Source organism: Schistocerca cancellata, chromosome 12, assembly GCF_023864275.1.
Source record: "Schistocerca cancellata isolate TAMUIC-IGC-003103 chromosome 12, iqSchCanc2.1, whole genome shotgun sequence".
Lineage (NCBI taxonomy): Eukaryota > Metazoa > Arthropoda > Insecta > Orthoptera > Acrididae > Schistocerca > Schistocerca cancellata.
This window is the reverse complement of record NC_064637.1, coordinates 77,544,479-77,688,657: the sequence shown is the minus strand read 5'-3', so window position 1 is coordinate 77,688,657 and position 144,179 is coordinate 77,544,479. Positions and strand designations below refer to the sequence as shown.

General features: G+C 40.9%; 1 protein-coding gene across 1 annotated transcript; it reads right to left on the bottom strand.

The window, feature by feature from the left end:
• Positions 1–70,863: 70,863 nt before the first annotated feature.
• LOC126109682 (F-box/LRR-repeat protein 20-like) lies at positions 70,864–143,796 on the bottom strand. Its single transcript, XM_049914732.1, has 8 exons — positions 143,654–143,796; positions 124,359–124,672; positions 110,647–110,752; positions 95,227–95,447; positions 90,691–90,901; positions 85,228–85,490; positions 78,780–79,028; positions 70,864–71,241 (listed from the first exon to the last, which is right to left on the bottom strand). Exons 2-7 carry the CDS (start codon positions 124,667–124,669, stop codon positions 78,791–78,793), a joined length of 1,350 nt encoding a protein of 449 aa, XP_049770689.1. The 5' UTR covers positions 124,670–124,672; positions 143,654–143,796; the 3' UTR covers positions 70,864–71,241; positions 78,780–78,790.
• Between the last annotated feature and the right edge of the window lie 383 nt (positions 143,797–144,179).

Below are 144,179 nucleotides of genomic sequence, written 5' to 3'. Positions count from 1 at the left end.
TTGCTCTGCACATTTGTTGATTTGAAAAAAAAATCGTATAACCCAGTTGACTGCGAATTACCCTGCCTAGTATTAAAAGAACAAGGTCTAGACCTGCAAACACAAACAGTTATAAAACAGGCATTGTCAGACACAAAGACCGAGGTTAAATTTATGGGGAAAATCTCAGATTCTTACGAAATCAAGGCGGGCCTAAGAAAAGGAGGTGGGCTTACTCCAATATCTTGCAATTGTAACCATGAGAGAGTTATAAGAGGATGGCGCAAACAGAAATCAGTCCTCAAACTGACCATCCAATCACATTAGGAAAAGGAGAGCTATCCTTAGATTGCCTAGCATTTGCAGACGATTTAGCAGTCCTAACTCGCGACGGTTCGTCAACCCAAAGTCAGACTGAATTATTGAAAAAAACTGCACAAAAAGTAGACACCAAAGATGCACCAAACTTTATCGAGACGAAATATGCTATAATTAAATGAGTTCCAAAGTTTAAATACCTGGGTGAAACAATTAAGGAAAACTGAATCGAAAAGAAAACAAACGAAATTAAATGCCGAAAGATGGCGCATACCGACATACCCAAAATATCTACATCAAGCGCACAATACTAGGACATTACAACAATGTAATTAAACCAGAATGCTTCTATGGATCAGAGGCACTAATTATGAACAGGAAAACAGACATTGAAAACTCTGAGACAAAGTACGCAAAATGGTAAGGTAAATTCTAGGACCAAAATTTGTAGACGAATAATATCTACTCTGAAGCAAACAAGAGATCAAACAATTCACAAATATCCATAGTGACGTTGGAAAACATGTGTTAATATTCCGTGGACACATTCAAAGAATGAATCCAGATAGATTTTCAAAACAAATAGTTGGATTCTTTGACAAAAGGGGTAAATCCAGAACGGACACGATGAAGTGGTTTGGCGAGATTAAAATTTATCTGAAATTGGAAGCAGTTACAGAAGAAGATGTCCAGGTCTAAAATTGACAAACAAAAAAAGAAGACTGGCACAACATAGTCTCAAAAAGAGAGAAGGGAAGCCCACCGCAAGAGAATGAAAGAAATATGGGCACAATGAAAGGCAGTTGCCCAGCTCTAAGTAATAGTAACAAAATTACAATTCCTCTGCCTAGTGTCATTTGCTACAACCTTTTCTCGATATCCGAGCCTTTCAACAAATGGAAGTGGTACAAGCTGTAAAAGGGAATGCAAGTAAAACTGGAAAAAAATTATATTTCTTGCCGTTAGATAGTTCCTTAGCTCATTAAAAATATTGTCTCCAATTTTCAGACTTAAATTTGTGCTACAAATAATGTAAAAGCCATCTTGTTTGAAACAATGCGCACCGCCATGGCCCTTTCCTACATGACTCTGTCCGTGTTTGCAATATTCTATTATTTCCTGCCATCAGGGAAGACGTCTGTTGTGTATATGAGGCTGTGAGCCCATTTTCGGTGGTATTAATTACAATTTATTAAAGAAAAGTACACATTGTGGAACACTCAACCGGCAGACAGGTTCTGATAATCTGGTAACCTCATTCAGAAGATATGCCCAAAGACAACGTTTTGTCCATCTGCTATTTCTAAAATTGCCTCATGCTTGTCTAATGTTTAGTGATGGTCACTGCAAAAGTCACGCCCCATATGAGAATAGGATTTGATTTTACCCATCTACAATATGATACTTGTCTGATGTTCAATAGTGGAAACACTGGAAAAGTCTCGACCAATATGAGACTAGGATATTATTCAGTTTTTTTCACTGTAGACCTGAGGAAGAAGACTGATGATGTACGGATCTACATCTACATCTACATCTATACTCCGCGAGCCACCTTACGGTGTGTGGCGGAGGGTACTTACTGTACCACTATCTGATCCCCCCTTCCCTGTTCCATTCACGAATTGTGCGTGGGAAGAACGACTGCTTGTAAGTCTCCGTATTTGCTCTAATTTCTCGGATCTTTTCGTTGTGATCATTACGCGAGATATATGTGGGCGGTAGTAATATTTTGCCCATCTCTTCCCGGAATGTGCTCTCTCGTAATTTCGATAATAAACCTCTCCGTATTGCGTAACGCCTTTCTTGAAGTGTCCGCCACTGGAGCTTGTTCAGCATCTCCGTAACGCTCTCGCGCTGACTAAATGTCCCCATGACGAATCGCGCTGCTTTTCGCTGGATCATGTCTATCTCTTCTATTAATCCAACCTGGTAAGGGTCCCATACTGATGAGCAATGCTCAAGAATCGGACGAACAAGCGTTTTGTAAGCTACTTCTTTCGTCGATGAGTCACATTTTCTTAGAATTCTTCCTATGAATCTCAACCTGGCGCCTGCTTTTCCCACTATTTGTTTTATGTGATCATTCCACTTCAGATCGCTCCGGATAGTAACTCCTAAGTATTTTACGGTCGTTACCGCTTCCAATGATTTACCACCTATGGCATAATCGTACTGGAATGGATTTCTGCCCCTATGTATGCGCATTATATTACATTTATCTACGTTTAGGGAAAGCTGCCAGCTGTCGCACCATGCATTAATCCTCTGCAGGTCTTCCTGGAGTACGTACGAGTCTTCTGATGTTGCTACTTTCTTGTAGACAACCGTGTCATCTGCAAATAGCCTCACGGAGCTACCGATGTTGTCAACTAAGTCATTTATGTATATTGTAAACAATAAAGGTCCTATCACGCTTCCTTGCGGTACTCCCGAAATTACCTCTACATCTGCAGATTTTGAACCGTTAAGAATGACATGTTGTGTTCTTTCTTCTAGGAAATCCTGAATCCAATCACAAACGTATAGGTAGTTCTGAAATTTCAGTGAAGGATATTGCACGACAAAATGATCAGACTCGAGAAAAGAGCTACAGGAAAACCAAAACCACGAAGTACAACAAATGGTGATGCCCAAGTAGGTGTTTCAGCTGCTGTGGAGGCTAATCTGCAGATCAGTAGCAGACAAATTCCGCGAGAATCGGGAATCCCAAAAACGTCGGTGTTGAAAATGCTACATCAACCCGTACCATATTTCTATGCACCAGGAATTGCATGGCGACGACTTTGAACGTCTTGTACAGTTCTGCCACTGGGCACAAGAGAAATTACGCGACGATGACAGATTTTTTGCACGCGTTCTATTTAGCGACGAAGCGTCATTCACCAACAGCGGTAACGTAAATAGACATAATATGCACTATTGGGCAACGGAAAATCCACGATGGCTGCGACAAGTGGAACATCAACGACCTTGGCGGGTTAATGAATGGTGCGGCATTATGGGAGGAAGGATAATTAGCCCCCATTTTATCGATGGCAATCTAAATGGTGCAATGTATGCTGATTTCCTACGTAATGTTCTACCGATGTTACTAGAAGATGTTTCACTGCGTAACAGAATGGCGATGTACTTCCAACATGAGGGATGTCCGGCACATAGCTCGCGTGTGGTTGAAGCGGTATTGAATAGCATGTTTCATGACAGGTGGATTGGTCGTCGAAGCACCATACCATGGCCCGCACGTTCACCGGATCTGACGTCCCCAGATTTCTTTCTGTGGGGAAAGTTGAAGATTATTTGCTATCGTGATCCACCGACAACGCCTGACAACATGCGTCAGCGCATTGTCAATGCATGACCGAACATTACGGAAGGCGAACTACACGTATTGCCAAACGCATTGAGGTTGACGGACATCATTTTGAGGATTTATTGCATTAATGTGGTATTTACAGATAATCACGCTGTAACAGCATGCGTTCTCAAAAATGATAAGTTCACAAAGGTACATGTATCACATTGGAACAACCGAAATAAAATGTTCAAGTGTACCTACGTTCTGTATTTTAATTTAAAAAACCTACCTGTTACCAACTGTTCATCTAAAATTGTGAGCCATATGTTTGTGACTATTACAGCGCCATACATCACAAAAACCCGGAAAAAGTGGTCCAACTAAAACATTCATAGTTGTTTACGTACTACACGAATATGTAATAAAAATGGGGGTTCCTATTTAAAAAAAAACGCTGTTGATATCCGTTTGACCTACGGCAGCGTCATCTAGCGGGCCAACCATAGCACCATCTGGTTTCCCCCTTCAAGCTAGACAAGTTTCGTTCTTTGTAGTTTTTTCGTTTGACGCATGTTTCGTGAGATATTTGGCCCGGTTCAAATGGCTCTGAGCACTATGCGACTTAACTTCTGAGGTCATCATTCGGCTAGAACTTAGAACTAATTAAACCTAAGTAACCTAAGGACATCATACACATCCATGCCCGAGGCAGGAATCGAACCTGTGACCGTAGCGGTCGCTCGGATCCAGACTGTAGCGCCTAGAACCGCACGGCCACTCCGGCCGGCCACGATCAATTGACCATCCTGTGTATAGAGTGAATAGAATAGGAGTGGTCCTATAATTAAACCCTGTGGAACGCCATCAGAAGTAGGAGTGGAGCCTCTTAAGAACGGTTTTCTGCGCTGGTGTTACGAGTAGGACTGTTAGGTAAGACGTCGGGCAGGTTTGCATCAGGCGGGCTCACAGCTGGTGACCCCGTTCCCAGTACTTTCCAGTCAGGGTCGCGCGAGGAAGCGGCTGCGGAATTCTGCGCGACGGCGAGACAGGGCGCGGGCGATGCAGTTTTATTTTGTCTGGCTCTGGCCGTCTGGCTGCAGTAGCCGGCGACGCCGGTTGGTGGAAGCGGCCGCGGCTTCAGGGCCAGACGGCTGTGTGTGTGTGTGTGTGTGTGTGTGTGTGTGTGGAGGCGACAGTGGAGGGGAGGGAGGGGGGGGGGTGTCGCAGTGCATTCGTCTGGCTGGTCTGCGCGCGCCGACTGCATACAGTTCGCCCGCTGCACGTGGTGCATTCCCTGCCACCTTCTCGCACTGCATGCCTTCCTGCCACGGGCGTTTAACGTGAGACCAACATATTCGTGAGGATACGGAAAACTTATCACAACTTACTTGGTAATCGGGTCAATATGGATAACTGGGTGCTGGATACTTTTCAACTGGTACCTCTACTCGTATCGGCATTTTATAGCAGTTCTGCTTACCAAGAATTTAGGGAAGTACTTGACCGATTTGCTGTAGATTTTTACACGATACTGTAATAAACGATCGGACAGGTGTAGACTAGATTTATAAAAGATTTATATAGTATTCAAATATATACAGGGTGTTACAAAAAGGTACGGCCAAACTTTCAGGAAACATTCCTCACACACAAATAAAGAAAAGATGTTATGAGGACATGTGTCCGGAAACGCTTACTTTCCATGTTAGAGCTCATTTTAGTTTCGTTAGTATGTACTGTACTTCCTCGATTCACCGCCATGATTTCATACGGGATACTCTACCTGTGCTGCTAGAACATGTGCCTTTACAAGTACGACACAACATGTGGTTCATGCACGATGGAGCTCCTGCACATTTCAGTCGAAGTGTTCGTACGCTTCTCAACAACAGATTCGGTGACCGGTGGATTGGTAGAGGCGGACCAATTCCATGGCCTCCACGCTATCCTGACCTCAACCCTCTTGACTTTCATTTATTGGGGCATTTGAAAGCTCTGGTCTACGCATCCCCGGTACCAAATGTAGAGACTCTTCGTGCTCGTATTGTGGACGGCTGTGATACAATACGCCATTCTCCAGGGCTGCATGAGCGCACCAGGGATTCCATGCGACGGAGGGTGGATGCATGTATCCTCGCCACTAACGGAGGACATTTTGAACATTTCCTGTAACAAAGTGTTTGAAGTCACGCTGGTACGTTCTGTTGCTGTGTGTTTCCATTCCATGATTAATGTGATTTGAAGAGAAGTAATAAAATGAACTCTAACGTGGAAAGTAAGCGTTTCCGGACACATGTCCACATAACATATTTTCTTTCTTTGTGTGTGAGGAATGTTTCCTGAAAGTTTGGCCGTACCTTTTTGTAACACCCTGTATACACTATGTAAAAGGGAAGAAGTTGTTTGCAAAGTTCTTGAACGATATACCTCAAATTTTTACCCAATACTGTAATAAAAGTTCGAAAAAATCGGTCAAGTAGTTGTTAGCAAAAATCTTGAAAAGTTCTTGAACGATATACTTCAAATTCTTACCCAATACTGTAATAAAAGTTCGAACAAATCGGTCAGGTATGTTGTTGTGATCTTCAGTCCTGAGACTGGTTTGATGCAGCTCTCCATACTACTCTATCCTGTGCAAGCTGCTTCATCTCCCAGTATCTACTGCAGCCTACATCCTTCTGAATCTGCTTAGTGTATTCATCTCTTGGTCTCCCTCTACGATTCTTACCCTCCACGCTGCCCTCCAGTGCTAAATTGGTGATCCCTTGATGCCTCAGAACATGTCCTACCAACCGATCCCTTCTTCTAGTCAAGTGGTGCCACAAACTCCTCTTCTCCCCAATTCTATTTACTACCTCCTCATTAGTTATGTGATCTACCCATCTAATCTTCAGCGTTCTTCTGCAGCACCACATTTCGAAAGCTTCTATTCTCTTCTTGTCTAAACTATTTATCGTCCACGTTTCACTAACGTTTCCTAACACTTATATCAATACTCGATCTTAACAAATTTCTCTTCTTCAGAAACACTTTCCTTGCCATTGCCAGTCTACATTATATATATATATATATAGTTCGTTCCCCTTTTACATATTTTATATATATTTCCATACTACATAAATTTTTAAAAAATTTAGTCTACAGCTGTCCGAGCAGTTATTACAGTATATATATATATATATATATATATATATATATATATATATATATATTCGTTCGAACTTTTATTACAGTATTGTGTAAAAATTTTAAGTATGTGGTACAAGAACTTTTCAAGATTTTTTTCTAACAACTTTTTCCCTTTTACATAGTGTATTTATATTTGCATATTACATAAATTTTTAAAAAATCTAATCTACACCTGTCCGGGCGTTTATTACAGTATCGTGTAAATATCTGCAGCAAATCGGGCAAGTACTTCCCTAGATTCTCGGTAAACATAACTGCTATAAAATGCCCATACGACCGAAGGTACCAGTTAAAAAGTACATTCGTTCGATTTATACAGTAGTACAGATGTATCTACATACTTACATACCATATATATTAAAAATATTAAAAATACGTTGCCTGTTGTCTGTCCCAATGTTTCTCTAATGAACATTCCGACAGTCGTACGCTATACTATTTTTTAGAATATATATAGTATGTAAATATATTTGTTACATACGCATTGGGAAACGTTGTTACCAAAAATCTCGAGAAGTATTTGTCTGATTTACTTTAAATTTTTGCACGAGAAATGAACATTCGGACAGACAGACACTATATATTTTCATGTAACTGTGTTGATGATGTTTGGTTTGTGGTTTGTGGGGCGCTCAACTGCGTGGTTATCAGCGCCCGTACAATTACCCAATCTTTGCTCAGTCCAACTTCGCCACTTTCCTGGATGATGATGAAATGATGAGGACAACACAAACACCCAGTCATCTCGAGGCAGGGAAAATCCCTGACCCCGCCGGGAATCGAACCCGGGACCCCGTGCTCACGAAGCGAGAACGCTACCGCGAGACCACGAGCGGCGGACAATGTATAACTGTGTATCTAATATATAGATGATAAACGTCCTTACCAAAATCTCGGAAAATAATTGACCGATTTACTTCAGATTTGTACAGGATACTCTAATCAGCATTCAAGCAGACGTAGATTATATATATTTTTGAACAACAATACACAGGTTTTTTAGTTACAACAGATTGCGAGGAAGTAAATGCTGTGCTGTGCTCTGCTGAAGCAATGTGTTGTTTGTTTTTCTATTTAGGAAACAGTTTTAACTACGATCATAGGACATTTAAATCAGTAGAGAACTTCTTTCTCCCATAAATATTCTTTTTCTTTCTTATTATTAGAATACTACTACGATATTTGAATTTCCTATAAGAACAAGGCTGAAGGTCAAAGAAAATGGGAGAAGTAGGTAAAGAGAGGTTGGGGAACGGGGAGGAAATGGACATAGAGAAGATGTAAGGAGAAGCTGGATAGAGAGAAGGCGGAGAAGGAGATGAGAGAGAGAGAGAGAGATGGTGAGGAAGAGACGGACAGTGATAGTGGAGAAAGAGAGAGAGAGAGAGAGAGAGAGAGAGAGAGACAGAGACAGAGAGAGAGAGAGAGAGAGAGAGAGAGAGACGACAGGGTTGGGTGTGAAGGTGATGGACAGAGAGTCGGGGGAGGATGAGGAAATGTACAAGGAACGACGGGAGATTAGGACGTATGTCAAACTCCGTTATACGTTTAGCAATTCCGAAGCACAGCTGCGTTCACGAGTACTTTATGAAAGAAACATGGGCTGTTGCAAGGTGTAATGAAAACGTTCTTTATTTAAATCGTGCTATTAGCTAATGCCAATCATGTCATTTTCAAGCACGTGCGAGATGTCGCGTTTTGCATAGTGCAAGAAAATCTGAGAATGACTTTTGGTCGAATTAACTATTCGCACGTTTTGTATAAGGCCAACGGCCTTGCCTCAGTGGTAACTCCGGTTTCCGTCGGAAAAAAAAGGTTCAGGTGGCTGTAAGCACTTAACATCTGAGGTTAAGTCCCCTAGACTTAGAACTACTTAACCCTAACTAACCAAAGAACATCACACACATCCATGACCGAGGCAGGATTCGAACTGCGACCGTAGCAGCAGCGCGGTACCGGACTGAAGCGCCTAGAACCGCTCGGCCCCGTCAGATCAGCCAAGTTAGGCGCTGCTGGGCTGGGCTAGCACTTGGATGGGTGACCATCCTGTCTGCCTAGCGCTGTTGGCAAGCGGGGTGCACTCAGCCATTGTGAGGCAAACTGAGGAGCTACTTGATTGAGAAGTAGCGGCTCCGGTCTCGTAAAGTGACATACGGCCAGGAGAGCGGTGCGCTGACCACATGCCCCTGCATATCCGTCTCCAGTGACGCCTGGGGTCTGAGGGTGACACGGCGATCGGTCGGTACCAATGGACCTTCATGGCCTATTCGGGCGGAGTTTAGTTTTTACGTTTTGTATAAAGATCGTTCGCATTACAGCGCACAACGGACCATGCTGCCTTTTATAAACTTTGAATCAGGTTTCGTACTGAGTAATCCTCGTAATGATTTGCTACATTTTTGTAATTTACTCAATATTTTGGCCGTCTAAGTTGCAACACTTTCAGCAACCGGTGCGAGCAAAAGTAGGCCACAATGTGCATGTGCGAGCACTAGGGTGTACGGAAACATTTGCGACTCTTGGCGAACCTTGGCCGAGTTTCGTCAACAGTTCGTCCAGTTGGAATATACTTGTTTCCACGATTCGACTTACTCGTTTGTTTTTGTATTGTTGTTTAAAACAGATCAGACACAAGGATTTCTGGTTTTACAGATTTCGTCGGAGCAGAGGCAACTTTATACAGGGTGAGTCGCCTAAAACTTGCACCACGGATGTTGCGGAAATATGAAGGGCTATTGATGTGCGGGATTTCACAGAATGGACTGGTAGTCACGGGTTCGTATTCTTAGCCAATCAGCCGGCCGTGGTGGCCGAGCGGTTCTAGGCGCTCAGTCGGGAACCGCGCGACTGCTACGGTCGCAGGTTCGAATCCTGCCTCGGGCCTGGATGTGTCTGATGTCCTTAGGTTAGTTAGGTTTAAGTAGTTCTAAGTTCTAGGGGACTGATGACCATAGATGTTAAGTCCCATAGTGCTCAGAGCCATCTGAACCATCTTAGCCAATCAATAGATGTAATTGTGGAAGAATGTGGAACAATGTCTATTGACATTAACAAAGTAAAAGTAGGGTAAATTAGAATGTTAGCGGTGTTTGTTGCAGTATTTTAGTGCGCGTCATTTACGAGATACCGAATTTTGAAAAGTTTAGACACTGACACTTCTTCGTGCCATGCAACCTTAGTTGTTAGGTACGATGTTGTATTGTTTGCTTACAGTATACGTGTGTGTTCCTTGCGTGGAGTGCGACTTGTTAGACAGTGTGTAACAGTCCAAAAAGTAGGTCGTAAGTTCAAATTGTTCAAATGGCTCTAAACACTATGGGACTTAACATCTGAGGTCATCAGTCCCCTGGACGTAGAGCTACTTAAACCTAACTAGCCTAAGGACATCACACACATCCATGCCAGAGGCAGGATTCGAACCTGGGACAGCAGCCGCAGTGCAGTTCTGGACTGAAGCGCCTAGAACCGCTCGGCCACAGCGGCCGGCAGGTCATAAGTGGACAAGGACGCAGCTCGTTCTTGTACGGTGTAATGCCTGTTGATCGGGATTCATCCACAGTTCATTGAATATGTGAACTGTGGATGAAGCCCGACCAACAGGCATTGCATGAATTGATCAAAAATGATAGCGCATTGAGAATGGCTAATTTCTAGCCGAAATCTAGATCTGCCAATAAAATTTCGAAAGGACGACTGATTGGTGAAATTTATTATTTACAAGTCTCCAAGTATGTTTTGATGGGATTTTCGACATGGGGTCGGGCACTGTCATTTTTTCATGTCTATCGCTGTACTGTGGCCGTTTGTCTTACAGTGATCGGCGCAAACACATCAATTGCTTTCGATGACGATCTCCTGGAATTGTTCCCGCCGGTTGCAGTAGCTTCTAAAGCTCTCTCTCTTTCAAAAATTGGTTCAAATGGCTCTGAGCACTATGGGACTCAACTGCTGTGGTCATAAGTCCCCTAGAACTACTTAAACCTAACTAACCTAAGGACAGCACACAACACCCAGCCATCACGAGGCAGAGAAAATCCCTGACCCTGCCGGGAATCGAACCCGGGAACCCGGGCGTGGGAAGCGAGAACGCTACCGCACGACCACGAGATGCGGGCTCTCTCTCTTTCACAACCATGCCGGTCTTGAACGTCAAAATGGAAGCATGGAAACCATTTCCTACGAAATTCTGTCACTAACAGGCGTCTCACCATAGGGCTTACCCAGTTTTTTATGAGCCTCGGCCGCAGATTTCTTCATATCAAAGCAGCAAATTAAATCCTCCTGCACATGACGAGAACTGGGCACATAATTTGACGTATTCAGTCGAGAATAACTTTACGATGCAATCAAAAATAGACTGATATTTTGATGGCGTTATGTTTTGAAATGCCTAAGCTTACTGTACGACACTTACGACGAACGACTTGCACCACTACTTTCCACTACTGCCCTCTACTGCAAAACGGTGGAAGCAAAGTTGTAGACCTTATAGAATGTGTTGATCGGCTAACAATACGAACCCCTAACTACAAATCCTGTGAAAACCGCACATCAATAGCACTTTCCATTTCCGAAATATTTGCGGTGCAAGTTTTAGGTGATTCACCCTTCATAAGGGGCAGTCAAATGAAAAGGGAACAAGTGGTAAAAAGTAAGTACACTCGTCATTGTATCAAAACGAATCACCATAACTGTCAATACATTTATCCCTCTGCGAGACAAGACAGTGAATGCCTTCATGGAAAATTGTTTGCAGTTGTCTACAGAGCCATGACTGTTCCATTAGTGCTTCGCCTGAAGCAAATCGAAGCCCGCCAACATCTTTATTTAGGAACCCAAAAATATGGAAATCGGGAGAGAGAGAGAGAGAGAGGGACTGTATAGAGCAGGCTGTTCCAGCTGGTCGGCTCCGGTGTGAGCCGCGGAGCGCTCCCTGCTCCAGGGAGCCGCGTCGCTCGCTGTGGCCACTCGAGTGGGCCGCCACGCCGGCGCGTGGCTCGGCTGCCTGAGGCAGGCGGCAAGGCAAGCGTTTTGATGTGCCAGCTGCGTCTTACAAGATCGACAACCTCATACTCTTAGCTGCTAAGACGTGGTGACGTGCTACACCAGGAAATACGATGTTCGGGAAATAAATAAGAAACAACTGTTTTATAAGAAATTGCATACTAAATTTATTGGGCCTCTGTAGCTTGATACTTTCTTTTCATTACAAGATCGGAAATATCAGGCGTCAAAGTGTTCGCAGCGTTAATGCGGAGGATGAGCTTCATTGTTACGTCCTGAAGAAACGATCGTTCCTTACTATTTACTCTTTTCATTGCTGAGTAAAGCTGCTCACAACAATACGTGCCAACATGCACATGATCTGAGTGGCATTGTTGTGAAGCTTGGGAAATGTTTTTTGCTGTAATGAACGATACCATCGTGACAGATCCGACGTGTTGTAGTACCTCTCTTTCAACAAAGTTGAACTTTGCAAATCAATAATCTCTAATTGAAGTGACAATGACAAGCATCGGGGGAAACTGAAAAACGAGTGCTGAACACCTTAAGATCCATTTCCAAACTAGTGAGGTCTCGGAATCGTGTTTCAAACGACGTGATGAGCTGCTTTAACTTTGCTTGGTAATCGCCGAAAGTAGTACCTTCAGGTATTTTTAAAGAAGCAAGACGATTGAAGAACGTTAAATGTTCATTACTCATCTGCCTCTCAAATATACGTAACTTTTCCATGAACGCTTTGATCTCGTCGTGCATGTCAACGATTAGCTGCCCTTTGCCTTGCAATAACAGATTTAATTTATTCAGATGCATAGTTATGTCAGATAGGAACGCCAGGTCAGATATCCATTTTATATCTTTCAGACAACGCATTTCTTCCCCTTTCATTTCGAGAAAATGGGATATTTCCTCACGAATGGCAAAGAAACATCAAGAACTTTTCCCCGACTTCGCCAACGAACTGCACTGTGGTAAGGTATATCCCCATACTCCGCTTCCATATCTTTCAGGAATCATTTGAATTGGTGATGATTCATACCGTGACGCCGCACAAAATTCACACACTTCACGACATCTTTCGTTACGCCACCTAGCTCTACTGTTGCAGCACACAGTGCCTCTTGGTGAATAAAACAATGAAGAGTCAAAATGTCTTTCCCGAATTCATCCCTGAGTTTATTTTTCAAACGAGAAGCAAATCCTTGGTGACGCCCAATCATTTGTGGTGCACCGTATGTCGCTACAGAATGGAGCTTATCCCACGGCAAATTCATATTGTCCACTGATTCACAAACAGCTTCAAAAATGTCACGTCCTGTTGCGGTGTCATCGAGTGGTACCACATCCAAGAGTTCTTCAGTTACTTTCAGCTCCATGTCGACACCACGTACAAAGACTGCAAGCTGAGCACAGTCCGATATGTCGGTGCTTTCGTCAAGCGCTAGCGAAAATTCAACAAAGCTCTCCGCCTTTTTCCTGATCTGTGTTTCATAATCCGCTGCCATGTCCAGGATTCGACGAGACATTGTCTGCTTCGACAGGCAAACCCCATCGATTGCCTGCACCTCCCTTGGAAACAAACATTCTGCAACTGCTACCATGCACGATTTTACGAGTTGTCCCACCGAAAACGGCTTGCCACTCGTCGCAATGATGTGAGCGACCCTGCAGCTTGCTCGAACTGCAGATTCAGTAGTGTTTTCTCCGCTCTCAGTCACCTGAAAATTATACACGCATTACAGAACACGAACTATGTTGCATATTTTGATACTTTCCGTATTACGAAACCGTTTTTAAACTTACGTCTCCTGGTATGTCGTTATTAAGCCTGGCTACAAGTTCTCTGAGTGAAACGCCTTCTACCTGATCGTAGTGCGCTGCGTGAAGACGCGTATAATGTCGTTGTATATTGTACCTCTTCACAGAATTAAATACTTTATGACATACAAGACACTGCCGACGACCATCCCTCTCAATGAATAGAAAGGTATCCTCCAATAGAAGTACAGGGCTCCCGCAGCTAGTCATAGCTGTCATTGAACACGGATTATTGCGTCAGTTACGGCTGTATGCGGCCAGGGGGCAGTGAGTTCGCTTTCCCCCTCCACGTGGGCTCCGAGCTGCCGCAGTGAGCGCTCCGGAGCGCTCCGGCTCCCTGGAGCTCGGTTGGAACAGCCTGGTATAGAGGATGTGGTTCAAATGGCTCTGAGCACTATGGGACTTAACATCTGTGGTCATCAGTCCCCCAGAACTTAGAACTATTTAAACCTAACTAATCTAAGGACATCACACACATCCATGCCCGAGGCAGCTTTAGCGGTCGCGCGGTTCCAGACTGAAGCGCCTAGAACCGCTCGGCCACACCGGCCGGCAGAGGATGTGGGTGGGCCCACATGTTGCCAAGGTTTTTTCCAGTACTCTGCAGACGTGTCGCTGGAAAGTCGTTACACGTCCTCTATACAGTCCCGATTTCTCCCACGCTATTTACATGTTTTTGGAGCCCTGAAGAAAGACATCAGTGGCTGTCGATTTGCGTCGGACGAAGAGGCGCATTCTGAAAACCAGAATGTACACAATGTGGTACTTACTGTTGACATGAGAAGTGTGACGGTCGTTCTTAATATCACTGAACCTCACAGTAAAGTGACATCACTGCTGGAAGTTAACATGTACAAATGTCAAAAATTGGACTCAGCTCTGTCATGTAGCGGAAAAACGGTGGAACTCCAGAAGAATTCTGGTCTGCAAGAGGATGTCATCAAAAATCTTAGGGCACGAGCTCCTAGACCTCCAACACTGTACGGATTACCTGGAGTCCACAAGGAAAGTACCCATGGAGGCCAGTTGTTAGCGCCACTGGATCTCCTACTTACAGGCTGGCCAAATACTTAACTAAATTGATGATTCCGACAGTCGGCCGCTGTCAGCATCACATGAAAACCTCTCAGATATGCATTGAGGATATTAAACAGATTAGAATTGGGCCAAACGAGTTTTAGTCAGCCTGGATGTGGTCTCACTATCTACAAAAGTTCCTAGGTAGAACTCACCGAATCTGTTGGCAGAGCATTTTCCTCGTGAAACCATAAAGTTGTATCAGACACGTTTGACAACCAAATACTTCTTGTACAGCGGTAAATTTTATGAAATGACGGATAGAATGGGTATGGGCTCTGCACTGCCTCCAGCTATGCCCAACTTCCTTATGAAATATTTTGAGGAACGTGCGTTAAATTCAGCTCCCCTTCGTCCATCTTCATGTTATCGTTATGCTGACGACACGTTTATGGTCTAGCCACACGGCGTAGAAACTCTTGAGCACTTCCAGGAACATGTGAACAACATGCACTAAAACATCCAGTCCACCGTCGAGACAGAGAAAGAGGTAACGCTGCCGTTTTTAGATGTTCTGGTAAAACGAAAGTCGGATGGAGTTCTTGGCCAATCACTGTACCACAAGCTAACGCATACTGATTTATATACGAGCGACTATCCAGTCCAGAAGAGAGCGGTTTTAAATACACTGGTACACAGAGCAAAAACCGATTCTGACGAAGACCACTTGGATTTCGAAATCAGTCATCTGAAGTATGTGTTCTGGAAGAACGGCTATGCATCACATAATATCAATTCAGCATTCACCAAGAGTCCACCCCCGGTAGCTGAGTGATCAGTGCGACAGAATGTCAATCCTAAGGGCCCGGGTTCGATTCCCGGCTGGTTCGGAGATTTCTGCGCTCAGGGACTGGGTGTTGTGTTGTCCTAATCTTCATCATTTCATCGCCATCGACGTGCAAGTCGCCGAAGTGGCGCGAACTTGGAAGACTGCACGACAGGAGGCCCTAGACACATGACATTTATTTATTCACCAAGAGAAGGAAACGTGAAAATGTTGAACATTCACGTGATGAGCCACCGACTGCATTCCTTCCCTTCTGCGGAGCTACAGCCAGCAAAATAGGTAAAGTCATAGGAAGAGAGGTATCAGATCTGTTTTCCGATCTCCTAACTTAGGTAAAGAAGATGCTACGCCCTGTTAAGGACAATCTCAGCCTGAGGATTCCTGTAATTTACAACATTCCACGTGAATGCGGAAGCAGTTACACCACTCAGTCCATCCGGACCGTTTTCGGCCACTGTGCAGAAAATCAACGGCATATTAAAAATCGTGAGCTGGGAAAATCCGCAGTTCCTGAGCACAGATTCACAAACAAAGTACTGTTTGGCGAAACAACAGTTTTGTCTCAGGCTCCCACACACTGAGACTCTATAATTAAGGAGGCTACTGAAATAAGAATGCGCAAGAAAATTTTCAACCGCGATGGCGGATATAATCACAGCGGTGCATGGAAGAGAGCTCTCGATGCAGAGAAGAGCCAGAGACATTCGTCGCAATGTTTACGCTGCGGCGGGGGCGGTGACGCCACCAGTGCCGGCGTTGACACCGTCTGCGACAGCACGACGTAACTTCCCACTAATCAGAAGCTGTCTTTGGGCTACAAAGGGCCACCACACAGTGATTTTGACTTTCAATTGCGCTTGACGATGACGATGGTGGAAATAGTCTAAAGCTCGAGGTTTTATCCTGAATTGACGCGGCTAAAAGACTCATACATATATCATGGTGGCCACCTGAAGACTCGAGCCTCCATTCTCCCGAATAAAAGTCGATTCGGGTACAACAATGATACCTCATTTGCTTTGTCACTAGTGTACAATACTCTTTTCAAAGATGCTATTTAATAATCAGAAAAGCTAAACTGCTCATTTATTTCTCACTCCATTATTGCACACACTATCCACACGTTGTTTCACAATATAACATTGCACACACTATCAACTGACATCAGCAACGTAGTGGCGATGTCTCTTTACTATATTGTGTACCTCTACTGTTTAGTATCTTCAGAAATTGAGTCAGCAACCTTATATAACGAATGAGATGTTGAACTCAGGAAGACGAGAAGTTTTTACTGCAATGACGTGCACAACAAAAGGGCGATAGTACCTTCTGCACGTTCCTGATCAATTTTAATGACATAGGAGACAATCTTAGTAGCCGTCTTAGATTGTTTGCAGATGATGCTGTCATTTACTCTCTTGTAAAGTCATCAGATGATCAAAACGACTTGCAAAATGATTTAGATAAGATATCTCTGTGTTGCGAAAAGTGGCAATTGACCCTGAATAAGGAAAAGTGTGGAGTTATTCACGTGAGTACTAAAAGAAATCAACTAAATTTCGATTACGCGGTAAGTCGCACAAATCTGAAGGCTGTAAATTCAACTAAATACTTAGGGATTACAATTACTAAAAACCTAGATTGGAACGATCACATAGATAATAATGTGGGTAGGGCAAACCAAAGATTCTGATTCACTGGTAGAACACTTAGAAGGTGCAACAGATCTACTAAAGAGACTGCTTACACAACGCTCGTCTGCCCTACTCTGGAGTATTGCTGTGTGGTGTGGGATCCGTATCAGGTGGGACTGACGGATGACATCGAAAAAGTACAAAGAAGGGCAGCTCGTTTTGTATTATCGCGAAATAGGGGAGATAGTGTCACAGACATGATATGAATTGGAGTGGCAATCATTAAAACAAAGGCGTTTTTCGTTGCGACGGGATCTTCTCATGAAATTTCAATGACCGGTTTTCTCCTCAGATTGTGAAAACATTCTGTTGGCACCAACCTACATGGGGAGGAACGATCACCACGAGAAATCAGGGATCGCACAAAAAAATTTAGGTGCTCGTTTTTCCAACGTGCCGTTCGAGAGTGGAACGGTAGAGAGACAGCTTGAAGTGGTTCATTGAACGATCTGCCAGGCACTTTACTGTGAATAGCAGAGTAATCGCGTGGATGTAGATGTGCCAGGAGCGTCCCAGGGAAGTGTGATAGGGCCGCTGTTGTTCTGTATATACATAAATCATTTGGCAAACAGTGTGGGCAGCAATCTGCAGTTGATTGCTGATGATGCCGTGGTGTACGGTAAAGTGTCGAAGTCGAGTCAGTGTAAGGAGATACAAGATTGCTTAAATAAAATTTCCACTTGGTGTGATGAATGGCAGCTAGCCCTAAATGTGGGAAAGTGTAAGCTAATGCGGACGAGTAAGAAGACCAAACGTGTAATGTTAGGATTCAGTATTATTAGTGTCCTGCTTGAGACAGTCAAGGCGTTTAAATACCTGGGTCTGACGTTGCAAAGCGATATGAGGTGGAAGGAGCCATGTGAGACCTGCGGTAGGGAAGGCGACTTCCGTTTATTGGGAGAGTTGTACGCAAGACTGGTTCACCAGTAAAGGAGACCGCGTATAGGATGTTGGTGTGACCTATTCTTGAGTACTTCCGGAGTGTTTGGGATCTGTACCAGGTCGGTTTAAAGGAAGACATCGAAGCAGTTCAGAGGCGGGCTGCTAGATTTGTTACCGGTAGGTAAGAATATAATAATTCCAATCCCAAAGAAAGCAGGTGTTGTCAGATGTGAAAATTACCGAACAATCAGTTTAATAAATCATAGCTGCAAAATACTAACGCGAATTCTTTACAGACGAATGGAAAAACTGGTAGAAGCCGACCTCGGGGAAGATCAGTTTGGATTCCGTAGAAATATTGGAACACATGAGGCAATACTGACCCTACGACTTATCTTAGAAGAAAGATTAAGGAAAGGCAAACCTACGTTTCTAGCATTTGTAGACTTAGAAAAAGCTTTTGACATTGTTGACTGGAATACTCTCTTTCAAATTGTGAAGGTGGCAGGGGTAAAATACAGGAAGCGAAAGGCTATTTACAATTTGTACAGAAACCAGATGGCAGTTAGAAGAGTCGAGGGACAAGAAAGCGAAGCAGTGGTTGAGAAGGGAGTGAGACAGGGTTGTAGCCTCTCCCCGATGTTATTCAATCTGTGTATTGAGCAAAGGAAAAATTCAGAGTAGGTATTAAATTCCATGGAGAAGAAATAAAAACTTTTAGGTTCGCGGATGACATTGTAATTCTGTCAGACACAGCAAAGGACTTGGAAGAGCAGTTGAACGGAATGGACAGTGTCTTGAAAGGAGGATATAAGATGAACATCAACAAAAGCAAAACGAGGATAATGGAATGTAGTCTAATTAAGTCGGGTGATGCAGAGGGGATTAGATTAGGAAATGAGACTCTTACAGTAGTAGATGAGTTTTGCCATTTGGAGAACAAAATAACTGACGATGGTCGAAGTAGAGGGGATATAAAATGTAGACTCTTACAGTAGTAGATGAGTTTTGCTATTTGGGAAGTAAAATAACTGATGATGGTCGAAGTAGAGGGGATATAAAATGTAGATTGGTAATGGCAAGGAAAGCGTTACTGAAGAAGAGAAATTTTTTAACATCGAGTATACATTTAAGTGTCAGGAGGGCCTTTCAGAAAGTATTTGGAGTGAAACATGGACGAAATATAGTTTGGACAAGAAGAGAATAGAAGCTTTCGAAATGTGGTGCTACAGAAGAATGCTGAAGATTAGATGGGTAAATCACATAACTAATGACGACGTACTGAATAGAATTGGGGAGAAGAGAAATTTGTGGCACAACTTGAGTAGAAGAAGGGATTGGCTGGTAGGACATGTTCTGAGGCATCAAGCAATCACCAATTTAGTATTGGAGGGCAGCGTGGAGGATAAAAATCGTAGAGGGAGACCAAGAGATTAATACACTAAGCAGATCAGAAGGCTGTAGGTTCGAGTAGTTACTAGGAGATGATGAAGCTTGCACAGGATAGAGTAGCATGGAGAGCTGCATCAAACCTGCCTCAGGACGGGAGACCACAACAACAACAGGTTCGAACAACACGTAGGTGTTATGGAGATGCTTCGAGAACTCAAATGGGAATCACTGAAGGAAAGGCGACGTTTTTTTGGAGAAACATCACTGAGAAAATTTAGAGAAGCGGCATTTGAAACTGACTGCTGAACGATCTTACTGCCGCCAACATACAACGTGTGTAGGGACCACAAAGATACGATACGAGAAATTAGGGCTGATACGGAGGCATACAGACAGCCTCTCCTTCGATCTATTTGCGAGTGGAATAGGAAAGGAAATGACTACTAGTAGTACAGAGTACCCTCCGCCACGCACCGTACAGTGGCTTACGGAGTATCTATGTAGATGTGCAGGGTGTCCATAAAGCCCCTTTACAACTTCAAAATGTTGTTACACGGCAGTTGTTGAAATATTTCGACACCATTTATTTTGTTGTAATCACTGTTTACTAAAGTTTTTATATATACTAAAATTTTGTGTTTAAGATACTCTGATGATGGAAGGAACTCATCAAGTGAAGGCACAATGTGTGTCCTGGCTTATTGAGACAAAATCGGATGTTCGGACTCAACGAAACTTCAGAACGAGGTACGGAAGAGATCCAGCATCGCGCCCTTCAATCAGTGCATGGCACAAAAAAATTATGGAGACCGGGACAGGGAGAGGAGCGGGGGACCAAGAACATCCGAGGAAAACATCGATCGTATATTAAATGTTTTTACTCGTTCACCTGTGTAGTCCATGCGCAGTGCTGCCAGACAGTGGCACACAAGAAACTACGGCTGTACGCTTACAAAGTGCAACTGTTACAGACAGCTGAGCCAAATTACAAGCCAAAATGGACATAGTTTGCACTCAACATGCTGAAATGCCTTTCGGAGGATGAAGCATTCCTCAAGCGAGAGGCAATTTTCATGTTTCTGGGACAGTAAACAGACACAGTGTGAGAATCTGGCGATCTGAACACCCCCACGTGACTAGGGAGCTTCACCGTGTAATGCATACGCGCATTCCCTTCATGGGCTTATGCTAAGTATTAGGCACATTTATGCGATCGGGAATGCTCAATAGCAGCCAGCTTACAGGTACATCTGACAATTATGCGTCAGCAAGGAGCATTAGTGATGGGTCTACCGAAGCGGCAAGACACCAGGCTAGTGATACAGAAACAAGAGAAGTAAGGCAGAGTCGCTTCCTTCTCGCTACAATGCCACAGACGCCATCGTAACCGAAATAGTCCAAAAGTGAATTTGTGGTGTAGAACCATGTGTAACCGAATAATTGGTCCATTTTTCTTCAACGAGTCAACAATTACTGCAGATGTTTACCTCGACCTTCTGACCGAATATGTAGCACCACAGTTGACTGACTTACAACCAACTTCAATTTTCCAGCAAGACGGTGCACCACCACATTGGGAACTGCATGTTCGTCGGTTCCTCAATGAAACATTTCCAGGCAGATGGATTGGGAGGGATGGGCCGATTCCTTGCCAGATATCACTCCGTTGGACTTTTTTTTATGGGGGTATGTAAAAGATATCATGTATCAAACATAGATACGGGAGATTGCTGACTTGAAGCAAAGGATTCGTAATGCCACTGCCACCACTGATGACGCTATGCTACAGCGAACATGGCAAGGAATCGAGTACCGTCTTGATGTGCTTCTTGCAACTAAAGGCGCCCATATAGAGGTCTATTAAACACTGTCAAAAAAACTTTTATAAACACTGATTACAATACAAGAAATTTTTTTAAAAAATTTGAACTATTGACGTTGTAGTAAAATGTTGAAGTTCTAAAGGGACTTTATGGACACCTAAAGACATCACACACATCCATGCCCGAGGCAAGATTCGAACCTGCGACCGTAGCAGCCGTAGTTCCGGACTGAAGCGCCTAGCACCGCTCGGCCACACCGGCCGGTCTTAATTAATAAAAATGTTGAAGCCTTACTGCGTAAGTGGTCTATATTGATCAAAGACTCATTACGACTGCGAGAAAGGGGGAGATTATTTCTGACTCTTCATTAAAACCCTGTGGCTATAAGGTTCAAATGGTTCAAATGGCTCTAAGCATTATGGGACTTAGCTCTGAGGTCATCAGTCCCCTAGAACTTAGAACTACTTAAACCTAACGAACCTAAGAACATCACACACATCCATGTCCGAGGCACGATTTGAACCTGCGACCGTAGCGGTCGCGCGGTTCCGGACTGAAGCGACTAGAACCGCTTGGCCACAGCGGCCGGCCCTGTGCATATAAGGCGGAACATTATATGTATTATGAACTTACTTAGTTCTGATTTAGCAATTGCGGAGAGGAAATGGATGGTACAATCACGGCTGAACTGGAATTAGTGGCAATTATTGGAAGCTGCCATTCTGAATACAGAATGTAATTTGATTAAATACGATAACACTCCATCTCATGGAATGTTATCGTAATTAATCAAATTACATTCTGAACTTCATGTGCTGTTCATAGATTTTAAGGCGTACGACTGCATCCACCGGGGGAGCCTGAGGAACTGTCTAACGGAGTTTGGAATACCTAAGAAACTCGTCAGCATAGTTGGGATTTGTCTCACTGATTCAGAAGGCAAAGTGAAGCTCAGGAACCAACTCCCGCAGAGCTTTAACATAAACACAGGGTTGAGACAAGGAGATGGCGTGTCACCGAAATTGTTCAACCTGACACTTGAAAAGATGATGAGAGAAGTCTCTCGTAAAAGCTCCGAGGGGGTGGAGGTAGAGGGCGAGAAAATCACACATCTAGCGTTTGCTGATTATGTGGCCCTGTTGTCCAGATCTAAGGAGGAACTTATGCGGATGAGTGAAAGCGTGGAGGTGGAAGAAAGCAAAATTGGACTCCTTGTGAATGACGGAATATCTAGTGATGAGCAGGACCCATGCTTATTCAGGAGGCCCGCTCCAGCCTTTGATAGTCGGAAACCAATCCTACGAAAGGGTTCGTGAATTTAAATATCTGGGGGTAATCTTTACAGAAGACGCAGCATGGGAAGCAGAAATCAAAGCGAAGATCCAAGCCGCCAACCGATCATACTTTGGTCTCGGTCAGCTTCCTGGATCGCGTGGTCTCTCGCGGAATTTCAAACTCCAGTTCGTATAAAACAATGGCTCAACCCGTAGTACTGTGTGGTTGTGAAACCTGGAGTGTCAGGAAAAAAGACTTGAACAAAGTCTTAAGGAAGATCTGTGGCCCAGTGCAAGATGAGATAACTGGATTGTGGAGGATCGGACATAACTGTGAACTAGACTAAATGAACAATAGACCAAACACTGTAGGACCGATGAGAACCAAGCGCCTTGTAAGGGTAGGACATGTCAGTCGGATGGATAAATGCCGATGGCCTTTGAAAGCTATGGAAGACGCCTTGTAGGAAGACCAAAGAAGAGATGGAGGGATGGAATCCATGAGGACTTGCTGCAGATTGGAATAGAGAATGATTGGCGCCGGGAGGCACAAAACAGAACCCAGTGGAGGAGGAACCTTGTAGCAGCGAGCTATCCTCTGGGCCTGATCGCGTAAACTAAAGTAAGTAAGTAACATTCCGTCTCATACAAGAGTATGATGTATCCAAGAATGCAGCTATGAAGATCATTTATGGCAAAATATAATTTCATGAACCGAAAAGGTACGTTTAATTATTTGGCTATTTTAACTGCTCCCTTGTCTGTGGTTCGGAACTCGTAGGGAACTTTGTATCCTGGGAAATCAGTGAAGCCTGCACCATGGCCGTTTGTGCTCTACTTTGAGGGATTAATTTCTTTACTTTTATCGAAATTGATACACAACTTGGTCACTGATTTCCATGCTGCAGAGTGAGTACGCCACAGCACGTAAGACGGGTTCCCTATGGCGCACGATTTTGCCTGTATTTTTTAAGAAGTTTCAGAGTCGGCGATCGCCGGAATTCTGCAGAGCCACAGAAATTTTATTCCAGCTGCTGACTTTGATATCGACAGGCAGACAGAGTATGATTACTAACTGTAACTGCATATTGCATACCATTAATCATTTTGCTTTATAGACTATAGAATCCAAACAGCAATTAAATTAATGCCTGGGAGCATGGAAGATATTTGTGTTAAAAATATTGTGGAAGCAACTTCTGCCGTCCAAAAGATTCCATTTAAGTAACCAGATATTATTGACTCATAATACACAGATCAAAAAAGGTTTTGCATCACTCCAGTTCCCAGAACTCCTGAAGATAGACGTGACTGGATATTCTATCACTGACCCAGTCCCTTTGACTGTTCAGAGATGTCAATAAACCCGCCAAAAGTTGTAAACAATCATGCATGAGCAGCGCCTATTAGACGGATGGGGTCCGACACCCGATCAGTTCCAGTCATTCTAGCAGGAAGGAGGTACATGGCTCACGTTGTCCGCTCAAAAACGCGGTTCGATCGCGTCCGCATTGTTATTTTACGCCAGGAAGGGCTCTCAGCAAGGGAAGTGTCCAGGTGTCTCGAAGTGAACCAAAGCGATGCTATTCGGACATGGAGAAGATACAAAGAGACAGGAACTGTCGATGACATGCCTCGCTCAGGCCGCCCAAGGGCTTCTACTGCAGTGGATGACCGCTACCTACGGATTATAGCTCGCAGGAACCCTGACAGCAACGCCACCGTGTTGAATAATGCTTTTCGTGGAGCCACAGGACGTCATGTTACGGCTCAAACTGTGCGCAATAGGCTGCATGATGCGCAACTTTACTTCCGACGTCCACGGCGAGGACCATCTTTCCAACCACGACACCATGCAGCGCGGTACAGATGGGCCCAACAACATGACAAATGGACCGCTCAGGATTGGGGTCACGTTCTCTTCACCGATGAGTGTCGCACCTGCCTTCAACCAGAGACGTGTTTCGAGGCAACCCGGTCAAGCTGAACGCCTTAGACACACTGTCCAGCGAGTGTACCAAGGTGGAAGTTCCCTGATGTTTTGGGGTGGCATTATATGGGGCCGACGTACGCCGCTGGTTGTCATGAAAGGCGCCGTGACGGCTGTACGATCCGTGAATGCCATCCTTCGATCGATACTGCAACCATTTCGGCAGCATAGTGGCAAGGCATTCGTCTTAATGGACGACAATTCGCAACCCCATCGTGTACATCTAGTGAATGACTTCCTTCACGGTAGCGACATCGCTCGACTAAAGCGGCCAGCATGTTCTCCAGACATGAATCCTATCGAACATGCCTGGGATCGACTGGAAAGGGCTGTTTATGGACGACGTGACCCACCAACCACTCTGAGGGATCTACGCTGAATCGCCGTCGAGGAGTGGGACAATCTGGACCAACGGTGCCTTGTGGATAGTATGCCACGACGAATACAGGCATGCGACAATGCAAGAGGACGTGCTACTGGATATTAGAGCTACCAGTGTGTACAGCAATCTAGACCACCACCTCTGAAGGTCTCGCTGTATAGTGGTACCACATGCAATGTGTGTTTTTCATGAGCAATAAAAAAGGGCGGAAATGATGTTTATGTTGATCTCTATTCCAATTTTCTGTACCTGTTCCTGAACACTCGGAACCGAGGTGATGCAAAACTTTTTTTGATGTGTGTATTTTAACTTCATTTTAATGGGGAGAGAACCTTGCGCCGTCATTTTTAATGACCGGGGGAAAATGATGAACCGCGGTGACTTCAGTGTAATTATCGTCTTTGAATAAGTCATTTCTGTTCGTCTCATTGCGTAATTCCATCAGTCAGTTTCTGCATTGTACTGTTGCTGATCTTTCCAAATATGGTGCTAGTTCCATCGAGCTATATTCCTTGCCAGCGAAAAGGTACTATTGTCCTGATGTTTTTCACATTAATGTACATTTGATAACTCTGAGAGTAAGATTTTCCAGAATAGATAAAAAATAAAAGAAAATAAAAGAAGCAAGGAAAAAAAGTGTGAATGTGTTAATGTGAAATGATCTGTTACATTTTTTTTACCGAACTCCTACTCTGCGCTCTGCATTCTCTAAGTTATCTTTCACTATATAATTTACCAACTAAATTTTCTGGTATGTCGTAATAATTTCGGCCCTCGCGTGTGGGCGCCTAGCGAAAGCTTTGCCAGCTAGGTAACTAGCACACTGCGACGTGTAAACAGCTGCTGCAAATATCTGGCAGTTAGCACAGCCCGCGCTTAAGCAGGCTACTTCTGCAGCTGCGTTCCGCCGTAGAGACAACCTGTAGCCATAGTGCACTAGCGCCCTTTTATTATGCTTCCATTTACACGCTGTTATATAGAGCTTTTATTCTTGCGCTAATAACCGACACTGCAAACTGCGCAAATTAAGGCAGTAATCTTGCGCCTGCAGAGACCACTTTAAACAGCATTTATTGCGTAAAAAAAGGCGAGACTTCATTGTAGGCTTATGGTAAAGCACCGGTTTTATGCTGTTCGTAATATTTGGTTTATTCATAGTCGCTGTCCTATGTAACGTCTCCTTACAGCTGAGGGTGTTACACTGAGCCGGCCGCGGATAAGATGCCTGTCATCTCGACTGCTAGTGATACGAGGCCGTTGGGATCCAGCACGGCGTTCCGTATTACCCTCCTGAACCCACCGATTCCATATTCTGCTAACAGTCATTAGATCTCGACCAACGCGAGCAGCAATGTCGCGATACGATAAACCGCAATCGCGATAGGCTACAATCCGACATTTATCAAAGTCGGAAGCGTGATGGTACGCATTTCTCCTCCTTGAACGAGGCATCACAACAACGTTTCACCAGGCAACGCCGGTCAACTGCTGTTTGTGTATGAGAAATCGGTTGGAAACTTTCCTCATGTAAGCACGTTGTAGGCGTCGTCACCGGCGCCAACCTTGTGTCAATGCACTGAAAAGCTAATAATTTGTATATCACAGCATCTTCTTCCTGTCAGTTTAATTTCGCGTCTGTAGCACGTCATCTTCATGGTGTAGCAGTTTTAATGGCCAGTAGTGTACATAAAGCGGAAACGTTACCAAAAATCTCGAACAGATTTTTGATTTACTTCACAATTTTACACGATACGATAATGACCATTCGGTCGGACGTACACACTGTACTTTTAATGTACATAATATATGAATACATGTGTAATACCTAAACGGGCAACGTTGTTACAAAAAAACCTCGGAAAGTTCTTGAAAGGTTAACTTCTAATCTGTACACGATATTCTAATGAACATTTGGATGGACATAGGTTATATACCTTTTTTAAACGATAATTGACAGCTTTTCTGTTAAAACCGAATGAGAGAAAGAAAATGCTGCCCTGTGCTGCAAAAACGTGCTGTTTCGTTTTCTTTCTTGTAGCCAGTTTCAACTACCATAGCGAGGCATGTAAACCATTAGACATATTGTTTCTCACATATACAGTGTGTCTCGCAGATGTCGTCAGTCATATTTTCCTTGGTTTTCGGCAGATATTTTTAATTTCGTTTCTGCAATAAATAGAAGGAGTAGGCTCAAACAAGTATTACTCGCTGTATAAAGGAACAGTCCCAGTTGCAAAAAGTAACTTTGCAAGTGAGACTGTTTCTTTATACAATCACGAAAAACGGTTGCTGTACCAATCAGCCTATCATGGAGTGGAACAAACTTTACATATGCACTTTACATATCGCACTAGGCTAATTCGGAACCGCTCGATGTAATGAGCACCTAAAATTCCGGTTTAAAAACAATTTTGTTTGATATGGGAAAAAAAATCCACGCACTCTGTCGATACAGGGTATCGCATAAAAGACCTGACGAACGGTATTTGTTTGGGTTTACTACAGATGCACATTACAAAAACGTAATAGAAAGTACCTGCTGAAAAACCAGACAAATGTGCTAGACGGTTCTTAGGAGAGATACCGGGTATGTTCTGCATCTGCATCTGCATACTCCGCAAGCTCCTTACGAAGCGTGGTGGAAGGTATCCAGAACATTTAATTGTATTGATTTCGCTCAATAGTCATTTCATCGTATTTTTCTCTAATTTTATGTATTCTGAGTCAGTTTTCATATTTTACTAGGTTTTGGCCATTTTTCACATTTAATCGTCTTTCCCTCAAATTTTACTTATTTCACATCGATTTTTCATAATTATACCAGGTTTTCCTCGAATTTTACCACTGTCATTTTTCATATTTTTTCCAGTTTTCCATATGTATATGGTCATATTGCCGACATACCTATGCGCTGTTTGGTTTTCTAAGAGAATATTAACACATCTTTTACACCAACCTACTAAAAAATTCTAAGACTTGCCCTCTCCCTGATCCACATGCATACATTCTGGATAGGATAATCATGAAAAGCAAATAACAGTCTCTTCATACCTGTATGAAACTGAAGACTCGATTTATGTCCAAGATGGTTCAAATGGCTCTAAGCACTATGGGACTTAACATCTGAGGTCATCAGTCCCCTAGATTTAGAAACTACTTAAACCTAAGTAACCTAAGGACATCACACACAACTATGCCCGAGGCAGGACTCGAACCTGCGACCGTAGCAGGCGCGCGGTTCCGGACTTACGCACCCAGAACCGCTCAGTCACAGCGTCTGGCTGTGTCCAAGATGCGACAAAGAAATGGAGTACTTTGCAAACATCTTAGTTCGTCTAGAGGAGAGTGTTGAAATAGGTTTTTCATTAATGAACATGATTCATCACACCTGCGTTGGAAGCCCCCTGCTGACTGTGGTATGGAGACGTTTGGTGTTAACGATTGCAGGTAGGTAGCGCTTTAAGTCACACACCAAACACGCAATTTTATACAACTCGATCGTAAGTTATAAAAGACATCTGATGAATCCAAGCAAACAACGAAAAAAAAAGGTTAAATGTATGCTAAATAACCTGCAGCAACATCTCCCTCTCTCTAAAATACATCATCAGTCTGCCATTAAATCATACCTGGTTACAACCCCTCTGAAGCGATCACTCCATTTATTTTCTAGCATCCTTTAATGCAGATTCATGTCAGTTTAGAGGCAGATGGTTTTCTTTGGCAGGAAAGCATCTAAGACAGCAGTCAACTTGCATGTGTCACTATTACCTCAATAGACATACAATAGAATGTTAGTAAAAAACCGCATAGCAACTGTTCTGTAAAGAATTTGTTACCTGACACCGCATGGTTGTAATTGGTGGAGAGTACAGATAAGCACATTGTGAATACTGATTGTCAGGATGCTAAACACCTAAACAATTTTGCACAGGACCAAACACAAGATCCATTCTGTAGTTGTACATGGGTTGTCAAGAAAGTAAGTTCTGTTCGGTCGCGAAATGGACACCACAGTGAAAACACAATGAAGCTTTGCTCAGATGTGTTGGATAGTGTCTCTAGTATGACTGTCGATCGCACCAAGACGCCCTTTTCAGTTGTGAGCGCACTGTGAGCGAGTAAAAGTGCCCAGAACAACGACGTCTCCCGCCAAGTAGGAGGGCTCGCTGAGAGCCTTCGCCTTAATGACTGCAGCCCGCCTAAAACAACTGCCACGCACTTCCTTCTTCGTTGCAATTCTCAGTCGCACTCTGCAGGGGCAGCGAAGACGCTTCTGCAGCCTTTTCGATGGGAAGTGTTCGATCACCCACAACACAGCCCAGCCCTAATTGGCTCGTCCTGAGTATCATCTCTGTTCATACGAAACCCTGGATACGAAGACAACAATTGGGCGCAGGCTACGCACTATATGATGATGATGATGTTTGGTTTGTGGGGCGCTCAACTGCGTGGTTATCAGCGCCCGTACAATTACCCAATATTTGCTCAGTCCAATTTCGCCACTTTCCTGGATGATGATGAAATGATGAGGACAACACAAACACCCAGTCAACTCGAGGCAGGTGAAAATCCCTGACCCCGCCGGGAATCGAACCCGGGACCCCGTGCTCAGGAAGCGAGAACGCTACCGCGAGACCACGAGCGGCGGACACTACGCACTATAGACCAGCATAGAGAATTATCGGAAAGCACAGGTGGCTGCCTTCTACGACGATGGTGTTGAAAATTTGGTGTAACGCTCCGACAAATGCGTAAGTCGGAGCGGCGACTATGTAGAGAAGTATCTGGAAAGTGTAGCTAACTCTTGCAAATAAAATGTTTCTGATTTTCACTGTGGTTTCCATTTAGCGAGCGATCGGAACTTACTTTCTGGTCAACCCTCGTATATTGCAGTCACCTCAACCGGTAATACGATGTTCTTTAGCAAAGGATGCTTTATAAAAATATATAAGGCGGTTTCCCATAGCTTTGGGGTCACACCTGGGCTTGTGATCCGACATGTAGAAATTTATTGCTCTACACTTGGTAGTCGTCCACGTAAAACGTCCAATTCCCACTATCTTGCGGCTGTCGACGAAAAATGACTGTTTCCCTGGTTGCCGGTGCTTCCATGTCAATTCTTTCTTGTATTCCTCTTGCTATCGCACACTCGTTGCCACGTACAACAATTTTCCTGCACCAAGTAGAAGCCATGCAACTACTCCCACATTCCTCTCAATTTCCCCGCATTTTGACGTATTTTCCCTCTGTTTATATGTATCATTCGTCATTTTATCGATTTTATGTCACTTCTGCCCATATGATCACCACTTATTCCAAAATTGCTTGTAATTGTAATACAATTGCCAACATTTAGCGCAAATGCACTCTTTTTCTGGTCAGACGATGTAGTGTAGCACTGTACTCGAAAGCATCCAGATACCTCCTACCACATATTCTATGGTTGCAGTGCACTTTTTTCTGTATATCTGTGTCTGTGTGTGAGTCCTTAGCCGAATCACTTTTTAAAGTCGGTGATACGGTGATTTTATTACGAGCTTATACCGCTGTCGACGTGCACCCGGACTTTCAGCCTATTAATACACACCTCACGATCACCGTCTATATTTGTGCGGAAGACCACTTCATTCAGAAGCAATACCATACCGCGATTTATACAGCATACACAGTTTTTAACATGGATATCGTTAGCGATACTTGTGTTTACGTGTAGAACCAAGACTGATTTTTATGCCGGATGACAGTAACATGCTGCGATCATGTTTTTAACATCTGGTAGCTCACTAGACGATTACGTCTCTCTTTGTAAGATGCACTGGTGCCACTCGCAAGAAAAACAAATGAGGCATGTCCATCCATCGTGGATTTGCTCTCAGTATCGTTTGGTGCCACCAGCATTCAGTTACTGGCGATGCAGTATACTTAGCAGGGGATGTGTGACAGATTCACCGAGATTGGCAGGCTTGTGTTGGGGTGTAAAGTTACTGTAGCCATTGTTCCAACTCTTACAAAGAAAATGGCTATGTCTGGTCGTAAGAGAGGTATAGATTTGATGTGGGAGATTGAGATTTCAGCGTACTTATAGCCATAAGGGGGATGAAGGAATTTATGTGGAAAATTATGTCCAGTCATAAGAGGAATATAGATTTGATATTTCCAGAGCCACAGCTAACAGAAGGAGGTACTTCATTCATTGCCCATTGTCATCAGACTGGAGCTGCAATCGTAATATTTAATTGTAATCTATATATATAAAATAAAGTCGTGTTAGTTACACTATTTATAACTCAAGAAAATTGGTGGAGAGGTAGCTTAGAATCAGGAGACGGACATAGGATACTTTTTATCTCGTTCGAGCACTATAAAACAAAAACGCATCTGGCATGGAATAACAAAACGAAAATATCAGCTAAACGTCACTATAAAACGTGGTATAACAAAAACACATCTGACATGGAGTAACAAAACGCAAATGACAGCTAAACGTCTATCACGGCTCATTAAAATTACCGTTAAATCTTCAAGCTATTGAAGAACCAACATGCAATATTACAAAAAAACTCAGCAATGGCCGATGTTTTATCAGCATCCAATATCATCATCTGGGATAAAAAACACAATGGCGCATAAACGTGCATTAGAGGCACTTAACCGAACATTGAAAGATCTACGCAATAACTCGAGATGTTTTGGAGGAGCAATGATTTTACTGCCTGGCGATTTCCGCCAAACATTGCCAGTATTTCCAAGATCAACGGCTGCAGACGAAATAAATGCTTGCCTCAAATCATCGAATCTATGGCGCTATGTGAAGAAACTTCAGCTGACAACAAACATGAGAGTTGCATTGCTTAGTGATACATCTGCAGAAGATTTCTCTGAGCAGTTGTTGACTATCGTTAATGGTCGAGTACCTGTCGAAGAATCGAGCGGATTGATTTGATTTCCTCATAATTTCTGTAACTTTGTGTCATCGAAAGACGAACTTATCAAGAAAGTATTCCCAAACATGTTCACGGGTCGGAAGACCATCTGCGTTGTTTGTTCTTGCGCCTGATAATAAAACAAAAAATGTCGTGTATCACAAGGTACTTAATTGAAGAGTGGAAGCTTAGCACCAAAAAACATAAAGAATAAAGAATCATTAAAATACTTATTTTTATTTATATTTCCTAATAAAAAATTGAACTTAAACATCCAAAATATGATTATTTACTGGCTTTAAAGCGGAACAGAGTTCGCCGTTTTGGCTAGTTACAGTGATAAATACGTGGATGGTTTCCTATGACGACATATCTGAATAGCGAAGTAACACTCAGTATGCATTGCGCTGTCTCCGCGATCACATGTATTCTCACAAGGGAATCTCCCCATCGCACCCCCCTCAGATTTAGTTATAAGTTGGCATAGTGGATAGGCCTTGAAAAACGGAACACAGATGAATCGAGAAAACAGGAAGTAGTTGTGTGAAACTATGAAAAAAATAAGCAAAATATACAAACAGAGTAGTCCATGCGCAAGATTGGCAATATCAAGGACAGTTTGAGGTAAGGAGCGCCGTGGTCCCGTGGTTAGCGTAAGCGGTTGCGGAACGAGAGGTCCTTAGTTCAAGTCCTCCCTCGAGTGAAAAGTTTACTTTTTTTATCTTCGCAAAGTTATGATCTGTCCGTTCGTTCATTGACGTCTCTATTCACTGTAATAAGTTTAGTGTGTGTGTTTTGCGACCGCACCGCAAAACCGTGCGATTAGTAGACGAAAAGGACGTGCCTCTCCAATGGGAACCGAAAACATTTGATCGCAAGGTCATAGGTCAACCGATTCCTCCACAGGAAAACACGTCTCATATATTCTATACGACACTGGTGACGGCATGTGCGTCACATGACAGGAATATGTTGTTGACCCACCTAACTTGTGCACTTGGCGAATGGGTAAAAAGATTCTTCTACCTTGCCCGGTTTAGGTTTTCTTGTGGATGTGATAATCACTCCCAAAAAAGTGATGAAAACATAACGGACAGACAGATAATAATTGTCTGAAAATAAAAAAATTAAACTTTTCACTCGAGGGAAAATTTGAACCAAGGACCTCTCGTTCCGCAGCCACTCACGCTAACCACGGGACCACGGCGCTCCTTACCTCATACTGTCCTTGATGTTTCCAATCTTGCACATGGACTACTCAGTTGGTACATTTTGCTTATTTTTTTCATAGTTCCACGCAACTTCTTTTCCTCGATTGATCTGTGTTCCGTTTTTCAAGGCCTATCCACTGTGCCAACTTATAACTAAATCTGAGGGGGGTGCGATGGGGAGGTTCCCTTGTCAGTGGAAAACTCAGCAATTCAGTATAAATCACTGCAAAGTGTTGCCGCGGGACATATTGATAATATCCAAACTCCTACCACGCCATTCATTCCTGGGTGCCCTCCGTGGATGGTGTGGTACAGTCTGGCACACATGTGTGTCCACAACTGTGGCAGTTTTCTCCAGCCTCTGAGTGTTGACGTCTGTGGTGAACGATGGAATGGGTGCGCTGCGTGTGGACATCTGGGGCTGAGTGAGCTATCGTTTAGATGTTCTCAATGCATTGCAGTGCAGTCTGTCTTGTTGTTGTTAGTGTCCTGTCACGCAGAAGACTCTTCCTCATCCTCCTCGCCTCTTCCTGCTCATTCTTCGTCCTGGTGTAGTTGAGAAAAACAACTTATGGGTTACGTAATGCTTTAAAAACCCACCAGTCCAACAGGCACGGATGACCGCACAGTTGAGCGCCCCACAAAGCAAGCATCTCCCTCAGATGCGTCGCCAATAGAATACCTGTGGGACGAACTTAGACATCACATCTGCTCCAGTGCTAGCATCCACGATATCCAGGAGCATTTACAATAGTTGTGTGCCATCTTGTTTGCTTTATCACACCCTTCCCAACCGAGTCAGCCTATCGATGTCAGACGGGGTAAAACGTTATACGTATATATGAGCTCAGCTACCAAGTCCTTCGTGTATCTGATGCCATTTCGTAATCACTGAAATAACATCTCATATTCTTTCAACCCCTGAAGTTCCACTTGGTATCCTCCACCGCTTTCGGGTGCTTCATTTTAGTCAGTCTGTGAACTTCATTACTAAAAACCAGTTGATTAGTTGCGAATAAATATTGTTAATCATTCAAAAAAAATTGTTACTCTGAGGTCATTCTCGTCCTCGCAAAACTTGTCGAAGAGCTTCTATATGATATCCGCAATATCCTTTCTTTCAGGAGTGCTAGTTCTGCAAGGTTTGCAGGAGAGTTTCTGTAAATTTTGGAAGGTAGGAGACGAGGTACTGGCAGAAGTAAAGCTGTGAGTACCGGGCGTGAGTCGTGCTTCGGTAGCTCAGATTGTAGAGCACTTGCCCGCCAAAGGCAAATGTCCCGAGTTCGAGTCTCGGTCGGGCACACAGTTTTAATCTGCTAGGAAGTTTCATATCAGCGCACACTCCGCTGCAGAGTGAAAATCTCATTCTGGAAACATCCCCCAGGCTGTGGCTAAGCCATGTCTCCGCAATATCCTTTCTTTCAGGAGTGCTAGTTCTGCATGTTTCGCAGGAGAGCTTCTGTAAAGTTTGGAAGGTAGGAGACGAGGTACTGGCAGAAGTAAAGCTGTGAGTACCGGGCGTGAGTCGTGCTTCGGTAGCTCAGATTGTAGAGCACTTGCCCGCCAAAGGCAAATGTCCCGAGTTCGAGTCTCGGTCGGGCACACAGTTTTAATCTGCTAGGAAGTTTCATATCAGCGCACACTCCGCTGCAGAGTGAAAATCTCATTCTGGAAACATCGCCCAGGCTGTGGCTAAGCCATGTCTCCGCAATATCCTTTCTTTCAGGAGTGCTAGTTCTGCAGGGAAGCAGGAGAGCTTCTGTAAAGTTTGGAAGGCAGGAGACGAGATACTGGCAGAAGTAAAGCTGTGAGACCAGGCGTGAGTCGTGCTTCGGTAGCTCAGATTGTGGAGCACTTGCCCGCGAAAGGCAAAGGTCCCGAGTTCGAGTCTCGGTCGGGCACACAGTTTTAATCTGCCAGGAAGTTTCATATCAGCGCACACTCCGCTGCAGTGTGAAAATCTCATTCCAGTTTCTATATTGGTTTAATTTGTTTGTTGTCCGCCCCCGGTAGCTGAATGGAAGTGGGAGATACGTGTGTTGTTGTCGAGCTGAACGAACAAACTTCAACATAGAAGAAAATGAATGATATTTTTGCCGGCAATGTAGCTCAGCGTGTTCGGTCAGACGATTAGCTACTCTCTGTAATAAAAGAAACTGAGTGAACGGATCAACAAACAACCTGAACGGGTGTCAAGAGACGTCCGCCCCGAACATGTACCACGAACAAAATAGAACAAAATGAGATCAACAAAGAATTAAAAAAAAGTGGTCAGCGCGACAGAATGTCACTCCTAAGGGCCCGGGTTCCATTCCCGGCTGGGTCGGAGATTTCCTCCGCTCAGGGACTGGGTGTTGTGTTGTCCTAATCATCGTCATTTCATCCCCATCGACGCGCAAGTCGCGGAAGTGGCGTCAAATCGAGACTTGCACCCGGCGAACAGTCTACCCGACGGGAGGCCCTAGTCACAAGACATTTACATTTTTAATTTGTTTGTTAGGCAAGAAGTCCTATGCAGCTTGCAACGTCCATACTGTCAGGCTGCAGCGTCTTACGTGGAGCATTAATTCTTTCTTGCGGTTAATGTTGAATCTGAAAAGGGTAAGATTATTTTTTAGGATTTATTGCTACACTTAGTTTGTCACATTGTTTACTCTTAAGAATTATGTTTTCAGAACCGTAAGAATGTCAGTGAATCTCTTGAGTTTACACGCGGCTTGTTATCTGCCAACCCAACATGGTGGATTTAGTATCTTTAGCATTACTTCGGAAGAAATCACGGGACAAATTGTTAATTCATCGCACCGTACCAAGTTGTGACAAAAAAAAAGATGTTTCCAGCTTTTTCCAAATACACGGCTTTTTCTTGAGTAGCCTCTTAGCCCCTACAGCGCCTTTAAGGAGAAAATGTAAATTGTGACTCAATTGTTTTTTTGATCACCATTGAATACCGATGACCCGTCACAGCCTTGACCGAAACGCTTCCCAACATCTAGTCCCTATGCATTCAATTAACTGGCGTTCGTATTCTAATAAAGCCTGATCTTTTACATGGGTAAATACGGAAGTGATTCTCATATCTTTACGTCAGAATGATTTCCACGACAAACTTTCATCATTTTAACATAGCAAAAAACTTCTCCTGACACAAAGATTTCGATAAATTTTTCACTTTTTCTTCCCATTTTAATTTCTCCTCATTTTTTTTGCCTGTTTTATCACTAGACAGTTTACTTAATCAAATGGTTCAAATGGCTCTGAGTACTATGGGACTTAACATGTGGTCATCTGTCCCCTAGAACTTAGAACTACTTAAACCTAACTAACCTAAAGACATCACACACATCCATGCCCGAGGCAGGATTCGAACCTGCGACCGTAGCGGTCACGCGGTTCCAGACTGAAGCGCCTTGAACCGCACTGCCACACCGGCCGGCTTTACTTAATCGTGCGGTAGTTATTTTCTGCATATCCTCTCAGAGTAAACAACACATCCCGACGTGCCGCGGCTTTCAACAATACGGCGCCATTGCGTAGCATCAGTTCAAGACGAGGTGACACGCGAGCAACAGGAATGTATCCGTCCTCTGTCATCAAAATCTTACGAAAACAAGGCAGTACAGCAAAAAAGTGGAGCCACGATGGCAGTCAGATGGTAAGCCATCATCAAACAACTGAGCTGCTTCAATACAGAGGAACCAAGACACAGGCTTCACGTCAACTGCACCTTTCCCCAGACGCATACAGGGGTGCATGGTTGATGAATATGGAGATCATCGACACTGCACTTACATTCACGGTAATTTGGTTTTGCAATCCTGTCATCTAGACTATTTATAAAAGACTGTCTGAGATGGTTTGTGTTTGAGGAGCACCAACTTTATAAATCTTGTAACTACAAAAAAAGCGGCCTACTACCAATTACGTATTCGCCTTTGAATTTTCCGTGCCAAATGATCTCTGTATTCGCTCATATGGGTATTGTTCGACAAGTCGGATGTGTGTGTCAACGTCGTGTCTTGAAACATACATTTTTCATCCGCATATCATAATAAATAATACATTTGACTAGAATTTATGATTTGAAAAGTGATGGCGTGTTACTGTCAGAAAACTAACAGGCCTTTTAAATCATAGGTGTACGTGTCTCAGACGAGATGAAAACGATTTGAAATTGTCGTATCTGCTAACGTATAATTAAATAAGACGGGTCAGCTTCCGTCATTGCGCCAGAGCAGTTCGTATCCTCACTCCCAGTACAGCACACACTTATTTTCTTGTCTCCCCAGTACTGAAACGTTAAAGGCCGCTGGTACTCGAGTTGATGACGTGTTGATCCTTTTCACTGCCAGCTTCGGCGATCCAATGATAAGATTACTGTATGCAAGTGGCCTCTTGCCGTGTCAGCGAGACTCATCCACGAGTTTTACAAACCTGTGCCCTGATGACTGAAGTTCTCCTTGGTGTCGCACCGCGTCATAAATAAATATTTTAACTGTAAAACGAACATTTCGACGGTGTTACAACGGCCTTCCTCGGGGGTTAGGCTAGTTTTGGTGGAGGAAAGGTGGCTCTTATTTATTGCAGACAATCGGTGACAATACGTCATATTTGTGAAGTTTTATTGGCCCTCGAATATAATAGGCTAGTCATGACGAAAGGGGACAGGGTGGGGAACAAACAATTGGTGGGCTAGCCGGGTTGTCTGTGACTGGCGACTGTCTGCCAATCAGCGATTGGTTTCATGGAAGCTTTTGAACAAACGGCCGTAACTTCTGCACCATTACGCCCCCGTTGCTAACTACGGTATGTAGATGACACATTCGTTGTCTGGCCACATGGGGAGGTGCAGTTGGAAAGCTTCCTTCAGCATTTAAACAGCCTGTGTGTTCAAATGTGTGTGAAATCTTATGGGACTTAACTGCTAAAGTCATCAGTCCCTAAGCTTACACACTACTTAACCTAAATTATCCTAAGGACAAACACACACACCCATGCCCGAGGGAGGACTCGAACCTCCGCCGGGACCAGCCGCACAGTCCATGACTGCAGCGCCTCAGACCGCTCGACTAATCCCACGCGGCTAAACAGCCTGAACAGGAGTATACAGTTCACTCACGAAACCGAGAACAGCACGCTGAGTTACAATTTTTGGACGTGGAGTTATATATAACTGCGGATGGTACACTGGGGCACAAATTGTACCGGAAGCCAACCCACACAAATGTACCTGCGCGCCAGGAGGTGCCACCAGCCAGCTCCGAAGTATTCAGTTCTGCACACGCAAATTTCCCGTGCGTGCCGCATAAGTGACACTAGTATTATCAAAGATGAACTGAGGGAGCTGCACCACACGTTTCGCGCCAACGGTTATGACAATTTTATAAGAAAGGCGACCGAGGCCAACCGAAATAAAACAAGAGAAGGATGCACGGAAGAGAAGCTTTTGCTAGTGCACCGTATATGAAGTAGAGATGGGCAAAACTGTTCTTTTCAGAGATTGGATCAGAACTGTTCACTCCCTGAAATGAATTAGCTCTTTTTCATGACTCACCACTCATTTACAATAGAAAATAAATGGAAGGCACATTGCCCTTTAAACTTGGTTTATTCCAGTACTATACCTGTATTTTGATCTTATTTGGTCCTATTTTGAAGTAACACAGATAATGAGTAAGAATTTTGTATTGTTTATTGAAATTTCCACGATATGACAAAGTTTTGGATTATTGATTTATTTTGCACTATCGTGGTTTTTTGGGTGATCGGAAAATGTTGTAACTTGAGATTTACATTAACAATATATTTGGCTACAATGTATTAAAATTTCATTAACCTCATACAAATACATCGCAAGCCATATATTTTTAAAGTGAATGTTTCCTTCCGAAGACGCCTAAAATCGCAAAATCCGTACCAGAATAAGAAAAAAATATATAAATTTGACTGCAAAACGAAAGTGCTGCATATAGCCTTACGCAGAATAAAACAAGGAAAATATTGGTGTATCACATTTTGCGATACGTTTATCGGTTCGCTCGTAATTAAAGCGTAAATTCGAGTGTCCATAATAAAAATCCTATAGTAAGAGGAGTCGTCAGGAACCTAATCTAATCAGTTTAAACAAAGAAAAATAAAATAAAAACAATTGATGTATACATAACATAATAATGTAATATACATAGCGGTATTACTACGAAGAACAATATCTAGTAGAGACGAACTCCGATGCAGAGGCGCTGAGTCGAGCAGGTCGAGCCGCGAGCTGTATTACTGCGTGAGCTGAGACTGCAGAGACCAGAGTGACACCTGAGTCGCTTTTCTCAACGCTCTGGCTAGAGTCGAGACGGTGGGGCGAGCGTTGAGCGGGCGAGTTCCGAGGGTGGGGGGGAGCGGTGAACTCACCCGCTCCGAGACAAATCGTCCGTTCCCTTGCGAGCAGGTTGTTGCAAGTAGTTCCTATGTTATCCGCTAGGTGGCTCTCTGTCCTGTTGCTCGCATCAACTGCCCAGAGGGCAGGACGTGCGACTGAAACGATCGCCGACAGAGTGCGATGCGAAGTTACGCTGCGCCAGACACTGCAGGCGGCAGACGACGCACAGAGACGGCACGGCATATGTGAAACACAAAATCCAATGGGGCACTGCACAATGCAGGCAGCCAAGGTAGAAGCAGGGCAGAGGCCGGCGCTGGCTGTGTTGTGTGGCGTGCACTGTGCTCTGACCAGCAGAGGCGCTGCTGATATGCTCCGTCTCTCTCTCTCTCTCTCTCTCTCTCTCTCTCTCCCTCTCTCTGCCGTGGGAAACGTTTGGAGCTACCGTTCTTTTTTTCTGAATCACTGATTGTTCACTCCTTTGAAAGATTCAACTCTATGAATTAGTTCAAGAGCGGATCCCCCATCTCTAATATGAAGGGCTTCAGTGAACGGTTAGGCAACGTACTCCGCCGACAAGATGTTAAATAGATTTTCCGCAGCAGCCATTGGATCCACGGCATGGTAAGGTTCCACCAAGCATGCAGTCAACAACTAAGTTCTATAGGAGTATATTAACACTATGCCGTTCGGCGACACCACAGTGGTGTGCGCGAAATAGCGGTCAACGGCCGGCGACACCACAGTGGTGTCCTGTGCATAGTATCGCGCTGTGGCCGGCGACAGCTCTTTAGCATCTTTTGCATTCTGCTGGTGTTTTGGTTAGGTAACAGTAAGTTACACATGACAACAAGTTTTTTTTTATGTACTTGTGCCCTTTCATCATGGCGGACGAAAGAGGCAATAGGATGATTTACGATGAATCTGTCTTGTCTGACGTTCCGGACGACTTGGGAAGAAGACATTGGATATCAAAAAAATGAAAGTGAAGTAGAATCGTAGGAAGATAGTGAAATACGTCCAAGGAGAACTCGGCGAACACTACGGTTGCCAACTGATTCGGCTGAATCAGACGAAGAAGACAGTGCACAGTGGTCAGACTTTGATTTACCGAGGACCAATAATAAATTTGAAGGATCCCCAGGTCCAAACATATTTCCCAAATATACACAGAGCGTCGTGGATATATTAGAATTATATATTGGGAACGATCTAATTGAATATGTTAGCAACGAAACCAACAAGTACTACAGTCAAAATTGCAATAGAAGGAAACAGGATTTGAAAAAATGCCAAATTTGTCGATGTTACGGGACCCAAACTAAGAAAATGGTTTGGGCTTGCTATCCTTATGGGAACTGTAAAAAAAGCATGATCGATGATTTTGGTCAACGAATCCGTTGGTAGACACACCGGTATTTCGCAAAACGATGTTTATTTATTTATTTATTGTTCCGTGGGACCAAATTAAGGAGAAGTCTCCATGGTCAAGGAACGAGTCAATACATGAAATTATAACACGATATTAGAAACAGATAAAATGAAATATAAAAAACATATTCAGGTGACAAGTCGTAAATTTAAATAATGAAAATCAACACTGTAACACTGGAATTTGCTTAATTTTTTAGCTCTTCCAGGAGCTCCTCGACAGAATAGAAGGAGTGAGCCATGGGGAAACTCTTCAGTTTAGACTTAAAAGAGTTTGGGCTACTGCTAAGATTTTTGAGTTCTTGTGGTAGCTTATTGAAAATGGATGCAGCAGAATACTGCACTCCTTTCTGCACAAGAGTCAAGGAAATGTATTCCATATGCAGATTGGATTTCTGCCTAGTATTAACAGCGTGAAAGCTGCTAACTCTTGGGAATAGGCTAATATTGCTAACAACAAACGACATTAAAGAAAATATAGACTGTGAGGGCAATGTCAGAATTCCCAGACTATTGAATAGGGGTCGACAAGAGGTTCTCGAACTTACACCGCATATAGCTCGAACAGCCCGTTTTTCAGCCATAAATACCCTTTTTGAATCAGAAGAATTACCCCAAAAAATAATACCATACGACATAAGAGTATAAAAATATGCGAAGTAGACTGCTTTTCGTGTTGAAGTGTCACTTATTTCAGATACTGTTCTAATGGTAAATAAAGCAGCATTTAGTTTCTGAACAAGATCCTGAACATGGGCTTTCCACAACACCTTACTATCTATCCGAACGCCGAGGAACTTGAACTGTTCCGTCTCGCTTATAATATGCCCATTCTGTCTGATCAAAATATCGGTTCTTGTTGAATTGTGAGTTAGAAACTGTAAAAACTGAGTCTTACTGTGATTTAGCATCAAATTATTTTCCACAAGCCACGAACTTATTTCATGAACTACATTATTTGATACTGTTTCAATATTACACACAAGATCCTTCACTATCAAGCTGGTGTCATCAGCAAACAGAAATATTTTTGAATCACCTGTAATACTAGAAGGCATATCATTTATATAAATAAGAAACAGCAGTGGCCCCAGCACCGACCCTTGGGGAATGCCCCACTTAACAGTGCCCCATTGGGACTGAACAACACTACCACTCTCAATATTGCAGAGAATTACCTTGTGCTTACTGTTCTTAAAGTAAGAGGCGAACCAACTGTAAGCTACTCCCCTCACTCCATAATGGTCCAACTTCTGCAGTAATATTTTGTGGTCAACACAGTCAAAAGCCTTCGTTAAATCAAAGAAAACACCTAGCGTTCGCAACCTTTTATTTGATCCGTCCAAAACCTCACAGAAAAAAGAGAATATAGCATTTTCAGTTGTTAAACCATTTCTAAAACCAAACTGAACATTTGACAGCAAAATATGTGAATTTAAATGCTCCAGTAACCTTCTATATACAACCTTCTCGATAACTTTAGCAAGGTCTATAATTGTCAACATTATCCCTGTATCTCTTTTTATAAAGTGGCTTCACTACCGAGTACTTTAATCGGTCAGGAAACCGTCCACTCCTAAAGGAAAAGTTACAGTCATGGCTAAGTACTGGGCTAACATACACAGAACAATACTTCAGTATTCTGCTAGATACCCCGTCATATCTCCCTCTTGTCAGTATCATGGAGGAGCATTTCAAGTAACAGTCTCGGAACACTTTTTTCCGCTATATGACTCCCTGTTGGGACTAGGTTTCTATTTAGTTCACCTGCTATATTCAGAAAGTGATTTTTAAATGCTGTAGATATATGCGACTTATCAGTAACACGGACATTCCCACTACGCACTGATTCTATATCCTCGACCTCTGTCTGCAGACCAGCCACTTCCTTTACGACTGACCATATGGTTGTAATTTTATCCTGAGACTTAGCTATTCTATCTGCATACTACATACTTTTTGCCTTCCTAATAACATTTTTAAGCACCTTACAATACTGTTTGTAATGGGCTGCTGCGTTTAGATTTTGACTGTTTCTAACGTTTTGATATAATTGCCACTTTGTTCTACAAGATATTCTTAGCCCTCTAGTAAGCCACCCAGGCTGCCTGTTTGTGCTAGTACCCTGTTTTGAACGTTCTAACGGAAAGCAACTTTCAAAGAGCACGAGAAAAGCATTATATTTATCGTCTACTGTATCAGCGCTATAAACATCTTGCCACTCTTGTTCCTTGAAAAGGTTTACAAAGGTCTCTACAGCAACTGGATCAGCTTTCCTAAACAGCTGATGACTATACTTAACACGTGTTACAGCACAAAAATCTTTTAGAGTTAAAATTTGTGCATCATGATCTGAAAGGCCATTCACCTTTTTGCTAACAGAATGCCCTTCTAGTAATGAGGAATGAACAAAAATGTTGTCTATGGTTGTTCTACTGTTCCCTTGCACTCTCGTTGGAAAGAATACGGTTTGCATAAGATTATATGAATTAAAGAGGTCTACCAGCATCCTCTTCCTTGCACAATCACTTATACAATTAATATTTAAGTCACCACATATAACTAACTTTTTGTATTTCTTATAAAGTGAACCAAGAACCTCCTCAACTCTTTAGCAAAAATGTTGTGAAATCGGAGTCTGGGGATCTATAAATAACACCAGTTAGAAGTTTAGCTCCGTTAAATTTAACCACACCTGCACAACATTGAAACACCTTTTCAGTGCAGTACTTTGAAACATCAATTGACTCAAATGGGATGCCGTTTTTCACATACATGGCTACTCCCCCACACCGCAAAGAGCTCCTCGAAAAGCTGCCAGCCAACCTGTATCCTGGTAAAGGAAGCCTCTGAATTATCTCCTTATTTAAGAAGTGTTCAGATATACCAATAATTTCAGAGCCAACATCTATAAGTAGTTTACTAGCTTTATCTCTAATACCTTGTATATTTTGATAAAATATACTAATTCCCTCATTACTCGGATACCTAAGCTTTGTCAAAAGTGGTTCCTTTGTTAGAGAGATTCCCTTAAGCAGGAATACCTATCAGCTGACTTCAATCTAAAAAAGGTGCACCTCTAACACCCACTACTGCAGGAATTTTCCCATGAGTGATCCCACCAACCCCACCTATGCTGTCACCTATAAGCTTTGCCAACCTCCCCTTCCCATGCCTGTTGACGTGCAGGCCATGTCTAGTGAAACCCGTCCTGCTGATAACGCTCCACCGCAACTTATTCAGACAAATATCATTTTTACGTTTTTTCGACAGCAACAATAAACTGGCTAATGCCGACGGGCTTGTCAAAGTGCAGTTAGTAATTTATTATTTTTCCAGAAAGTTTAAGGAAACGCTTAATCCAAGTCAAAACATCTCAAATTGAAGGAATGATGCCGTGGTGTGGACGGTTAAAAGTTTACAGTCCGTCGAAAATTACGAAATACGGCATACTCATTCGGATACTGTGTGATTCGAGTACGGGATACATTTCCTCATTCAAGATATATTCCGGCGCTGGACAGCCTTTAGCAAAAACAGTGATGGAACTATTCCTTGTGATGTAAAAAGGCATCACTTCCGCATGGTTGATTATTATAACAGTGTAGAACTTGCAGAGAAGTTCCTTGAGAAGAAAATTCGAGTTTGTCGAACGATACGGCAAAATAGGGGATTTCAGGAAAATTAAAGCGCGCAAAAGTCAACGTATTTGAAGCTTGTCATCAACGGAAAGGTGACAAGCGGCCGGCGACGAGCCAAGTAATCCGAACTAGTGCTGCCGGCGCCAAGCGAATAATTTTGTACGAGACGTGTGGACGGCAAAGTGTTAACTACGTTGTGAGCGCGGAGCTGTCTATATAGGAGAGACCACTTAGTACACGAGAAGCAGGGCACGAACGCTATATGCGATTAGCACAGCATAACAAATCGGCGACAGCTGAACACCACCTACCTCGTTCCAGGAAGCTCGTGTGCTGGCGAAGAAGTTGTGGACGTGCCAACGTAAAATTCGCGAGGCGACTGAAATCATCAAGCAGCCAGACATCGATAGAGAGGACGGCTATTAACTACCGCCGTCCTGGCTGCCGCCTTCCCAGTACAACGGGCCGCGAGCGGCCGCAGGGTAAATGCCTCACAGAGCATGGACGCGACAAACTAAACAAACAGCTATATGGGAACTGTCAGTGCAATAAGACGACTTGCCCACCAGAAGCCAAGCGCCGATTTGCCGACTGTCGTCATTCACTGACAAGCCAGTTAGCTCACCCACAGCTCCTGTCCTACTCTCTCCCCTTTCGTCATGACTAGCCTAATCCGAGGGCCGATAAAATTTCACAGATGTCACGTATTGAGGCCTATCATCTGAAATAAACAGAGCCACCCTTGCTCCACCAAAACCAATCCAGCCCTGAGGAAAGCCGTTGTAATACGGGTGAAACGTTGGTTTTACAGTTTGTAACTAAAGTATTTATATAATGATGCAACAAGACCCAAAACAATTTTAATCATCATGTGACCGGCTGCAGAAACCTATGTAGTTAAGCCTGTGACCATTCGTTCTGCCCTTCATAGTGTGGGGTCAATATCCCCTGTTAGTCCTATTTGATATGAGGTCCACAAACTTGAGCTATATTCTAGAACCAGTTACACGAGTAATTTGTAAGCCATAAGCTTTGTAGACTGATTGCAGTGCCCCAGCATTCTACAAATAAACCCTACGTCCACCTGCTTTACCACAACTGAGCCTATGTGATCATTCCATTTCACATTCCTATACAGAGTTCTAGGTATTTCTATTAGTTGGCTGATTTCAATAGTGGCTCATTGACATTATAGTCAAAGGATACTAATTTTTTTTGTTAAGTGCACAATTCCACATTTTTCAACATTTAATGCAAGCTTCCAATATTTGCACAATTTTCGAATCTTATCAAGATCTGACAGGATATTTATGTGTCTTCTTTTGGACAGTACTTCATTATAAATAACTGCATCATCTGCAAAATGTATGAAGTTACTATTAATATTGTCTACAAGGTCATTAATATACAACATGAACAGCAAGAGTCCCAACACACTTACCTGGGGCACACCTCTAGTTACTTCTACATCTGACGATGATTCTCCATACATGATAACATGCTGTCTCCTCCCTACCAAAAAGTCCTCAGTCCAGTCACAAATTTCACTTGATACCCCATATGATCCAACTTTTGATAATAAACGTAAAGTCTGGTACTGAGTCAGATGCTTTTCGGAAATCAGGAAATACTGCATCTACCCGATTGCCTTGATCCAAAGCTTTCAGTAAGTGCAAGTTGGGTTTCACATGATCAGCATTTTGGAATCTCTGCTAGTTGGCATGGAGGAGGCAATTCTGCTTAAGATATCTCAGAATGTGTCTAAGATTCTATAACAAATCAATGTAAAAGATATTAGATAGTAGTTTTGTGGATCACTGTTGTGTACATAGTTCCGCGTAGTCAGCGCGTACACAACTTTCCCACTAGAGCGCGCCCCGCTAAGCACAACAGCGCAGGCGCAGCGCTCGTCCGTCTCCACACTATGAGATGGCGCTGCCTTAGAGACGGACCAAATTCTGCTTCCGCCGATCCGCGTATTAATATGTAACGCAGCCAATGAGATCGCTGCTAATGTAGAACCTTTTATCCTTGCAGATCACACTCGCGCAGCGATACATGAACGCACGAGGTATTATAACGAGTGTACAGATATTATAACGAGTGTACAGACCTCCGATTAGTCAGTCTGCATTTGTCTGCACCAGTCTGCATTTGTCTGTACCAGTCTATAGCCAAGTTTCAGTCTGCACCTAATAAGATTATCATATTCCTGTACATAGCCATGAAGATAAATGAGTTCTGTTTAAAGTTGGTCACCGTCAATCTGCTACTCTAAGCGTGCAAGTGGCATTTCTATCGTCTGACCTAACGGCAGAAGATAAACGTGCCACGATAAGACCACGAGACATATTGCTGACACTCGCCTACTACAAATAATCTGATGGTGTGTGTACTGAAGGTCTTACAGTACGCACACCACAATCATATTACCTACCCTTCTTCTACAAGAAGGGTAGGTAATATGATTGTGGTGTGCGTACTGTAAGACCTTCAGTACACACACCATCAGATTATTTGCCTACTACAAATAATCTGATGGTGTGTGTACTGAAGGTCTTACAGTACGCACACCACAATCATATTACCTACCCTTCTTCTACAAGAAGGGTAGGTAATATGATTGTGGTGTGCGTACTGTAAGACCTTCAGTACACACACCATCAGATTATTTGTAGTAGGCTTTTTTCCAATAACCGGGCACAGTTTTTTGTTTGAGGGATCTACAATAGATTATAGACAAGAGATGCTAACTTAGTGCCAAATTCAGTATAGAATCTGATAGGGATTCCATTTGGTCGTGGACCTTTGTTGAATCTAAATAATTTCATGTTTTTCAGCACCACTGACACTAACACTTATTTCACTCATCTTTCAGTCGCACGAGGATTAAACTGGGGCAATTCTCTGAAGATTTTCTTTGTAAAGGAATGTTTGAAAATGGAGTTAAGCATTTCAATTTTTGCTTTGCTATCCTCAATTTCAGTCGCGATTAACTAGAAACTAACTTCGGTGCCACTAACTGCATTTACAAAAACTAACATAGAATCAGAGCACCACACGGTGACCTTAATTCCTGTACTAAATGGATGCAAATAGTTCGTGTCCTAGTTTCAGCTTGTTCAAAAAATGTGTACATTGGATACTCTGTATTAAGATATCTTCATGGGACTTAGGACCAATGCACGAGTAATTTCTCTGGAGGAAATAACAATGAAACTACAAAATGATCTGAGAAACTAAAATGATATTTAGCCTTGCTTCTTTTTCCTACTCAGTATTGTCCAATTTTCTTCTCTTCAACAAGCAGTCAGTACTTCCGTTACTGCTGGTAACATCAATTTCTTCTCAGATCTTGATCTTCAGCCCTCTAAATGATACAAAGGAGTGAAACAATTTGGGACAGAATATTAAAAAGGGAAGTTTGATTAGTGGCATAACTTTATGGAAGAATTCCAACCAGTAATTAAAACTCCAATTGGAAACAACCTTTTTATGATCAAGCTCCATGTAAATTGTAGTTTCACCCTTTACAGAGTCACCTTAAAGTATCCGGTTCTTCCACTTAATGTATCGTTTTTCTGGTGGTCATAAATGTGTTTACAGATCAGGACTGAAAATTCCACCCAGTAGAGCAAGATCAAAGCAAACAAATCCACAACACTTGATCACTGTGTGTTGTTAGTTGATACTGGCTTGTTTATTACAAAACTGACTTGATGAGCATAACAATGCATATTTTATGTACAGGGATAAAAAAATCTGATATCCCACCAGAGGAACCAGCCATAATGGATGCTTAAACCTAAGTCTGTTTTTGGGGAAATTAAAAATTGGAAAGTCCAGGATGGAATAACAATATGGAAAGAATAGACTGCTGCTATTCACCACACAGAGGATACTTTGAGTCACAGTCTGTTTTAGGGAGTTTTATTTACTTTATGCTTCTTTCAGTCTGTAAACACAAGCAATGTTAGTGTGTCGTGTTTTGAAAGAGACACAAAACTCAAGAACCCTTGCTATTTGGTTTGTCTCTTATTATGAAACACAAGACAATGGCCATCTGAAAAAAATTTTAAAATGTCACTGGTTTCATTTCCTGTAATTTTGTTTTGGTATTTCTTCCTGGCATACCTCAAACTTAATGTGTAAAAATTCACTTTGGATTGTTTTTGTTGTTCCTTTGAAAAAAGTTGCTTTTTCTAAATAAAATTTTAGTACAACGTCCAATTGGGTACTAAAAGTAATTAGTCTCCTGAAAACATGTTATTGTCTGAAGACAGTCCAGTTTCATCATAACCCCTTAAGGTCAGTTCAAAAGAAATGTGGAAACAATATAGTTTATTAAAATATTTACCACTTATCTACAATGCCTAACTTTTTCATTATAACTAGCAATTTTCTTTCCAGTTACGCTATCTATTTGTGCAGATACACGGGCATTTCCAGAAAGTGACAGCCTTAAACAGTTCTGTATGTGTAAAACTGAAGATTTACATTTCTTTAAACGTCTGTGACACTTACTCTGCTCCCTGCAGGTTCCCTATCAAACAGCAGACACGGGAAGCAGAATAACACCTTTCTTAACTTCTTAGCCACATAATGAATCACTATTTTTATAATTATCCCTTTTAAATATTCTCTTTAACTGTCTCTTTCTAGTGTTAATATTTTGCACAGTTTTAAAATTTTGTAATGGTCTTCCAAGTGTCATTATAGTAAGTCTCTCCACATCAGAAAGGCAGGAAAACTAATTTTAAATCATTCACACTATTCATTTCCACTCACACTCTACAATACTGACACAGTACTCGAATCCAGAACCTATTGATATAACAAATGCTAAAAAAATTATTTGAAACCAAAACAACCACACCAAAATTTATAGCACGTGCAGAAAGTATACATAACATCCGCACTACACTGACATTTCACTTAGTCTAGTCACTTTGCACCATGTGACAATTTCGGCACTAAGCTCAATTTACCTTTGACAGAAATATAAAATGAAGTTATGTTGATGAGAAAACATTTCCTCCGAAACTCTATGTTCATAACAAATTTGTTTCTGAACCAAAATATGTATGACTGCTGATGAAATGCCACTGTTGATAATGTTAAGGGTGGACAGTAAGGTGTAACCTAGCAGCATGGAGAGTAGGTGTCATTATGCGAAGTGAGAAAGCAGAAATGAAATAATCTCTGAAGATATTTCCTGTTACAGGGGTTGCAGGCATGATGCTGCAACACCTGCTGACAGACACAAGTGAGGTTTTCACCTGCTGCTACCTACAGCTGCTCGCTCATCCCTGCTGAAACTACACTGTGGCGGGCAGTCCACTAGGGAGTTGCAATAGGAAAGTAACACCCACATTTCATTCGAAGCCAGCAGTGTTTATCAGTCCATTGGGCATTAATATGTCAAACACCCACAGACAATTAACTTTAACATATTTTACAGGATATGCTATGTACTTTAATGTAAAAGATTAGAAAAAGGTAGAAATGGGTGTAAAATTACTTGGAGTTGTGCAACATTGCAACAGTATTGTGTACCACCCCTTGGAACTGCTAAAAGAAGCTTCAATGGCTTAAAGGACACAAGGGCAATTATATTCTGGGAAACACGCATCATCTGCAATAGCCAGGCACATTCTGGGGCTAGAGAAACATGAATTTGATTCTACAATATTTATGTTTTATTAAAGTCCAATCATTACTATGTTAGAATGGACCACAATGCTACAGAAATTAAAAAAAAAAAAATAAAATAAATTAACAGATAAGAAGGCAGCCTGAAACTGGACAAGTCACAGGAGTTAGGGCGAATACAGACTACTCAGACATGATGTGGAAACACGTGGGCTCACATCATAACGCGCGTGATCGCGTGATATAAAAATCCAACACAGGGTTTTCTGCGCTTATATTTATATTGAGCTGACATGACGTGGGAGTGTGTTGGATGATGCAATCTGACACTACACGCCTTATGACACGTGGGAAGAATATCTACAGTTCTAGATTTTTGTCAGTCGTGGGAAGGCGTCAGAAGTATGAAGTGGTTTCTCCTCTACCGTTTGCAGTTATTATTTGAAGATTGAGGAGATGTTGATTGAATACGTTCGGTCAAATCCGGTGCTGTATGACCCTACAAACCGGGAATATCATAACCAACATTCAAGGAAAGAGGCTTGGGACGAAATAGGAGAAAAACTCGGATTTACAGGTTAGTGAAAACAGTTACTTTTTCCATATTTTTTATTAGTTTTTCTTTTTTACAATTTGTAATAGTTCAATAGGCGTTATATTTTATATTGATAGGAAAAAAGTATCAATCCATAACAAGTAAAACCAGATATGAATATAAAAGATATCTGTTATATAAACTGGATTATATGAATTGTAATTAAAAATAACACCCAATTGAACTTAAAATGGTCGGTTATAACGAATGCGCGTATTAAGTAAATAATACTGGACGTGTCATGGAGCAACTCTACCCTTTCTAATGGAGTGCCATTGCCAAGGACAACTTGCTGAACCATAATCAGAAACGAAGTACTTTTTGAACTTATCTCTGGTGATGGCCATTTCTCTCACGAAATTTCTACGAATGGGCTCGAGGTTGGCTACACCATGAATGTGTTCACTTTCCATTCTGATTTGTTCCTCGAAAGGGGAAATATTTGTTGATGTATTCCGAAGCATGTTGTGTAGACAGGTGGAAGCTAAAACTATTACATCGGCAATTTCTGGTTTAGTTTCAATAGGCTTTAGAAATATTCTCCAGCGCCCGGCTAGAATTCCGAACGCATTTTCTACAGTCCGTCGAGCTCTTGAATGACGGTAGTCGTATACCTTCTCTTCGTCACTTGTAATGGCTACTTTGCTGTATGGGTGCATCAAATAGGCTTTAAAAGGGAAGGCTTCATCTGCAATAATTACATAAGGAATCTCCATTGCTGGTAGTAGCTCTGTCTTTTGGAATGGCGTATTTGTTGCTTTCAAATCTTTTCCCCATCTCAGATCGCTCAAAAGTTCCTCCATCGCTATTTTTGCCGTAAGCTCCGACGTCAACAAGTGTGAATTTGTAATTTGCAGCTACCAAAGCCAATAAAACAATGGCATATATTCCTTTGTAGTTATAGTACAATGAACCAGCACCAGCTGGACATCGGATTTGAACGTGCTTGCTGTCCAAAGCTCCTATGCAGTGTGGATAATTCCACTTCTCATCATAATCGTTGGCTATATGTTCCCATTCATCTTTGTTTGGTTCTGGCATGTAAATCGGTCATAGAGTTTTCCTAATTACCCCACAACACTCTAACTATTTCTCCAATAGTTGAAAATCCAATCCGAAAAGAAAAACCCAATGTTCTGTTAGAATTGCCAGTCACCAAGTACCTGTGAACAGTGAAAAAAACCGCACTTATTAAATTATTAATCTTCACATTGTCCTTTGGCAACCAAGCTACCTTTGTCTTTTGAGCGCCAAAGGAGAATAAATGAATAATTATTAGATAACTACGGTGCATTTAAAATTACTTGCGACTTTTTACAGTTCGGTACGGAGCGAGTGGAGGGGAGTGTTGTTGCCAACGCGTGCCAGCAGGCGGAGATATCTCCAAGTCTAAAAGGAGCTGGCCGTCAGGTAAACATTCTTTAGCGATAGAGAAACGACAATAATGAACAGAGAATGTTCTTTGGTGTCAAAGAAACAATTGTGGTAGTGTTTACCTATGGCCTGGCGACAGGAATGCCTTACAGGCCGACACCAGTGGCGGCTCAGGGGGAAAGCCTGGCTCGCCATTGGTGTTGCCTTGGTAACGGAGTCATGTCACCTCCGGCAAGCTGAACGTCAAAATTCGCAACTAATTTTAAATGCACTATAAAGACTAGCCTAGAATTGTAAACTAATTTCTCAGTTCTAGTTAATGAATGTAAAGACAACTGGAATAAACTGCGGAATGCGTACATCGAGGCTAAACACCGTAGAGCCACAAAATCAGGTCAGGCAGCAAACAGTTTGAGCAAATGGAAATTTGAAGATAAAATGCCTTTTTTGAATCCAACTCTCGTAACAAGAAAAACTTGAGGAAATGCGGAAGACAGCCCCAATAATGAAGATTATAATGGAACACGAGAAGAAACTGGCTTATGTCCGATTGATGAAACAGACTCAAAAGTGGCCTCATCAGTAAGTTCCCAATCCAATTCACCAAGAAACGATCTACTGAAAAGTGCAGTCCCTAAAATGGTCGAGGCCATCGACAATCCCACTGCTAATGTATCAGATTCTCCAACAACTTTTACTCAACCTTCAGCGAAGCCCGTAAGGCCTTTTGTTGGAAAAAAAAATTTGCATCATCCGTACAAGAAATGGTTAAAATAATGGAAGACAACCAACGCTTGCGCTCCCAAGTACTTCTTCAAAGTGCACACGCTACATCAAGTGACAATGTGGACGATGAATGCGAACTTTTTTTCCTCAGTATGGCGAAAAATGTGAAAAAATTGCGCCCTGATGAGCAAATTAGAGCGAGCAACATCGTTTTGGGGGCAGCATTGCAAGCAGCACGTGGGAGCTCATTTCAGGTGAACCCTGGTTACCACAATACTCTTAATACAAATCCATCATCATTCTATCAATCCTCCACAACACCATCTCCTCAATGATCTGAACACAGCTTGGACTGCTCAACAGACTCAACGTTGTCCTACACTTGGCAAGAGAAACAGCAAGAAAACTTTTGTAATTTGTAATTACCTTTCTGATGTATAATAAAACGCACTTTGTGAAAAGAAAATCAATAAAAACTCCAAAATGTCTGTGTGATAATTTTTTCCCTCCCAGATATTTAACACAATAAAGTATTAGCACTTACCTCAAGCAAACTGCAAGTCGTATCTCTGCCGGAATGCTTTCCCTGAGTTGAGTGGAGCGTTTTTCTATTATCGGACCAACCAAGCTCAGGAGATGATAGAATTCAGTTTCTGTCACTCTGTAATACCACTTAAATCGCTCTTCGGAAGAGCAAATGGATGCAATACACAGAGCAGCCATTTCTTCTTCTTCTTCTTCTTCCAGCATGTCAAAAACACACAGTACATTCATGGTTGCTGGTTCAAAACAAACTGTCGGAAAATACAATGCAGACGAAGTAGTTGTTTCATGCTGCTATAAGTCAGGCCAATGTGAACACAGCTTCATGTCTGACGTGACGTGGGAACACGTCACGTCAGAGTATTCTGAGTTCACCTTTAGTGCTAAATAAAGCAAACAACACAAATTCTTCTGCATTACAAGCTCCATAACACACTGGCATGACTCTGTGATCTTTGGCAGTAGTTGGGTGACATCGCGAAAAGGGGTGGAAATAACTTTTTGAAACACCTACGCAGTGGAGTAGGTAAGTGTCCCAGTTATCGATCCCCAGCCATTTACCCTGATGGAGCCTCATTTGTGAATGACTGGCAAAAAGGTATTTCTTGTAATCGAATAGAGCCTTGAATATAACAGTGACTTGGAAATGTCATCATAGCCTAGTGATTCAGTTCTTTAGCTGTTAAGATGATGATTGTGGATTCAGGTACTATGGGGTGCCATCAATTTTTTTCATTGTAATGGCTGAGATACATATTTTCTTTTAATTAATTGTTCTGAATATATGTTTTTCCTCATTTCTAGTGCTTTGCCACACCATTTTATTAATTTCTTATTTACTCTAATCTTTTCTTCTGTTTATTCTTTTTTCATATGGAATCTTTGCCCTTGTGATTTTAATCTTTTTACTTATATCATAATATTTGTATGTTTAAAATACTAATTCGTCAACTAAAAAATAAAATATGAAATAATATTTTTTATTGGCTTTGAATTGGTAACAAATATATGTTTTCCAATACACTGTACATTTGTTTGGCTAGTAATCATCGCACAAATATATAAAACATAAATACTTCCCCCACCATAGTCAGAATATAAACATTATCTTACCTCAATCACATTTTTGTTTTATAAATTCAAAGAAAAGCACACTTCATTAACTTTAGAAAATACTGTATTTTCATTACATAATGTTGATCTACACCAGGCACACCGTACCATATTACTAACTGCTCGTGCGTGGTCTGATGCACACAAAGCAAATACCAGCAACAGTAAGTCACCTTTTCCCTCCCAAACTGTACGAGGTGCATTCAAGTTCACAAGCCTCTGATTTTTTTCCTCCGGCTGGAAAGAGATAGAAACTTGCGCATTGTTTTAAAATTAGGCCGCATTCATTGTCAATACGTCCCAGAGATGGCAGCACCGTATGGCAGATGGAATTTTACCGCCAGCGGCGAGAATGAGAACTGTTTTAAATACTTATAATGGCGACGTTTTCCTTACTTGAACAGCGTGCAATCATTCATTTTCTGAATTTGCGTGGTGTGAAACCAATTGAAATTCATCGACAGTTGAAGGAGACATGTGGTGATGGAGTTACGGATGTGTCGAAAGTGCGTTCGTGGATGCGACAGTTTAATGAAGGCAGAACATCGTGTGACAACAAACCGAAACAACCTCGGGCTCGCACAAGCCGGTCTGATGACATGATCGAGAAAGTGGAGAGAATTGTTTTGGGGGATCGCCGAATGACTGTTGAACAGATCGCCTCCAGAGTTGGCATTTCTGTGGGTTCTGTGCACACAATCCTGCATGACGACCTGAAAATGCGAAAAGTGTCATCCAGGTGGGTGCCACGAATGCTGACAGACGACCACATGGCTGCCTGTGTGGAATGTTGCCGAGCAATGTTGACGCGCAACGACAGCACGAATGGGACTTTCTTTTCGTCGGTTGTGACAATGGATGAGACGTGGATGCCATTTTTCAATCCAGAAACAAAGCGCCAGGCAGCTCAATGGAAGCACACAGATTCACCGCCACCAAAAAAATTTCGGGTAACCGCCAGTGCTGAAAAAATGATGGTGTCCACGTTCTGGGACAGCGAGGGCGTAATCCTTACCCATTGCGTTCCAAAGGGCACTACGGTAACAGGTGCATCCTACGAAAATGTTTTGAAGAACAAATTCCTTCCTGCACTGCAACAAAAACGTCCGGGAAGGGCTGCGCGTGTGCTGTTTCACCAAGACAACGCACCCGCACATCGAGCTAACGTTACGCAACAGTTTCTTCGTGATAACAACTTTGAAGTGATTCCTCATGCTCCCTACTCACCTGACCTGGCTCCTAGTGACTTTTGGCTTTTTCCAACAATGAAAGATACTCTCCGTGGCCGCACATTCACCAGCCGTGCTGCTATTGCCTCAGCGATTTTCCAGTGGTCAAAACAGACTACTAAAGAAGCCTTCGCCGCTGCCATGGAATCATGGCGTCAGCGTTGTGAAAAATGTGTACGTCTGCAGGGCGATTACGTCAAGAAGTAACGCCAGTTTCATCGATTTCTGGTGAGAGTTAATTAGAAAAAAAATCGGAGGCCTTAGAACTTGAATGCACCTCGTATCACAATTCTCTGAGGATCACTCTATGTATGAAGAAGTGTGCCTGACTCACCCAGGTCAACTGACCTCAAATGTAGTGGGAACATGTAGGAAATTAATGAGAAAGATGCATGCACCTGGAGTCACCTCTGACCTATCACCCTGAATTCTGAGAACTGGATGTGAGGTGTCACCGCCAGACACCACACTTGCTAGGTGGTAGCCTTTAAATCGGCCGCGGTCTGCTGGTATACGACGGATCCGGGTGTCGCCACTGTCAGTGATTGCAGACCGAGCGCCGCCACACGGCAGGTCTAGAGAGACTTCCTAGCACTCGCCCCCAGTTGTACAGCCGACTTTGCTAGCGATGCTACACTGACAAATACGCTCTTATTTGCCGAGACGATAGTTAGCATAGCCTTCAGCTACGTCATTTGCTACGACCTAGCAAGGCGCCATTACCAGTTTATATTGAGATTGTAATTATGTGTCATCAAGAGCGATGTTCTCCAATTATGGATTAAAGTTAAGTATTCCAGAAGCTATGTACTATTTTTGGCTACTATAATTCCTTGTCATTTTCCAGACCTCACGCCACCCTGCGTGAGCTTAAGCGCGTGCCTTTCGGCTTCCTCCAAACTCCGTGAATTGGCGCCTGCCAATTCACAACAGGATGAGCAACAATAAGTCACGCCATAACACTGACGAACACAAGAGCTGTCTGAATAGAACTCTGGAAATAGTGTGGTGTTACAACAGACATTTACAAAACTGTGTTACATGACTGGTTGAGATAGGCGTGCGATGCTGCTGCAGTCAGGCCACTGCAAATGTCAGTGATCTTGTTGTTGTTGTTGTGGTCTTCAGTCCTGCGACTGGTTTGATGCAGCTCTCCATGCTACTCTATCCTGTGCAAGCTTCTTCATCTCCCAGTATATACTGCAGCCTACATCCTTCTGAATCTGCTTAGTGTATTCATTTCTTGGTCTCCCTCTACAATTTTTACCCTCCACACTGCCCTCCATTACAAATTGGTGATTCCTTGATGCCTCAGAACATGTCCTACCAACCGATCCCTTCTTCTAATCAAGTTATGCCACAAACTCCTCTTCTCCCCAGTTCTATTCAATACCTTCTCATTAGTTATGTGATCTGCCCATCTAATCTTCAGCATTCTTCTGTAGCACCACATTTCAAAAGCTTCTATTCTCTTCTTGTCTAAACTATTTATCCTCTATGTTTCACGTCCATACATGGCTACACTCCATACAAATATTTTCAGAAACGACTTCCTGACACTTAAATCAATACTCAATGTTAACAAATTTCTCATCTTCAGAAACGCTTTCCTTGCCATTGCCAGTCTACATTTTATATCCTCTCTACTTTGACCATCATCAGTTATTTTGCCCCGCAAATAGCAAAACTCCTTTACTACTTTAAGTGTCTCATTTCCTAATTTAATTCCCTCAGCATCACCCGACTTAATTCGACTACATTCTATTAATCTCGTTTTGCTTTTGTTGATGTTCATCTTATATCCTCCTTTCAAGACACTGTCCATTCCGTTCAACTGCTCTTCAAAGTCCATTGCTGTCTCTGACAGAATTACAATGTCATCGGTAAACCTCAAAGTTTTTATTTCTTCTCCATGGATTTTAATGCCTACTCTGAACTTTTCTTTTGTTTCCTTTACTGCTTGCTCAATATACAGATTGAATAGCATCGGGGAGAGGCTACAACCGTCTCTCTCCCTTCCCAACCACTGCTTCCCTTTCATGTCCCTCGACTCTTATAACTGCCATCTGCTTTCTGTACAAATTGCAAATAGCCCTTCGCTCCCTTTATTTTACCCCTGCCACCCTCAGAATTTGAAAGAGAGTATTCCAGTCAACATTATCAAAAGTTTTCTCTAAGTCTCCAAATGCTAGAAACGTAGGTTTGCCTTTCCTGAATCTTTCTTCTAAGGTAAGTCGTAGGGTCAGTATTGCATCACGTGTTCCAATATTTCTACTGAATCCAAACTGATTTTCCCCGAGGTTGGCTTCTACTAGTTTTTCCATTCGTCTGTAAAGAATTTGCGTTAGTATTTTGCAGCTGTGACTTATTTAACTGATAGTTCGGTAATTTTCACATCTGTCAACACCTTCTTTCTTTGGGATTGGAATTATTATATTCTTCTTGAAGTCCGAGAAAATTTCACTTGTCTTATACATCTTGCTCACCAGATGGTAAGAGTTTTGTCAGGCCTGGCTCTCCCAAGGCTATCTATCAGTAGTTCTAATGGAATGTTGTCTACTCCCGGGGCCTTGTTTCGACTTAGGTCTTTCAGTACTCTGTCAAACTCTTCACGCAGTATCATATCTCCCATTTCATCTTCATCTACATCCTCCTCCATTTCCATAATATTGTCCTCAAGAACATCGCCCTTGTATAGACCCTCTATATACTCCTTCCACCTTTCTGCTTTCCCTTCTTTGCTTAGAACTGGGTTACCATCTGAGCTCCTGATATTCATACAAGTGGTTCTCTTTTCTCCAAAGGTCTCTTTAATTTTCCTGTAGACAGTGTCTATCTTACCCCTCATGAGATACGCCTCTACATCCTTACATTTGTCCTCTAGCCATCCCCGCTTAGCCATTTTGCACTTCCTGTCGATCTCATTTTTGAGACGTTTGTATTCCTTTTTGCCTGCTTCATTTACTGCATTTTTGTATTTTCTCCTTTCATCAATTAAGTTCGATATTTCTTCTGTTACCCAAGGATTTCTAGTAGCCCTCGTCTTTTTACCTACTTTATCCTCTGCTACATTCACTATTTCATCTCTTCTACTGTATTTCTTTCCCTCATTCATGTCAATTGTTCCCTTATCAGGGTGTATACGGGGACAAGGAAAAAAAATTCCCGGATTATTCCCAGATATCCCGTTTAAAAAATATGCTTTTTCCCGGGCGAAAATACACTTTTTCTGTGCTAAGTGACAGTAGGTTTTCCGTAGATTTTCCCTTGGAACTGTAAAACTTACCAATCCTTTGAATGGTTAACGTTTTATACAATCGCATAGAACTTCCAGGATAAAAAAGATGGGGCAAAGAAGTTTTGGAGAGATTTTTAATAATAAAAAAAGAAGGAGAGAAGTTTTGGAAAGACCTTTGATTTGCAGCAACATATACGTTGCATATTTTAGTATTACGAAAATATAAATTCGAATTGCACCAAACACAGCGCGTTAGTTTCCGGAGCGTTGAAACCGAGGTTGCCATGTCTTTTTGTAATCGAGTCATATCTCAAGCCACGAGATCTCGTCAGCCGATGACAGCAGCTATTCAGAGCATAGGACACGTGTTATAGTCAGCCAATAGCAAGATCACTGATTACACAGCGCGAACACGCAAGAGGAAAAGTTAACGGTTTAAATTAATGTACACAGTACCGTATATCTACAAGAATAGCTTAGCTTTCATGTATTAGCATTTTTGTATTTTCAAGATTATTTGTATTTTGAAGATTAACACGCTACAACAGAAGCTAAGCTTTCACATGTAATATTGATCTTTTTTTGCGTGTGTTATACTTTAAGACACATCACACAAATGTGCCAGTAAATTTAAAATTATGACATAAATGTCTCGACTCCAAATTCTTGTAAGTGGCTGGTACTCAAACTGTTCAGTTTCGAACGCTCTGTGATTTAGATAACCATCCCACTTTCTCACACCTAATATAATTCATCTTGCGTAAAAAGAAATTTACTTTGAAAGTAACGCTTTTCTAACTACCGTTCGCAATACTATCCGGAGACTGTTGGAAATAGGTTCGATTTACCAGTTGCCAGAGAGCGCCAGAAAACAGGCATTATTGTGCGTGTGCAGCTGCAGTGGTGTAGGAAGCCCATATGTTCGTGTGTATAAAGCACTAAGAGAGCTTACATTACACCATAAAAGAAACAGTGCATCAGAGGATACTCCAAAGAGCATCGGAATTTCGTAAACCATACTAAAATGCATAATTCGGCTTGAGGTGCAAATTGGCTTTTCCCAGATTCACAATGAAGTAGGTTCCTTCTGATATTAAGATTTTCAGTGTGGTTTTTGGGATGTAAATTTTCTTGGAGTACCAGTACTCTACGATCTCATTTTTGGTTCATTATTATGGCATACTGCCATATACGGCAGAAGATGATAAAAAAAACGTGCACTTGAAATTGCACTTGAAATTCAGCAAACAGTTGGAACTAGCCAATACTGTAGAATGAAACACTTCGTTTCAAATAAAATGATTGCCTCGGCGGAAAGATTAATAAAGCCAAATTTCTTTAGCAAACTTGCAAAACTTCACTGTTCTGCAAGGCGATTAAAACTGAAATTAATAATATATTTTTGCCCTCCGTAATTATGTGAATGTATTTTAATTCACTTGATAGCTCCCGGCCGCAGAAATCTGATGTGTTTTCATTTGATGTGTGTGCTGTACACGAAGAGCAGCAGCGAAATCACTTAACGTAAACACGGTGTGGCGAAATAAATAAAAAAACATTTGATTTTTATTGTGTTTTTTAACTTTAGAACTTTTGAAAGGCTGTTTTACGGATTGCATTGACCGGCTTGAATGCGGACAAATACAGTGCTGCGTGAAATATGCCTGTAATATAATTTACCATTTCGATTAATTACATTTTGAATTCTACGTCATTGTTGATTTAATCAGAGTTCTCACCTTAGACGTAGAATTAGTCCTTCTGCCACAATATTAATTCATCAGTCGCCATCGAAGTTCTTCTCTTTGTTGACCGTGTGTATCTTCCTAAGTCGGCATCGGTTCACTTTCACGAAGACGGTGGAAACCAAGGAATACAATGCTACGTTGCTTTAAATAATTTTCGTAACACTTCGATACTTCTCACTATTTTTATTCACAAGACAATAAGACTTGCTCTGCTAGTCGCACAAACCATAATTACTAACTACATGGCTGCCTTTCCGCACAGTCCAAAAATCACGTCCATCCTCCACGAGGCAACAATCGAAAGTGTCCCTTAGCTCCTTGGAGTATGAAACAAAAGAGAATACAATGTGAACTTTACAAAGATTATAATATACATGCCTCTCAATTTATCTTTGGCGCAGCTTTTAAGATATTGTATGTCTCTGCATAGGAATGTGTCATTACAACTGCCCCCCTACTGTATACTGTCACTAGAAAATTTTATTTGGTTGACAGGATACAGTAGCCGACCTTGCAATTGCTAGGTTTGGGGGTCTTTTATTTACAACCTTCATTTTTATTGTCTCATTTTCATGGCACTGTGAATTCTTTGGTATTAATGAGTGTGTGTCAGTTTTTTGGTATACTTATGCTAATATTTACAAACCTTAATCCTAATATACAAAGTTTTGGTTAACACTGAGAAAACAACATCATGTGGTAAAGTTTGTACAATAAAATATACAATGAACACACCTCATCAGAGGTGAAAATTAAGTTCTTGTATTGCCTTCTGTACTTATTCTGGGGTGACGAGCTTTGTTCGCTAGACCCAGTGTTGAATGTGGGCGGGTGATACTCGCGCCTGATTGTTTGGTCGTCCGTTAGCTGGCGACGTTGGTTGAATGCACGCGCCAGTGCACTGAATATACACCGACGTGCGGGTACCGTCGAGACTTCCGAACCTCAGTATGCGTGTGCTTTTTGCAGTTCCTTCCAGTACTTAGACTGGATACGACGAGGTACATTGGAATATGTGCCCCGAAGAACACACCACACTATGTGCGAGGTGGAGGACGATCCCGTCGATGCAGCACCAGGTAAGAAGCGTACCATGTCAAACTTGTTTGGCATTGTTCCTTCCTATTGTGACGCCATGGGTCGTTTGACGATACTAGCTTCAATTTTTCGATGTCCCTTGTTTAGGCTCGCTGACACTTGCAACGTAGCACTACTTTGCACAATTTCAATTTCTACACACACCACTTTAACCGCGAGTATTGCGATCGAAACTTCCTTTTTCACTACACTTTTTTCTTCGCATTAACCCCTTTTACCTTTTGTATTTATCGAGATTCATTCCCCTCAATATTTCTGGTCAATGTACATAAATATTCACAAATTTGTAAGTCACGGGACTTGGTATGAAATACAAAGTACATCACATACAATGGAATAACATAAAACACATACAATACATTGGTTACATTAATTACAGGAAAAAACTATCGACGAAAATTGAAAAAAATTTTTGACCACTCATAGTGGCTTCTTCGTCTTGGATTTTACTGACACACACACACCTTTTTCCATTAATCAGTTAGAAGGAACAAGTCCTTTGTTTTCTTTCTTGAACTCGAGTGTAAGTTAAGGTTTACCTTCGTTACGTATTCTTCATACGCAACGACATGCATCAGCATGCAGAGAATACACCTGTAGCCGCTCCACTGCACCTTGGGAAGGGAATTTTCTACCTTCTACTTAGGGTAATGGCAACGACTACGTGTATGCTACGGTTTTTACCTATAAAATATGAAAATGCACGAAATGATCATTTATATGCAGCGTAACCCTAATATGTACAGTGTTTTGTGCTTAAGCACGTTCTGGTGTGCTTGTAAATCGTTACCTCTAATAAAATTTCCTACATTAACATAGACATATAAACATACAATCTTGAAGTTCAGGGTGTAGCAACTATTAATATGTACAGTGTTTCATAATAGCAGCACGCCCTTGTGTGCGTGTATCATTTTCAATTTAAGTACGCTTATAGGCGTCTTGTGTTATCATGGGAGAAAAAATACAGACATTTTAATGCATCGGTTGTCATGAAAATCTATGTACACGAATAATCAGACTTGCATAGCTTCAGTGCAGCATGAAATTCTGTATGACGTTCTTTTTTTTTTCACAGTTTATTTTATAGACGATTCCTTTGCTTACAGGTCGTCGATCACACTACTTACCTGTTTCTCGTACAGCGGCGATATCATTTTCATTCTTTGTGACTGTAAATCGTGAAATGTATGGAAGATATAGTTTTGACATGATTTATCATTTCATGTTTCAAGTGTGTAAAGTAATTCATATCTTCCTTCCGCATACATGAGTGAAGAATCGCTAATGTTGCACTTTGTATCAGGTTTTTCGTATTTTCTGGTAAACTCGTAGAGTCTTACGGTTTTAATTGTTTCTTGACGTTAGGTATACCTGTTTATACGAGATTGTCTTAGAGTTTAATTTTCCTTATACACTTCTACGTTGTTTAAGTTTCGTACATGTACAGAGCTTCTTTCGCCTTTCACACATTCATACATACGTTTATACACACAAAAAATATCTACCACTAAATATACACATTGCTGGTGGGGCCCTTTTTCGGTACCCTGCACCCTTCCCTCAATATTCAAAAATAATTCAGGGCGTGCTGAGCATCGTCCCTTATACTAATAATACTTACAACTAAATATTTCTTCTTACATACATAACTGCCTTACGGTCCATTAATGCGCAATCATTCCATATTTTCCTCCTTTACACTTTAGCCTTCGTACATATAACCTCGTGTATAGCTTATATATTCTACAAAGTTGTTTGCTGAGTGTTTTAGGTGTTTCCTAACGTTAATGTGTTTCAAATCCTAGGTATTTGCTTTGAGAGCGATTCAGTTCATTACTCACGCTGCATAGATCTGTTTATTATTTTCCTATTTTAAAGCTTGTGTCATTCTCTTCCTTAGTCACAAAAATTCACACGTTTACCTTATTGTTCATTCTGAAAATCGCAAGCTACTGTGTAATGTAAATGTATCCGTTATCTCTTTGCTGCTTTTTCCCTATATGTAATTGTGTTTTGTTCTCGTGTACATAGCTTTTCTTCCGGTTATCTATCTGCATTATTTATTTATTTATTTTTTTCTCCTTCCGTACAAGCTAAGATTTTTTACTCAGTATAATATAATATTACAATACCGTCCATGACCAGTATGTCCTTGTATGTTCACTTTTATTACGTAATACCAGCTTATAATTAAATTTTCTAAGCTACTATTTACAAGACTTGAGTATCCTTTTCTTTCTTGTTTTTGAATGGCTTTCATCACTGTGTCTCATAGTAAGCGTGGTCTCAAAACTTTTAAACGTTCCGCGCATCCGCGCTTATGTACCATGACTGGACTGCAGGCGCGGGGAAAACTCTGCATTGTTGGTGAACATTATTCGTGATAGCCGCCATCGTATAATATGAGTCACGTGTCGTCTGGACTCGACCGCGCATGCGCCTTCGCGCTTTGTATACACTCAGCTGATAGGACAGGGAAGGGGGAAGATTTCTCCCCGGCTCGCTGCCTACAGCGCGGCCAATGACCTTGTCTTGACATGCAGCTATCGCGTGCTCATCAGCTGAGCGTTGTATTGCAACTTCGACGCGTGGTTTGTTGCTCGTCTCAAGCGAACAAACTCTGGCCCTCGCGTTAATTTGGCGTCGCTCCTCTCTCTTAAATAACTGAGTTAGACTACAAAAGTACCGTATGGTTTATTTTATAGCGTTAAGACTCACAGTAACACATGTTTCATTAGGTGTAGTTGACTATGCGTTTTTTAGCTGGCATATGCCCCCAGTTGGTTACTAGTTTCGATGTTTACTTTATGCTGCCGGAAAACTTCCATACCTAAAATACAATTGACGATTAACTTGTCAACGATTAAGAATGTACAGTTTATCGTGACATCGCTAATGGTAACAGGTATTTGCGTCTGCCACTTAATACTTTTTGACTTGTTACCTACAGCTGTCAAGATTTTACAATTTTCCATTGGCAACACTGGTACTTTTAATGCTTTCGAAACTTCTTTGAATAAACTGTTAGAAATAATATTCGTAGATGCCCCTGTATCTAAAATTACGTTGGTAATTATAGTTCCTATCTTTGCTGTTATTACAGCCTGCACGAGGTCACTTACCTTGTCTGGTGCTTTCATCTCTTCTTCACATAGATCATCTTCTACGGTCGCATCCTGATCATATCTTAAAAATAATGGTCTAAGATGTAATGTGTGCTTGTTTGTGCCCCCTGTCGTCAAATCGGTCGGCCGGTGGGCGCTCATTGCGACCGATTGTTGTTTACCGGGGGAGACAACGGCGTTGCTTCAGTACTGTCCGTTACCTCTACAAAGTGTACTGAGTGGTTATTCTGTCGCCAATTAGTTTCCGGAGCGCTGCGTGCAACATTTTCTTGCGACCGGCCGTCGCTATTCCTCCTTGGTCTGTCATTCCTATTACTGTAACTATTGTAATTTTCATTTGTGTGCCGCCTCTCATCACGCGGGCCTGACCAATCATTCACATGATTTCTATCATTTCCATACCGGCGTGGACCGTAATCAATACTATACCTTCGGTCTTCACGTCTCTGTGGCGCCGAATTCCTCCGATTCCCGTAATTCCAGGTTCCATTATTTGGCCTTGTCGCATACGGATGCCAACTGTGTGGGTTTTGTCCACTGCCATTAAAATAATTTCCGTTACCGTTGTTTTGATTGGTTCCGGAATATTCATTCCGATTACTTGTGCTCGGCTCTTCGTATATTAGATCAATTGAGTCAAGCACGGAAAGAAAGTATTCAAGGTCGTTTTCCGGTATGGTTACCAATTTTTTGCGTAAATTCGCGGGTAGTCTGTTTTTCAGAATTTTGAGAACGTCTACGTGCGGTATTGGATTGTTCCAATAGCGCGTCTTATTCAAGTACTTTTCGAAATACTTTCTCAACCCGCCCTTTTTAAGGTTGAACGGTTGTGGGTTGAATACCTCACGTCGCAGTCTTTCTTGGACCCCAGCAGACCAATATTTCTCCAAGAAAGCCCGTTCAAATTGTTCGTAGGTGACGCACTGTTCAGCCATGTCTGTGGCCCACAAAAGTGCGTCGCCTTGTGTGAAGCCTACTACATATCTAATCTTCTGTGCCTCAGTCCAGTTTCTTGGTAAGACATTTTTAAATGCTCTTACAAATACGACTGGATGAGTTTTTCTGGATTCTGTGGAGAAAACTGGAAACTGTCTATGTTTCAACAGGCTCTCATCGACTAGAATCGTCGAGATGCAAGGCGACACGCCTGCTGCCTGTTGCAGCACCGCGTTTGGCGAATAGCCATTGTTTGCCTGTGCCGGTGCGTGCACATACGCCGGACAGGGCGCGTGATGTTCTGCGTTATTGAAATCGCAATCTGGCACGGGCGAATAAGTGTCGCGCTGCCTGCTGCTTGACGTAGGCAAATCATTTGAAACATTCAGTCTACCAGCAATTTCCTTGCGTATTCTATCCTCGGCTACTTTGATTTCATTACCTAATTTTTCAAAAAGTTTTGTTTCCCGGTCAGTCATTGATTCATTTACATTACCGTTTTCTAAAGTTTCATTTATTTTGATAATGTCCGCCTTGATACGTCGAGTCTCCTGTTTCAGAAAACCGACTTCTTCGTTAACTTTATTAACTTGGTCAGGTATTTCTTCACATGCGGACTGTACTCTTGTTAAATTTAATTGAATAGCCTGTACGTTTTCATGTATTTCTTTTTGTACGTTTTGTGTTTGATTGTGTGTTTCTACTATTTCTGACAGTTCCTGTTCCTGTTTGTTTGTAAGATCTGACAATTTCTTTTCTAAGTCATTTGCCAATACATTGTATACACTATTGACGGTTTTGATGACTTTGTCTTCGATCTTTTGATCGATTTCATTGGTGAGTTTATTTAAGCGTTGATCGAAATGTCTGTGCATGTTCGCCAGTTTTGTGTTCGTTGTGTTGTGGCTGACTTCTAGATTCGCCAGTTTTGTGTTCGTTGTGTTGTGGCTGATCTTTAAATCAGATAATTGCTCGCTCACGTTTGACATCAGACTATATAATGCCTCAAGCGTAACTGACGAAGCTTGTGTGTTTGTATTTATGCCATTATTTGTAGCCATTGTTTCTCTACCACGATCTGATTGAATCGAAACCGGGCTAGGTTCACTGATTTCACGCGAAATATTTTCATCTGATCTGGTAATCGATGCTTCATCGACTGTGCACAAGGTTTCATTTGCAAGTGGTTCATTATTGTTAATCCCTGTGGAGTGCAATTGAATCGTATTTACTTCTACATTATGTTGTGCTGAAAAACTAATTGCGTCATCATTTACGTCACTATTGTCAGAATCGGTGACGTGTCCATGAACATTTGTCAAATTAAAGTTCTCCGATTCCATTGTGGAGATATTATTTTTATCTGTACTTTACTGTTAAACTAAATCTTTAAATTCTCTCGCAGTTTAATTAATAGAAATATCTCGCGATTGTTATTTGTTGCGCGTCGGAAATTTACAACATGGCGCACTACGTCTTCTAATTCTGCGATTGTTGAACATAAAAAAGTAATTATCAAAGTGTAATTGTGTGTTGCCACAAACACTACCAGGATTTTAATATGGAAAGGAAAAGGTTCTGCTTTAAGTGGAGCTAAGCCAAGGTGCAGCCACTGCATGCGTTTGCGCTTTCCTACCTTAATTCCGGCTGAGCTGCGTCACTCACGATTACGTTAGTTTTGTAAATCCTTGTCCTTGTTCCTTCTGGTTATTGTGCCATCTGTTTATATAGTTAACATTGTTTCACCTTATTCATCATTTTCCATGTGCGTCATGTAACAGAGAAACAGTAATTAGTACAAGTACATTTGTAGCACAACAATCAAGTACTTACTCTTTGTTCCACCAGCACTGTCCCTGTCAGCGGTCGCCAGTGTGGCGAAATAAATAAAAAAACATTTGATTTTTATTGTGTTTTTTAACTTTAGAACTTTTGAAAGGCTGTTTTACGGATTGCATTGACCGGCTTGAATGCGGACAAATACAGTGCTGCGTGAAATATGCCTGTAATATAATTTACCATTTCGATTAATTACATTTTGAATTCTACGTCATTGTTGATTTAATCAGAGTTCTCACCTTAGACGTAGAATTAGTCCTTCTGCCACAATATTAATTCATCAGTCGCCATCGAAGTTCTTCTCTTTGTTGACCGTGTGTATCTTCCTAAGTCGGCATCGGTTCACTTTCACGAAGACGGTGGAAACCAAGGAATACAATGCTACGTTGCTTTAAATAATTTTCGTAACACTTCGATACTTCTCACTATTTTTATTCACAAGACAATAAGACTTGCTCTGCTAGTCGCACAAACCATAATTACTAACTACATGGCTGCCTTTCCGCACAGTCCAAAAATCACGTCCATCCTCCACGAGGCAACAATCGAAAGTGTCCCTTAGCTCCTTGGAGTATGAAACAAAAGAGAATACAATGTGAACTTTACAAAGATTATAATATACATGCCTCTCAATTTATCTTTGGCGCAGCTTTTAAGATATTGTATGTCTCTGCATAGGAAAGTGTCATTACAACGGGTCACGTGGAGACTAACCCCCTCCCCACTACAACTCAGAAAACTCTGTGCAAGCGTGAATCTGGCAGATAGGGCGCGCGAGAAAAATTTTTCTCGTTTCCATCTGGCTGCTTGCTGCTACTACCGGTACAGCTAACAGCCAAACTTCAAGTAGTGGGAGAAGGTACTGCTTAATACGAGAGTCAAATGCGCATGCGCAACAGACCGCTGGCAATTGGTCAAACGAATCTAATGTGAACAGTTGTGACATCATGCTCATAGCAAGCAGTTTATTGTTACGAAGAATTACAGTCTGCGCCATACGGCCTTTGACACATTTTTGCTATTTGCAGACACTTGTGCGTGCACGGGTTCTTGTTGTAAATTGCACATTTCCTTTGACACTAAAGTTTTATTTTTTTACCTCTTGTTTATATTTTATTGCTGCAGTATCATTCTCCAGTAGCAGGATACAATAACATTCTTTGCTAGAGAATCAAGTCTGCAGTCAAAATTACAAAAATTTAACTGAAAGCTAAAACAATGAAAAATTCCCGGAATTCCGAAAAATTCCCGGGTTTTTCCCGGTTTTCTCCCGGATGAAAAAATTCCCGGATTTTTCCCGGGTCGTATACACCCTGCTTATGCTCTCCCTGAAACTCTGTACATCATCTGGTTCTTTCAGTTTATCCAGGTCCCATCTCCTTAAATTCACACCTTTTTGCAGTTTCTTCAGTTTTAATCTACAGTTCATAACCAATAGATTGTGGTCAGAGTCCACATCTGCCCCTGGAAATGTTTTACAATTTAAAACATGGTTCTTGAATCTGTCTTACCATTATATAATCTATCTGAAACCTGTCAGTATTTCCGTGCTTCTTCCATATATACAACCCTCTTTTATTATTCTTGAACCACGTGTTAGCTATGATTAAGTTGTGCTCTGTGCAAAATTCTACCAGGCAGCTTCCTCTTTCATTTCTTCCCCCAATCCATATTCACCTACTACGTTTCCTTCTCTCCCTTTTCCTAGTACCGAATTCCAGTCACCCATGACTATTAAATTTTTGTCTCCCTTCACTATCTGAATAATTTCTTTTATCTCATCATACATTTCTTCAATTTCTTCGTCATCTGCAGAGCTAGTTGGCATATAAACTTGTACTACTGTACTAGGCGTGGGATTCATATCTATCTTGGCCACAATAATGCGTTCACTATGCTGTTTGTAGTAGCTTACCCGCACTCCTATTTTTTTATTCATTATTAAACCTACTCCTGCATTACCCCTATTTGATTTTGTATTTACAACCCTGTATTCACCTGACCAAAAGTCTTATTCCTCCTGCCACCGAACTTCACTAATTCCCACTATATCTAACTTTAACCTACCCATTTCCCTTTTCAAATTTTCTAACCTACCTGTCCGATTAAGGGATCTGACATTCCATGCTCCGATCCGTAGAACGCCAGTTTTCTTTCTCCTGATAATGACGTCCTCCTTGGTAGCCCCGCCCGGAGATCCGAATGGGGGACTATTTTAGCTCCGGAATATTTTACCCAAGAGGATGCCATCATCATTTAATCAAACAGTAAAGCTGCATGCCCTAGGGAAAATTTACTGCTGTGGTTTCCCCTTGCTTTCAGCCGTTCGCAGCACCACAACAGCAAGGCCGTTTTGGTTAGCGTTACAAGGCCAGATCAGTCAATCATCCAGACTGTTGCCCCTGCAACTACTGAAAAGGCTGCTGCCCCTCTTCAGGAACCACATGTTTGTCTGGCCTCTCAACAGATAGCCCTCCGTTGTGGTTGCACCTACTATCTGTATCGTTGAGGCACGCAAGCCTCCCCACCAACGGCAAGGTCCATGGTTCATAGGGGGAGTGATCTTCTTACGTCAACTATATTATACCTCTCTCAGTATGTTGTGTAATTTATATGAATCTTTTGTCCATATAAATCAGGTTTAAGCCCTTTGTACCGAAACCATTATGATTTGTAACACATGCTAACAAAATTGTGAAAGGAGGATAACAGTTTAATATTCTTGATTTGTCAGAAAAGACCTTTTCCTTTACATTTGACTCATAACAAATGGGTCTTTCTCAACTTAAGCCTGAGAAACCTGTTTCCCCTCCATTTTTTTCAAGCTCTCCTTAACTAACCCTTGTTTCCTCCCTGGTCGCAGCAACTGTCTAAGTTAACATAGAATGTTAGTGGAATTGATGTGACTATCAATACTTTCTTCCCCTGATGATTTATGGAAGAAGGAGCCAAGTTTGGAATCATGGTGTAATGTGGCACAACCTGTGAGGTTCATGTAGTTTCTGATAAAGACTACTGTCTTAGGAAAATGATTAATAACATCCAATAACATCCAATTTTCATCCATCCTTTGAGTTTGGATGCTGTGGTAAAAGCAATAACAGTTAATGACTTCCAATGAAAATCTTAAAAAAATTGGCAAGTTTTTTAAATAATGCCTGTGTTCCCATTTATTTCTCTACAAAAAGTAACAAAATTGCTGACTGAACAGTCTTCTTGCTCTGATCATTTCCATTAAGTGTTATTAGGTAAGTTCACAACAATACTTTCAATAACAAGGGAAATGCCAACAATGATGAAAATACTATAAAAATGGTAAAAATATTAAAAATATGAAAGTTCCTTGTCAAAATCTGCATAACACATACAAAATAATTATGGAAGACACGTCTATAATTGACTACTACAAGAAAATTCCACAAACTTTTTCTTCAGAACTCTCTGCTGGTAACCTTTCCCACAGAGTCCTGTTATGATCAAGTGCACTTGCAAGCACCCATCAGTTTCTGTTCCTTACTTGAATACAAGTGCATGACCTAGAAAGAAACAAAGCACACTGAAAATTGTAACTACAGGAACAATTTATTCCTTTAAATATCCAAGAAAGAATGCAACAAGTTGTATACACCTTACTTACTATTACTGCCACATATAATCAGTTACTACTACTATTACTAATACTACTATTTGGTATCGTAATAAAGCACTGGAAAGTCAGCCTATGACAGATACTGCCTGAGCAGTTAAGCAGAGAGCAGGAGGTGTGCCGTCACATTCTGAGGACTATTAGGTATTCATTAGATTTTTCATTACTACTACTATTACTATTGCCAATACTACTACCTTATACAGTAATAAAGCACTGGAAAGTCAGCCTATGACAGATATTGCCTGAGCAGCTAAGCAGCGAGCAAGAGGTTTGTCGTCACATTCTGAGGACTATTAGGTATGCATTATATTTTTCAGAAGGATTGTTTTCAGTTATGATGGTCAGATCACACAGTCCTTATGACGAATAGACAAGTGAACTTATCAATCTTATCCTGTCATTTTCTGTACAAACCTTGAAAATCAATGTTATCAAGTTGCCTGTTTACTGGATTCATAATTCTTGGTACAATGTCAGCATATGCACTGAAATGACAATACACTGACTCATTAATCAAATAATGTTTCAAAATTAATATATAATCCAAGGGCTCATGATTAAAAAACAATTTGCTTTTCAATATCTGAGGGGGGAAAAGAATGTTACCAGGGCATTTCACAAGAGAACTGTACCTACACACGCTCTTGTGTATAATGTGTTTGTAACAGTGAGTCATTACAAATTGATAATAGGTATGTAGTACACAACAAAGTGTAATTTTTCTGCCCTGTTTATTTGGATATGAGACATCATTTAATTAAGTGGCTGTTCTTGAGTAATAAACAGAGTAAATAAAGAATACATTCACGTCCTGAAAATGAATCTTCGGTGCCCACAGTTCAGTAGCACTGTTTTGTTGCTCAGTGACCAGAGAGAGTCGGCCTATGACAGATATTGCCTGAGCAGTTAAGCAGCTAGCAGGAGGTGTGCCATCACATTCAAAAACAAATGTGATGGTGGAAGTGCATAGGCTTCCATGGTCAGGGTCAGTTAGAATAAACACTTCTGGGCATTAGGCCACATCATTCTGAAATACTAGACACAACTATGAAACTGATGTTTCGACCACCTTTACAGTGGTCTTCTATAGGGCGACTAAACTTACTTTAGTCATCCTTAACAGTATTGCTACAAAACAGTACGGATATCAGTTTCACAATTACTTTTATTTCAAAATTAAATGCCCCAAGAGTTTTAGCCAAAATGTGGGTGCGTAATAATAAACAAGTTTGTCGTATTCAATCCAGTGCTTTTCTACACCTACGTCTATACCCTGCAAACCACCACAAAGTGCTTGGCAGAGGATACATTCCATTGTGCCAGTTATTAGGGTTTCTTCTTGTTCCATTCACATATGAAGCAAGGGAAGAATGATTGACTGAATGCCTCTGTGTGTGCTGTAATTTTCTACTCTTGTCCCCACAATCCCCATGTGAGACCTGTGCAGGGGGTTGTGTCATCATCTAAAGCTAGTTCTTGAAACTTTGTTAGTAAACTTTCTTGGGATAGTTAACGTATATCTTGAAGAATCTGCCAGTTCAATTCTTTCAACATCGCAATGACACTCTCCCACAGGTCAAATGAACCTGTGACCATTTATGCAGCACTTCTCTTTATATGTCTAATATCCTCCAGGTCTCACACACTTGAGAAATATTCTAGACCCAGTCGCACGAGTGACTTGACCCAGTCGCATGAGTGACTTGTAAGCAATCTCCTTTGTAGACTGATTGCACTTCCCCAGTAGTCTACCACGTGTACTGCCCGCTTAACACACCACTGAGCCTATGTGATCATTTCATTTCATATTCCTACAAAGTTTCACACTCAGGTATTTGCACAAGTTGAGCAATTCCTACAGTGACTCGTGGATATTATACTGATAGGTTTAGGATACTAGGTTTCTTTTTTTTGTGAAATCCACAATTTTACATTTTTGAAGACTTAAAGCAAGTTGCCAGTCTTTGCACCACTTTGAAATCTTATCATGATCTGACTGAAGATTTATGCAGGTTCTTTCAGACAGTACTGTATTACAGGTAAGCACATAATCTGTAAAACATCTGAGGTTACTGTTGATACTCTCTACAAGGTCATTAATATACAACATGAACAGCAAGGGTCCCAATACACTTCCTGAGGCACACTCGAAGTTACTTCCACATCCGATGATGACCCTCCATCCAAGATAATGTGCTGTGCCCTCTCTACCAAAAGATCCTCATTCCAGTCACAAAATTAGATTTATATCCCATATGATCACACTAATGACAATAAGTGTAGGTGTGGTACTGCGTCAAATACTTTTCATAAATAAAGATATACTGCATCTACCTTTCTGCCTTGATCCAAAGCTTTCAGTATGTCATGTGAGAAAAGTCTGAGTTAGGTTTTGCATGATTGATATTTTGGAATCCATACTGGTTGGGATGGAGAGGACATTCTGTTCGAGACACCTTACTATTTTTTGAGCTCAGAACATGTTCTAAGATTCTACAACAAATCGATGTCAAGGATATTGGGCATTAGTTTTGTGGATCACTTCTACTACCCTTGTACCTGTGCTTTCTTCCTAATACTGGCAGGTTTTTTTTTTGTTTGAGGGATCCATGATAGATTATAGTTAATAGAGAGGCTAACTCAGCAACAAATTCAGTATGAAATCTGACAGGGATTACATTGCACCCTGGAGCTTCATTCAGTTTTAATGATTTCAGTTGTTTCTCAGCAACACTGACACTAATAATTATTTAATTCATCTTTTCAGTTATACAAGGATTAAATTGGGACAATTCTTCTGGGTTTTTCTTTTTAAGGGAACGTTTGGAAAAGAGAGTTAAGCATTTCAGCATTTGCTTTGCTACCTCCAATTTCAGTTTCTCTCATTTGCTAGGAGCTGGACACTACCTTTGGTGCCACTAACAGCCTTTACATACAAACAGAATTTCTTTGGGTTTTGTGGAAGGTCATTTGATGGTAGTCACTGAAGGCTTCATGCTTTGCTCTCTAGACAACTAAACGCGTTTCATTCAGAATCTCTCTATCTATACCTCTATCCTTTATTTTACACCTGTTATGCAGTAATCTCGATTTCTTTATAGGTTTCTTTACAGTCATTGAATACCATGGGGAGTCCCTCTTATTATGAATTGTTCTACTGGATATGTATCTATCCAATGCATGGTCAAGTACCCTTTTAAACTTGAGCCATAGTTCCTCTACATGTTCCTGCCCTGCTCTGAAAGTCTCAAGTTCCTCACTGATATATGACACTACTGATTTTTTGTCTAGTTTACTGGACATGTACATCTTTCTACTCGTTTAGTTTTCCTTTGTACTTTGCTAATCATTGTTGCCACAACCGCATTTTATTTTCTATCCGTCATAGCATATGATAAAGGACATTTAATCTTTGGTTCGGGATGTCCACTGTTTCTACACCAATTTTGTGGATCTTTCTCCACATTGAAGTCCTTTTTATTAGCTCACTGTCCTTCCATCAAATGGGCTTGACATATAGTCGCTTTTTAAGTTCTCTTACTTCTTGATCATCTAAGGTTATGGTTTGGGCACTTACGGCCTTAGTTGTTTCTGCACCCTCAAACAAATAAAACAAACTGCATCATGGTCACTGATACCAGTTTTGGTGTGGACATCATCATAAAGTTCAGGCCCACTTGTTGCCATTACCTCGAATACACTTCCATCATGAGTGAGGTTCCAAACTATCTGTTCTAAGTAGTTTTCAGAGAAAGCATGCAGTAATGTTTCACTGGATGTCTTATCATGCCCACCATAAACAAAACTCTAATTTTCCCCAATTGATTGTTGGATGATTAAAATGCCCACCAATTATTACAATATGATTGAGGAACTTACATACCAGTGAACTGAGGTTTTCTCTTAAAGTTTACAGTTACCTCAAACAATTTCATGTGCAGCTTCAATTTCTATCTTGCTGGACTGCGACAAATACAAAACTCCGGCCCTTTGCTGCGAACGCTTTAGCAGTTAACCATTAGGATTTTAACTCCCTCTCCTTTGAGAGGAATTTCTTTTGATCTTACACTGATACTTCTGGATCTGCTACAGCTATCATTACCTGGATTCAATGGAGAGTCACCTAATCCAAAAAATTCTTGTGTGCACCCCACAGTCAGCTACATATGTAGTGGCCTTTGATGTGTAGCGTGCACCTGGCCCATTTAGGGGGACCCTTCTGTTCTCACCCCTACGGTGAAGTCCACTAAGTCGCAGCCTAGCTCATTACAGAACCTTCTAAGTCTCTGGTTCAGCCCTTCCACTCAACTCAGAACCAAAGAGCAACAATCAGTTCTGGCGACAATGCTACAAGCTGTAAGCTTCATTGAAACTCCTTGCGCAATGCTGGGATTTTCAACCTTCTCTGCCAGTTGCTGGAATGACCCAAGAGTGACTTCAGAGGCCAGACAAAAGGCATCATTTGTTCAAACATGTGCCACAATCTGCAGTTGTTAGCTTTGTCTAGTTTAGCTTTTTAGTTATGAACAAAGAAATACTTCAGAGGCCAGACGAAAAGCATCATTTGTTCAAACAAGTGCCACAATCTGCAGCTGTTAACTTTTGTCTAGTTTATTTTTTTAGTTATAATTCAATTCTATTTTGTACCTTCACATTCTCATGGTGTATTAACTGGTTCATACAACTGCAGGACAAAGTTTGGTTATGACTGATTTCCCAAATATTATGTATCAGTTCTATTTTCTTTCAACTACGTCTAGTGTAGTGAAGGGCGAAAGTTCGACAGTTGAAGCTAAACAGAGGAAGAACAGCATGATACATAGACAAGCACCAAACTGTAAAAGGAGAAAAATGATTACTCAGTGAAGGGAATTTTAAATCTTTAAAACATTTGTAAGAAAAAGGACACAAAAATACAATGAACTCTGTGATAACACTGCACGACAAAGATGAAGATACCAGAGAAAAAGCGCTTGTAGAATAAGTAAATTGCAACATTGGACAATTTCCAGAAAGATAATATTTGTAATTTTATAGATTACTATCACTGTCAAATAGATGTAGGTAGATCAAGGTTTAGCATCCTGAAGGCAATGAAGACTTTAGAGATAAAGCATGAACTTATGTATTACATGAATGAGGAAGCCATGTACTTTCCAAAAGAACCATCCCAGCATTTGTCTTAATAGATTTAAGGTAACCTAAATAAAGATGGCACTAATGGTTCTGAAGTCCGTTTCTCTGGAATGCCAATCCGATGCCTTGACCACTGCTACACCTTGCCAAGTAACCATTATTGGAAAAATGAACATCTGATACTGTTTTGTGTATTCTGAAAGGTGGCTTTCTCTTTCATTATGGCCTCTGTATGATCTTGTGGAGCACATTCATAGATTGAGTTTTCTTCTTCTCCCTCAAAACTTTTTCACACTTTTCTTGTCTTCTCTCACACACTTCTTCTGAGATCTTCAGTATCCTCTTCTCTTGTCTGCTCCACTGGCAACACTCTGCGCTTTACTGTCGTTGACATCTGGCATATTGGCGGTATGCACTTCCGTCTCTGCGGTATGCACTTCCGTCTCCTATTTTGCTTCCCATTCACCTTGATCCTCATCTCTGAGCAATACTTCCCAAATTTAACAACCCACTAGCACTAGGTTCGCATCTTTCCTATTGTCACTCCAGCTTCCCCCCCCCCCCCTTTTTCTTGCTCATATGCATCCTGATCACATGTCCCACATATCTCACCCTTTTCAGTCTTATTTCTCCTAATATTTTTCCTAGTGCTATGGTATAGTTCTTTGACAGGTTTTTGCATCTGTTGTCAGGCCTCTTTATTTTCCTCAATATTTTTCTCTCTTCTCTCTCTAATTGATCCATGTCCGGTCTTCCTCATGTTACCACCTTATCTACATACGATACAGCTTTACCACCATTGCCTTACAATGTGTGGTCTTTGTTCTGCATGTATTTATTTTACTGTTTGTGTGTGGAGAGGGTGTGGGAGGTAGGCATACAGAAAGCTCGCCCTATTACCATTATCCTCTCTATTACCACCTCACTGATCCTGGGAACTCAAATGGGGCTCCCTGGAGGACAGACAATGTTCTTTTTGCAAAACACTATTGAGAAAATTTAGAGAACTGGCATTTGCAGCTGGCTTCAGAATGATTGCATTGCCACCAACATACATTTCACATAAGGACTGCTAAGACAAGAAAAGACATATCAGTAATCGTACAGAGTCATATAGTCACTCATTTTCCCCCCATTCCATTTACAAGCGGAACAGGGAAGGAAACTGACCAGCAGTTGTACACGATAACCTCCGCCATGCATCATACTGTGACTTGTGACATATGTATGTAGATGTATATGTTATATATTCTCATAGGTACATAAATTTGGCCACCTTCTCTATGTTACTTTCAGGACTTATCCAATTGCCAGAGGTACTGTGTTTTTATTTTGCTGCATGCAATCCTTGGCTTTCTAACTTAAGTTACACAGTTGTTGTTTCCCATCTTCTTCCAACTCATTTACTATCGCTATGTCACAAAAAAAGGGCTGGCAGTGCACTTGGGTTCTAGTGTCCTTTTTGTCTCTTTTGGTATTCCTCTTTGGTTGCTTATTGCTCTTCGCTGTTTGATTATTTTTTTCCACTGTTATGGTGATCTTGAAAACAGTAAATTTTCTTAGTGACCAGTACTGAAAGACTAAGCTTCAGTATGAGGTTATTCATGTGTGAAAAATATTTCCTGAAAAGACAGAAGTTGTTTTTTATGCACAAAGATAAGAATTAATAGTGGCTACATTAATCTTGGCTCAAGGTCACTCACTCACCACAGACACATCTCGAGTGGAAAATGGCAGTTTGTAAAGTAATGCAGGTATAAGACACTTTTGTACAAAATTTTGCATTAATGTTTTGTTCAAAAAACAGAGGTGATTATTACTAACAGATGAACAGCATAACTCTCCCAAAGTGCATTCATCATCTAATAGAAATTCCATTAATTTCCAACCCTGTGGCAAACACTGGTGTTGAAGAACTAAACAGTTTTCCTTTTATTCTATAGGCAGCATTTGTTGCTAACCTATTACAGACTTTTGTACTTTAATATTAGAACGGTTTGTGGCAGCAACATGAAGTCTCTACAAAACTGATTTGATATTTTGTGTCATGATAATTCCAAATTTATGTGAAACTTAATTGATATGCAGTGAAAATGAAAGAGTTGGCAAGAAATGTGTAAAATACCTGTGTATGATAAGACAGTGGGGATTGAAAAGTGTGTGTGTGTGTGTGTGTGTGTGTGTGTGTGTGTGTGTGTGCGCGTGCACACACATGTAACAGGACAATACTTGAAAAGATGTGGGTGACATAAACATTTCACCAAGTTATATTAATGCAGACAGATTTACCTTTTGTAATTTCACCGATCCTCTGGCCCAACAAGGTCACCTATGACGATCTTCAGCTGGGGCATCAGAGTACGCAACACCCGTAACCCACCTACACCAATTCCCTCACAGAAGGAGAGTTTGAGCATCCTCAGATTGTGGAGGTGTTTCGGGAACAGTCCCAGTGGCAAGACGGACACAATGCTGGAAGTCAAGTCCAGCGTCTCTAACTTTTTAAGTCCTAATAGGTGGCGCAACCCAGGACGTAATCTGTGGAGAAAATGTTTAGTTCAGATAACTGATACACAGCAAAAATTTCTACAGTGTTAATACAAAGATTTTCAGCTGCTCCCTTGGTTAACACTCAGTCAAACAAGGTGTGGGCTGGTTGAATGCACTACTGCTACATGTCTATGTACATCTCACAACTCACATACTACCAGTGCACTGACACTCTGCTGTGACATACTGGTAATGGCAGGCAGTTGACATGTGATGGTGTGAACCCTTACTAAAGAATCTCAGTTCCAAGTTAGATCTACCTATATTTACTTTGAAGCATTTAACTGAGGCCCCATCAATAATTGCCCAAATCCACAACTCTTGTGGATATACCCCTCTTTGTTGATGTCAGTTTAGCCAGAGTTATAACTGATTGATGTCAGTTCATCCTGAGTTATAACTGATGGCTTCATTTAATCTTCGAGCTTATATTGTGGTCTGAATAACAGAAAATATTTACAGAATGTTTGAAAATGTACTTGGAGAGATAAAAAATCTACTCACCAAGAGGAGGCAGGAGAACACACACACATAAAAGGTATAACAGTTTGCAAGCTTTCAGGGCTAGTCGCTCCTTCTTCTGGCAGACTAGTTGAAAGTGAAGGAAGAAGAGTGAAGGGAAAGGGCTGGTGAGGTTTACGAAAAGAGGCAGAGTTTGGAAAAATCACCCAGAACCCCGGGTAAGGGTAGACTTACTGGACAGGATGAGAAGGGAAGAAGGTTTGTTTATTTTTACCTTACAGCATAATTTTACCTTACAGCATAAATACACATATCTATTACTCTGATATGAATGTATCCTATTGCAATCATACACTTCCCCAAAATGAAAACAGATTGTAATATAATGTGACACACAGCACATATAGACTTTGCCTGTTGTGGTAAGCCCACAGCACATACCTTCAGGTGAGGCAGCTTATTTTGTAATGGCAGTTTGTGACACTGTTGCAGCTGTATACCATGCTCGGAACATTCTTTTAATTTGTATTACTCTTTACATTAAATAGTGCTGCAGGCCAAATTTATACAGGACTAGCGATCCACACTGGCTTTGCAAGGTTAGCACTAAGTGCCTACGGCTGGATGACTTGTCTGATGTTGCAATAATTTTGTTTATAGGGCAGTGCTTAGTGTTATAATTAAAAATCAAAGAACACTGTTAGGTTATGGAAAATTAACTCCAGACTTTAATAATGGTGCTGAACAAAGTTTGTTGAGTTTAGCCTCTAGAAGAAGCCCTTAAAAGCTCACTGTTTACTTTTAACTGTGGCCCAGCAGATATTATCAATATTATCTGCATATTTAATATATTTCTTTGTATACAACACTGATTAGGTGCAAAAATGAACATATTACGTAGTGATGTCACACGTGACAGGGCCATGTACAACTGACTATATGACAAACACTGCGCACTTAGTTCAATTCCAGCAATGTTCAGTGTCTGGACTTGTGCTTTGTTAAGTGTTATACCAAGGGTGAGTGTAATGGGGAATTGGAGCCATCCGAACAGGAAAGGTAAATCTGTGGGTATTATTGCTGTTCCTGGTATCAAAACAGTTTGTCCAGCACTCAATCAAAATATTTTTGACACTGGTTATTCAGTGCTTTGTTCTGCTGGAAAATTGAGATGTGTTCAAATTTCTCAATAAAATAGTAGGTGCACCTACTTGTGGTATTAATGCATGCAGTAGAGTTTCAGGCAGCATCGATTTAAAAATTCAGTAGGGTGATGCACTGCTTCCTCTTTACCTGAGACCAAGTCAACACAGTAATGAATTTGTGATAGGGCCTCAAACTTGGACAGAATGAAATCATTTACTCTACTGACTTGTTCATTTGAATGAAATTAATAATATAAGGCAAAAGGTAATACTGCTGCTTGCCATAAAGATGACACATTGAAATGCAACGGAAACACTGTTACACATTTAGCTTTGACCCAAAGCCTTTTTCAGACAAGGAAACACTCACACAAGCAAGCACACCTCACACACACGACTGCCATCTCAGTTCAGAATGCAACTGGGGAATGGATAACAGGATACGGGTGGGGGGAGAGAAGAGCACTCTCTGGTGGAGCATGAAGGAGGCATGACAAGACTCTTGACAACACTTCTGATCGATTCCTCCCCTACTGGCATTCCCCACCCCAGTACAAAGTGCTAAACTATATTGCAGATGTAGTTCTTTGCTTGAGCATTGTCCTCAATAATATTTACATAAAACAAAAATATGAGGAAAGACGAGCATTGAATAAAATATTCCCAGAATCGCAGTCACTGTCAAGTGCAACTAAGTGCTGTGCGGTTGCTGGGCCTCTCCCTACATGGGCGTAGTATCGGCTGTGACGCCATTGGTGCTCTGTCTGTCACTGTATAAGCCAGTGTTTTCATCATGCATCTGCCTTACCTCTTTAATCTTGGGATGGGCAGCTTGCATACTGTGCTCAGGTGCAAACCACTGTCTATACTGAAGGTGTTATTGGATATTTTGGTCTCTATAGCTTCTGAAATTAGGATATTTTGGTCTCTATAGCTTCTGTAATTACACTATACTAGGCACCATTAGTCTCCATGATGATAGAGGTGTCACTGAATGTAATTATACAACATGGCAAAAACAAGCCACTTTTTGTTCTCCTCATTCATACAGTTCAGCTTGCGGGTATCTCCAGAAAGTGCCCACAACATTTGTTTGTTGCAGCTACTCTCGCACAACACTTTTCATGGGCAGTTAAGTTGTGTGAAGTTTTTGGTGTCAGAGATTCCACTGAATGAACCCGGTCCCGGAACAGTCCACTTTTCAGAGTGGTAGTGGTGGTCAAAAGTGTACAGGTACTGGTCTGTATGAGTGTGTTTTCTGCGCAGACTGCACTTGAGGCACCTGTATGGTTTTTGGTCAACAAAGATGTCACAGAAGAGTGAGGCACAGTCTTTTCTGACCTCCGTCATGAACTTGAAGGCAGTGTCTTCCCCTACCGTGACACTTTATCCACAAAAACCCTGTGGGTTTCTGAGCTGCAGCATATACAAAACTTGTGCACATAGGCCTGTATCTGCACACTTTCAGCAGCCACCACCATCTGCTCCGAAGGTGAACTTTACACAAGACCTGAACTGCCTATAAAAAGCCTTTTGCGAGAACAGATGTAACAGACAAATATTTCGCATGCTCTACTGTCATGAGCATCACAGTAAAGTGGTTGAAGGACAGGGCAAATGACAATGGGTGACAAGCTGTTGGATGTCCATACTTAATTCAGAACGTGGGTGTCGACGGCTTGCCTTTTCTGTAAAGCAGCATATCACAGCACACCATTCAGAGCACATTGTTGAATGTGGGGCTGTGCAGCAGATGGCCTTTGCGTGTCTCAATGTTGATCCATCAACACTGCCAATTATGATTGCCGTGGGCACAGGATCTTCAACACTGGAGCCTGACAGGAAACATCGTGTTTCTTGTTACAACAGATTGATAGTCGTGTCTGGTTATGCCATCATCCTGGCAGACAGCTACTTGACTGCTCATTGCACCATGGAGCTGGGATTCCATGGGAACTGTGGCAGTAATCTAAAGAATCATGAAAGTTGTGGACTACAGTACATTATTGTGGACTAACTGTGTCCATTCATGCTCGATGTCTTCCCTGACGGCAATGGTACCTTCTAGCATGATAACTGTCTGTATTACAAGGCCAGAAACGTAGTACAGTGGCTTCAGAAGCATGACAGTGAACTCACATGAATCTCTCAGCCAACAAATTCATTTGATTTGGACCTGATGGACCACATCTGGAATGGTATCAGCATGCACATATCATCAGCTCTTAATTTACAGGAATCGTGCGACGTGTGTGTAGACATCTGTTGCCACGAAACACTGGAAACCTACCGAGGACCTGTCGAATCCGTACGATGCAGAACTGGTACTGAACTCCATTCCTGGGTGGCCCAGCACACTATTAAATAGGTGGTCATAATTTTTTGGCTCATTTTTATACATCCAATTTAAAAAAAAAATGGTTTTTTATCTTGTTGGTACACATATTCTTGATGTAGGTTTGTATTTTCAGCTGTTTTGAATAATTAGTTTGTTGATAGCTAAAAAGGTTATATGTATTTTCGAATTCCTGATGAATTTTTACTTAAAAAAAAGGGTAGATCAAAGAATTTGCATTAAATTTTGCTTGAAAAATTGAATTGCCTTGGACACCCTAGCATGTCAATTACTGATGACAATGTGGAGGAAGTAAAGAAAATGTTCTGAAGAATCACTGAATCACCATCAGAGAGTTTGCTGATGGTTTCTGCATATCCTGCAGCTCATGCGAAACATTTTGTTTGGATGTTTCGGGCATGAAATGTGTAGCGGCAAAGTTTGTTCCGAAATACTCGAATTGCAACCAAAAACAACATAATGTAGACATCACTCAGGAATTGCTGACTGAAGTCAACAACAATCCAGAGCTTCTAAACACGGTTACAATAGTTTGTTGCGTCCCAAGCGTGGGTTTTACTTGAGACTGAACACAGTTCGTAACAACAAGATTAGGTGATTGGCTGTAGTGCAAAGGAGACTTTTGAACTAGCTAAGAAGTTAAAATCTCTGGTGTAAAGGTAAATAGGCTTGGAGATAACAGAAGTAACTCTCCAGAAACATCATTCAACAATCTGAAGATTATTCAGACACAGAATGAAATCCTAACTGCTCTGGCTGAGATGTTTCCAATGAGCAGCCAAGTCTGACACAGAGACTGCAAACAACAGTTGTTGTTCTGTCTGCTCTTCACATGTGACCCATATGACTAATCCAGAGTCCCACAGCTGCTGCCTATCTGATCATCAGCTCCAGATGCTAACTCTGCAACGAGCCCTGGCTCTCCCTCCAGCTCCTTGCATCAGACCTCTGTCTAGCACTCTTCTACCAATCTTCTGACTACTGATCTCTCCCTCAGAGTGTCTTGCTGACAAGTTTTGTATACTTCTCCCCTTTCACCCTGCTGGCTATTGCCATGACATAATGTGCATTGTTCTTCAGAGGCTGAGAGGAGGGGTAGAGATGCATCTCTTAATAGGGTCACACACTGCATCCTAAGCCCTGTATCGGCTTCTCATGATGTAGTGCTGTGCCCATCAAAGACCCTCTCTCTTGCTCCCTCTCAGCACATGCTCTCTCTCTCTCTCACCAGAAGTGCTGTTCGCCTATTAACTTTAGCCCTAATCCTTGCCAAGCACCCTGTTCTCAGAGGTACACAGAGCCCTCTTTGTGCCTATATAGCTTATAGCTTTTAATTCTTTATCAAACTTGGCAGCCCATCAGCCTGGCGCCAGCCAGCCAGCCCACTTCCAGGTCTGTCGCTCCTCTCGCTGCGCCTAAATACATTACTGTTGCTTCTTTTAATATTATAGTTTCCCTTCTTGTTATTAACAATGCCTTAACAGTTCCTTGTTTTGTTATTAACAATGCGATTCACACTTGGCTCCACTCATGGATATAACAAGTTGATGAAACGTGGGTATATGTGTATGACATCGAAACCAAGGCCCAATCATCCCAGTGGAAACTATCCGAAGAGCCAAGATCCAAAAAAATTTGACAAGTTCGATCACATGTGGTTCTCCTCACTGATTTCTTTTATTACAATGGGATCACAACCACTTGTGGGAATTGCGTCATGATAATACCCCCTCCCACACCTCAGTACTTGTTCGTGATTTTTGGGCAAAAAACAGAACTGTTATGTTGCCTCAGCCACTGTGTTCACCAGACAGGAGCCCCTTTGACTTTTTTCTATTCTCATTGCTGAAGAGAACCATGAAAGGACACAATTTTTCCACCACTGATGAGCTAAAAACAGAATCGCCGAAGGAGCTGAACACTATAATGAAAAGTGCTTCCAAGATTGGAAACAGTGCTGGCATAAGTGTATTATATTTGAAGAGGATTACGTTGGAGGGGACAAAGTTGATGTTGATCAATAAATAAAAACTCTTTAAGAGAAACAAAACATTCCATTACCTTTTATCACCCCTCATATTTGGTATCAAAGGAAAATTCAATTCAGAAAACTAATAAATTACGACAAAGAATTACCTGCAAGTAGTTACCTTCACAAGGTGAAATGCTTAGTACTCCTGATAGACACACACAAGAAGGAACTATTACACACACACACACACACCTGGACATGTCCTGGCACTGGAGCTGGAGGTTTCGCAGCCCTGGGCAGCACCTGGCGATGGCCGTGATGGCGCCTCCACCCAGCGAGCAGCAGTTGGACAGGTCCAGTGTCTCCAGCCCATTGCCCAGCAACTGGAGCCCTGCATCTGAGATCTGCCTGCAGCCACCAAGCAGAAGCTCGCACAGCTCCGAGCAAGACCGACAGATTGCCAACAGTGCGTCGTCGTCTACGGCCAGGCCACTGCTGCGCAAGTCCAGCTTCTTCTGAAAACCAATAACACATTTGCTTACTTCTCGCCGCCTTCTCAAATTAACCTGTTCACTGTTTTCTCCTAGCACCAGTCTGATATGTGCCAAGTGTACAGGACACCAAGTTGTCTGTGAGCAGAATGGAGTAGGTCCTCATGTCAGTGGTGACAGAGATATACAGGGTGGGTCCAGAAACTAATGCATTGCAATTTTTTCTGATTTGACTACATGTTGTAGAGTGGCCAGATCGTTTCTGGGGGACTATTAGCTTCCCAGCAGTAGGTCACTCAATTGCCTTCATGCTCTTGTAGGGTTAGGATGGCTTCTTTCACAAACCTCTATGTAGCAGTTGTGTCAAACTCACAATACAGAAAACTTTAGGCAATTCTATGCAATAAAGCTTCACGAGAAGCTCAACAAGACACCACTGGAAACTTTTGGAATGCTCAAGGAAGCCTTTGGGGATGACTTCCTTTCCAGATCACAGTCAAACAGGTGGCACATGATGTTTAAAGACGTGCGGGGCACACGTCAACATCATGAATGGATGACCCTGCGACTTGCGTGTGCCAGTTACTGAATTCATACCATTGAATGAGTGTTTGCTTGATTTCAGAAATATTGGACTTGCCGAAAACTGTTCTCCATGCGACTGTATTGGTAAACTCAGCCATGTGGAAGATTTGCACAAAACTTGTGCCTAGGCTTTTGACCAATGATCAAAATCAACACCGAGTGGAAGTGTGTGAAGAATTCCAGCAACTCTGTGAAGATGATCCCAATTTCCTCGACAACATGACCACTTGGGGATGTCACGGGTCTTTCAGTATAACTCAGAGTAAAAGCAGCAGAGTGCAGAATGGCACACGATGTCTTCGCTGCACCAGAAAAGTCCAGGATGAAGTCCATGTGCATTGTTGTAATTTTTTTTAATGGCTCTGAGCACTATGGGACTTAACATCTGTGGTCATCAGTCCCCTAGAACTTAGAACTACTTAAACCTAACTAACCTAAGAACATCACACACAGCCATGCCCAAGGCAGGATTTGAACCTGCGACTGTGGCGTTCTTTTAATGTAAAGGAGATAGTACACTATGAGTTGGTACCCCCTGGGCTGAATTTTGTAAGGCAGTGCTCCAGAGGCTGAATCACAGAGTTGCCCACATTCACAAGGAGTTCCGTGCATTGTGGAAACTGCACCATGACACATGCTGGCTCACACCGATTTGTTGTTACACTCTACCTAACACATATCAAGCGTGACAAAAGTGCCATATCTGCCCTACAGTCCCGACATGGCCCTGGGAGACATTTTTTGTTTTTGTTTCTTTGGCTGAAAAGGGACCTCAAAGGAAAGCATCTTTAGTTATGGACAATGTGCACATTACTTTGACGGCTTCCCTGAAGAGCATCTGATTCAGGTGTTCCAGAAAGCTTATGATGCAGAGAAATAATAATGGCAAAAACATAATGCTGCAGAAGGGTCATGCTTCAACAATTTTAAGTTGTTGAACCTATATGAGCAATACTTTCTGGACAATCCCTGTAAAGTCAATCACATTGAGTCTGTTTATTCTAATGATGTGGTTTACATTGTGACCCTCCAGAAAGCAGTTTTAACCATTCAAGCCAGTAGTTTACATTCTCAAACCTAGGCAGCAGTTTACATGGCTGGCTGGTGCAGGAATTCAGTATTTTAGTTCAATGGTTCCAGCTCAGGAGTTATTTGTTGAACCTGCCAATGCTTTTGCCATGTTCAATACACCAGTTCTTGCCTGATCACCAAATTAAGCAATGTTGGGCCCAGTTAGTACTTGGATGGGTGCCTACATGGGAGCACCAAATGCTGTTAGCTCAGGGCACGCACATCATCGAAATGGCATGCAACTTAAACACTTGCATGAGGCCTTTAAGCCATATGACATTATTATTATTATTATTATCATTATCTGTCAAAAGTTAATCAAACCTTCAGGAACTGTTAACAACAGACCTTTAACATGTTTAAAATGTACATGATCGGTGTGATGAATTTTGAAGCACTCTTAGAAACAAAGCCTTACACATAAGTCTCTTCCCATGAGTTTCTGGCAGTTCTGTTCAAAGAAACATCTTGCAATTCACAGTGCATCTACCTATGTCATTTCAATGGTACAGCAAATGATAAATACATTGTACTGTGAAATATTTAGTAACCTTTTCAATATTTTAACCTACAACTTACAATTTTTTTTTCTTTTCCTGGAGGACAGTTTCTAGTTCCTAATTTCTTTTGACTCACTCTTTTTCCAATAAAAGATTTACGTGATACATCAGCACACACATATCTCTACACTAAACTGATTAAGCAATGTTGCCTGTTGTCTACAGGCGGCAGAGCAATGTGGTTTCCTGTAACAGACCAAAGATGGCGAAGATGTGCTTGGGTTACTGCTGATGCAATTGCCCACAGCACCCAAGTACATACTCAGATTACCAGACTAAAAGTTTTAATCTGAACACCTGTCTAATGCACAATAGATGCGAATAGCATAGGTTATGGATATTAGAAAGAAACTGACAATTTACAGTCATGTCAAAATAAACAGAGAGGGAACTGAGGCAGAAAACCTGTCTGCTCTTGAGTAGAATCAAATAACAAGAGAGGCACATGACTGAGCTATACACCACAGAAGAGAGAGAGAGAGAGAGAGAGAGAGAGAGAGAGCATGGATCTCAGTGCAGGAAGACACAGGAGAAAGTTGTGTGTCTCCTGAGTGGTTACTGAAAGAATGCTGGACTATGCTATGAGTCATTAAGGACTCTGTACTGTTCTCCATCTTTGGTCCATCAATTTGGCTCTTATGTAGCCAGCATGTGTGCCTTGCTAGAACAACGGCATACACAATACTAAATCTTAAAGAGAAACATAAACAAACAACTTATTCAGTGCTACATCAATGGTAAGAGTAACATATGGAGAGGAAATAATAACTGTGGTAGAAACTTCAAAAATGTTAGGTGCCCATATGGATAAGAATTTTAAACTGGAAAAAACATATTTTATAATTCCCAAACAACTTAGTTTAGCCATATTTATGTTTTGATTTATTACAAATCTATCAGAGAGACAAATCCATAAGTTAACATATTTTTTGTATTTTCACTCAATAATGCAATATGGAGTAATTTTTTGGAGCAACTCATATTTAATACAGAACATCTTCACTGCTCAGAAAAGTGCTGTAAGGATAATATATGGCACTCATTCACAATCATCTTGTAGACATCTGTTTAGGGAGTCAGTTATTTTGACTACTGCATCACAGTCTATTTACTCCCTCATGAAGTTTATTGTAAATAATCAACTACAGTTCAAAATGAATAACGATATACATAATCACAAAACCAGAAAAAGTACTGACATTCATTAATCTACATTATGACTAATTTGGCCCGAAAAGTAGTGCAAAATGCTGCAACCAAAATTTTTGATCACATATCAAATCATACATACACAAAACTGCCTTTATTATGGTGTATTGATAAGTTATACATATTAGAAAATCGTGAATGCTACCTTCCACTGAAGATGCCTTGCAGATAATAAAGGCGGAATGCATATGGCATGAAAACTGTGTTTCATTCAGTTGTAGTCAGATGGTCCAAAAACAATATATGGTGATATTACACGCAACTGAGGAAGACAAGACTACAAAGTTAAACAAAATTGCCTGGCGCAATCACAAGTAAAACCTAATTTCACTATGCTGTAAATGGACTATTATTCAATATATCTGATCTTCTTTCAAAATATTCTGATATTACGCCCTCCCCCTTCCCCCCACCACTGAGTAGGCGTGCAAGCACCGTGGCTGACTGGAGTTTTTCTGCCGCATAGTATAAACAGGCTGTTATTATGACAGCAGCGCACGCCAAAGATACTGAGAGGACGAGCTCCATGATGACACATAGATGTTGTTCTTGTTTGGCACTAAATTATTGTTACTTGGTTTTTTAGGTTGATTAGGAAGCTCATCACAATAGCAATAAGTCTTTTGCATTAGCTCAGTTGAGCAAAGTGTAATATAAAATGGAATAATATATTAATCAAACAATGGAAAATCCAAGATAGAATGTATCACTATTATGAAAAGGAAAGTTGCTTCTCACCATATAGCGGAGATGTTGAGTCGCAGATAGGCACAACAAAAAGACTGTCACAAATAAAGCTTTTGGCCATTACGGTCTGCGTGAATAATAGACAACACACACACACACACACACACACACACACACACACACACACCTCACATACATGACTGCAACATAATATATTAATGGAATAACATATTAATATATATTAATTACCAGCAAAAATACTGGACTGCATTTTTAAGTCATAAAGATGAAAACAAAAATCATAATTAATTTTTTCTGAGTTAATTGCCTTTTTTCAAATTGAGGCAGCTATCTGAAAGGAAAATCTCAAGAACGGGAACCATTATACTGGCAGACATAAAAGTTAAATTGTAAAACAAACTGAAAACGTTTCTCGTTGACAACTCGACCTATTTCGTAGCAGAATTTCTATTTTTTGTAGTCTGTAAAATGTGGTGGGTAGGAATTACTAACTCAAATCTGTATTAAAAAGTAACGCGCCTTGTTAAATGGTCAGAATGTAGCCATATTTACAAATTAATTTTTAATGTGAATGATGACTCATTCCACACCATTACAATTAGTCATACAAATGATCCATAGAACAACAATTGATCCACGCAACATGAAACTAATTACATCTTGTCTTGTGAAATTTATGTTCTGTTTGTCTCTCATTTATAACTAACATAAAAAACAGACTTTGAGTTTAAGATTAATAACTAGTGTATGATCAAAAGACAGAAGGTATTCAAAGTATGCTATATGAACTTTTCCAAAGATCCAAAATATATAATTTTCTGGAAATAAAAGTGATTATGACATGATCTGATTACATTCATGCAGTAGGGACACTTTTGCTGTTTATTTTTATTGATTCAAATTCCACATGAAAGTGCACTGTTTATGATTAATAAATATAATTTTGGTAGGAGAATAATTCAGTATCTGCCATACGCATAAATTTAAAATGATCTCTTAATAAAATATCGTTTTGTGTCAAATCATTTATTACACATAATATAGTACTTCTATTTCTTAAATTTCTGTTGCCTGTGTTACTTAACACTCACCAGTCTACAGACTGCTGCCCCACTGAACACCTGTGCCAGTATGCCAGGTGGCAGCCCATACGCGTACGGTGCCGCCAACTCCTGCAAGTTCACGAGGTCACGCAACGAGAACAGGGCACTGGCAATTCTGTCGATAGGCACGTCATACCATCCCAAGGTCAGACGTTTCAAACTAGCACCACAGAGAGTTGCCACCATTGGCAACACACATCTACAAAAGGAACACAAGATATTTGCTGCAATAAAGTAATTTTATTTCTTCTTATTATTATTACTGTGACTGACTCGATGTCTAATAGACTGGATCAAAATTTAGTGTACAAGTAAATATGCTCTTCCCACTTCTTCCTCCCATTACTAAAATACATTTTTATCTTTTATTTATGACTTGTGGCTGTATAGTCAGGTGAAGGGATGGTAGCTGCCTCCCACTATGGTGAAAAATTATGTTTGTAAAATGAACTTTCATCCTACCCAAAGACACACAGATGTTATTATTTCAAGGAAGCCAGAACATGGAAAATGACAATGAATGGTAGCAAATGTGCACAGAGCCAACTGTCAAGAAATCTTTGAACTCTTTTTACTATTTGCTGCTAATCTCTTCACAGCGGAAAATACCACACAGTTCTGTCTCCTAAAAACCTTCCAACAGCACTATAAGTTCAATTTGCGGGGTTCTTCTGGTGTTACCAGCAAGTATAAAAAACTGCTAAAATATGTAAATTGAAAGCATTGGCAAGTTTCTGTCTGACAGCAAAATTCCATGTGTAAGACTCAATACTCTCCCAGTTAAGTACACTGTAGGTAGTAAGCACCTATTACAAAGTGGTAGCATTAGTATGTTTGCAGTTTAATAAACAGTTTAGAGTTTTATAACAACAGTGTAGGAAATTCCTGGATAGGTAATACCTAAAATAAAGGAAAAGCAACCACTCATCTATAGCTGACTGACGTGTGGCACCCAGAAACAGATCACAGAGACAGTATTTTACTACACACCAGTCAGCTGTAGTTTAGAATTTTATTTAGCAATAAATACATCTCCATTTCCTCCACCCCTGCTCCTTTCCCAAAACTAATACAAGCCTCTCTCAACCATCTACACTACTGGCCATTAAAATTGCTACACCAAGAAGAAATGCAGATGATAAACGGGTATTCATTGGGCAAATGTATTATACTAGAACTGACATGTGATTACATTTTCACACAATTTGGGTGCATGGATCCTGAGAAATCAGACCAAGAACAACCACCTCTGGCCATAATAATGGCCTTGATACGCCTGGGCATTGAGTCAAACAGAGCTCGGATGGCATGTACAGGTACAGCTGCCCATGCAGCTTCAACACGATACCACAGTTCATCAAGAATAGTGACTGGCGTATTGTGATGAGCCAGTTGCTCAGCCACCATTGACCAGACGTTTTCAATTGGTGAGAGATCTGGCGAATGTGCTGATCAGGGCAGCAGTCGAACATTTTCTGTATCCAGAAAGGCCCATACAGGACCTGCAACATGCGGTTGTGCAGTATCCTGCCGAAATTTAGGGTTTCGCAGGGATAGAATGAAGGGTACAGCCACGGGTCGTAACACATCTGAAATGTAACGTCCCCTGTTCAAAGTGCCGTCAATGTGAACAAGAGGTGACCGAGATGTGTAACCAATGGCACCCCGTACCATCACGCCGGGTGACACGACAGTATGGCAATGACGAATACACGCTTCCAATGTGCGTTCACCGCGATGTCGCCAAACACAGATGCGTCCATCATGATTCTGTAAACAGAACCTGGATTCATCTGAAAAAATGACGTTTTGCCATTCGTGCACCCAGGTTCATCGTTGCGTACACCATCGCAGGCACTCCTGTCTGTGATGCAGCATCAAGGGTAACTGCAGCCATGGTCTCCGAGCTTATACTCCATGCTGCTGCAAATGTTGTCGAACTGTTCGTGCAGATGGTTGTTGTCTTGCAAACGTCCCCATCTGTTGACTCAGGGATCAAGACGTGGCTGCACGATCCGTTACAGCCATGCAGATAAGAATCCTGTCATCTCGACTGCTAGTGATACGAGGCCGTTAGGATCCAGCACGGCGTTTGGTATTACCCTCCTAACCCACCGATTCCATATTCTGCTAGCAGTCATTGGATCTCGACCAACGCGAGCAACAATGTCACGATACGATAAACTGCAATCGCGATAGGCTACAATCCGATCTTTATCAAAGTCGGAAATGTGATGGTACGCATTTCACCTCCTTACACGACGCACCACAACAACGTTTCACTGGGCAACGCCCGTCAACTGCTGTTTGTGTATGAGAAATCAGTTGGAAACTTTCCTCATATCAGCACATTGTAGGTGTTGCCATCGGTGCCAACCTTGTGTGAACGCTCTAAAAAGCTAATCATTTGCATATCACAGCATCTTCTTCCTGTCGGTTAAATTTCACGTCTGTAGCACGTCATCTTCATGGTGTAGCAATTTTGATGGCCAGTAGTGTATGTTACCAAACGACTGACGTGCAAGTTGGGCCTCAGTACCAGTTACCACTTTCGAATGACTTCCAGGGGATTTTTATTTTTTTCTATATTTCACTTGATTATTGACTAAATGTAAATGCTGTCATAATCAACTCATTAAAAGGTATAATCTTATATTAAATGTTTAACACAATAAGACAAGTATTACAGTTAGAAATAGTGTGTCTGTCTTTAGGCGGCGTAATTGATGGCCAGCTAATACCCAGACTTTATTCATCCAGTATTTGAGAATGAGAGCACTTAGGGACTTCCTATAACCTTTACATATTATTTCAAACCTTTACAAAACGTTTCCTCACTGACCCCCGCAAAATGATGAAGATACAAAGTTTATTGCTTGTGTCCTGGCTTCCCAGAGGAGTTTTACAAGAAAATGCAGAACCTAGTACCACAGGTGTAGATATCTTTAATTTGTGTGGCTTGTCTTCAACTATCTTAAGACTTATACCACTGATGATTAACTAAAGCAATCACACACCAATTGTTGCACACTAATGTACAGTGAGCATTGTTTTCACCTGTGTTACTTTTCAAAAGACATTCTGGTGTCTTATTATCTTTTACTGGATCTGCAGCTAATGACCACATAGTGTGGGCAACACTGAGGTACACAAATTTCTGCTATGTGACATAATTACATTGATGTTCATGGGGAAAACATTTTACTGATGGACCTGGATCTAATCCTTTCACTACTATACTCATGAAATTGTTTCAAAACAGACTTAGCTCTGTTTCGGTCCAAAGATGAGGTTCATTCATCAGCATCTACATCTTAACCACACTGCTGGCTGCTAACAAAAAGACACCTAATCTAGCCACTGGACCAGAAATTGTACATTGATAATAGGCATCATTTAACAGACCAACTGGTTCTTACCAACTTTCTCAGATCTCAAAATATAACTCTCAGAAGAATGGTCATACATACAAGAATCAATATGCCACAAAAAGCAACCATGTAAGTTTATTTCAATTTTAACAAATGTGGACAAGTCTGTTTCTTCCACCAAAGCATTCTCTAGTTCACTTTTATCCCCAGCATACAGAGGCTAAAACACAATTAAGTCTCTGTTGAATCCCTTTAAACACTAGCTGCTTATGAAACACTATAGTAATTTCATACGAAGCCTTGTAGCTGAATTTAACAGTGCAGATTCTATGCAACATAACTTTCATCTTTACAAGATCCCAACTAGTGAAAAACTATATCATTTGCTTATGTTTGGGAGGTTGCTAACCTGGCCACTTCACTCTGCCAAACCTACCAAAACTGAAGTCCAAAACAAGTACAGAGGATTGTTCAACATTCAGACTTCCACATTTATGAACTACCAATGGGTTCCATCCACCCTTTCCTCTTGATGGTACCTTTAATTACTGTTGTCTTCATTCCAATATTCAGAAAAGTTTTAACTGATTTTGTAGGAAACTCTCTGACAATTTAGATCAGCCCAAAACTCTCACAAAGTTTGTCAGTCAGCACTGTGAACCTTCTAAAGTCAACTCCGCTCAGTTTAGAAAATCCATCTATTCACAAAATGACAGTTAGCGTAGGGGAGACAATTACTAATGAAGAGCTACAAAACTTCTATTGCACAAATAGTAGCACACTAAACATATGCCACAGCTTACACAACTAAAGTAACATCCCTGCAACAGTATTCATGTACACCATATTTAACTTGTGTTTAACTATACCCCAAATTAAAACACAAATCTGATAATGTACTTGTGTAAAAGAGACCTGGAACTGATGTTAGAGCTTTTACTCAATAAGCAAATATGCATCTTTATCACATATCACTTCCAGGAACTGAAATGTCTTCAGTGCATGTTATCTGTTGGGAAATCATCAAAACTTTCAGCAAAGCTTGTTGCTCTGTTCACAGCACTAGGTAAAACAACACAAATACATCTTTCACATAAATGTCCACAAAGTTTTTCCTAGTGATTGTGCACATTTTGTTAACTTATGTGCTCACCTCCTATCTGACGTCATCCATCGGAGCTCCAGTGCTTCTATCTGTCCAGCCTTAACAGCAAGAAAGTTGTCCAGTTCATCACCAGCACAGAACTGGAGAGGAATCTCCAGACATCGAAGTTTGGGGCAACCATCAGCTAGCTGTTGCAGCCTGAAAGGCTGATACGTCAATGTCCGATACTCAAATCGCAGTGACTTCAGGTTTTCCATCTTGCTAATGAGCTGTAACAGGTGTGTCACTTTTATGAATATGATTAGTGTTCAAGAGTAACAAAAAATAAACTTTCCTTATATTTAAAGTTAAACAAAAATATATGCAATGAAATTATCTCAAAAAAATAAGCTATCACTGTACTGGTTCCACATTTTATCAAAGTCTTTTTTTTCTTCATGTTTCATACTCATAGTTAATCTCTGACTTTAGTGAGTAATTTATCTGTGTTCGACTGATGCATTTCGTGTGTGTCATCATCTGTAGGGAACCATTCAAACTTTTTGTTAGTACGAAACTTTGAACCAACTTCAAATTTTGTGTAAATAATAGTGTTTAATTTAATCAGATGAAAAACAGCCGACCAGTTGCAAAGGATAAAGTAATCTTTACCTAGGTTTCAGAAGAAGATAGGTTTAAACCTATTGAAACCTAGGTAAAGATTACTTTATCCTTTGCAACTGGTCGGCTGTTTTTCATCTGATTACGTGGAACCGTTGCTGTTACGCAGCTATGTTTAAAATAGTGTTTAATTTATGTCTATGTCTGTCAAGCCAGATATTACAAACAGCCTAACACAGTGTAGGAGAGTAACGAGTATAGGTATAGGAGAAAAGATATTAAGCTTGCATTTTAATACTGATACTCAGCTCCTCTTCATAGATTTTAAAAAGGCATATGATAGCATACACTGACCAAACATATTAAATGTATTGTGAGAATTACATTTGCCCTGTAGGATGATGTGACTAGAGAGGATCTTTTAGGACAACCATTCTGGAAAGTTACAACTGGCCGAAGGGAATCTGTTGGAGTTCTTGGGCGAAATCTGGTCCAGGACAAGAATACATGTAATCCAAAGTACTAAGTAAACCTAGTACTAGAAGGAACTGACAGAAACCAAGAGGAATAAAAGTATGCGGAGTAGATCTACCCCACTATGTCTATGCAAATCCCATCGTCCTAGTAAGTAAAAACACACACCACCTCATTGACATGACCAGTACATACAGAAACATGGTGCTACAGGCAGGGCTCCAAATAAATGAGGAGAAAACAGGAGTATGGTGTCTTCAGTAAAACTGGCAATGGAAAGAAACATCTAGTAGTCAGTGACTGGTCACTGAAACAAACAGACAGCTTTAAATACCTGGGAAATATTTTCAATGAACATAACAGCTATGAAAAGTAAGTTAAGGAAAAAACTGTCGACAGATTAATATAGCACCTTATATACTTTAAGAAACAAATCACTAGGAGGAAGTGAGACTATTCCAATACTCTGGTCAGCCAGTAATCCTCTATGTATACACATCATAAACTTCCCAGAATGCAATGGACAGATATTGACAGGTTTTGAACAGTAGAAACCAATAAAAATTTGGGCTCTACGGCAGCTCCTAAGAGAGGAGGGGGAAAAAAAAGCCCAAAGAACTGATAGATTAGTAATCACATTCCAGAGCTGTGAATTTTTCTGCATATAATATATCAGAAATATCAGGCACTAAATTTGCAAAGCAGATGACATTTGTCAAAAATTGAGCCACACCTAGGGCACTATCATTTGCACGCATAAGTTCCTGTGAAGTGAAACCCTGAAGTTTAAGGGAGGACTTTGCCTTCCCAGCACCAGTTCCTAAGTGGTTAAGGGGCCTCCAAACACAATACTCCTTGTTGTGGCTGGCCAGAAGATGCCTCACAATTCCATTGAAAAAGTGTTGTCTTGTCTGGATGGAGTTTCGAAAGTTCTGCTGTTTTAAGCAAACTTTTTATTGATTTTATCCTAGACTAGTGATGTGGATGGGGCAAAAGCCCAAAATCTGAGTATTTATTAAAAAAAAGTATTTTTTAAAGTTTTTGCTGCTAGAATGTACTATTTACCAATTAAATTAAGGGATGTGATGATACTACCAACATGAAAAGTTAGTAAATGTTTACACTGACTTAAAGCTAACAATATTATAATTTGTATTTATTGCTAAGACTGTACTTCTTTTTTCATTTTTTTAACTTGCTGTACCGAGAAAGGGTGCTGCTTGTTGACAGCTGCTTATAATTTATAATGTCCTTTTTCGTTTTAGCAGTTCTACTCTTCACTCTCCCTCTCTCTCTCTCTTGCTCGCTCTCTCTCTCACACACACACCACACACACACCTTGTTGAACAGCTGTGTTGCGATAAGCAAGGTAATAACAATGTCCTTAGATCTCTTTATAATCTATGTTGAATCTCTGATTATTACTGATGAATGATTATTAATAACAAAATTATTACTAAATGCATTAAACAACTGACAAGAGTTTTTTAATGATAAATGTATTCTTAAATGTTCTAACTGTTTTCGGTGAATAAACAAAGAGGAAGAAAAAGAAGCTTTACTGTTAGCTATAGTGCAATTTGAGACAATTATACTTTTCTATTCTGCTCCTTTCTTTATCTACTTTCATATGGCTGCACTGCTGTGAAGATAAAATGAGAACATGAATATAAAAAAGATTTAATAACGAAGATTCGATACCAAAAATGAGGGAATTGTTCATTTCTGATAACAGTCAATTCCTAGAGAAACAGCAATTCTTGGAATAGTGGAATCAGAGTCTGCAAATGACGCATCCCTAATTAAACTCATTATGGATAAACATTTTTTACTCTAATTCCAGTTATATTCAGGTGAAGCTAAGGCAGAGTCAGAATTTCATGATTCTCTGATTGAGAACAATGTTTTATTTTTTTTTTTTTTACATTACTATACTATAAGTAAAAATACTACCAACAGGCTACCCGCTTAATGTAAGCTATACTTTATTTGAAAAATTACTTTCCAACTCGAATGTAGTTTCCTCTTCTTCTTCTTCTTTTATGTACTACCCCAAGAACTGACTTCATGAAAGATGCAAAAAGTCATGTTTACAGGTCTGTTTATGTCCTCTAATAACTCTTCCCTAACTCTCAAGAAGCTTTGATAAACCCTAAAGAAGCAGCGTAGCAAAACACCTTTTCCGATACAGGATATCGGATTAATTTTTATTATTATTATTTTTTTTTTTTCATAAGCACCACTTACAAATTATCTTTAAACTGCATAAATTACCAGGTATTTATGGATTTGGGACATTTGCCCAGACTTTTATAGTGGGTACTTGCCCCAACTTATAAGTGCCCAGTTATTTTACACCACTATCTTAGGCTGATGTAGTTAATGGCCAAACCAAAGTTCTATGGCTTCAGTCATTCATGATTGGCAGCAACTTCTCAACAAATATTTGAAGGTGAGATACCAGAAGACAATAAATCTGCCCAACTGGTGTAGGTTTTAAGTACCCTGTAATAGCCTGCAAACTTTGTTTCTTGCAGGGTGCACAGTTTTGGCATGAGGTGATTTACACCAAACAGTGGAGGCATACTCCACTGCAGAGTAGCAAAGGGGCAAGGCACTGGTCGTAAGAACTTGTTTCTTAGTTCCCGTGTCAGTGGCTCTGAACGTTTTCAACATGTTACTCCAAGTGCTGGTTTCCTGGATGACACTGGAGAAATGTTTTCTGACAGTGGGGCACAGTCCAGTATTGCTCCTCCTAGGTACTTTGAAGTTGGTCAAAATTGGTGCTATTTCAAGACACACTGAATTTTCTTGATGCCTCCCTGTTCCTGAGACGGAAAGCACAGAGTAATAGTATGTACCCATTTCATTAAAAGGTGGTTTAATTGATGATGATACAAGGTAGACTGCCACTAGAAACATTCAGAGAAGTAGTGGACAGCAGCAGCAGGTTGTGTGTGTGTGTGTGTGTGTGTGTGTGTGTGTGTGTGTGCAGGCGCAGGCCAGTCAGCAACTAAACGCTCCTACTGTTAGCTGAGTCGCGACCTTTGTTCCTAAATTCATTACTTTGTGACAATTAACATCTCTACAAAGTAATTCACAATACTTACAGGGCATTATGCTAAAATTAAAGACTGCTGTAATAATTTTGCTCTTAATTAACTTTTTGCTGCAGCCCCGGAGAACTCAATATTAAATACTTCAGTTCAACTAAAAATATATTCTACATTGATTATTTTATTGGTAGTAATTGAGATACATCTCCATGATACTTAAAAGTTTATTTGCTTGTCTGCCATACTTGTTTTGCTTCTTTTCTTTATGGTGGCAATTTTGGGCCCTGCACAGGTGCAAAGAAAGGATTGTACGAAATTGCCATTGATGATACTTCATAAATAAAAGCACAGAATTAATATGGAAGATGAGCAAAGAGACTTTTACTTGAGTTCCAGACACCAAGAAGATTATTGTGATTTATGACAAATACAAGATTTAGTATTTCTACCTATAGAAAAGATTTACAACAATATCTATTAAATTTTACGTCCAAAATCATAAAACGAGCTCCATAAAATGTAAACAAACCAATATACAGATTATTCATAACTATATCTGTGGTTTCAGAAGAGGACTGCATGAAAACTTTAAGACACACAGAAAACTAACACATATCAGTGGATAGAGCATCTCTACAAACTTTTAACTCACTTTACAGGTGCTCAGTACAGACACTATTTGTGAGGCAGCAATCATCAATATAATATTCAAACTACTGCCACCTAAAACAAAGTGTGGCCGAGCACTGTCTCAACTGTTGTACTATAATTGTGACATTAACTATTGCTGCAGCAATTCCAGGTACAACAGTCATAGTTTTCTTCACAAAGAAAAATGGTCACTATAATTTTGGAGACATTAACTTTAGATGAATCACAAATATGTTCCACATTCTCGTGTGAATGTTCTGCGCCCCTAAACATGCACATTATGAAGATTCACTTTGCCAGGCCACTTTGTCAGCACTTTTCTTTGCATCACATATGCAGACAGCCTCGTGGAATATGTTGTCATATGCACGGACTGTTTCATTTCTTTGAGCTTTTACCTTATATCTGGTATGAAATCATCGCTGTAATGCCGCAACTGACTCAGATTTAGTGAATTCAAGGACACAAAATGCAAGCATTGCTCCATTATATGCCGTGTTCTGACATGCCTGCTTCCTAGTGGTGTGCTTTGCAACTAAGCTGCAGCGTATATTAAAAATAAAAACCTGGAGAGATGTTCTATCCACTGATATGTGTAATTTTTCTGTACATTTTGTAGTTTTCGAGCATTCATTCATCTTCTGAAAGCCTGGAGGTACTCATGAATAACCTATATAATATTTCCTCAGCTACTGGCAAACATGCAGTTATATCATTATGCAACCATATGAACAGGATTAATCTAAATTAATTTAATGCTGCACAGTATGAACTGAGACTGCCACAAGGAAATCAAAAATTACTACATCACATGCAGATACTAAAAGGTATCAGATAGACTATATACTGGTAAGACAGAGATTTAGGAACCAGGTTTTAAATTGTAGGACCTTTCCAGGGGCAGATGTGGACTCTGACCACAATCTATTGGTTATGAACTGTAGATTAAAACTGAAGAAATTGCAAAAAGGTGGGAATTTAAGGAGATGAGACCTGCATAAACTGACTAAACCAGAGGTTGTACAGAGTTTCAGGGAGAGCATAAGGGGACAATTGACAGGAATGGGGGAAAGAAATACAGTAGAAGAAGAATGGGTAGCTCTGAGGAATGAAGTAGTGAAGGCAGCAGAGGATCAAGTAGGTAAAAAGACGAGGGCTAGTAGAAATCCTTAGGTAACAGAAGAAATATTGAATTTAACTGATGAAAGGAGAAAATATGAAAATGCAGTAAATGAAGCAGGCAAAAAGGAATACAAACGTCTCAAAAATGAGATCGACAGGAAGTACAAAATGGCTAAGTAGGCATGGCTAGAGGACAAATGTATGAATGTGGAGGCTTATCTCACTAGGGGTAAGATAGATACAGCCTACAGGGAAATTAAAGAGACCTTTGGAGGAAAGAGAGCCACTTGTGTGAATATCAATAGCTCAGATGGAAACCCAGTTCTAAGCAAAGAGGGGAAAGCAGAAAGGTGGAAGGAGTATATAGAGGGTCTATACAAGGGCGATGTACGGGAGTACAATATTTTGGAAATGGAAGAGGATGTAGATGAAGACGAAATGGGAGATACGATACTGCGTGAAGAGTTTGACAGAGCACTGAAAGACCTGAGTCGAAACAAGGCCCCAGGAGTAGACAACATTCCATTAGAACTACTGATGGCCTTGGGAGAGCCAGTCCTGACAAAACTCTACCATCTGGTGAGCAAGATGTACGAGACAGGCGAAATACCCTCAGACTTCAAGAAGAATATAATAATTCCAATCCCAAAGAAAGCATGTGTTGACAGATGTGAAAATTACCGAACTATCAGTTTAATAAGTCACAGCTGCAAAATACTAACACGAATTCTTTACAGACGAATGGAAAAACTGGTAGAAGCCGACCTCGGGGAAGATCAGTTTGGATTCCATAGAAATGTTGGAACACGTGAGGCAATACTGACCCTACGACTTACCTTAGAAGAAAGATTCAGGAAAGGCAAACCCACATTTCTAGCATTTGTAGATTTAGAGAAAGCTTTTGACAATGTTGAGCGGAATACTCTCTTTCAAATTCTAAAGGTGGCAGGGGTAAAACACAGGGAGTGAAAGGCTATTTACAATTTGTACAGAAACCAGATGGCAGTTATGAGAGTCGAGGGGCATGAAAGGGAAGCAGTGGTTGGGAAGGGAGTGAGACAGGGTTGTAGCCTCTTCCCGATGTTATTCAATCTGTATATTGAGCAAGCAGTAAAGGAAACAAAAGAAAAATTTGGAGTAGGTATTAAAATCCAGGGAGAAGAAATAAAACCTTTGAGGTTCGCTGATGACATTGTAATTCTGTCAGAGACAGCAAAGGACTTGGAAGAGCAGTTGAATGGAATGGACAGTGTCTTGAAAGGAGGATATAAGATGAACATCAACAAAAGCAAAACAAGGATAATGGAATGTAGTCAAATTAAGTCGGGTGATGCTGAGGGAATTAGATTAGGAAATGAGACACTTAAAGTAGTAAAGGAGTTTTGTTATTTGGAGAGCAAAATAATTTATGATGGTCGAAGCAGAGAGGATATAAAATGTAGACTGGCAATGGCAAGGAAAGCGTTTCTGAAGAAGAGAAATTTGTTAACATCGAGTACAGATTTAAGTGTCAGGAAGTCGTTCCTGAAAGTATTTGTATGGAGTGTAGCCATGTATGGAAGTGAAACATGGACAATAAATAGTTTGGACAAGAAGAGAATAGAAGCTTTCGAAATGTGGTGCTACAGAAGAATGTTGAAGATTAGGTAGGTAGATCACGTAACTAATGCATAGGTATTGAATAGGATTGGGGAGAAGAGAAGTTTGTGGCACAACTTGACTAGAAGAAGGGATCGGTTGGTAGGACGTGTCCTGAGGCATTGGAGGGCAGTGTGGAGGGTAAAAATCGTAGAGGGAGACCAAGAGATGAATACACTAAGCAGATTCTGAAGGATGTAGGTTGCAGTAGGTACTGGGAGATGAAGGAGCTTGCACAGGATAGATTAGCATGGAGAGCTGCATCAAACCAGTCTCAGGACTGAAGACCACAACAACAACATGCAGTTATAACAAAGGAAATGTATGTTTTGATTTATGCTCGTACAACTGTTTCATTAACAGTCTCTATTTGACAAACAGTGTGAGGATTTCTTAGATTGTTCTATCCTAATCAAGTATCCTGCCCTGCCTACTGAAATTAATTCTGCCATCTTGTTAATTGTTCTTTCCATTGTCTCCATGTTTCAGATATCTTCCCAAACTGAAAGAGGCAAGTCCTCAAAGTACTAAACCAGAATAAATGAACAGGCATTAGCAGTGTGTGCATGTGAACATATTCCTGTCCCAAAGAACAAAAGACCAGAATGTCAACAACGACAATTTTACTTTTCTGTTCTTGTGGACTGCTCATTACGTCAACTTTAAAGTAAGTGATCTTTTCAATTCTTGTTTCCGGTTCATCCACAACTATATATTATTGTAATTAAAATCCTAGAATAAATTATTTTCAATTACAAGTCTAAATAGTAAGAGCATTATTGGAACATGCTAAGCTTTAGATAACAGCTTCATTTACTGAAATAGCTTGTCTGGCACAGAATTTTGGGTTTATTTTACTAATTTTTGAATAATTGAATTTATGAAATTTGGACTCACTAAATAATTTAAAGATGCATCATACAGCAACATGTTTCATCAACAATACTGCAACGTTTTGCATAAGGCTGAGGAGATAATTTCACTTTTTGTATGTTAGATTAATTTTTTTGAGAGTGAATTTAGTCTGGCACAGCAGTTCTGTTGCTTTTTATTTTGAGCTGTTGCCTCTACTCTTTTCAAATGGGTGAGTGATCCCATAAGAGTGATAATTACAGAAGTCTATGGTCTCTTTAATATTAACCATGTCATTTAATTTTTTTGTCAAGTACAGTTTTTAATGATGTCCTGCATCAGTGAATCAGTTCCATCACTGTCTTTAACTATAGTTCAGAGAGCATGGCCTTAAAAGTTACAGCATGACAAGCTAACAGCAAATTTTCTAATTTGTTACATCCTCAGACATTTCACTGCAGAATTTTTGTAATGAAGGCTACCTTTCTTGGATGTATTTTTTTCCTGCTTTGCTTATGAGAATATAAAATTGTACATGATATCATAATAAAGCCAACAATTAACTTTCAGTATGTCTAAACAAAAACTTTCCAGCAGAGTACATTCAAAGCTCGAAGATATTTTGTTTGATACAGTTATTAATAAAGGCTCACACAGCTGCAAAATAATAGTTAAAGACAGGGTGATCAGTTACTCAACAGTTGCACATCTATTTGCCAGCACATCTACCCAGCTTTTGTTCAGCCCTGTCATCTATGGCAGTTGCCTTGGTGCTGGTTTTGGATAGCACCATTTTGCCAAGCATGGTGGCATGTCAAAAGTTTACAAATTCAGCCATTTCAGAAATGCTTCCACCATTGGCCCAAAATCCAATGATCATACCCGTTTGGACGTTAAATAGATCACTTCATTTCTGCATCAGCCAATGACTGCACCGTTTTCTGTGTCTACCCAACATATACCCTCCACTTCTAGTGCTGTCCCCAGCTGTGTGTGAGCAGTTATTGTATGTTGTTGCTGAACATAGTTGGTTGTCACATCAATGAGACTGGTCCACGTACATTACGCCTAACAAGGAAATAGGGAAGTATTATGAAACTGAGTTCAAGGTCTGTCACAAAAGTGACTAGTCCTGTACAATCTTCCTGTTTATAACAGTTTTCACTTTCTATTATCAGTGTAAATTTATCCCTCTTTTTACTTGTTTTCTTCTCTGTCTCTAGCTTCTTGAATAATTTAAGGAACATACCATTTTGTGCTCTCACAATAATTTTGATTTCCGAATGGTGCACTCTTATGTTTTAGAGCCAGTTGTAATGCTCACATCACCTGTCAATACACAGGAAAGATATAGTACTGGTAAGAGCTAGGGTTAAATGATGAATTACTTGTAAAAATCCAAAAAAAGCAGGGGAAGTGTGAAATTGTAAAGTTAGACAAAATATCTTGCTACAAAATAAATTCATATTATGTCCATGCAAAATACTGACCATCAACCCTCCAACTGCAGCATCCATGAATTGGTGGTTACATCCCTGAGTCTGCACTACTTCCCATGCCACAGGTGCTGATTAGTTCCAATGTAGCCATCAACTTTTCTCAACTTCTTTTGCCCCCTAGCCTTAGACAGGCAAGGGAAGAGTTAGCAGTATTATATAGACACTTTTATGTGACAACTGGTTGTGAGTGTAAACAGGGCACAGTGCACTTTGTATACCATGGAAGTCCTCTACACTTAAAGGGTTAATTCTCAACATATAATCCTGTTGCACAATCAACTAAGGTCGATTCATTCTGGATGTCAGTGGAATGGAAGGTAGTGTCAAAATCAAATGGAGGTGTCCTCACAGAATATCAGTATGTCACATCAATTAGCCCAATATTGAATGATGAAAGTCAGATTAGGAGTTACAATCCATGATACAAAAAACTGGAATTTAGCATCGGAATTAAGGAACTAGCGATGATAGGTTTACTGATGGCCATAGCAAAATTTCGTTACACACAGCTTTGAAAGATTAAAAAATAGGAAATGTGTGACCCAAACTTTTCAAAGCATGACATTTACTTGCACACAAGAACACAGTGTCCCAGAAGGAACAGTCAAGATTCAAGGATATGACAAGGATGATCATTTGAAGCAAAAAAAGTCTAGTAAACATGGGCTTTAAATTGTATACCTTAAGAGCTATGAGCACTTGTTCATTTTCGATACTGTGGAACACATCTTTTCTACTGAACAAGTGCTCACAGTTCTTAAGGTATGAACTTTTGAGCCCCTGTTTACTGGGCTTTTTTGTTCTTCTTTTGATTCACATTTTAGAGCCCAAGTTTACTACATTATTTTGCTTCTAATGATCGTTCCTGTCACATCTCTGAATACTGACCAAAGCTGAGGGCCAACCTGTATATGCATAGAAACACATAAAAAATATTTAGGTGGAAATATGTAGAATGTGTTTATGTTATCCATTATGTTTTTTGTCTTCTTTCTAAGTACCGAATAACGTCAATGGTGCAGTTAAAACTTTTATCTATTACAATGTGGAACTCTGTGAATGAGATGAATAAAGGTTTTCAGCAATAAACGCACACAATTGTCTTTTGCGAAGGTACAATACAATTTCTATTTTACCTTGACCAGTTTGAAGTCATTTAGCACCTGCTTGTACAACAGTACCTGTTCTTAGCATTGTCTGTGGGATTTTGCTGTATAGTTATTTGCAGCCCTAGGAACAAATCATTTGGGAAAACAGTGTTGTGCCACAGCTTTGAGAGGAGGCAATGAACTCTTCTTTCACCAAACAACAGAATGACATCACAGAGAAGGGAGCAGCTTTGGCCTGAAGACAAGGCACCGTTCGCTAAGAGAGCCTATTCAGGACCAAAAACTACACATTCAGTAAGCTGACACCACAAACTACGCTAACCAGTATCACTCAACCAGTTTCAATTCCAGGATGGAAGCACTGCTGTTGGAGATGTATACCCTCCCTCTCCCCCACCCAAAAAATCAGATCATCATTCTCAGATGTTCTTTGTACTTAGCAGTAACCATGTATGTACTGTGTACTGTGTGATGCAATCTACACCAGTCAATAACTACGAGACAGACAGCATTTGCAGTAGTACAAGATGGCGCAGCCATCTGTCACCCACAGACTTTGCCACCTGTAGCTGCAGGCTTCTGCCACGATGCTGTTACCAGAAACTTTGGCTTCCCACACGCAGCCTGTCGTTCCAATGAAATGTTAACGCAGGCATGTCGTTTGCCCATGGCCACCTACATCACCAGGCCTCCATCTACATCTACATCTACATCCATACTCCGCAAGCCACCTGACGGTGTGTGGCGGAGGGTACCTTCAGTACCTCTATCGGTTCTCCCTTCTATTCCAGTCTCGTATTGTTCGTGGAAAGAAGGATTGTCGGTATGCCTCTGTGTGGGCTCTAATCTCTCTGATTTTATCCTCATGGTCTCTTCGCGAGATATACGTAGGAGGGAGCAATATACTGCTTGACTCTTCGGTGAAGGTATGTTCTCGAAACTTTGACAAAAGCCCGTACCGAGCTACTGAGCGTCTCTCCTGCAGAGTCTTCCACTGGAGTTTATCTATCATCTCCGTAACGCTTTCGCGATTACTAAATGATCCTGTAACGAAGCGCGCTGCTCTCCGTTGGATCTTCTCTATGTCTTGTATCAACCCTATCTGGTACGGATCCCACACTGCTGAGCAGTATTCAAGCAGTGGACGAACAAGCGTACTGTAACCTACTTCCTTTGTTTTCGGATTGCATTTCCTTAGGATTCTTCCAATGAATCTCAGTCTGGCATCTGCTTTACCGACAATCAACATTATATGATCATTCCATTTTAAATCACTCCTAATGCGTACTCCCAGATAATTTATGGTATTAACTGCTTCCAGTTACTGACCTGCTATTTTGTAGCTAAATGATAAAGGATCTATCTTTCTGTGTATTCGCAGCACATTACACTTTTCTACATTGAGATTCAGTTGCCATTCCCTGCACCATGCGTCAATTCGCTGCAGATCCTCCTGCATTTCAGTACAATTTTCCATTGTTACAACCTCTCGATACACCACAGCATCATCTGCAAAAAGCCTCAGTGAACTTCCGATGTCATCCACCAGGTCATTTATGTATATTGTGAATAGCAACGGTCCTATGACACTCCCCTGCGGCACACCAGAAATTACTCTTACTTCGGAAGACTTCTCTCCATTGAGAATAACATGCTGCGTACTGTTATCTAGGAACTCCTCAATCCAATCACACAATTGGTCTGATAGTCCATATGCTCTTACTTTGTTCATTAAACGACTGTGGGGAACTGTATCGAACGCCTTGCGGAAGTCAAGAAACACGGCATCTACCTGTGAACCCGTGTCTATGGCCCTCTGAGTCTCGTGGACGAATAGCGCGAGCTGGGTTTCACATGACCGTCTTTTTCGAAACCCATGCTGATTCCTACAGAGTAGATTTCTAGTCTCCAGGAAAGTCATTATACTCGAACACAATACGTGTTCCAAAATCCTACAACTGATCGACGTTAGAGATATAGGTCTATAGTTCAGCACATCTGTTCGACATCCCTTCTTGAAAACGGGGATGACCTGTGCCCTTTTCCAATCCTTTGGAACGCTACGCTCTTCTAGAGACCTACGGTACACCGCTGCAAGAAGGGGGGCAAGTTCCTTCGCGTACTCTGTGTAAAATTGAACTGGTATCCCATCAGGTCCAGAGGCCTTTCCTCTTTTGAGCGATTTTAATTGTTTCTCTATCCCTCTGTCGTCTATTTCGATATCTACCATTTTGTCATCTGTGCGACAATCTAGAGAAGGAACTACAGTGCAATCTTCCTCTGTGAAACAACTTTGGAAAAAGACATTTAGTATTTCGGCCTTTAGTCTGTCATCCTCTGTTTCAGTACCATTTTGGTCACAGAGTGTCTGGACATTTTGTTTTGATCCACCTACCGCTTTGACATAAGACCAAAATTTCTTAGGATTTTCTGCCAAGTCAGTACATAGAACTTTACTTTCGAATTCATTGAACGCCTCTCGCATAGCTCTCTTCACACTACATTTCGCTTCGCGTAATTTTTGTTTGTCTGCAAGGCTTTGGCTATGTTTATGTTTGCTGTGAAGTTCCCTTTGCTTCCGCAGCAGTTTTCTAACTCGGTTGTTGTACCACGGTGGCTCTTTTCCATCTCTTACAATCTTGCTTGGCACATACTCATCTAACGCATATTGTACGATGGTTTTGAACTTTGTCCAGTGATCCTCAACACTATCTGTACTTGAGACAAAACTTTTGTGTTGAGCCAACAGGTACTCTGAAATCTGCTTTTTGTCACTTTTTCTAAACAGAAAAATCTTCCTACCCTTTTTAATATTCCTATTTATGGCTGAAATCATCGATGCCGTAACCGCTTTATGATCGCTGATTCCCTGTTCTGCGTTAACTTTTTCAAATAGTTCGGGTCTGTTTGTCACCAGAAGGTCTAATATGTTATCGCCACGAGTCGGTTCTCTGTTTAACTGCTCAAGGTAGTTTTCAGATAAAGCACTTAAAAAAATTTCACTGGATTCTTTGTCCCTGCCACCCGTTATGAACGTCTGAGTCTCCCAGTCTATATCCGGCAAATTAAAATCTCCACCCAGAACTATAACATGGTGGGGAAACCTACTCGAAATATTTTCCAAATTATCCTTCAGGTGCTCAGCCACAACAGCTGCTGAGCCAGGGGGCCTATAGAGACATCCAATTACCATGTCGGAGCATGCTTTAACCGCGACCTTCACCCAAATCATTTCACATTTCGGATCTCCGTCAATTTCCTTCGATACTATTGCACTTCTTATCGCTATAAACACGCCTCCCCCTTCACTGTTCAGCCTGTCTCTGCGGTATACATTCCAATCTGAGTTTAAGATTTCATTACTGTTTACGTCTGGTTTCAGCCAACTTTCTGTCCCTAGTACTATATGGGCGTTGTGATCGTTTATTAATGAGAGCAGTTCTGGGACCTTTCTATAGATGCTCCTGCAGTTTACTATTAGCACATTAATATTGTTATTCCCTGTTGCATTTTGCCTACTCCTATCTTGCCGCGTCTGATTTGTGGAAAATGACATTCCATCCTGATTTGCCAGCAGCTAAACTCCTGCCACAGTACGGGTCATGTCATGACCCCAACAACAGTTTGTTTAGTTATGTTCATTACATCCAGATAACAACTCCCATATGCTTTACAGGAAGTAACCAAACCATGTTTCCCAAAATGATCTGTGCACCACAATTAATCTCAAAGATGCAAATACCTTTACCCAACGACCCCCACAACACTACAGGTGATCACAATCTGACGAAGAGGTGCCTGGTAACTTGAGGCCACTCTTGGTAAAATAGAAACTTTACTGTGAAGAGGTGACTGGTTGCAGTTACTTCCAAAAACTGTAGTTTTCTTGTTCAATACAACTGACGTTTTCATTGTTAAATTTTTTTTAATGAAAATGGTTCCATCATTTTACGTCCTTATTTGCGTATAGTGTACACTTACTCTTTCTCTAGGTATTGTAAAGCGTAAACCAGTTTTCACTTTCACATATTAGACTTCTTTTGTAAAACAACACACACAGGAAAAATATCAAAAGTCCACAAACACCTTCTCAAAGTGTCACAATGCAAAGCAAACAAAATAAAGACTAAGAAGACAAAAAAAAGAGCAAAATTCAATACTACAGTATGAATGAACTCACTGAGAATAGGTTAAATTTCAATGACAGAGGACAATGCCACCCCCTCCCTTCATCAACTGATGTGTAAATGTCACACCTTCCTTCTGGGGAATCCGTAATGTCACCGTCTCGTTCTGGCCCCATTCTGTCAACAGACTGTGTAAATGTTGCTGTAAGAAATGCATTCTGTTCCACGACATCAAGTGTGAATCGACCTTAAAACTGCTATTATTGCATGCACAGAAGAAGAATAATATGCTTCTGTCAGCTGCAAACAGAGCAACCTCACTCCAGCAGGTGGACCATACCTCCAGATGCTCAACCGTTGTTCGCTGGCCAGGCACTACAAGCCTCTCTATGTTGGGGCAGTTCTCGACCAGGCAGCTGAGCTCAGAGGGCAACAGCTTGTGTCTCCTGAGGGCGGAACACAATAACGACAATGGCTCAAACTACTGCTGCACAATCTGTGTGCAACAACACAAGTGGTGGTGTACAATAACATCATAATTTCAATTTCCATAAAAAGAAAACCTTGAAATATGGGCTAACACTGTCCTGGACAGCAACATGATAAAATTATTTATGAGGAAGAATTGCTGGTCAGTAATTACTTTCAGGAGGTGAAATATCAGTACTGCCAATAGGCAGATGTAAAAATAACGAATCAGAACAAAAGTTCCTTCTAAAAGAGCAATATGTAGGGGATGTTTAAAAGGGGGTAGGTAACTCAGCCCCAATGAGAGGGGGGACAAGATGAAATGGGAGGAAGGGAGTGGGGTGTTGTCAGAAGGAGTAGGTAAAAGTACATTAGTAAGCACTATGCCAGCTTCAGTCAAAAGAGAGAGAGAGAGAGAGAGAGAGAGAGAGAGAGATAGGGAGGGACAGAGGGAGGGTGGGGTGAATGGAGGGGGCCAAACACAAAAACATAAAGGCAAAAAGAAAGTATAAAAAGTGATGAGACGTAATACTTGTAACAAAAAAATGATGACAATCTTCTGTCATCAACAATGTTAAGAAATTACTCAACGTAAAACATGACCTGTTCAGTTGCCGACAGGCACAGTGGAAAGAATGTTAAAGATTATAGCTCTTGGCCAAAGCTGTTTTGGGAGGGATTGGAATGATCTTTGTACAATGTCCCTCATTTCAGGGCATTATGATGGATAATCAGACCACTGATGAAAGATGTGGTTCAGTTGTTCCACTTCGGTGTGGTATTAGGTGACAAAGGAGGGAAGTCTTTTGTAGTTGGCTATCTTGGGGAAAATGACACAGGAAATCTGTTTGTGGACTAGGTCTGTGGGGTAGAGTCGTCTACGAAGGCCTTGGTGAGATTTTCAGTACACTGGGAAAGGGAGTTCTTGTCATTGCAGATATGCTGTCCCCCAGGGTGATCAGGCTGTATGGGAGGGATTTTTTTCATATGGAAGGGATGGCAGCTGTCAAAATGAAGCTGCTGTTGGATTTACTGTAGACAGAGGAGTGGATAGAGCCATCAGAGAGTAAGAGATGCACGAAGGGGCAAAGCTGGGTTGAGGATGACCAGGGTGTCTTGGCCCTGAGTCCATATCATCAATGAAACTGGACCAGATCAGGAGTTAGGGGTTTTAAGAGGCTAGGAAGGTTTCCTCTAGATGGCCCATAGACCAATTGGCATAGGAAGGTGCCATGGGGGTGCCCATGTCACGGACCTGTCTGTACACCTTCCCTTCATAGAAGAAGTAGTTATGTGTTAAGTTAAAGTTAGTTAGCTGTATGAAGAATTAGGCAGTGGGTTCAGAGTATGGCTGTTGATAAAATATTGATATATCGTTATTTTTTACAAAAAAACATCGATATATATCGGCAATATTTTTTCACCAATATATCAATATCAAAATGGCAATATCAGGTGTCGATATTTTTATTTTATATTATATTTTCTTGCAGTTTTCGGTAAATATTGAAATTGTAGTAGAATATAATTTTGCTTTCCCTGTGTGAAAGTATCTTACCGCTTTTTGAGCTTTCATCATGTCCATTCTTTATCTTTGACTGTGTGAAGCAAGTACAGATGTCACAAAGAAGAAGTCCAATTGCACTGGCAGGTGCCCATGTGAAAGGAAAACCAGATATCCAATGTGAAGAAAGCTTACTTGTTTAGCAGTCTTTTGTTGTGCTGGCCTGCAACTTAACATCTCCGCTATATGGAGAATAGCGATCTGTCCTTTTCATAATATTGTATTATTGCAACCTGGATTTTCCACTGTTCGATTTTGCCCAAAGTGGTCTGTACAATGATTGTAATTTAACAAGGGTTGTTGGAAGCTGTTGCAAATGAGCTCGGAATCACGCTTGATGGAACATACAAAAATTTTCATGGCCCATTTTACAGAACCTTAACAACCTGTTGTGTATTCTGAAAAGCTAGCAAAGATTATCACCCATAATTAAGGCACACAGAATACAAAAATGAATTCAAATTATGGTAACTTTATAGTGAGTTTAACATATGAAGAAAATTTTCCCTTACCCACTGTTTTCTTTTTCTTTTGAGTGAAGAAATTTGTCATTGTAATTTATTGTACCGTGATTATTTTATGCTACATTTCTCAGATAGGATACAATTTCTCACTATTCTTGTCTCTGAATGCTCTCCAAGTCATGAAACAATGTAATTTCTGGTTAACTGAAGAGAATGAAGGCTGCAAAGTGAGCAAAGTGCAATGTTGAGGAGAATAATGTTGACACAGTGGCTAAATGAAATGGAACTCATAACTTTAACCTTTGAAAAGATCTAATGACAATGTTCTGCTGGTGGCCAACTTCTTAACAGCTGACGGTGAGGACGCACCCCAAAAAGCCATTTCTAAATTAAATATAACTGTACAGAACAGTAACTTAACAATCTTGACCACAAGACCAGGTCCCAAGAAAAAAAATGCAATAACCGACCAGAAAATAGAGAGAGTCAACGAATTCTCCTTCACAAATGAAAAAGACATACTGATAAAAAATGGAAGATTCAATCATATTAATGGAAACCTATGCAGAATGCTGAGAAAAAATGTGAGGAAAAAAGCCTTAATGAAGTTCTACAAAACAATGGCAACGCTAACCACACTTGATGGTAGTGAAACTTGGAGAATAACAGCTGGAAACGAAGAAGAATATGAGCTACAGAAATGGAGAGCAACTGGCTACAGACTATCTGCAATAACAATTGGGACTTGAGGGTATAAATGAACAGATCAAGGAGTACAGAAACAAATGTAAAGTTCATATCACAAGAATGAATGAAAATAAAATGCTTAAAATAATAATGAATTACTGACCAATAGGGTCCCTGCATGTCACATTAAGATAGGCCAAAATCACATAGAACAAGTACATAAATACACATACCTTGGCACTACAATAGATGACCAGTGGGATCTTTCTGATGAGGAAAGAATTCGAATTGGAAAAGCCAGGGCTGTCTTCAATAAGACGAGTAACCTTTTCAAGAATCATGGCTTAGTAATGACGACGAAGGTCAAACTTCTACGCTGCTACGTATTTTCCACCCTCTTCTATGGTGTCGAAACATGGTCTCTGACAGAATCATTGGGTAAGTGGCTGGAGGCTTTTGAGATGTGGCTGTACAAGAGAATGTTAAGAGTACTGTGGACAGCGCATGTCACAAATGTCGAGGTTCTATGAAGAATGAAGAAAGAGAAAGAAGTACTGGCCACTATGAAAGCAAGAAAGATCCAGTACCTGCAGAACAACAACAGATAGCATCTCCTCCAGACCATCCTGCAAGGAAAAATACCAGAGAAGAGAAACATTGGCTTAACAATATCAGAGCGTGGACCTCTAAAACATCTATAGAGCTATTTAGAGCTGCAAGTGACAGGAAAAGCACTGCCAAGATGGTTGCTAACATCCGGAATGGATAGGGACCAGATGAAGAAGAAGAAGAAGAAGACCAATAGGGAAAGTTCAAAGGGTAGACCAAGAAAGAGGTGGAGAGATCAAACACAAACTAACCACAGGCTACAGAGGCACTGAAAACAATGAAAGAAGCAGAAAAAAGGGGAAGCAGAAAGAATATTTGCAAAGCACACCCACAGCTGGCAAAGAAACAAATTATTTGGTGATATGTTGTTGTTGTGGTCTTCAGTCCTGAGACTGGTTTGATGCAGCTCTCCATGCTACTCTATCCTGTGCAAGCTTCTTCATCTCCCAGTATATACTGCAGCCTACATCCTTCTGAATCTGCTAAGTGTATTCATCTCTTGGTCTCCCTCTACGATTTTTACCCTACACGCTGCCCTTCAATTGGAGGGCCCTCCATTGATGCTAAATTGGTGATCCCTTGATGCCTCAGAACATGTCGTACCAACCGATCCCTTCTTCTAATCAAGTTGTGCCACAAACTCCTCTTCTCCCCAATTCTATTCAGTACCTCCTCATTAGTTATGTGATCTACCCATCTAACCCTCAGCATTCTTCTGTAGCACCACATTTCGAAAGCTTCTATTCACTTCCGTCCAAACTATTTATTGTCCATGTTTCACTTCCATACATTGCTACACTCCACACAAATACTTTCAGAAACGACTTCCTGACACTTTAATCTATATTCGGTGTTAACAAATTTCTAGGGACCGATGACTGTAGCAGTCTGGTCCCTTTAATCCCACAAACCAACCAACAAATTTCTCTTCTTCAGAAACGCTTTTTTTTGCCATTGCCAGTCTACATTTTATATCCTCTCTGCTTCGACCATCACAAATTATTTTGCTCCCCAAATAACAAAACTCCTTTACTACTTTAAGTGTCTCATTTCCTAATCTAATTCCCTCAGCATCACCCGACTTAATTCGACTACATTCCATTATCCTCGTTTTGCTTTTGTTCATGTTCATCTTATATCCTCCTTTCAAGACACTGTCCATTCCGTTCAGCTGCTCTTCCAAGTTCTTTGCTGTCTCTGACAGAATTACAATGTCATCAGCAAACCTCAAAGTTTTTATTTCTTCTCCATGGATTTTAATATCTACTCCAAATTTTTGTTTTGTTTCCTTTACTGCTTGCTTAATATACAGGTTGAATAACATCGGGGAGAGGCTACAACCATATCTCACTCCCTTCCCAACCACTGCTTCCCTTTCATGTCCCTCAACTCTTATCACTGCCATCTGGTTTCTGTACAAATTGTAAATAGCCTTTCGCTCCCTGTATTTTACCCCTGTCACCTTCTGAATTTGAAAGAGAGTATTCCAGTCAACATTGTCAAAAGCTTTCTCTAAGTCTACAAATGCTAGAAACATAGGTTTGCCTTTCTTTAATCTTTCATCTAAGATAAGTCGTAGGGTCAGTATTGCCTCACGTATTCCAATATTTTTACGGAATCCAAACTGATCTTCCCTGAGGTCGGCTTCTACCAGTTTTTCCATTCGACTGTAAAGAATTCGCGTTAGTATTTTGCAGCTGTGACTTATTAAGCTGATAGTTTGGTAATTTTTAGATCTGTCAACACCTGCTTTCTTTGGGATTGGAATTATTATATTCTTCTTAAAGTCTGAGGCTATTTCACATGTCTCATACATCTTGCACGCCAGATGGTAGAGCTTTGTCAGGACTGGCTCTCCCAAGGCTGTCAGTAGTTCTAATGGAATACTGTCTACTCCTGGGGCCTTGTTTCAACTCAGGTCTTTCAGTGCTCTGTCAAACTCTTTGCACAGTATCGTATCTCCCATTTCGTCTTCATCTACATCCTCTTCCATTTCCATAGTATTGTCCTCAAATACATTGCCCTTGTATAGACCCTCTGTTGTGGCGTAGCAAGACAGCCACGCCACTCGGAAGTAGCCGAAAGGCACGCGTACACACACGCCGACTGGCGTGAAGTCTGGAACAGGAAACTTAATTAATGCTATAATGAAAAGTACATAGCTAAGTTAATACTCAACTTTATTTCATCCTTGTGGTACATCGCTCTTGACGTTACAAGTGAGACTATCTCCAGATATGGTTAATGGCGCCTTGCTAGGTCGTAGCCATGGACTTAGCTGAAGGCTATTCTAACTGTCTCTCGGCAAATGAGAGAAAGGCTTCGTCAGTGTAGTCGCTAGCAAAGTCGTCGTACAACTGGGGCGAGTGCTAGTCCGCCTCTCTAGACCTGCCATGTGGTGGCGCTAGGTCTGAGGGTACTGACAGTGGCGACACGCGGGTCCGACATGTACTAATGGACCGCGGCCGATTTAAAGCTACCACCTAACAAGTGTGGTGTCTGGCGGTGACACCACACCCTCTATATACTCCTTCCACCTTTCTGCATTCCCAGTTTAATGTGGAATCCAAACCACCTATCGTTCCTGGCGCATCTTCACATTACTAAGAGATGAAGGCTAGGTTAAAAGCAGACTGAGATATTCCACTATCCAACCACAATCCAATCCCATGATCTTTCGGTTACAATGCAAGTTCTTTACCATTAGAAGTGACTACTCCTTCCTTAACAATTACCCATCATTAACAGATATGAATTGGTAATATAAAAAAACAAAAAAGTAAAAATTTCCAGAATTGTTTACATCTAACAGTTTTTTCTCACTCTCCTTATAGGAGAATTTAATGTTTAAAACATATTCATTAGATGAGACATTTATCAGTATCTGATGAGAAGTGTTTCAGAGAAATCACAATAACCTAAGACAATATATATCATGACTTAAACTATTATATTCTCACTTAAAAGCTAAAAAAGTTACTAGGCGTGTATCATAGTCTTGTTGTTGGCATCATTATGTCAATAACAACAACAACAGCAATAATAATAATAATAATAATAATAATAATAATAATAATAACAACAACAACAATAATAATTCTTTGTGGCTTCAGCAGTCAGGTGCACGTCTAGCAATTGTTCACCACTTTGGTGACATGCATGCCTCTAATCTAAACCAGTAATTTTTACTGAGGAAACAGTTTAATGTGGAATCCAAACCACCTATCGTTCCTGGCGAATCTTCAAATTACTAAGAGATGAAGGCTAGGTTAAAAGCAGACTGAGATATTCCACTATCCAACCACAATCCAATCCCATGATCTTTCAGTTACCATGCAAGTTCTTTACCATTAGAAGTGACTACTCCTTCCTGAACAATTACCCATCATTAACAGATACGAATTTTTAAAACAATTGATGAAAGCTATTATCAGGAAGGTAGTCTTTTATTACTCAATTACTATATTCACAGCTTAAAATACAGGTAAATTTCACACTCTTTTCTTTTACATTAGTTGACTTATATTTGTCTTAGGAATGTCTCTGACCACTGATTCTACAGAGGAAAGGCTCCCCAAAATCACAATACAGATAGTAGTTTGCTGATGATACCATGGAGTACAGTAAGGTGTCAAAGTTGAGTGAGTATGGGAAGATATAAGATGACTTAGACAAAATTTCCAGTCGGTGTGATGAATGTCAGTTAACCCTAAATGTGGAAAAATGCGTAGTAGGAAGATCAAACCTGAAGTGTTCTGATACAATATTACTGGTGTCCTGCTTGACATAGTCAGTCATTTAAATATCTGCGCTTAACATTGCAAAATGATATGAGCTGGTACAAGCATGTGAGAACTGTGATAGGGAAGGCGAATACTCAACATCATTTTGTTGGGAAAAGTTTGGCAAAGTGTAACTCACCCATAAAGGAGACAGCATATGCAACCCATTTTTGAGTACTGTTTGAGTGTTTAGGATCCGCACCATGTCATATTTAAGGAAGACATCGACACAATACAGAGGCGGGCTCCTAGATTTATTACAGGTAGGTTCAAATAACAAGTGTTACGAAGATGCTCCTGGAACTTAAATGCAAATTCCTGAAGGGATGGTGCCGTTCTTCTCAAGAAACACTTGAGAAAATTTAGAGAACAGTCGTCTGAAGCTGACAGCCAAATGATTCTACTGCCACCAACATACATTGTGCCTAAGGACCACGAAGATAAGATATGAGAAATTAGGGCTCATATAGAGGCATGTAGACTGTAGTTTATCCCTCATTCTATTTGCAAGTGGAACAGAAAAGGACATGACGAGTAGCGGTATGGGTACCCTCTGACACACGATATGGTGGCTTGCGAAGTATCTATGTAGATGTAGATGTAGGTAAGAGGGGGCAGCTAAAAACAGACAGGTCAGAAAATGAAAGATGTAGAAAACTAAAACGGAGTGAATAAAGTAGTAGTTACTGTGAACAAGTGCTGAGACAGATGCAGAGCATGCTCTACAACATGACAGTCATGTACTCAGTGCTTGTTTCGCCGCACACGCCATCTTGATTCTCCCCTTGTACTCCAGTTTCCCATAACTCCACAGGAGGGAACTACAGCTACAACATATATCCTTGCTTCTTGTCACCCACCTTGCCTTAATTTACATTAATTTTTCCTGTCTCAGCATTTCTTCACAGTAACTATTCCTTTTTTCAATCTGTGTTAGTTTTCTACTTCTTTCATTTTCCGACCTATCTATTTTCAGCAGCCTCCTCCCACCTCTATTACATACAATACACTTGGATTTTCACTCTTTATTAGCTTGTGCACAGAGTTTCAGCAGTAATCTCTGTCTTGCATACTACCTTGTCTTCCATCTTTAAGCTCTTAGGTTTTCAAATCCCTTCTTGTGCAGTCCCCTACAATCAGTTTTCCTTCTCATGCCATCCAGTAAGTGTTCCCTGACCCGCGTTTCTGGCTGAGTTTTCCAACTTCTATCTCTTTTCCTAGACTTCTCTAGTGCCTTTCCCTTTACCCCTCTACCTTCCCCTTCAACCCTTCTGCTGGAAGAAGGACCCACTGGCTCCAAAAGCTTGCATTAAATTAAACCATTTTTTAAATGTGTATTCTCCTGTCTCCACTTAGTGAGTAGATTTTTTTGTCCATCCAATACCAAACAATGGAATATCCAAATGGAATGTAACAATATTATGAAAAGGAAAATTGCTACTCGTCATATAGTGGAAATGCTGAGTTGCAGATAGGCACAACAAAAATACTGTCACAAATTCACAAATTAGCTTTCGGCCAGTATGGCCGTCATCAAAAATAGACGACCAACACACACACACACACACACACACACACACACACACACACACACACACACACACACACGCGCGCGCGCGACTGCAGTCTCTGACAACTGAAGCCACAGAACTGGCCAAAATCTAATTTGTGACAGTCATTTTGACACACACACACAAGCAAACGCAGCACACAACACACACACACACACACACACACACACACACACACACACACACACAACTGCAGTCTCTGGCAACTGAAGCCAACTGTTTTAACAGTACCATGGGTATTGATCAGTCTAATAAATAATGTCTGCCAAAAAGAAGGACACCCAGAAGACATGGTCAGATGTCAATGTAGCTTTGTACATGTGCACACCATCAGCAGACATGTAAATGATTACAGAGTTGCAATACTCTATGACAAGTAGAACAGCCACCAGAGAGTATTACCATATTTTATGTTTAGAGTTGCCACCAGGACTGGCAGAGTATATAAGGGATGTAAACTGAATCAGATGTTGAGTGATTGTTGTGAAGAATACAGAGATGCAGAGTACTCATGTGACACTGTTATCAACACCTGACAGTTTGAGAGAAGCCTCATTGTGGATCTCCATTTGCCTGACTGGTAGAATCATAACATCCAGTTTTTTGGGGTATTTGGGTGTGACAGAGACCTGATGTCAGGCTTCATGGGAATGTGACTCAGTGTCAGGGTTCTGGTCGACAACAACTGAATACCACGAACTGTTCCTGCTGCCCGAGAATGAGTAGTTGACTTCCTGCGGTAAAGTGTTACCCTGCACGACTGGTTGGAGACTAGCACCAGCAGGACTTTGGTATTACTGTGGAGTGGTGCCGTGACAGGGAAGCATGGACTACTGATAAATGACATCACATGGTGTTCAGTGATAAATCGTGACACTGCACTACCCCCAATGACCACTGTAGGTGAGTATGGCAGCAACACGTGGCGAGGTCCCATTCTTCCAATGGTTTGGAGAAACACAGTGGTGTTACTCTTGATGCAATGGTGTGGGGAGCAATTGGATATGACTGGTCACAGCTGATATTGATTTGAGCGAACTCTGTCAGCATACCAGTATCTCATGCATATCCTACACCCTCATGTGTTGTCTCTTAAGTGACACTGTGGTGCCATTTTTTCCTCCACCCATGGCATGTGTGTCTATGAAATGACTATATGATGTTGAGGTACTCCCGTGGGTACTCCCGTGGCCAAAAAGATCCTCAGATCTGTCCCTGATGTATGTGGGACCAGTTCAGACATTAATTCTGTCCCCGTGCCTGTTTCAAGGATATGAAAGGCCAGTTACAACAGTTGTGGGCCGGTTTGCCTCAAAACAGGATAAAATGACGTTATGACACCCTTTCCAACTGAATCAGTGCATGCATCCAGGCAATATCATACTGATAAGTGGGCCCATACTGTCATGTACTTTATAAATTTGACTCAATTGTCTAATCACTGCAATAATATCATATAACTTTCCATCCCACAATGTTTCATTTCGTTACCTGGTCTCTTCCAGGTGTTTCACTTTTGTTGTCAGGCAGTGTAGGTTTCACTTAATGTTTTGCTCACTTATTTTTGCATCCTTCAGTTCACTTTGTAATTTTTGCAATGTGGGGTATCAGTTTGGTTATTTGTATTTTACAGAGACAAACTTTACACAGTTTACGAATCCATGTGGTTCTGTCATGTCTAAGTCATCTTCGGGATACTCTGTATATTTCTGTCATATTTTAGACTATCTGCAATTAAAAGAATTGTTTTAAATCAAGTGTTTAATTGGGAATGTTTGTAGTAATTATATTAACACTAAAATGTAATTTTGTAAAGAAATTGCATTAAAAATAACAATATTGGTTTTATATGTTTGAAATGCATCATCTTTGTTTATCACACCATCTCTTGTGAACACACGACTTTGCTAGGGCACTGACGTAGCTTTTGTCGGAGTCACTTGCAAGAATAGTTCACAACTGAATTAAGTTGTGGTTGGAGAAAATTTACCAACAAGAATAGAAATAGATGCTGTATCTGTTGATAACAAAGTCTGAAAGTGACGTGAATCTTACAAAGAACCTGAGATACCTGTAACTGTTTAACAACTGCCCTCAATTGCCAGCACACTACTGACCCACCAGTACAGTTTATGTTGATGCTGTGCACACTTTTATCTTGTTTACAGCATGGTGCTGTATAGTAAATTTAATCACAGACAACCACTTTTAGCATGCTATCCACTTTTATCTTGACGATGGGACTAGGCTCTAAGCAATCATTTTGCTTTGCCATGACAGTTTATAAAACAGCCAGTACGGAAGATTTTATTCATCATGCCAGCAATGAAGTAAATCAAATAAATGAAAATTTTGTTGCAATGCTAGTTATCTGTTTTCTTCACAATGTGCAAAATATGCATTATATTGGAATTAAATGTACATGGAATAGATAATTCTTTGCGGTTAGGTGAGAATGAGTACGTTACAATTATTGGCAGTAAATGTCCATGTTTCCCAATCCTTATTTCTTTTTTCTTAAATGATGGAAACTCTAAAATATAAACACACACAAAAAGTAACCAGTCAATGAATTTAAAGTGTTTTTGAGGCTTTGCTCTATCATCAAATGACATTTCCGATGTTTATCACGCATACTTTGCTCCTGAGAAACTAATGGTGTTGAAATATCTACAATGTTTCAAATTGATCATTTTGAGTGCAGAATGTTTTTGGGGGATTAGTAAGAAGAAATTCTGCAATAAAAAGACACTTATTTAAAATATTCTAGATATTTCATGATGGTCAGTTTACCGAGCAATGCACCTGAGCTAAACAATGGAACTGACATCTGAATATGGACCAAAGCCCCCAGAATGCACTGTAAATACACACACACACACACACACACACACACACAGTTTAGTGACTCGTTAATTTTTGTTTTTATTTATAATTATTCTGCACTCCTATGTCACTAGCCACCCTGGAGTACTTTACAGGAAACATACCGAAATAATGTCCATCATAAAATCTTTAAAATTAAAAACATCTAGTGGGTATGATGAAATATCAACAAAGTTAATTAAAGAATGTGATTCTGAGCTAAGTAACATATTAAGCTATCTGTGTAACCAGTCGTTTATCAGTGGAATATTTCCTGAGTGGCTGAAATATGCTGAAGTTAAGCCACTGTTTAAGAAGGGAGATAAAGAAATAGCATCAAATTTCCGTCCAATTTCACTGTTGCCAGCATTCTCAAAAATTTTCGAAAAAGTAATGTACAGTCGTCTTTATAACCATCTTATCTCAAATAACATACTGTCAAAGTCACAGTTTGGATTTCTAAAAGGTTCTGATATTGAGAAGGCTATCTACACTTACAGTGAAAATGTGCTTAATTCATTAGACAAAAAATTGCAGGCAACTGGTATATTTTGTGATCGGTCAAAGGCATTTGACTGTGTAAATCACAATATCCTTTTAAGTAAACTAGAATATTATAGTGTAACAGAAAATGCTGCAAAATTGTTCAAATCTTATATCTCTGGCAGGAAACAAAGGGTGTTTTTAGGAAAGAGACATGTATCAAGCTATCAGGCATCATCCAATTGGGAACTAATTACATGTGGAGTCCCACAAGGTTCCAATTTGGGGCCCTTACTTTTTCTTGTGTATATCAATGACCTTTCATCAGTAACATTACCAGATGCCAAGTTTGTTTTGTTTGCCGATGATACAAACATTGCAATAAATAGCAAATCAAGTGTAGTCTTAGAAAGATCAGCCAATAAAATATTTTTGGACATTAATCACTGGTTCCTAGCCAATTCTTTGTCACTAAACTTTGAAAAAACACACTACATGCAGTTCAGAACTTGTAAGGGGTGTCCCAAGAGTATATGTCTAACATATGATGACAAGAAGATAGAAGAAGTGGACAGTGTTAAATTCTTGGATTACAGCTTGATAATAAATTCAACTGGGAGGAGCACACCACAGAACTGCTGAAGCGTCTTAACAAATATCTGTTTGCAATGCGAATTTTGTCAGACATAGGGGATATAAAAATGAAAAAGCTGGCATACTATGCTTACTTTCATTCCATAATGTCATATGGGATTATTTTTTGGGGTAATTCATCAAGCCAAGCTAAAGTTTTCCGGGCACAAAAACGTGCAGTAAGAGTTATATGTGGTGTGAACTCAAGAACATCCTGCAGAAGCCTGTTTAGGGAACTAGGGATACTAACTACTGCTTCCCAATATATTTATTCCTTAATGAAATTTGTCATTAAAAATATATCACTTTTTCAAACCAACAGCTCAATTCATGGAATCAATACCAGAAATAAGAATAATCTTCACAAGGATTTAAAGTCACTTAGTCTTGTACAAAAAGGTGTGCATTATTCAGGAACACATATTTTCAATAACTTGCCAGCAGCCATAAAAAGCTTAACAACCAATGAAATTCAGTTTAAGAGAAGCCTAAAGGATTTATTGGTGGCCACCTCCTTCTACTCCATTGATGAATTTCTTAGTAAAACCAACTGATTTGTATATAAGTACAACATAACTTCTGCACAATTTCAGTGCAGTAATGTGTTCATTGAAAATAAGTATTACAGTTGTTGTATTACATGTTTATTACCTTATAAATAAATAAAAAACTTTTTTTATTTTAAATTCAGTGCATTAGTATTTATAAAATGACTCTTAGTGTTCATTAAAAAATGACAATCATTCCACTTGGGACCTGTGGAATGGTACATTAGCTTACTTGTTTTAGTTGTAAATATTTGTCGTGTATTGTTGTTTTTCTGACATGTTCCACATCCTGGAGGACCTCCTCACTACGGATCAATTGGAATGAAAGTAAATCTAATCTAATCTACCAAGCTTTCAATAGTTGACAGCTGGACTTACCAGTGTATCTCGAGCTTGGTGAGGCTGTGGCACGTGCGGAACACGTGCTGCAGCATGCCAGACGGTAGCATGCGCTGCAGCCTGAGCACTCGCAGCTGTGGCATGCTCATCACCAGCGACAGGGCCTCTTCGTCAGTCTGGTTTTCACCGACGACGTAGTCACTGTCGCGCCAGAGTGTGTCATCATTACACACGGCCTGCCATCGCCGGTTCACGTGGCTCGGCCCTGCGGCCAGCTCCTCTCGGGACAGGTACGAGAAGATGTGTAGGAGGATTTCATCTGGGAAATCACCGATGTAAATGGAACCCATAGCCTATTGGGAAAGCACACATGTTAATTATGTAGGAATATAAATTTGAATGCAATTTCAAGACTTGAACAAGTCAAACTCAAATAAAAGTAGTTAACACTCAAGACAGAAAATTAAGTCAATTCACCGGAGACATCACGCTAATACCTTGTAGCACCGTGTCCAGCCTTGATAACGAACTTAATCTGGCAAGGAAGAGAGTCGACAGGTTCCTTCAGGTATGCCATATCCAGTTTGTAATGTAACAGACCAAGATGCACTATTGACGAATGACTAACACTGACTACTTACTACACTCCTGGAAATTGAAATAAGAACACCGTGAATTCATTGTCCCAGGAAGGGGAAACTTTATTGACACATTCCTGGGGTCAGATACATCACATGATCACACTGACAGAACCACAGGCACATAGACACAGGCAACAGAGCGTGCACAATGTCGGCACTAGTACAGTGTATATCCACCTTTCGCAGCAATGCAGGCTGCTATTCTCCCATGGAGACGATTGTAGAGATGCTGGATGTAGTCCTGTGGAACGGCTTGCCATGCCATTTCCACCTGGCGCCTCAGTTGGACCAGCGTTCGTGCTGGACATGCAGACCGCGTGAGACGACGCTTCATCCAGTCCCAAACATGCTCAATGGGGGACAGATCCGGAGATCTTGCTGGCCAGGGTAGTTGACTTACACCTTCTAGAGCACGTTGGGTGGCACGGGATACATGCGGACGTGCATTGTCCTGTTGGAACAGCAAGTTCCCTTGCCGGTCTAGGAATGGTAGAACGATGGGTTCGATGACGGTTTGGATGTACCGTGCACTATTCAGTGTCCCGTCGACGATCACCAGTGGTGTACGGCCAGTGTACGAGATCGCTCCCCACACCATGATGCCGGGTGTTGGCCCTGTGTGCCTCGGTCGTATGCAGTCCTGATTGTGGCGCTCACCTGCACGGCGCCAAACACGCATACGACCATCATTGGCACCGAGGCAGAAGCGACTCTCATCGCTGAAGACGACACGTCTCCATTGGTCCCTCCATTGACGCCTGTCGCGACACCACTGGAGGCGGGCTGCACGATTTTGGGTCGTGAGCAGAAGACGGCCTAACGGTGTGCGGGACCGTAGCCCAGCTTCATGGAGACGGTTGCGAATGGTCCTCGCCGATACCCCAGGAGCAACAGTGTCCCTAATTTGCTGGGAAGTGGCGGTGCGGTCCCCTACGGCACTGCGTAGGATCCTACGGTCTTGGCGTGCATCCGTGCGTCGCTGCGGTCCGGTCCCAGGTCGACGGGCACGTGCACCTTCCGCCGACCACTGGCGACAACATCGATGTACTGTGGAGACCTCACGCCCCACGTGTTAAGCAATTCGGCGGTACGTCCACCCGGCCTCCCGCATGCCCACTATACGCCCTCGCTCAAAGTCCGTCAACTGCACATACGGTTCACGTCCACGCTGTCGCGGCATGCTACCAGTGTTAAAGACTGCGATGGAGCTCCGTATGCCACGGCAAACTGGCTGACACTGACGGCGGCGGTGCACAAATGCTGCGCAGCTAGCGCCATTCGACGGCCAACACCGCGGTTCCTGGTGTGTCCGCTGTGCCGTGCGTGTGATCATTGCTTGTACAGCCCTCTCGCAGTGTCCGGAGCAAGTATGGTGGGTCTGACACACCGGTGTCAATGTGTTCTTTTTTCCATTTCCAGGAGTGTATTCACTATGTCACTTACAAGCATAACCAATATCACTACTACTTAACTATGTTTGCCATATAAACACAGCAAAATTACTAGTATTTTCATAATCCCAAATAGAAGTAAAAATACAACTCTGTATAACATTGAGTTTTGAAAAACAACCATTAGTAACATGTTTGGTAAATTAATTAGGTTTAGCTATGATGTGAAGACTTCTGACTGGCAAAAACAAATATTTCACAAAACAGAATCTAAAAGGATGTATATTACTTGACTATGACTAGAAAATCTGTGTTTATGTTTTATTCATTACGCCATGACGGATTTCAATAACTCTATAATCCATTTTTTGTAATTATAATTTAGTTAAAATATAACTGTTTATAATATACACACTGGTTTTGATTGTTAAGAATACATTTACAATTCAGTGGCTGTGCCTGTGAAACCAGTGCAAATTTTGTTCATGTGAGTGCACAAGTACATGTCAGTAGGTGTGCATCAAAGTTTTGTGGAAATTCAACCAAGGTAGTTTGAAAATCATTACACTAAATATTTGATTACATTTATTGCATACATGTTATTATTTCGAGTACCAACCATGCCAAATAACACACCTCATATATTTACAACAATATGTTACTGCAGTGAGCAGATATAATCATCAGATATCTTCAACAACAGAACATTCAAGTTCTCAAATAAAACTGTGACTTTTTCTGCCAAGAGTTACTGAAATTATACCAAACTTTGTAATTGCGTTGATATACACACAATTTAAGTGCATATTTAATCTGAATTACAGCCTGGGGGGATGTTACAGGCTGAAGCCACTCCTCGATAATTAGATCCTACAGAGATACCAAATTACAGGGATGCTGATTGGTGCATTTCACCTACTGCTCAAAACAGCCACAGACATTTTCCACCTGATTAAGATTAGGATGCTAAACAGGTCACTTGAGGTGCAATAGCGAGCCTTTGTGTTCGTCAAACCACAAACGTTGTGTGTGCAGACCAGTTTACATGGTTTTTGTCGTCTTGAAAGATGCAAGTCTCCACAGCACACTCATGATGAATATGTAGAGGGAGACAAAAGTAAACCTGAACTAATTCAATAGGTCATAATTTCCCTCTGAAAGCTTGTAGAAATGGGAGAGTTGTTTCAATGATTTCAATAGCTCTAGGAGAGTCAAAGTACTACCCGTTGTTGGCAAGTTGATTGTTGTTTCTGAGCATGAGGTCCTTTGTCTGGTATAATGCCACACTTGCTTGGATTGTGTCAGTTAGTTCGTAGCCTCATCCGTAACTGCTTGTGAAGTCTGTGAGTGTTTAGTTCTTACTGCATGACAATAATGAGCAAATTAGTGATTCGTTTGCAGTCTTGAGCTGGTAGAAACATGCAATAAGCACTTCAAGAGTGGGTTTTTATAGTGAAAACATAATGGAGGGCAGACTCATTGGTTTCAATGAAACAGGCATTCCAAAGAGAATTCAATATGTGCGATTTTCTGAAGAGAATTCAATGTTTGCGATTCTCCAAGAAAAGCAACAATTTTATTAATTGTTAAGGAAGCTGGAGATAAATGGTGTACTAAACAGTGACAGTGGTAAACATAGACCATCACTGAGTGCAGAGGTTATTGGTAATGTTTGAAGTTGCTTGGAAAACTCTGCTTGTGATTAAGCCAGGAGACAGGCATTTCAATCGCATATTGCGTATGTCAGAAAGCTGCAAAGAAATCAGCATTGCTACCATACAGAGTGTAATGATGTAAGCATTGCAAGAAACAGATCATGAGAAAAGAATGTGTTACTGTCAATAGTTTTAGGGATTCCTGACTGAATGTCAAGACATTAACTTAGTTTACAGATGATGCACGATTCCATCTTTCAGGTTACATCAACACACAAAACAGCATATACTGAGTTGGTGTAAACCCCTGTATCATTCACAAACCACCAGTGCATGATGAAAAGGTTGGAGTGTGGTGTGCAGTGTCAGCTTCCAGGATTGTTAACCCAATGTCTAACGTGTCCTAGGCGCTACAGTCTGGAACTGCGCGACCGCTACGGTCGCAGGTTCGAATCCTGCTCGGGCATGGATGTGTGTGTGATGTCCTTAGGTTAGTTAGGTTTAAGTAGTTCTAAGTCTAGGGGACAGATGACATCAGATGTTAAGTCCCATAGTGCTCAGAGCCATTTTCTAATGTGTCCATGCAACATGTAACCAGTTTCTTTGGTGACCGAATAATCTCAAAAAATCTGCCCTCCCTCCCATCACATGACCTAACCCACCCAGATTTTTTCTTGTGTGGGTATCTTAAAAGTTGAGTGTATGAGATTAGACCACGGACTATTAAAGAACTCCATAAGGCCATTACACATGAAATAAGCAACACTGGTGAAGACACACTTCACAGAATGTCGCAGAATATGATGAAATAAGTACTGTAGTGCATTGATGCTGGGGGGGCACTTAAAACATTTGCTGTGAGGACTTCATCTCCCAAAACTACAAATGTGCCCTATTATTGGTTACAAAATTATGACTCATTAAACTAGTTCAGGTTTATATGGATCACGCTGTAGAAGAAAGGGCAACGCTTGCTTAGAGAGGCACCTTATTCCTAATGTCTACTGCAACCAGTTCCGTTTGAAATGTTCATTTGGAAACTGGCTGAGATGGACCTAGTCACTGATGGCCTTTAGTTCCATTTGGACTTGAAACTGATTCTCACTGATGATGTGTGACATTAGCCTCTGTTCTCCGACTGTTAGGTTCTTTTTACAACTACTGTTCATGCATTGAATTACATAGCAACAAGTAGTACACCTCTCATGTAGATTCACTGGGTAGACTGCATTAATACGCTAACAAATTGACCAACTTCATACACGGTGCAGGCAAGGGCACATCCAAATTCAACAGCTTCATTCTTTTGCAGCTGTACACAGACTCATCTTACTGTAGTGATTTCACACAACTGACTGGCATATATGCATCACTTCACTGATATGACATGTCAATGGTCCAGGGTCATGTGAGTGTCTGGTAATAGCACCTGGTAGTAGTTCTACATCACCTCACTATTCGAAAGTGACCAACAGATGGTGACCAATATTTTTACTACTAAGCATATATTTACAATCTTGGAAGGTACAAACAAAAGGAGAACTAGTTATAGCATATAACACAGGCAAATAATAAAATGAGTTAAACACATTCACTTTCACAATCAAGCTCGCCATACAAGTTACATCTAAATCTGTACAAAAAGGCCTCTATATTGTGTGTCCCAGAGGTACATTTCCTCCATTTGTATTCTGTATCGCATATTCTACATGGGAAGAGAGGGTGTTGGTTATCACTCTGTATGAGCCTAAATTTCTCTACATTTAGTACTGGAATCATTACACAAATCATGTGTTAAAGAAAATATGTTTGACAAGTCATTGGTGAATGTCAATTCTCTGAATTTAGTGAATCTACATCTACATCTACATTTATACTCCGCAAGCCACCCAACGGTGTGTGGCAGAGGGCACTTTACGTGCCACTGTCATTACCTCCCTTTCCTGTTCCAGTCGCATATGGTTCGCGGGAAGAACGACTGTCTGAAAGCCTCTGTGCGCGCTCTAATCTCTCTAATTTTACATTCGTGATCTCCTCGGGAGGTATAAGTAGGGGGAAGCAATATATTCGATACCTCATCCAGAAACGCACCCTCTCGAAACCTGGCGAGCAAGCTACACCGCGATGCAGAGCGCCTCTCTTGCAGAGTCTGCCACTTGAGTTTGTTAAACATCTCCGTAACGCTATCACGGTTACCAAATAACCCTGTGACGAAACGCGCCGCTCTTCTTTGGATCTTCTCTATCTCCTCCGTCAACCCGATCTGGTACGGATCCCACACTGATGAGCAATACTCAAGTATAGGTCGAACGAGTGTTTTGTAAGCCACCTCCTTTGTTGATGGACTACATGCTCTCTACGAAGCTCAACATTTTTCTTGGAAAGTCTCCCATTGCTGTTTGTAAAAAATTTCTGTGACACTCTCGTGCTGGCTAAACAAATCCCAGACAAATCACGAAGCTCGTTTTTCAATGTTTTCTCTACCTTACATTAATCCAAAACTAACAAGCTCTACTGAAGAACTGACCAAACAAGTATCACTTTTCTTTCAATAAATATGAATCTGGTACCTGCTTTCCCCATGGCTTAAATTATGTGGTTTTCTGTAGTATTACAAATACAGTAGAACCATGATGATCCAACCTCCGATTAACCAACTCCTCGGATTATCTAACCATGCGTCCGATCATGCATCTGTGCTTTGCACCAAACAGTGTGCCAGCGTTATCGATCGAGTTTGCCAACTCAGTGCGATTGTAGTCGCAGGCAAGTGCCAAGCTACCCCTCTGAGTCTGAGCTCCAACAAGATTGCATTGTTTGTTGTTGTGGTCTTCAGTCCTGAGACTGGTTTGATGCAGCTCTCCATGCTACTCTATCCTGTGCAAGCTTCTTCATCTCCCAGTATCTACTGCAACCTACATCCTTCTGAATCTGCTTAGTGTATTCATCTCTTGGTCTCCCTCTACGATTTTTACCCTCCACACTGCCCTCCAATGCTAAATTTGTGATCCCTTGATGCCTCAAAACATGTCCTACCAACCGATCCCTTCTTCTAGTCAAGTTGTGCCACAAACTTCTCTTCTCCCCAATCCTATTCAATACCTCCTCATTAGTTACGTGATCTACCCACCTTATCTTCAGCATTCTTCTGTAGCACCGCATTTCAAAAGCTTCTATTCTCTTCTTGTCCAAACTAGTTATCGTCCATGTTTCACTTCCATACATGGCTACACTCCATACAAATACTTTCAGAAACGACTTCCTGACACTTAAATCTATACTCGATGTTAACAAATTCCTCTTCTTGAGAAACGCTTTCCTTGCCATTACCAGTCTACATTTTATATCCTCTCTACTTCGACCATCATCGGTTATTTTACTCCCTAAATAGCAAAACTCCTTTACTACTTTAAGTGTCTCATTTCCTAATCTAATTCCCTCAGCATCACCCGACTTAATTTGACTACATTCCATTATCCTCGTTTTGCTTTTGTTGATGTTCATCTTATATCCTCCTTTCAAGACACTGTCCATTCCGTTCAACTGCTCTTCCAAGCCCTTTGCTGTCTCTGATAGAATTACAATGTCATCGGCGAACCTCAAAGTTTTTACTTCTTCTCCATGAATTTTAATACCTACTCCGAATTTTTCTTTTGTTTCCTTTACTGCTTGCTCAATATACAGATTGAATAACATCGGGGAGAGGCTACAACCCTGTCTTACTCCTTTCCCAACCACTGCTTCCCTTTCATGCCCCTCGACTCTTATAACTGCCATCTGGTTTCTGTACAAACTGTAAATAGCCTTTCGCTCCCTGTATTTTACCCCTGCCACCTTCAGAATTTGAAAGAGAGTATTCCAGTTAACATTGTCAAAAGCTTTCTCTAAGTCTACAAATGCTAGAAACGTAGGTTTGCCTTTTCTTAATCTTTCTTCTAAGATAAGTCGTAAGGTCAGTATTGCCTCACGTGTTCCAACATTTCTACGGAATCCAAACTGATCTTCCCCGAGGTCGGCTTCTACCAGTTTTTCCATTCGTCTGTAAAGAATTCGCGTTAGTATTTTGCAGCTGTGACTTATTAAAATGATAGTTCGGTAATTTTCACATCTGTCAACACCTGCTTTCTTTGGGATTGGAATTATTATATTCTTCTTGAAGTCTGAGGGTATTTCGCCTGTCTCATACATCGTGCTCACTAGATGGTAGAGTTTTGTCATGACTGGCTCTCCCGAGGCCATCAGTAGTTCAAATGGAATGTTGTCTACTCCCGGGGCCTTGTTTCGACTCAGGTCTTTCAGTGCTCTGTCAAACTCTTCACGCAGTATCTTATCTCCCATTTCGTCTTCATCTACATCCTCTTCCATTTCCATAATATTGTCCTCAAGTACATCGCCCTTGTATAAACCCTCTATATACTCCTTCCACCTTTCTGCCTTCCCTTCTTTGCTTAGAACTGGGTTGCCATCTGAGCTCTTGATATTCATACAAGTGGTTCTCTTCTCTCCAAAGGTCTCTTTAATTTTCCTGTAGGCTGTATCTATCTTCCCCCTAGTGAGACAAGCCTCTACCTCCTTACATTTGTCCTCTAGCCATCCCTGCTTAGCCATTTTGCACTTCCTGTCGATATCATTTTTGAGACGTCTGTATTCCTTTTCAGTGCGATTGTAGTCGCAGGCAAGTGCCAAGCTACCCCTCTGAGTCTGAGCTCCAACAAGATTGCATAAAAGCCAACAAAGTTGCACAAAAGCTATGTTTTTGCCCCCCTTCCCCATAACCAATGGACCTGGATGTTACTGGGTAGTTAGAACAACGTTACACGAGGAAATACATCAGTGCCTTGTTAGAGACAACAGAAGAAAGTTGTGAGCTTTTTGAAGCAATGAGAAGCTTCAACATAAAATATGCAATTCACTACATGGCTGCCAAAGCTTGGGAAGAACTTAGAAAAATCATTCCACAGAAATAATGGAAGAAAGGTTTTCGTAGCTTAAACCAAAAGCAAAAGCCTCCAGAAACAATGTCAGACACTGTAGATTGAGTTGCTGGATTATAAACTCTTCAGAATGATACCCATCGTGCTAATATAGAGGAATGGATAGAAGAAAGTGACATTGATACTGTTACGAATTAAGAACTTGAAGATGATCAGATCCTTGCTCTTGATTTGCTGATTGTCTGACCTTTTTACTGCTCTGACCACCACCTGGTCCCAAAAGTGATGGTTAATCGAAGTTCTACTATACTGGTGGTAGCACTTCTGAGTTCCCCATCTAAGCAACATCAGGTTGGCATCTGTAATTTTATACTTCACAGTATTTACATCACCTGTATTGCCAAGATATTCACACAATTATTTTTTTGTTTAAGGTGGAGTTTTCAAGATCCCGATAATGTGATATTGTGTTTGTCAAATGACACAAAAATTTGTAGCGATGGGAGCCACACTATCGAGAGCCTTGTTGCTTTTCATTGTAAAAAATAAAGACAAAAAGGAAATGTGAAAGCATTGTAAATACATAATCGGTATCACGAAATGAGTTAATTCTCACTTGTCTGGCAAAAGGAAACAGTTTGTGAATGTATAATAGTGTATCAATCTTGTCAAGGGTATTATCTGTAGTAAGAAGATAGATAAATGGCGAGCATTAAGAAAGTTATTTTGCAGCTGAGAAGAATTTTATTTATTCTGCAAAGGAATTGGTAGCAAGTAAGGAAGAAACGTGTAGAGTTTAATATCCATGAAATGACGTCATTTAGAGACAGAGCTCAGGCTTGGGATAGGGGAAGAGGGGGATGTAAATCAGCTGTGCCTTTTACAAAGAAATCATTCCATCATTTGCCAGCATCAATTTCGGGAAATCACAGAGAACCTAAATCTGGACGGCCTGATGGGGATTTGGATCGTCTTCCTACTAAACTAGGAGGGCATTTCTTCTAGAAAGAGCAGATAGGCAGTTGTTAGTACCCCACTTAAGACAATGAATTGGCATCATTTAGTTCCAGTACAATAGGCATAGAGGAATTATGGGTTAAGTTTAAACAGATTGTAAATCATAAGTGCGGTTAACAGAAATTTGTAAATCTGTAAAATGATCGATGTGTGAAGGTTACAACAATTACCATCGACATACCTTAGCAATAGATCTTGCTGAGAACCTCAGAAAATTCTAGTCCTATGTAAAATCACTAAGTGGGTCTAAGGCTTTGATCCAGTCATTCATTAATCAGTCTGGTGTGGCAGCAGACAACAGCAAAAGTGAAGCCAAAGTTTTACATTTCACATTTAAGAAATCGTTCATGCCGGAGAATCATACAATTATACCATCGAAACTTCCTGGTAGATTAAAACTGTGTGCCCGACCGAGACTCGAACTCAGGACCTTTGCCTTTCGCGGGCAAGTGCTCTACCATCTGAGCTACCGAAGCACGACTCACGCCCAGTCTCACAGCTTTACTTCTGCCAGTATCTCGTCTCCCACCTTCCAAACTTTACAGAAGCTCTCCTGCGAAACTTGCAGAACTAGCACTCCTGAAAGAAAGGATACTGCGGAGACATGGCTTAGCCACAGCCTGGGGGATGTTTCCAGAATGAGATTTCTCTGCAGCGGAGTGTGCACTGATATGAAACTTCCTGGCAGATTAAAACTGTATGCCAGACCGAGAATTGAACTCGGGACCTTTGCCTTTCGCGGGTAAGTGCTCTACCATCTGAGCTACCGAAGCACGACTCACGCCCGGTCTCACAGCTTTACTTCTGCCAGTATCTCGTCTCCCACCTTCCAAACTTCACAAAAGCTCTCCTGCGAAACTTGCAGAACTAGCACTCCTGAAAGAAAGGATACTGCGGAGACATGGCTTAGCCACAGCCTGGGGGATGCTTCCAGAATGAGATTTTCACTCTGCAGCGGAGTGTGCGCTTTACAGAAGTTTGGAAGGTAGGAGACGAGATACTGGCAGAAGTAAAGCTGTGAGACCGGGCGTGAGTCGTGCTTCGGTAGCTCAGATGGTAGAGCACTTACCCGCGAAAGGCAAAGGTCCCGAGTTCGATTCTCGGCCGGGCACACAGTTTTAATCTGCCAGGAAGTTTCATATCAGCGCACACTCTGCTGCGGAGTGAAAATCTCATTCTGGAATTATACCATCGTTTGACCATCGCCATAGACTCCTGTATGGAGGACTTAGTAATAAGCATCCATTGTGTAGAGAATCAATTGAAAGAGATGAAAGCAAGTAAGTCACCAGGTCCTGATGGGATCCCAATTCAGTTTCACAAAGAGTACTCTACAGCACTGGCCCCTTATTTAGTTCGCATTTATTACGAATCTCTCTCCCAGTGCAAAGTCCCAATGATTACAAAAAAGTGCAGGTTGCTCCTGTATATAAGAAGATTAAAAGAATGGACCCACAAAATTACGGCAAATATCTTTAACATTGGTTTGCTGCAGGATCCCTGAACATATTCTCAGTTCGAATACAACAGACTTCCTTGAGAGAGAGAAGAGTATCCGTCCACGTAACAGCATGGCTTTAGAAAGCATCGCTCGTACGGAACTCAGCTTGTCCTTTTCTCGCGATATACTGCAAACTATGAATGTAGAGCAACAAGTAGATTCCATATTCCTGGATTTTCATAGAGTATTTGACATGGTGCCATACTGCTGACTGTTAACGAAGGTACAAACATACAGAATAGGTTCCCATGTTATGTGAGTGGCTTGAAAATTTTTTACGTAATAGAACCCGGTATGATGTTTTCATTGGCGAGTGTTTGTCAGAGATAAAGGTATCGTCAGGAGTGCTCGAGGGAAGTGTGACAGCACTGAATGTAGAGCAACAAGTAGATTCCATATTCCTGGATTTTCATAGAGTATTTGACATGGTGCCATACTGCTGACTGTTAACGAAGGTACAAACATACAGAATAGGTTCCCATGTTATGTGAGTGGCTTGAAAATTTTTTACGTAATAGAACCCGGTATGATGTTTTCATTGGCGAGTGTTTGTCAGAGATAAAGGTATCGTCAGGAGTGCTCGAGGGAAGTGTGACAGCACCCGTTATTTTCTATACATATAAATAACCGGGCGGACAAAGTAAGCATCAGTCTGCGACTGTTTGCTGACGATGCTGTTATGTATGGGAATGTGTCGTCATTGACTAACTGTAGGAGGATATAAGATGACTTACACAAAATTTCTAGTTGGTGTGATAAAAGGCTCTAAATGAAGAAAAATGTAAGTTAATGCAGATGAGAAGGAAAAACAAACCCATAACATTCAAGTAAAGTATCACCAGTATGCTGCTTGACACAGTCACGTCAATTAAATATGTAGCAATAACACACCAAAGCAATAAAAAATGGAATGCTCATGTAAGGATTGTACTAGGGAAGGTGAAGGGCCAACTTCGGCTTATTGGGAGAATTTCAAGAAATGTGGTTCATCTGTAAAGGAGATCACATATAGGACACTAGTGTAACCATTGTTGAATACTGTTCGAGTGTTTGGGATCTGCACTAGGTCGCATTAAATGAATTCAAGGCACGTTGCTAGATTTGTTACTGGTTGCTTCAATCAACATGCAAGTATTACGGCGATGCTTCAGGAATTCAATAAATGGGAAGCAGGGGAGGGAAGGTGATATTATTTTCAAGGAGCACTAACGAGAAGATTTTGAGAACTGCCATTTGAGGCTGACTGCAGAACAATTCTACTGATGCCAATGTACATTTTGTGTACACCACAATGATAAGATTGGACAGATTAGGGCTTGTATGTTTTTTCCTTGCGCTATTTGAGAGTGGAAGAGAAAAGGAAATTACTAGTAGTGGTACAGGATAACCTTCACCACACATCATATGGTGACTTGCAGAGTATCGCTGTAGATGAAGAGTCCACTGCGCTAATCACAATAGTATTGACGGCTATTGAGACATACACCAATTAAATTACTAAGGGTTGGTACTGATCCCCCAAGGTACACAAAACAGGTCAGAACATTATTGCAGAAGCAATGAGAAAAGCATGCCAAATTTAAAAGAACGCATAAGTCCCCAAGACTGGTGAAGTTTTTAGAAGCTTGAAATTTATCACGTACTTCAATGCGAGATCCTTTCAATAGTTTTCGAAACTCTGTCTCAGAATCTGGCAGAAAATCCAAAGAAATTCTGCCAACAGAAAGACACAATCAGTACCTTCACTGCGTGACAATAATAGTGATGTTACTGATGACAGTACCAAGTAAATATTCTAGAATTCAAACCAAGAACAACTGCTAACATGAGTAATTTCAAAGTAAATATCCTTGTTATAGCAAAGCAGCTTAAATTATTTAATAGAGGCAAGGCCTCTGTTCCAGATTGTATACCAGTCAGGTTTATTTGTGAGTATGTTTAAACAACAATCCATACTTCGCGATCATACACAACCATTTGTTCACTGAAAGACGTGTACCTAAAGGCTGGAAAGTTGCACAAGTCACACCAACAACCAAGAAAGGAAATATGAGTAACCTGCTGAATTACACACCCATTTCACTAACATTGATTTCCAGTAAGTTCCTGAAACATATACTGTGTCTGAACATTGAGTTACCTTGAAGAAAATGATTTAGGTTATTGACAAATAGCCAACAAAGATTCAGAAAATATCATTCTTGTGAAACAGAACTAGCTCTTTATTCTCATGAATTAATTAGTACTACTGACAGGGGACGTCAAACTGATTCCATGTTTTCAGATTTCAGGAAGGCTTTTGACATTGTACCACACAAGTGACTTCTAATAAAATTGTGTGTTTATGGACTAGTGTCTCAGCTGTGCAACTGGGTTTGTGATTTTCTGTCAGTAAGATCACAGTTTGAAGTAACCAACAGAAAGTCATAAGTAAAACATAGGTAATATCTGACATTTCCCAAGGACGTGTTATAGGCCCTCTGATGTTCCTGATCTACATAAACGATTTAGGAGACAATCTGTTTGCAGATGATGCTGTCATTTGCCATCTTATAAAGTCATCAGGTGACTAAAACAAATTGCACAATGATTTAGACAAGACATCTGTATGGTGTGAAAAGTGACGATTAACTCTAAATAATGAAAATTGTGGTGAGACTAAAAGGAATCATTAAATTTCGGTGTCACAAAAAACCACACAAATCTAAAGGCTGTTAATTCAACTAAAGACTTACAGGTAAAGCAAACCGAAGACTACAATTTATTGGCGGAACACTTGCAAGATGCAACAGGTCTGTGAAAAAGACTGCCTACTGTGTGCTTGTCTGCCTTCTTCTGACTGTATGCTTGTCTGCCCTCATCTGGAGTAGTGCTGTGTCATGTGGGATCCGCATCAGATAGGAGACCTTCGAAACAGTTCAAAGAAGGGCACCTCGTTTTGTACTATCATGAAACAGGGGAGAGATTGCCACCGATATGATATGAAAATTGGGATGGCAATCATTAAAACAAAGGCGTTTTTCAATGTGGCAGGATCTTCTCGTGAAATTTCAATCTCCAACTTTCTCCTCAGAGTGTGAAAATATTTTGTTGGTACACTCCTACATAGAGAGGAATGATGATCATAATAAAATAAGACAAACCAGAACTTACATAGAAAATTTTAAGTGTTTGTTTTTTCCATGCGATGTCTGTGAGAGGAACAGTAGAGAAATAGGTTGAAGGTGGTGCAATGAACCCTCTGCCAGGCCCTTAATTGATATAGATAAAATTATACGTAGTGAACAACTCCACTGAAAATTTTTTGTAAATTGTTCAGTGATATTTTACAAGGGTTTTAGTATAGGGATCCCATTTCGCCAACAGCTCATTAGAGAGTAACAATGTTATAATCATTTATTTGGTTTCTTATCCCAGCTTCCTTCAGTTTGGTAAAATGCCTTTACAAAAGTGAAAAAGCCTGTTGTATGGAATCACCAAAACGTACATTGCACAACAAAAAGTAACGTAACAACACTCAGATGTTACGTGGTAGCTGTCAATGTGGGAACCGCCCAGCCTAGTGTCTTCATGTTGGTCTTCCATTACATTCAGTGAAGCGATAGTTGAGGCGCATATCAGTCAACTCTTCATAAATAAACCTATCTGTACTACTGTGTCTTCTTCTTTCTTTCAAGCGTGAAGCCTAATTTTTACAATATAATCGAAATGTTCTCCTGCCACCTTTACACTGGTTGATGTAGCAAGCTTAGACCAATAGGGTGATAGTGTAGCACAAATTTTGGGATTGCCTTTGAGTTTATTCATTGTAGATGCTTTCTCCAGATATTTTGGTAGTTCTGCACATAATGTGTATCACTATTAAGTACAACACGGATGGAATAACCAACCAAAGATGGAAAAGAACAGTACTGAATGCAAGCTTGAAGGCGAACAGTAAAGTGGGAATTACTGTGGTCAACAGCAAGTGCTGTGAGTGAAAGGAACAAATTTTGTTCCTAATGAGACACAAGCACATACTGTCGGTATCCGCATTGTTGTGCACACATTTTCAGTGCAATACAATGATAAATGGTGGTAAGAAATCAAATTTTTGACTGCATTACTCTCCAATGAGCCACGAGATGCCAAATGTCCCTTACAACAAAATAGCGGTCTTGACAGCTGCACCCCATCCTCCCCCCCCCCCCCTTAAAAAAGAGAGAGAGAGAGAGAGAGAGGAGGAGAAGAAGAAGAAGTAATTCTTTTAGCAAAACTGCTTATATTTTTACATATATAAAATACTCAATTCTCAGCCGTACTTTACAGTTGGATGCCCATGTGGATGGGTTTGTGACCTGATTGCCTACATCGAACATTCACATGTAAAGCTGATCATACTTGCTGTTCACACAATACAATTTGTGAGTTCACTGACACAGTTCTTAGTTCACATTTGGAACCACTATTTGCCTTTTTTCTCAATTTTTTCATCATGTTCAATAGATCCCATCAAATAGGAGAACCTTCATGGATGTGGAACAAGTCACAGTATACATAAACATAAGACAACGACATCACAGAAACTTAATATTGTAGTAACAGCGAAGTATTCGTACACTACACTGCTTAATGCTATTTATATTTATCCTCTTCAGTCCCAGTGATAAAATAAGCACAGAAAATGTTTTCACTGTTTATTATTTTTACATATGATTACATTCTAAATTATACTGTTTTAACTTTTATTTTATGTGTACTTAAGGTCTTAACTAGCAAAAGAAAAAATATTTTACAACTGCTGTTTATCTGCTATTACTAGCTTTGTATTTACATGGTTACAACAGTATATTTCAATAAAAACTTTTTTGTCTATAAATACAACACATTCATGACATTCTGAAAAGCCCATTTTTTTTAGTACACATAAATATAATTTCATTTCTTGCACACGGTTCTTGTAAAGTACACCTTTCATGTGACATTTATACACACTCTTCGCCATTCTGTTGAGTCAACATCAGAAGCTGCACTGCAATCAGTGTGTGGTGCAATCTAGCAAGAAAAATCTGAAACTATACACCCTGCACAAATGTGTGATGCAAGTCTTGAGTTGGTAAAAACAGTTTATTAATTTTATGAACTGCATTGTCAAAGTTCACAATGTGCACCCATACACTGAAGAGGTTATACCATCTAAATTTAATCGTGTGAGTGCTGCTCCTTTGAAAAAAGTTGCTGTCTGCCTGGTTTTACTATACAGCTGCTGTTATCTGCTATTACTATCTTTGTATTTACATCGTTACAACAGTACATTTCAAATAAAACATTTTTTTTATCTATAAATACTGAGTTCTATTTACAGTACACTAGTTCCTTCACTGAAGCTTCGCTCGCATAGCGTTTGACTCATATACACGAACATCTCCTCCTATCCTTCCTTGTCCATCTCATCCTCCTTCTCTCTGTGTTCTCCAATTCCTCCCCATCTCTCTTGTCCACCTCTTCCGTCTGCCCACACCCTCCTTCCCATTCCCTCTGATGATGATGATGTTTGGTTTGTGGGGCGCTCAACAGCGTGGTTATCAGCGCCCGTACAATTACCCAATCTTTGCTCAGTCCAATTGCGCCACTTTCCTGGATGACGATGAAATAATGAGGACAACACAAACACCCAGTCATCTTGAGGCAGGTGAAAATCCCTGACCCCGCCGGGAATCGAACCCGGGACCCCGTGCTCGGGAAGCGAGAACGCTACCGCGAGACCACGAGCGGCGGACTCCCATTCCCTCTGTCTGTCCTCCTCCCTCTCTTTGTTCGTCTCTTCCACACCTCTCGCTGACCACATCCATCTCCCCCTCTCTCTGTGCATCTCCTTCTTCCCACCTCTCAGCACATCTCCTCTTCCCTCCCTTCTTTCTGTCCATCTCCTTGCCACCATTCCTCGGCCCACCTTGTCCTCCCCTCTCTCTGTCCGCCTCCTCCTCCTCACCCTCTCTGTTCACCCCTCCTGCCCCCTCTCTCCCTAACATATCCTCTTGGCTCACCTCACCCCCTATACATCCCCTTCCTGAACTCTCTCCATCTCCTCCTCTATCCATCTCAACCTCTCCCTGAGGTGCAGGCTGGCATGAACAGCAGGCTGATAATATTTTCACACAACACACCTGTCCTGCAGGACCTGGTGCTTGAAAAATACACATATGTATCTCTGTAAATATCAGAGCTAGAGCATTATAAACCCCCTTATGCTGGTCCTCTTGAGTAAAGGAGATGTGTGTCACATGTGGAGGACTTTGGTCCAAGGCCTGAGAGGACCTATAAACAAGTGATTCAAAAAAATTATGCATGATGTCAAAACTTTTAAAACAAGTGCCACTAGAAAGTTTTATACCCCAAGTTCTCTCAAAAAACTAACTTACCATAAAAAAACAGTAAAGCACAAATTACTATCTGAAAAATAAAATCGTTAATGTTTACTAGGTAATTGTGGCAACAAATCACAAAATGGAAAAAGCAGTTCTATTACTATTATTGTGTTTAGCCCCTTAAAGAACATGTTTTACTCAGTGTTCTTATCGTCCCAAAACTTCCATCATCCCCTCACTAAGGGTCTGCTATATTTCAACTGTCTGAGAAGTAAGTGGAGGATTTCTTTTACATTAACTTTGTATTAAATCTTTTACTTGTAAAATAATTACATACACAATGAAAGTTAGAACTATCTGCAATTTGTTAACAAATGATGTCACTAAAATGCGATGTATATGATGGAAGTGAGTCCTGCAAACCACTGCTACTGATAATTCCAATGGTTTGACAACAACTTGCAAAAACCACACTGGTGGCAGGAATATTTACTGAAGTTGTAGCAGCACTGACATCACATATTGTGTGTATGGCAGTTTTATTTCTCCCATTTCCATTATGAAAGAGCTAATAGGCAATGTTTACAATCTGATATGTACCTCATCTTCACAGCTACATCTTTCCAAACATGACAAGACCTCCTACAAGATTTTTGGGTTTCTTGAGGTGACCTGTTATAGCCCCTAGTAACAAATCAATAAGACTGCAGGTTTGTTTATATGTAGGAGATCTGTCTGGTGATTTCTTCACAGTTTGCTGGATAGACTATCCTGCACAAGGCTTATGCATGATCTATACATGCCTAGAATGTGTACATCCAACTCTTCTGTGGGGCCAAAAATAGTGTTCATGTGTGTGAGGTGTAGCTGCTTGTGTGAATGTGTTTGTTTTCCTTTTTTTTCTGAGGAAAGCTTCGCCCAAAAGCTTAGTGTGTAACAGTCCACTGTGTCTGTCTGCAACTTAACATGTTAACTTTATGGTGCTCAGCAATCCATCCTTTCCATTATGGCTAGTTTTCTTTTACAAGATGTATATTTTACACTTCTCATGCTTCATTTTGCAGATTTAACAATAGTACACTGCAATAATTATATACTTGCTATTGTAACTGCCAAATTAAAATTTTACATTACTTTAATTCATTTTCTACGTTCTTGAAAAAAAAAATGCAACTAGTTCACAACAGTGAAAGACGTGGAAACGTGGAGAGAATTTTCCACACACTATAGGGTACATTAATGGGAAACCAGCAAATGCAAATGATAGAGTTATTCTAGACCCAATTTCGTCACATATGGCAAAGCATCAGATAGAGGTGTTCTTCAGATACAGAGTTTAGGTTACTTGTTACAATGAATTAGGCTTGATTCCAGTGTCTGTAAGTGTAACATTTGATTAACAATGAAATTTTCTCTAGGACATACTACCGTAACTACCGTCAACACAAACATTAAAGGTAAACGCTCATGTAGTGCTGGTTCCGCAATAGGATATGTAACATTCCTAAATGCCCGCTACATATTGGTAGCTGGTTATCAGGATATGATTACTTTGTGATTTTCTAATAACTCTTTATACAGTTTTTTATTTGTGCTAGGCTTTCTAAATGTCCCATTATCGGCACTGATATTACAAACAACAAAAAGGGTATTACCGGTATATCTATTTGGGCATTGTGGACAGATTGTTCAGCTGGTTTATCCCTTCACTCCACTTACATTATCCTTAAAACTATCATCTACGCACATGCTGCAACACACAACACAATACTGAAATGGATCCTTTAACAATAACCATCATACAATTATTGGTTTACAACACTCAACAAACTACGCAGTTGTAATTACCTCTCGTCTTTCAACGCACAATGCGAAGAATAATAGTCATACGACTATTGGATGACAAAAGTAATTATTTGTTATCGACGGTAACTACTCGAATAATTCTCAAACGCTTAGAACAAGCGATACAATCATAACATCCCTGAACACATTTTGTTGCGCGCTTCTGAAATTTCTTTGTATCGATAGTGATAATTATCGATTTGTTTAAAGTCGATTAATTAGAGGCGTGATATCGCGTTAGACGGAGGTGAAAACATTTTAGTTGTGTATCAGATTAGCGAACATTTATTTGCAAAATCTTGAAAGCAATCTGATAATCAGTTCATAGCATCATAAAGACTGTACGTACATAACAGACACAACTTATGAAAGATCGTAAGTATGTGTGACTACTCCGAACACGTACAGCATGTGATCGATAGATTTAGCTCACTGCTGTGCGGTGGGCGTTTTGAATTCATAACTTGTATTCTGTTGCTAGTTTATATTTTTACCACACTCCGTTGGAACGTCAGACATCTCCGAAACT

Bases quoted from the DNA above. Each gene is read 5' to 3' on its own strand.
- LOC126109682 (XM_049914732.1), bottom strand. From the start codon at position 124,669: ATGGGTTCCATTTACATCGGTGATTTCCCAGATGAAATCCTCCTACAC. The intron at 90,902-95,226 runs GTGAGCACATAA...TTCCTTTTGTAG, and splicing joins TGGATGACGTCAGATAGGAG to ATGTGTGTTGCCAATGGTGG. The intron at 79,029-85,227 runs GTGTGTGTGTGT...TTTTCTCCACAG, and splicing joins CAGTGCCAGGACATGTCCAG to ATTACGTCCTGGGTTGCGCC.